Raw genomic sequence first — 134,488 nt, 5'->3', positions numbered from 1 at the left:
CAGGAAAGTTAAAAAATAACCCTCAGGTATGGTCTATAGGTGGGGCAGCTAGGTGGCAAAGAGGATAGAGTGGGCACTCTCAGCAAGATCTGAGTGAAAATCCTGCCTTGGACACTTATTAGCCGTGTGACTCTGGGCAAGTCAAAACCCTGCTTGTTTCAGTTTCCTCATCTGTTAAATGAACTTGAGAAAGAAATGGCAAACTACTCCAGTATCTCTGCCAAGAAAACCCCCAAAGAGTCACAAAGAGTTGGACATGACTGAAATGACACAACTACAATGATGTATGTAACCCAGACCAGAGAAGCTGAGACCAGGACTCATATAGCAGTTATGCTACATCTAGACATGAACCTGGTGGAACCAGTGCTATGCAGGAACTGAACTAAATTTGGGTCCACTCTCCCCAGAGACCTGAGGGGAAATTGTGTTGCCAAGGTATTGGGGGAAATGTTGCATTTTTGTTATTGTTGTATCTTTAAAGTAAATATCCCTTGTAAAGGCTAATTAGTGTTAAGTGGTTAAATGAAATTAGAAAATTACTCACCAGTACCAACAGTGGGAGAAATACAGCTACTGGAGGTTTGAGCCAATAACAGGAAAGAAGAGGCAACCCCTAAAACCCCTCACAGTACCCTAAAACCCTGAGGGGAGGGGTGATATAGATGAATCTCCTGATTCTAGGAGAGTGTATCAGAACAAACTCACTACATTTGTCTGGCGTGATTAATGCTGTCATGGGTAGAAATTTGAGAAGGAGCTTGGATTTCTGTAGAGAGATGGGAGACATGTCCTTGCTTCATTAATGCTAAAGCACAAAGGGAAGAACAGGCCCTGGCTCCATTTGGAAAGCACAACTGCAATGAAGGCACATTGAAATTGCACCCCTAAGGAAATACAAATTTCCATAAATAAAAGAGTCTATAAGCATAGAGACAATAATAACATGAGGAAAGTCTATGCTCGCCTAAGTTTTTCTTTTTTTCGGTGGGGCAATGAGAGTTAATTGACTTGCCCAGGGTCACACAGCCAGTAAGTGTCAAGTGTCTGAGGCTGGATTTGAACTCGGGTCCTCCTGAATCCAGGGCTGCTGCTTAATCCACTGCACCACCTAGCTGCCCCGCCTCTCCTAACTTTTTTATCCCAACCAGAAAGAGGTAGAGTTGAAATCGCAAAAGGCCACAACTGCTGGGCTGGTTTATAGGCTGGAATATCTCTTCTAGTCCCTTGAAGTTTCTACACACACACACACACACACACACACCCTGCAAACAGGGACAGGGGCTCACTCCCTCAATGGTAGCATGGCTTCAGTTAGCTCTTTCTTCTAGAGGAAATTGTTGTTTGTCCTTTGTTCTCAAAGAGGACCATGACAGATGTCATAATTTGCAAGAAATTGGATTTAAGTGAGGCAGGGCTGTGCAAAGTCACCAGCCTTACTCTCTCTTCCAGAGCCATCTGAGTCCACTGGCAAGATATAGATGGGGGGGGGGGGCAGCTAGGTGGCACAGTGGATAAAGCACCAGCCCTGGATTCAGGAGTACCTGAGTTCAAATCCAGCCTCAGACACTTGACACTTACTAGCTGTGTGACCCTGGGCAAGTCATTTAACCCTCATTGCCAGGCCAAAAAAAAAAAAGTATAGATTAGGACAACTGGAAATGGCCCCAGATGGTTTTTTTGGAGGGTTTTTTGAGGCCAGATTTGAATTCAGGTCCTCCTTGAATCCAGGTCCAGTGCTTTATACACTGTGCCACCCAGTTATACCCCCCCTCCGAACCCCCCCACCTGAAGTTTTACATATAGACATTTTTATTTATGCTTATTATATATCTGTTAATTGTTTATAAATCTTTGATACCAAAGTTCTATACAGTTTTATTTGGTCATTTATTATATCTGTTCTTATCCTGGGTCTATTAATTTTTTTTCTTTCAACAAACATTTATTTTATTTTCCATTTACATGTAAGGGTAGTTTTCAACATTCATTTTCATAAGATCTAGAGTTCTAAATTTTTCTCCCTCCCCCCCTCCCTTTCCTCTCCCCTCCACAAGAACACAATCACGTTATATATGTACAATCCACAAGTGTTCTTTTTATTAGTTCTTTCTATAGGGGTGCATAGTAAGCTTCCTCATTAATTCCTTGGGATTGTCTTGGATCATTGCACTGCTGAGAGTAGTTAAGTCATTCACAATTGCTCATTGAACAATACTGCTGTCACTATGCCCAGTGTCCTCTCAGCTCTGCTCACTTCACTATACATTGATGTTCATGAGTCTTTCAAGGTTTTTCAGGAATCATCCTGTTTGTCATTTCCTGTAGCACAAGTCCATTCCACTACAATCATATAACACAGCTTTTTCCATCATTCCTCAATTGATGGACATTCCCATGATTCTCAATTCTTAGCCTCCACCAAGAGTTGCTATAAATATTTTTTGTACAATTTTTCCCCCTTTTCTCTTTTTTCATGATTACTATTATTAACTGTTTCCCTTCCATCCTATTCCCTTCCCCATGATATTTATTCTATTAGCCATCTTCTTTCATCCTATCACTCTTCAAAAGGGATTTGCTTCTGTCTGTCCCCTCCCCCACTCTGCCCTTCCTTCTTTTGCCCCTCTCTCTTTATCCCTTTCCCCTCCTATTTTCCTGCAGGGTTAGAGAGATTATTCCACCCAATTGAGTGTGTACATTATTCTCTCCTTGAGCCAATTCTGATGAGATTGAGGTCTTTGAGCCAATTTTGATGAGTGTTAGGTTCATTTACTGCCCAGATTAAATAGATTACTCCACCCAGTTGGGTGTGTGTGTTAGTCCCTCCTTGAGGCAGCTCTGATGAGTTTAAGGTCTTTGAGCCTTTTCTGATGAGTGTAAAATTCATTTACTGCCCTGCTCCTCTCCCATCTCTTCCCCCACTCCATAAGCCTTTTCCTGTCACTTTCATGTAGGATTTCGCTTCTGCCCTTCCCCCTCCCCCAATGAATTCTCTTTACCCCTCAATTTAACCGTAAAGATGTTATCATCTAGCTAAGTGGCACAGTGGACAAATCATCACCCCTGGACCCAGGGGGATCCCAGCCAAAACCTGGCCTCAGACACAAGACCGTCGCCCACTGTACAACCCCAGGTATGTACCCCAGCTCCAATTTTTTTTTATGGTTCTCTAGGGTCTTGTATTTGAAAGTCAAATTTGACATTCAGTTCAGGTCTTTTCCCATTGTTTCCACTGAAAGATAATGCTGAATTTTTCTGGGTACCACCTGAAGTTTTAAGGCAATTGGTGTTAAGTCACTTGCCCAGGGTCACACAGCTAATAAGTATCTGAGGTCAGATTTGAATTCAAGTCCTCCTAACTTCAGGGCCAGTGTTCTATCCACTGCACCACCTAGACGCAATATAAGTAAGTACTAAGTTCAAGTTTGGGGGTTTTGCTTAGGAGAGTGATAGTTTAGCTTGATTATCCTATTTCCATAAGCCCCATGGAGTTTTTTTTATTCTCCCAGCATAGATAATAAAATATAAAACTTGTCAGGGTGATTCCTCCATGCATAAATAATAATATTCCTGAAAGAAAATAAACCAACATGTATTTATTAAGTACTTATTATGTGCCCTTGAGGAAGTGAGAGTACCTGGGCCTAGAGTCTGGAAGACTCATCCTCCTGAGTTGAAATCTAACCTCAGATACTAACTAGCTGTATGACCCTGAGCAAGTCAAACCTGTTTGCCTCAGTTTCCTCATCTATAAAATGAACTGGAGAAGGAAAGAGCAAAACACTTCGATATCTTTGCCACTAAAACCCCAAATGGGGTCACAAAGAGTTGGACACAACTGAAATGACTGAAAAACAACAACAACATGTGCCGAGTACTATGTTAGGCACTGGGGATATGAATTCGAAGAATGAAAAACACAGCTAGTAAGTGTTAAGTGTCTGAGGTCGGATTTGAACTCAAGTCCTCCTGATTCCAGGGCCAGTGCCCCCATTGAGCTTAAATTCTAATGGAGAAACGTAAGTACATGTAGAAAAATAAGGGGCAGTGTAAAAAAATTAATTATTAATAACTATAACCTGGAAAATTATATGTAATTGGATTTATGAAAAATTATAGGTTTTGGAAAATTATAATTGGGCCGTAAGTCCTGCCGCGGTCGCCATTCAAATGTGAAATATTTTTTGCAGGGCAATGAGGGTTAAGTGACTTGCCCAGGGTCACACAGCTAGTAAACGTCAAGTATCTGAGGCCAAATTTGAACTCAGGTCCTCCTGAATCCAGGGCCGGTGCTCTATCCACTATACCACCTAGCTGCCCCCTCTTCACTTCCTCTTACACCCTTAAGATTGACACATCTCAGACTCCAAATCCCACAAGATGTTTCCTCCCTTTTCTGGTAGAATGGTGGAAGAGGTACAGTTCCAGAGATGCCCTATTGTCATTCAAAACAGTTGCCTCCAGTGAAATCCTCAGGCCCCCAGCCTTTGCCACATCTTCGGGGCATTAGATAGAGAAACCAACAGACAGACAGACAGTCAGACCAACATAGATAGGCATAAATATGTAGAAATATATGGGCATATTATATATATTTTTATATATTTACATATATATAAAATGAACTATCTGTAGAGTATTTCACGAACCTTAAAGTGCTATAGAAAGGTTATATCGTATATATTCAAATACATGTATATATGGGAATATACATACATGCCCCTGCACTTAGTAGACATAAGCACTTCAAGTAAAATCTAACAAGGTCAGGAAAAGGAGGAATGGTCATCAGATAAACCTCCTGAAAGGAAAACATTCCTAAAATTCCTTCCAAGCCTTGCAGGTGAGAGGGGCCTTTCCTAGAGTAGGAACTCCAGTATTCAACCCAACTCCTGGCAGCCAGGGCCTTTGTCCAAATTACTAATGGGCTACCCTACCCCTTAAAGGGAAACATGCATCAATAAAGTTTACACATGTATGCAGTAGTTAATCCTTTGTTGATCTAATTACAATAAAGGGATAAGATGTAAATACCCATTACAAGTAAAATTTTTTGTCTTCAAAAGTATTTTTTTCAATTACACATAGTCTTCAACATTCATTTTATAAGATTTTGAGTTCCAAATTTTCCTCCCTCCCCTTTCCCAAGACAGCAAACAATCTGATATAGGCTATACATGTAAAATCAGGTTAAACAAATTTCATTATTTGTCATGTTGTGAAAGAAGAATCAGAACAAAAGGGAAAACCATGAGAAAGAAAAAAAAGTGAAAATAGTATACTTCAATCTGCATTCAGACTGCATAGTTCTTCTGAGTCTTTTGGAATTGTCTTGGATCATTATATTGCTGAAAAGAGATAAGTCTATTATAGATAATCATCGCACAATGTTGCTGTTATTATATACAATATTCTCCTGGTTCTGCTCATTTCAATCAGCATCAGTTCATGTAAGTCTTTCCACATTTTTTTTTAATTACCTGCTCATTGGTTTTTTTTTCTTTCTTTCTTTCTTTCTTTTTTGCAGGGCAATAAGGGTTAAGTGACTTGACCAGAGTCACACAGCTAGTGTCAAGTGTCTAAGATCAGATCTGAACTCAGATCCTCCTGAATACAGGGCCAGTGCTTTATCCACCGTGCCACCTAGCTACCCCTGCTCATTGCTTCTTATAGCAAAATAATATTCCATCATGTGCATATACCACAACTTGTTCAGCCAATTCTTTGCCAACCACAAAAAGAGCTGATATAAATATTTTTTATATGTGAGTCCATTTCCCTTTTTTATAATCTCTTTGGAATACAGACCTAGTATTGCAGTTTTATAGACCTTTGGGCATAGTTCCAAATTGTTCTCCATAATGGTTGGATCAGTTCACAACTCCACCAACAATGCATTAGTGTTCCAAAAATTTTCCCACATCTTGATCATTTATTATTTTCTTTTTCTCTCATATGATAGGTATGGCATGGTTCCTTAGAATTGTTTTGATTTGCATTTCTCTAATCAATAGTGATTTAGAGTATTTTTTCATATGACTATAGATTGCTTTAATTTCTTCATCTGAAAACTGCATGTTCGTACTCTTTGACCATTTATCTATCAATTAGGGAATGACTTGGATTCTTTTTTTTGGGGGGGGGGATTAGGCAATGAGGGTTAAGTGCCCAAGGTCACATAGCTAGTAAGTGTCAAGTGTCTAAGGTCAGATTTGAACTCAGGTCCTCCTGACTCCAGGGCCAGTGCTCTATCCATTGCACCACCTAGCTGCCCCCATGACTTGGATTCTTATAAATTTGATTCAGTTCTCCATATATTCGAAAAATGAGGCCTTTATCAGAAACACTAGCTGTAAAAATTGTTTCCCAGCTTTCTGCTTTCCTTCTTTTTTTTTCTGCTTTCCTTCTAATCTTGGTTACATTGTTTGTGCAAAAGCTGCTTAATTTAATGTAATCAAAATTAACCATGTTGCATTTCATAATATTCTTTATCTCATCTTTGGTCATAAATTCTTCCCTTCTCCACAGATCTGACAGGTAAACTATTTCTTGCTCTCCTAATTTGCTTATGGTTTCACCCTTTATGTCTAAATCATGTACCCATTTTGATCTCATCTTGGTATACAGTATGAAATATTGGTCTATGCCTAGTTTTTGCCATTACTATTCTCCAGTATTCCCAACAATTTTTGTCAAATAGTGAGTTCTTATTCCAGAAGCTGGAGTCTTTGGGTTTATCAAACAGTAGATCACTGTAGTTATTTACTATTGTGTCTCCTGTGCCTAATCTATTCCACAGATCTATTACTCTATTTCTTAGCCAGCACCAAATGGTTTTGATGATTGCTACTTTATAATATAGTTTTAGATCTGGTATGGCTAAGTCATCATCCTTTGCAGGTTTTTTTCCCATTAATTCCCTTGATATTCTTGACCTTTTGTTCTTCTAGATGAATTTTGTTATTGTTTTTTCTAGCTCTATAAGAACTTTTTTTTTTTTTTGCAGTCTGGTTCAGCACTGAATAAGTAAATTTAGGTAGAATTGTCATTTTTATTATATTACCTTGAGCTACCCATGAGCAGTTGATATTTTTAGAGTTGTTTAGATCGGTATTATTTGTGTGAAAAGTGTTTTGTTGTTCTATTCCTATAGTTCTTGGTCTTGTTTTGGTGGGTAGACTCCCAAATATTTTATATTATCTGCAGTTATTTTAAATGGAATTTATCTTTCTATCTGTTGATGCTGGGCTTTGTTGGTAATATATAGAGATGCTGATGATTTATATGGGTATATTTTATATCCTGCAATTTTGCTGAAGTTGTTAATTATTTCAAGTAGTTTTTTAGTTGATTTTCTAGTATTCTCTAAGTATATGCCATCATATCATCTGCAAAGAGTGATAGTTTTGTTTCCTCATTGCCTATTCTAATTCCTTCAATTTCTTTTTTTCCTCTTACTGTTAAAACTAACATCTCCAGTACAATAATAAATCCCTGATCTTACTGGGAAACCTTCTAGCTTATTCCCATTACATATAATGCTGATGGTTTCAGAAAGATACTACTTATCATTTTAAGTAAAATTCCATTTATTCCTATGCTCTCCAGTGTTTTTTAATAAGAATGAGTGCTGTGTTTTGTAAAAAGCTTTTTCTGTATCTATTGAGATAATCATGATTTTGTTTAGTTTTGTTATTGTTATGGTCAATTATGCTGATAGTTTTCCTAATATTGAACCAGCCCTGCATTCCTGGAATAAATCCATCCCAGTCATATTATCCTCATGATAAATTGGTATAATCTCTTTGCCAATATTTTATTTAAATTTTTTTGCATCAATATTCATTAGGAAAATCAGTCTATAATTTTCTTTCTCTCTTTTGTCTCTTCCTGGTTTAGGTATCAACACCATATTTGTGTCATAAGAGGAATTTGGTAGGATTCCTTCTTCACTTACTTTTCCAAATAGTTTATATAGTATTGGAATTAATTATTCCTTAAATGTTTAGTGGAATTCACTTGTAAATCTGTATGGCCCTGGAAATTTTTTCTTAGGGAGTTCATTGATGGCTTCTTCAATTTATTTTTTCTAAAATGGGCTTAAGTATTTTATTTCCTCTTCTATTAATATGAGTGATTTATATTTTTGTAAATATTAATCCATTTCACTTATATTGTTAGATTTATTGGCATACAGTTGAACAAAATAGCTCCTAATTATTCCTTTAATTTCCTCTTTGTGGGTGGTGAATTCACCCTTTTAATTTTTGATACTGATAATTTGGTTTTCTTTTTTAAAAAAATCAAATTAACTAAAGGTTTATCTTTTGTTTTTTCATAAAGCCAGCTCTCAGTTTTATTTATTAGTTCAATAGTTTTCTTACTTCCAATATTATTAATCTCTCCTTTGGTTTTCTGAATTTCTAATTATGTATTTAATTGGGGATTTTTCTTTTTTTCTAGCTTTTTTAGTTGTATGCCCAATTTATTTATCTTTTTTCTCTATTTTATTCATGTAAACATTTAGAGATAGAAAATTTTCCCTAAGAACTGCTTTGACTGTATCCTATAAATTTTGGTATGTTGTCTTATTGTCATTCTCTTTGATAAAATTATTGCTTGTTTTTATGATTTATTGTTTGATCCTTTTATTTTTTAGGATGAGATTATTTAGTTTCCAGTTAATTTTTAGTCTATCTTTCCATGGCCCTTTATTACACATAATTTTTATTGCATCATGTCTTTCTGCATTTGGTTGTCAGGTTTTTATGCCCTATTACATGGTCAATTTTGATGTAGGTGCCTTCTACTGTTTAGAAAAGGGTATATTCCTTTCTATGCCCCTTCAATTTTCTTCAGAAGTCTAACTTTTATCTAACTTCATCTAACTTTTAAAAAATTCCATTTACTTCCTTCACTTCTTTCTTATTTATTTGGTGGTTAAATTTATCTAGTTCTGAGAGGGGGAAGTTGAGGTCCCCCACTAGTATAGTTTCTCTATCCATTTCTTCCTGTAACTCATTTAACTTCTTTTCTCAGAATTTGGTTGCTATACCACTTGATACATTTAGTATTGATAATATTTCATTGTCTATGATATCTTTTAGCAAGATGTGGTTTCCTTCCTTATCTCTTTTAATTAGATCTGGTTTTGCTTTTGCTTTGTCTGAGATCAGGATTGCTGCCCCTGCTTTTTTTAACTTCAGCTGGAGCATAATATATTCTGCTCCAGCCTTTTACCTTTACTATGTGTGTATCTCTCTGCTTCAAATGTGTTTCTTGTAAACAACATATTCTGGTTTTTAATCCACTCTGTTTCTGTTTTATGAGAGAGTTCATCCCATTCACATTCACGGTTATCATTACTGACTGTAGATTTCCCTCCATTCTATTTTTCCCCTTGTTTATACTTTTCTCTCAATTTTTACCCTGTCCCTCCTCTTCAGTGTTTTGCTTCTGACCACCTCCTCCCTCAATCTGCTCTCCCTATCAATACCCCCTTCCTTTCTTTCCCCTCTTCCCTCCTACTTCTATACCTGAGTGTGTATGCTATTCTCTCTTTGAGCCAAATCAGATGAGATTAAGGTTCAAACAATGCTCACCCGTTCCCTTCTTTCCCTCTACTATAATAGGTCTTTTGTACCTGTTCATGTGATATAATCCATTTAGAGGCTTGATTTAACTTTGTTTCTGACGGAAATTGGGGAGGGCTCAGGCAACTTCCAGAATTCTCTTCCATCTTGGTTCTGCCCCACATCCCAAGTGAATTCTTTATGATGGGAGTGAAATCCTCCTTTGAGGGAATCAAAAAAGGAGCAACTTAATATGATAACTGATGAGCCATAGCTAAGTGTGACCTTTAAGAGTTCATTGGGGTGGCAGCTAGATGGCGTAGTGGATAGAGCACCGGCCCTGGACTCAGGAGTACCTGAGTTCAAATCCGGCCTCAGACACTTAACACTTACTAGCTGTGTGACCCTGGGCAAGTCACTTAACCCTCATTGCCCTGGGGGGGAAGGGGGGGAATAAAGAGTTCATTCAGTCTGGGAGACATAATCAAAAGGAAATCCAGCTCCTAATGGGATGAACAGAAGAAGCATGGAGCTTGAGAATGAAAAGTTATAGAAAGTCACATGAAGTTATAAAACATTTTCTCCAAAAACCTAAGGCAAACTCCCCAAAATGCATACAGAGTGGGGGTGGGGAGGGAAGGAGAGTGGATCCAAACTTCAAATACAATGGTAGTGAGATGCGTATGTAGGGAAGTTATGTGGCCAATGCAACACACAGCTCCAGAAATGCAAGGCTTTGAGGATTTTTCTCCAGAACGTCCTCATGAAAATCACTGCAGCAAAGGACATTAGTGATGAAGAAGTTGCTCCACTGCTCAGCTGGATTTTTCTGCTTATATGGGTCAATCAGGTCACTCAGTCATGAACCTGGATCACCACTAGGCTCAGCTTTTGTTGGCCTGGACCAGGTACTGCTGTTAGATTGAGTTGAGCCAGCTGTTCAGCAGCTAGGCACTTTACAAACATGGAGTTTCCACCAGTTAGGTCAACCCACTGGACTTGATTTTCAATGAGCAGCTGAAGGTTTTCTACCTTTGGACTCTTAGATGGGTATTATAGTGCTCTACAATTATAGGGCAATAACCCTTAGCCTAGGATTGTCAGAAGCCTGTTTTTTTAAACCCTTAGAGATTCAGTTTTGAGGTTTGTCACTTCTAGGCAGACAGTAGGTAACATCTAGTTAGACAGTTCTTCTTGGTTCAGATTTTCTCACTTGAGGCACTGAGAAAATAAAATTTATATTTTTTCCATTATTGTAATTGATTCTATCACTACTGACATTGTGTATACTGCCTAAATCATGTTTCCTTATCTCTGAGTTAAGTTCAGAAGTTCAGATTTCCTCTCTGAGTTAATTAAGTTGAGAAGTTCAGTTTCCCTGCTTATCACTGCTCTATTCTTATGTCAAGGAAATCTTTTATCCTTGAAGGATGCAGGTGGATGCCAGGGAGTCTGGTCTGTTATCTCTGCAACACTGACTGTCCTTCAAGAAAATCTGGTCTGTTATTGGCTGTGATACTAACTAGCCATTCAGGTGGACTCCACCAATGACCTTTCCATAGCAACCAGATGGAAAGAGGGGTTGTTGCTAGTTCCACATTCCAAACTTCCAGGCAATCATATTGTTTTCCCTATCTATGATGCTGCTTCTAGTTTTTGGATGTTCCCCCTTTCATCTGTAAAACTTATCTGTCTGCGCTTGTTCAAGGGCAATTGCTAGCTTATCAATAAATTGATTCAAATAATAAGAATTAGTATAGCACTATTATGTGTTCATTATGGTACTAAGTACTATAGGGAATGTGTTCAGTACTTGGAGTGCCTCAATTTACCTTGATTTCAATCTCAACAGTCCTCTATCCTTTATTAAGGTAATCAATCAAGTTATACTTCCCAAATTCCTGTTGGAGTCTTATTCAAATGAATCACTGGAGACAAAAGTATTGAAACTGTCTGTGTCTGGATTAAGTTCATTGTCTAGAGGGCCTCTTTCTATGTAATTGAACCATTCAAGTTTCAGACCCCTTCTAAGAGGTAAAATTCTCCCTTCATATCTGGTAGATCTTCCCCTTTACATTTCAGTATCTCTGTTTTTTCCCCTTTTGATCTTTAGTTTTGCTAAATCTCAACAAGGCACACTTTCACAAACCCAAGGCCCAGAAGTGATGCAATGATTAACATTCACAGGAAAAAAGTAAATAATTATCTATGCATGGAATCACAGACTTTGAGAGTTGGAAGAGACTTCAGAAATCATCTAGTCTCAAATATACAATACCAGAAAATTCTATGACAGCAATCTCTGCTTGAAGAACTCCAAGAAGGGAGAGTGTGCCCCCTCACAATGCTGCCCATCCCACTTTGAGATGGCTTCTCGAAAAAGTTCTTACAAATTCTGAGAAGTTTCCACAGACATCAAATCTAAATTCACATCTTTGTAACTTCTGGCCATTGTCCCTAGTTCAGACTTCTAGGATCAAATAGAACAAGTCTAATCTAATCCTATCTCCACATGCCAGCTCTTCAAAGTATTTAAAGACAGATACCACATCCTTCCTTGAGTCTTCTTTTCAGGCTAAACACTCCCAATTCCTTTAACAGATTCTCATAAAACAATAATGGGGCAGCTAGGTGGTGCAGTAGATAGGGCACCAGCCCTGGATTCAGGAGGACCTGAATTCAAATCTGACCCCAAACACTTGACACTTAGTAGCTGTGTTACCCTGGGCAAATCATTTAACCCTCATTGCCCCGCAAAACAAAACAAAAAACCAATAATGATCCTTTACCCTTCTCTGAACACTCCCCAGCTTTTCAATGTACTTCTGAAACTGATTCTCAAAACTGAACATAGTAATCTACAAGAAGTCTAACCAGGTCAGAGTACATTGGAACTATTCCCATCCTGTTCCTGAGAGATATGTCCCTCCTCTTTTTTTTTTTTTTTGAGGGTTAAGTGACTTGCCCAGGGTCACACAGCTAGTAAGTGTCAAGTGTCTAAGGCCAGATTTGAACTCAGGTCCTCTTGAATCCAGGGGCAGCTAGGTGGCATAGTGGATAGGGCACTGGCCCTGGATTCAAGAGGACCTGAGTTCAAATCTGGCCTTAGACACTTGACACTTACTAGCTGTGTGACCCTGGGCAAGTCACTTAACCCCAATTGCCTCTCGCACACACAAAAAGATTATATTAGGGGTTTTGGTTTTTTTTTGTTTTTGGATGCCACATCTTAATGGTAACTCTTATTGAGCTTGTTGTCCACTAAACTCCCAGGGTTTGTTTTTTTGTTTGTTTGTTTTTGGTTTTGATCTTAATTAGATTCAGCCCAGTACTCTAGTCTATGAAATATTTTTTTGGATTCTTATTCTTTCATTCAGTGTACTAACTATCCCTTTAAGCTTTGTGTCATCTGCAAATGTGATGAAGTTGTTATCCCCATCTTAATTTAAGTCATTGATGAAAATGTTAAATAGCACAGGACAAACACAGATCCCAGGGACATTCCACTGGAAAGATCTTTCTATGAAGACTTTGTTGAACTATGAATGAACTACTTTTTTAGTTCAATCATCCAACAAGTTCTGAATCCACCTCATTGCATTATCTTCTACTCCACAACTTTCCATCTTCTCCATAAAAAGAAAAAGAGATACTTTATCAAAAGCTTTGCTAAAATCTAGGTAAACTATATCCATAGCATTTCCCTCCTCTACTTGTTTAGCAATCCTATCAGAAAGAAAGAAGGAAAGAAAGACAGAAAGAAAGAGAAAGAACAAAACAAAGAAATTTGTTTAATCTGGCATGACCTATTCTTTAGGCAACTAAGATGGCTTTTTATAATCACCACTTTTCATGCTAGATTCTACTTTCCAAATATGCCTGAGGAATCAAAGTCAAGTTCTCTGGCCTGTAGCTTAGAACATGTTCCCTTCTGGTGGAGAACTCTAATCTCAGAGCTCCTCTTCCATTATCCCAGACCTTCCAAATATCACTGACAACAACTCAGTAATCACATATGCCAGTTCTTTCAGGACCCACAATTATAGATCATCTAGGTCAGGTGACTTAAATTCATCACAGGCAGTTAGTTGCTACCCTCTTCACTTAACTTGGATATCAACTTCCTGTCAGTGTCTTATGTTCTTATGTTTCCAGTGTAAAGATTTTTTTTTTGGCCAAAGAAAACAAACAAAATAACAATCGATCATCTTTACCTTTTCTTTATTGTTAGTTACCATTGTCCCATCTACTCCATGAAAAGACCTTATCCCTTCTCTGATACTCTTTCTCTCCTAATGTATCCATACTCCCCTTCTTTTCAAGGACACTTAGCTTCCCTAGACAGCCTTAGCTTGTTCTGAACTTTAGTATTCTTTTTTTTTTTTTTTTGGTGAGGCAACTGGGGTTAAGTGACTTGCCCAGGGTCACACAGCTTATGTAAGTGTTATGAACTTTAGTATTCTTAACATTACTTTTATAGGATTGTGCTATGCTTTTATGTTTATCCTCTGTTACCTGGTTTTGCTTCCATCCCCTGTGGATTTATTTTTTAAATATAAATTGGTTGGTGAGTTTCCTATGCATCCACATTGGCTGTTTCACAGAAATCCCATTTTCCAACCTCATTGGTATTGTTTCCTTTTGTGCCTTCATAATTTTATTCTTCCTTTTCTTTCTTTTTCTCTTTCTTTCTGTGGGGCAATGAAGTTAAGTGACTTGCCCAAGGTCACACAGCTAGTAAGTGTCGAGTGTCTGAGGTCACATTTGAACTCAGGTCCTCCTGAATCCAGGCCCAGTGCTTTATCCACTTCACCACCTAGCTGCCCCCACAATTTTATTCTTGAGTACCTCCTATCCCTCTTAGGCTAACTTCCCTTGAACCATGTTATTCTATTTGTCTTTCATCTGAACCCTCTGAAATCTACTTTCCCACAATCTAGGGAGCATGTCATACTATGCACAAATTTCCCCTCCTTTTTAAAATTATAAGCTCTAAGAGGGAATGGTCACTTCCCTCCACCCTCTACCCCCAGGATTCCCATTATTTCTGGTCCAGCAACCAATTTTTCCTTGTTAGAATCAGGACTTCCCTTTGTTGATTCCTTCATCTCTTGAAGGATTAAATTATTACTAAATTATCACTTTTCTAAGAGTAATTTTCAATGGGGAGAAGGCACTGTACACCTGAAGGGACAATGTGGGCTGAGAGCTAGTAAGTTATAGAGGAAATCACCTTGCTTTTAAAATGACATAAGGAATATCATGCAGCAAATATATTAACTGGGAAAGGAGGGAGTCTGCTTATTTAACCAGAAGGAGAGCTAAGAGAGAAGATAACCTAAGTGTTGCATTATAGCCTTAGAAGAAAATACCCACTTTGTAGATTCTCTCTAAGAGTTGCCATATTGGTAAGGTTTATTTACATAAGTATATCTTCTAGCATTTTTGTCAATTTTAATGCTGTAATGCGTTCTAGTTTGTGTTTGATGTGTTATATTAGTTTAAATCCAAGCTACAGGAAAATGAGTGCCTCTCGCTGCAGGAATATTTTTAGTTAGATTTAGAATTGGGATCTGCAATGTTCCAAAGGAGATTTCAATGACCACCTTTGTGGAGAGGAAGAAAGTCACTGTGGCTGGGCTCTCATTCCTTAACTCTCCTATTTCCAAAATGTGTATTAGGCTAGAATTATATCCATATATTTTATATCAGATTTTTGTAGTCTAGGGATATTATGCTCTTTTTTGGGGTATAGTATAAAAATCATTTTCTCTGGTCACACTGGGTGGGAAGTAGTCCTGTCCCAGATTGGGAGGGCAATAGTTAATTTACTCTTTGCTTAGTTTACTTCCACCAGGTAGGGAGCAAACACTGAAACAGAAATGGTAAAGGTATGCAGGTTAGGTTAGACAGTAGAATATATAGTAGTAAATGGGCTTTTCAACTTAGAAACAAGATAAAAAACTCAGCTCATCTGAGAGAACTGTCTCCCTGGAGAAGCCTCTTATCAGTCTCTGAGGTTGCAGGTTTTGAGAATCAAGGGGCATGGAGCACTGGCTAATAGCTATTCCGAGGACAGTCTTCTCTCTTACCTCAACTCTCTTGAACTCCACTAGAAGTCTTTCTGATAATCGAAGTCCTATATCCCTAAATATACACAGGTTCACAGGGCTGTTCTTCAGGGAATCTCCAAACCCACCTGGATTGGGGTGGGGTTACAATGTACTTTTCATGAACATTATTCTATTAAATTATTTTTATTTAATCCTTACATTGAGGCAGAGGGTTTTTACATTTGATTTAACATAAGGAATTATTTTAATTTACTAAATTGATTTAATTTATTAATTATAACTTATTAATTTGACAATATGAAATTTATTACATTTATTTTAACAGTAAAACAAATACAATTAATGTGTATCTTTCCAAACTGTCCTCCTTGTTTATTATACCTTTTGACCTTTCTTCTATTTTCTTCTGATTCTAAGGAGAAAATCTATCTTAACCCTGTCTCCCTACCTCCTTCACCAAAGGAAAACAAAACCCCTGTAAGGAAAAGTAGTTCTATATTGGCTACATACAAAAAATGTATGGAGGAGGTAGGTAGTATATTTCATCATCAGTACTCAGGAATTGGAGTTGATCAGCTTTCAATTTCTTCAAAGTTGTTTTTCTTTACAGTTGTTGCCAATAATCAGGATTCTCCTGATTTTGTTCATTTCACCCATTCAAATCTTTCCAAGTTTCTCTGAAACTAACCCTTTCACTTACATGAACTGATGCTGACTGAGAGGAGCAGAACCAGGAGAACATTGTACACAGTAACAGCAACATTGTGTGATGAACAATGGGGATAAACTTGGCTCTTCTCAGCAGTGCAATGATCCAAAACAGTTTCAAAGAACCCATGACAGAAAATGTTCTCAACATCCAGAAAAAAGAACTGTGAATTATGAATGCAGATTGAACCATACTGTTTCTACTTTTGGACTGTTTTCTTTCCTTCTTTTTTGAGGTTTTTCCCTTGTGCTCTGATTCTTCTTTCACAAGATGACTAATGTAGAAATATGTTTAATGTGATTATACATATACAACCTATATCAGACTGCTTTCCATCTTGGGGAGGAGGGAGGGTGGGAGAAAAAAATTTGGAACTAAAAATCCTGTGAAAACAAATGTTGAAAACTATCCTTATATGTAACTGGAAAATAATAAAATATTTTTAAAAACCTAATCCTTTCATCATTTCTTATAGCACAATAACATCCCATTACTACAGAAATATGCCATTTATTCAGACAATTGATAGATGTCCCCAGTACTTTCCAGCTTCTTGCTACTATAAAACTAGCTGCTAAAACTTTTTAATGTACATATGGGTCCTTTTCCTCCTTTGATTTCTTTGGGATATAGGCCTAGTTAGTAGTGGCAGTAACATCAAAAAGTATGCACAGTATATAGTGACTTTTACAAATGTTTTTTCCATTCTTACTATTAATATTTCAGGTCCTCTTCCCATTATACAATAATCCTAAACACTAAATAATCCTATTTCAGAGAATAAATGCCATTGGATTTCAGAGAAGGGAGGAGAGCCGTTTAACAACCAAACTTTTCAAGGAGCACAGCGTGTTTTAAGACAGAGGTAGTTTTATAAGTGTCTGAACTCTGTTATGGAAGGCAAGCCCCTTCAGATCTAAGAGCAGTGGGGCTGTGAGGGGCTGGTTTGGGGGCCAGTCTGTAAGAGGTGGGATTCTGCTAGATAGACTGTCTGATTTCTCACCTTCCAGTGCCCTCCCCAATTCCTGTTACGATTTGCTGGCCTCCAGCATATTACTATCCGCCTATCTGCACTAGGGCCCTGGCACTTAGCACAGCTAGCCCTCAAGGACTCTAATCCACAAACTGGGGTACTCTGAAAGGGTTAAAGGGGGTAAAGCTACCACGTGACTCCGCTCCCAGGTAACTTATGCTGACGCAACTGGAGGGGGAAAAATGTGTGAAATTCATAAAAGCCTCAAAGTTTCCCCAGGTGCTCTGCTAGCTATGCCTCCTCGAAGTGCCAGGTACCCGAGGGAGAACACTCAGAGATGATGGCCGGTGACCCTGGTCGGGGGAGGGTACCCGGGGATCGAAGGGCTTGTGGTCATACTTGGGAGAGGAATATCACCTCTTTAAGTCCCCTTGTACTTAGTCCTGGGGGGGGGGGGAGGGGTGAGAGAGAGAGAGAGAGAGAGAGAGAGAGAGAGCGCGAGAGAGAGGAAGGAGGGGCGGGGGTTGTGGGGGAAAGAAGCCGGCCACACACACCTGGCGCCTTCTGGAATGAAATCTTAATTAATTATTAAACGGGGCTCCCTGGGGAGCCGGAGCCAGAAGCCGTAGCTGGGCGGGAACGAGGGGAGGGGGGGGAAGCTGCGGGCACAGGTTAACCTCAGCTCCCAGGGGACCTGGGCAGGAAGGAAACCGGACCTCTGGTGGGCGGGGAGGGTCCGGGGAGAGGCTGGGTGGCGTGGAAGCCCGGGACTCCCGGGCCAGAGCTACGCGGAAGGAGGCGGGGGTGGGGCGGACCCCAGGACCCCTCCCCCGTACCCCCCTCCTTTCCAGGATCAGCCCGGGTCCTGATCCCGGTCCTGATCGCGGAACAGGAGCTTTTTGTGTTCCCAGGCCTGGCTGAGCGCGGAAGGCGGCGCGGGGAGGGGGCTCCCTGGGCCCCCCTCGCCCCTATCCAGCGGGCCCGCTCCGGGGGAGGGGTGCCCGGACAAAAGGAGCTGGCGCCTTTAAGGCGGGGAGCCCGGGAACCCGCGGGGAGGGGACTTCTGGATCCGGGGTAGAGGGCGGCTGCGCTGGACAGCCCGGGACGGGGCGAGGACCAGGGCCCCGCGGCCCCGCGGCCGAGGCAGCCAGGGAGGTGCCCAGCTCGGCGCCCCGCGCAGCGCCCTCCGCCCGCCCCCCGCAGCTAGCCTGCGGGGGCGGCTGGGCGGGGGCCGGGGGAGGCCCCAACCGGGACCGGCCGGGCAGGTGAGGCCAGGTGGGGAGAAACGGCGGCGGCGGGGACGCCCTGCAGGGGAAGGGCCGGGCGCCCGGGGCGGAGAGGGGAGTGAAAACTCCGAGGTCTCAGCCCCAACCCCAATCCCAATCCCCACCCCCTGCAGCAAACCCCGACCTCTACCTGCTTCCCCGGAAGGGGGGGCGGGGCGGGATAAAATTGGGGGAGGGGTGTAAAAGGAAGGGACTGCTGAGTGGGTTGGGAGTTTAGGGAAGGGTGTGTTAGGGTCAAAACAACTGGCTACCTCTGTTTGCTAGAGCTCCTGCTTCTCCCAGGCCTAACTACCCCATTCCTCTTCTCTCACCCCTCCACCTCCCCGCCCCTTACCCTCATGGCATCCCCCAAGGCCTGATCCAGAGTGGGGAGTAGGAGGAAAATCTGAGAATTATGGGGATGGGTCAGGCTTGTATGAAAGGCCAAAAGTTTAGGATCACTCCTGGTCTAATGTCCCTTTCTTAAGCCAGAGCCAATTTGAATTGGATGAAGGAAAGTAATGGGATTTGGGGGTCTGAGCCCTTGAAGAGGAAATGGGGTGGAAAGGGTGTGGAAATTCCAATCTGATAGGGATTTTCTTAGTCAATGGAAAACAGGAGAATGGCTTTTGGGAGCCCATATTCCAGGAAGAGAGGAGGCATTAAAGGAAACCCACTTGGGCAGTGTAATTTGTTGTGAACTTTTTTAAGGGGTTAAAGACCCACAGGCTTCATCTCCCTTTGGCCAAGGGAGAAGTATCAAAGGTTGGGGCAACCCCCGATCGTTTGGAGTTGGGGTGAAATATTAGTAGAGATGGAACACATCTAAGGTTAGTGTCTCCCTGGGAGCTATGAGGGGAAATCTGTTACTTTTGCCCTCTGACCACCCTTAGGAGGTGTCCTCCTTTGTAAATAGAGAAATCAAGGCCCATATAGAGCATGGAATGAAGGAGCAGGCATCAGAGAAGGGGTGAACTGGGGGTGGAGGTAACCACTGGAGGCTTGCTTGGCCTCAGTCAGCAAAGCAGATGGGAATGGGATAGGAAGTAGGTTCCAAGTTATGGGAGCTGTAACAGAGCAGGCTCTCAAGCTTGCAGTGCCTGGAGCTAGGCCCCTTGAGAGGAGGGAGGTCAGAGAGGACTCAGAGTCAGGCCATGAGGAAAGTAGGAAGGATCAAGGCTATCTGGTTCAGAGTGATGGATTGCTGGGACCTGTGCTTTGATGCACTGGTTAAGTAAACAGTCTGGTATTGGGCTTTTCCTCCCCCCCTCTCTCTCCCCTTAGGCAGCAAGGGCACCAAAAGTAGTAATGCTTACACAGCTATTCAGGTGGTCGTGGAAGAGGCAGAGGTTTGTATGGTGCCTGCCCATAGTACTCTCCTAACTAGAGGTGCCAGAATGACAGTGTGTTTTGCTGAATTTTATGTGGTGCTGAGTTTTGCACCCTTTTTTAGCTCAGTGCCCTGCGCTAGGACATGACTGAGAAGGGGCTGGGAATGGGACCCGGAACAGGTCCTTGGGGGATGGGATCTGGGGGGATTGGAAACAAAGCTGTGAGGTGGGGGGAGGGAGGGTAGTCAGGAACAGGATGTCAGGGAAGGAGAAGGGTAGAAAACGGTCCTGATCTGGGATCTGGCCCCAGGCAGCTGTGGGAACAGCCTGACTGAAGACACAGGGAGCTGGGCCAACTCGAGACATGGTACAGTTCTGCTTATGACACTTATGATCTTTCTCCATCCCTTGGAAGTTATTGGTAATTTTGGCTGGGTGCTTTTTGTTTTTGTGGGTTTGGGGATCAGATGATGTTGAAGGGGCCAGGTCTTTGGTGTTCTTTTCCAGATCTTGATGCCCCCTGCCACCCATTCACCCCAGCCAAGCACCTCAGTTTGGGCCATAGTTAAGCTTCATACTACCCTACAGGGAACCCAGCTGGAGAAATCCCAGAGTTTGGGGGGAGGGGAAGACAAAGGTTTGATTGTCTGACCACATGAGTAACTGGTAGGGCCAGTTGTCTTCAGGTGCCAGCTTGGAGTGCCACTTAACAGCTTCCCTCAGTCTTCTCCCCATTCCCCCAGCAGGAAGGATCACCTGTCACATTTTTAGTATAAGGGACCCCCCAAGTAGGCGCCCTGGAGGAGTACGGAGGGTTCAAGTTATTGCCTAACACAGTGCCCTATTCATAGAAAGTGTTCAATAAATATTTGATGGTTATAAAGGCCCATTTCAGGTCCGTTCATGACCTGAACTTTGGCTGGAGGCCAAGTCGCAGGAGAGTAAACTTGCTCCACTCTTGACTTTGTCACTAATTAGCTGTAGAAACCTGGGCAAATAATTTCGTTTTTCTGAGCCTTAATTTCCTTTTCTGTCAAATGGGGATAACATCTGTCTTTGCTAGTTGGTAAAGTATTTTCTGCAGATCAAGTGGAATGTTGTAAGAGTCTGAGGCCCTATAAAAACCCAAGGGAATATTATTATTGGCTTTTTAAAATTAGTTTATTTATTTGATGTTCATTCATTGTCCCTTTTAAGATTGTCAGAGGGGCAGCTAGGTGGCACAGTGGATGGAGCACCGGCCCTGGAGTCAGGAGGACCTGAGTTCAAATCCGGCCTCAGACACTTGACACTTCCTAGCTGTGTGACCCTGGGCAAGTCACTTAACCCCAGTTGCCTCACCCAAAAAAAAAAAAAAGACTGTTAGAGCTGGTGGTCTCTGAGATGATGATTTGGAGTAGGGTTGTTTTGTCTTCCTTTTGGAGTGGGGAGCACATCTAACTCACACCAGTCAACTATTTGGGGCATGTTCTCAATTTTGTACCTTCTTCTTTTCTCTGTGCAGCATGTCTTGGTTTAGTGGTGTCCTGGTGCCAAAGGTAGATGAGCGGAAGATGGCCTGGGGTGAACGAAATGGACAAAAGCGCCCTCACCGAAGAGCCAGGGGCAGTGGTTTTTGTGGTGCCCACTACATGAGCTGCCTCCAGGATGCTGAGCCACCAAGCCCCAGTCCTCCGGCCCCTTCACGATGTCCCTGGCAGGATGATGCCTATTCCCGAAAGGGGGGCCAAGTTGGAGGGAAGGAACTAGGGCTGAGGTCCGTTGCTCTGGGCTTTGAGGACAGTGAGGCAGCAGCACCCAGTGGGATGCCTGGGAGTACGAGTTCTTGTTGGCAGCACCTGGCAAGGGTGTTTCAGTCAAAGCAGTTTCGATCGGCCAAGCTGGAACGGCTATACCAACGCTATTTCTTCCAAATGAACCAGAGCAGCTTGACCCTGCTGATGGGGGTGCTGGTGCTATTGACCGCTGTGCTTCTGGCCTTCCATGCAGCCCCTGCTCACCCTCACCCTGCCTACGTGGCACTCCTGACTGGGGCTGCTGCTCTCTTTGTGGCACTCATGGTGGTGTGTAACCGCCCAGGCTTTCACCAGGATTCCATGTGGGTGGTGAGCTATGTGGTGCTGGCCATTCTGGCTGCTGTGCAGGTGGGCATGGCTTTAGTGGCTGCCCCTCGAAGTGCCTCAGCTGGGCTGTGGTGCCCAGTGTTCTTTGTTTACATCACCTATACCCTATTACCTGTCCGAATGAGAGCAGCCGTGTTGAGTGGCCTGGGCCTCTCCGCTCTCCACCTGCTTGTTGCCTGGCAGCTCAACAGAGGTGACACTTTCCTCTGGAAGCAGGTGGGTAGGAAGGGAGAGAGATCCTGGGCAGGATGATGGTCGGGGAAAGGGAGGCATAGGCATCTAGAATCTGGGGGGAGTGGATATCTGGTCAGGGATTTGGGGGTAAAAGGAGGAGTTTGGGGGAGGGATATGGTTGATATGATGGGAATGGTACAAAGGAAAGCTGCCCTTTGGGAGTAAGAAAAAGCATCCATATTAGGGAAGTTAGTTCTTGTTAAAGATACCTGGAGGCAAGGTGCCACTGTTTGGGGTTCCCACTGAACACTAAGAGGCTGCTGAACCATCAGCTGTAGACTGCTGTCTCCAACATACTTCACCTAATGACTTAGAAATATATCTTTGGGGGGCAGCTAGGTGGTGCAGTGGATAAAGCACTGGCCTTGGATTCAGGAGGACCTGAGTTCAAATCCAGCCTCAGACACTTGACACTTAACTAGCTGTGTGACCCTGGGCAAGTCACTTAACCCCAATTGCCCTGCAAAAAAAAAAAGAAAGAAAGAAATATATCTTTGAATCCAGTGCGGGGAAGGTCCCCTAAGGTGTTCATCTTCAGGATAAAGACGAACAAAGGTTATAATGGAAGGTTGAAGTGAACAGTGTTGGAGTATGACCATTGGCCACTGAATAGCAAACTGTTGGTACTAACGTGACTGAATAGTCTTAGAATATAGTCTTGGGTAGATCGTGAAGGGGTTGCTTATCCATAGAGGATGGGGTAAAGTTGGTCCTATCTCTTCCTCCATAGGACAGTCTCCAGCTGCCATAATCTAGTGGGTAACCTTTTTTAGAGGCAACCTTGGGCTTTTCTGGAGAAGGGAGAAGTCTCGAGAGACTGGATGTATCAATCCTAGCCTATGATCCTCACTCCAGTAGCTATAAGCCAGGGAGTAAAGCACTCAGAACAGTGCCTAACTAGTGGATAACTAGGAAATACTTGTTCCTTTCTTCTTCCTCTCCCCTCTGCCTTGATTGGGGGGAAATTGATCTCCCCATTTCCATGCTGCTTGACTCTGTGAGCTCTATGCTTTTTTAATTTTTTTTTTTGGCAGGGCAATGGGGGTTAAGTGACTTGCCCAGGGTCACACAGCTAGTAAGTGTCTGAGGCCAGATTTGAACCCAGGTACTCCTGAATCCAGAGCCGGTGCTTTATCCACTTCGCCACCTAGCTGCCCCTCCCTCTATGCTTTTTTAACAGGACTTGAGCAGAAGGTGGGCAGGTGAACAGAGAGGCAGGCAAAGGGAGAGATTAGGACCAAAGCGGGGGGGTCTCTATAGAATAGAGGCTTTTACCCTTTCAGACAGTAGCTGACAGAGAGCTGCCTGACCCTGCCTTCCCTTCCTGCATTTTCTTCCATCCCTCAGTCCTATTGGCAGAAAATGAGCTGAGGAACAGTGCCCAGGTACAAGAAGGGAAGAGAAGAGCTTTTCTTCACCAGCTCTTTCTCCAGGGTACTATTCCTACCATTCCCAGCACCTCAAGAGCTTTACCTGGGGCACTAAGGGATCTGTATCATCTCTAGTGCTTTGAGCTCTCTTGGAGAGGAGTAGTTATCTGGGGTTCTCTGGACAAGGAGCTGGGCATTTTGGCTTGCTGCCTTTGGCCTGCCCTGCTGTACCGCCCAGAACAGAATGTACCTTATTGAAGTAACTTTATCACTGGTCTGTTGTGGAACACGTGCCCTCTAGGCATACTGAGAGCTCTTAAAGGGCCAAGGACCACCAACTCCTGCCATACCCTCGATTTTCTGGTGTGAGGGATCAAGCTAGATCCTTCAGACTGCTGGCACCCTTCTGAGAAAGGGACTTGGAGAAGGTGTTTACCCTTCCCTCTCCTCCCCTATCCCCTAGTGTGGGCGTCTTCTCCCTGATGGCATGGTGCCCAGAAGCTGGCCCAGCGCCCCACTGAGGGGTACAGCTCCACAAAGGCCAAGGCTGTGCCAGGGCTGCCTGCCTCTCTTTGGGCATACTGCTACCTCGCCCAGTGGGTCTCGGGTACATTCTTGGAGTGGGTGGGGGAAGCTCCCTTTGCCCCTGCCAAACCTGTTGCCCTGAGGCTGTCCTCAGTCTTTCCTTGAGTTCAAAAGCTTCAATTGGACCCATATGGGTCCTTGGTTAAGAGAAGTACTCTGGTGTTCCCCTTCAAGGTCTAGACCTCTGAACCTCAGTTTCCTTATGTGCAAAATGAGGGCAATGAACATGCTACCTACTTTCTGGATTTATTTATGAAGACTACATCAGTGGGAGCCATTTACTGTTATTAATGACAACACCCCCTGGCATTAACAGTCTTTTCCCTGCCAGTGGAAGGAGGAGGAGGAGCAGCAATGCAAGTTGTTAGGGGAGGGGCCCTCAGCGGCAGCCCAGCCTAGTATCTCACTGACATTCGCATTGTGTACACAGTCATATAGTCATTCTTAGGCTGATACATACACACACCACACACTTGTAGTCTGACAGCTAACACAGTCTCACACTATCAGTTTTTCTCACAATCAGATATACACACAGAGTTATTTCAGTCCCCCATTACCCCCTCCCCTCACTGTGACTCACATTTTCCTCTCTGGTTCCCCGGGGCCAGGAAGGGAAGTTGCTTGGTTTGTCTCTCTTCCCCCCCTTCCCCTCTCCCCAACCATAAGTTATTCTTAGAAACCCCAAGAGAGATATTGTAACCCCCTATCCCCCAGCCTCCCATTCTCCTCCCTGTGGGAGGAAGGCCTGATCCCAGCCTTGGCATGTATGAAATAGAGAGGGGAAGGGTAGCTTAAAGAAAAGTCCTGTTAGAGTTAGAAGGATCTTGGTTTATTTAATTCAACCCCCCCTTTACATGTAAGGAAACTGAGGCCCCAAGAGCTAAGTGATTTGTCTAATGTCATATGGTATTAGTGGTAGTGCCGACACTAGAACTCCTCATTCTTGATCAGCGCTAGATTTCTTTCTCACCCTTCTAGAAAGATATGCCCTGCCTTTTGGCCCATTCTGGGGCATTGTTGAAGGTTGCAAGTTAACCCCTAAGCTCCCAACAGTACTGAGATCCACTTAGGCTGGACTTCCTTCCCGTTTCCCCAGCTAATCCTACCCAATCCTATGCTAAACATTCTAGAACAAGGAAGATCTTGACCCACGTACAATATAGATGATTGGGATTGGCCTAGTACCAGTATTCTCACCCCCACACCGACAAAGGCAGTGTTCTTCTAGTGTCTTTTTCCTCCTCTAAGTAGGAGACTGAGGGAAAGAGGTCTCGTCAGGTCAATACACTGAACTCTATTGTTCTACCCTGGAAGTAAGTCTGTCCTTGACCTTAGAGGTACTGGGCCTTGGGATAGTTGGGAATTAGAGAGGGAAACAGAGTGGGAAAAGAATTAAAGAGGATTAGTGAAGAAGGTGGTCTGGTCCTAGAACGTTTTTGTTGGCCTTAGGAGACGTCTGGTCTATGGTCACTGAAATTGGTTGGTGGCAGGTAAAGACAGAACTATTCTAGTCCCATGAGCAGAGAACAGTACAGAAAAAGAGGTGGTGGTGGGGCAGCTAGGTGGCGAAGTAGATAAAGCACCAACCCTGGATTCAGGAGGACCTGAGTTCAAATCCGGCCTCAGCCACTTGACACTTACTAGCTGTGTGACCCTGGGCAAGTCACTTAACCCCCATTGCCCTGAGCAAAAAAAAGAAAAGAAAAAAAAGAGGTGGTTAGGCATTCTGGGCATGAGATCCTGATTTTTTTCTAACATTGGTGAGAGGTAGGACTTCCTGGGGTAGATTGATTTTCTGCATCTGTGGGAGGAAGGGATCTAAGCTTCCCTGCTCCCCTCAGCTCAGTGCCAACGTGCTCCTGTTCCTTTGTACCAATATCATTGGCATATGCACCCACTACCCAGCTGAAGTGTCCCAGCGTCAGGCCTTTCAGGAGACTCGAGGCTACATCCAGGCCCGGCTACACCTTCAGCATGAGAACCGGCAACAGGTAGAGACTGGGAAGAGAGAAGAATGCTGAGGGTTGGGGGCTAGGTGATCTCCTTACCCAGGTTTTTTTCTGCCCCTCCCCCCAAGTACTTTGGGGTATGAGAAAGAACCCAGGACTATTTGGGAATGAGAAAGAAGGGTGGGACAAAGCAGGGTTTTAGAACCAAGAGAATTGAAAATTGGATTGAAGGATGGGGAAAAAAGTATGCTGGCTCAGGGAAATACATGGTGTGGGAGCTTGAGTGATTGAGGCGGGGTCTCAGATTGGTATAGAAGGGCCTGGGGAAGGAGATAAATATCAGAATGGGCAGTGTATGTTTGGAGAAGTATGATAGTTAAGGTTCCTTGGCCTAGGAGCGACTGCTGCTCTCAGTCTTGCCCCAACACGTTGCCTTGGAGATGAAGGAGGACATAAACACCAAGAAAGAGGACATGATGTTTCATAAGATCTATATCCAGAAGCATGACAATGTCAGGTGAGGTCAAAGGATGGGCAAAGGTGAGGGTCAGTGGCTGGGGCGACTTTTTAGGGGTTTGGTGCGTTCAGAGGAACAGTGGGATGAGTGGGCCATGGGAAAGATGACTCCTCATTCACCTGCTGCCACATTCCCCAGCATCCTGTTTGCTGACATCGAGGGCTTCACCAGCCTGGCCTCCCAGTGTACTGCACAGGAACTGGTCATGACCCTTAACGAGCTCTTCGCCCGATTTGATAAGCTGGCTGCGGTGAGGGTACCCTCTGGGCATGTGATGGTGTTTGGGGACCACCTGGGTATTGGGGACTGTATCTTGACCATGAGAAGATATAAGTTCACTATGGTGGGAATTACAATTCCCAAGTTTGGGTCACAGGACTAACTGATCATGGAAGGGGAACATTTAGTTTGGAGCAGACTTGGGTTATGCAGGTGGTGGTACCAACCCATCACCAACCTTTCCCCATCCCCCCCCTCAGGAAAATCACTGCCTACGGATCAAGATCTTGGGGGACTGTTACTATTGTGTCTCTGGATTACCAGAGGCCCGGGCTGACCATGCCCACTGCTGTGTGGAGATGGGTGTGGACATGATCGAGGCTATCTCGTGAGAAATTCCCCCATCCTTAGGTTCTCCCCATATCATTGGCACTCCTAAACTTTTTTCCCCCTTCCTTATCATTCCGTATTTCCTTCCCTTAAACCAGGACACTGCTGAATGTGCTATCTTAAGTACCATCTTTCATAATTCACTCCTAATTCTTCCCAAGTTTTACCCCTTGCATGCCTATAGAGATTATGATCTACTATTAGATCCTGAGCCAAGTATGGGGTACTAGTTTGGGAAGTCCCATACACATCATCTGCATGCATCAGTATAAATGCACGCTATCCTATCCTGATTTCCACTCTGCCTTGTTTAGGATTATGGTTCTGTGGGACCAGCCTGGTTCTATTGTGAAACATGCATGAAGCATGGACAGAGAACATTTTATTCAGTGTCTATGTGAGCTCCCCAAATTCCCCTGTATATGACCAAATGAAGCATTCTACCAACTATGGCTGCTTTCCTGGCCTGACCTAGCCCCTGACAAGGGCATCGGCTGGGGTGGGGGTGGAGAGGGACAATTTGGCTCTCCATCTCATTCCTTCATTCCTTCATTCTTTTTTTTTTTCAATTAAAACAAAAATTGTGGGGCAATGAGGGTTAAGTGACTTGCCCAAGGTCACACAACTAGTAAGTGTCAAGTGTCTTAGGCTGGATTTGAACTCAGGTCCTCCTGAATCCAGGGCCAGTGCTTTGTCCACTGTGCCACCTAGCTGTCCCTCTCCATCTCATTCCAATGTCAGGGGCAGGTCAAGCCTGGGGAGCTCACATGATGCTGGCCATTCCCCCAGGAAGTTAACTTGTTTCCCACCACATCTACAGGTTGGTGCGTGAGGTCACGGGTGTGAACGTGAATATGCGTGTGGGTATCCACAGTGGGCGAGTACACTGTGGTGTTCTAGGCCTTCGAAAATGGCAGTTTGATGTCTGGTCCAATGATGTTACCTTGGCCAATCACATGGAGGCTGGGGGCCGGGCAGGGTAAGTACTGACTTGGGAGAGGGACAGTGTGGACAGGTTGGCTCTGAAAGAAGGGGGAGCATTCTGGGGCCAGAGTCTCGACAGAGGGGGTGGGAATACTAGGTATAATTGAAAAGTCAGGGTTAGGCTGAAATCTCATTCTTATTTATTCTCTCTCCTTCCCCCCAAGCCGGATCCATATCACCAGGGCCACTCTGCAATATCTAAATGGCGACTACGAAGTAGAGCCTGGCAGGGGTGGTGAGCGGAATGCCTATCTCAAAGAGCAGCACATTGAGACCTTCCTGATTCTGGGGGCCAGCCAAAAACGGGTCAGGGCCTGGGTGGGCTTGGAAGAGGGGAGCAGGGATATTTGGGGGGAAAGTCAAGGGCTTAGGGAGGTGGCACTATGGAGGGGGGAAGGGACAGGACTGGAGTTGGGGGGGGAGGTGCAGGGGGTCATTTTACTCTCTCTGATTCTGTGCCTCCCTTGCCCTTGGCACAGAAGGAGGAAAAGGCCATGTTGGCCAAGCTGCAAAGGACTCGGGCCAATTCCAATGAAGGGCTAATGCCACGCTGGGTGCCAGATCGTTCTTTTTCTCGAACCAAGGACTCCAAAGCTTTCCGCCAGATGGTGAGGGATAGAGGGTCTTCAACTATCTTACCCCCTCATTCAGTATCTCACCTTCTCCCTACCCCCCACTCAGCTTCCTTCCTCAGTCTCAGGGCCCAAATGGCTGCCCAAGGGTTCTCCTATAGGATGGATGCCTGGATGGAGCTTAAGGGATGGGGGAAGTGATGATTTCATCCTTGGAGTGGGGGCTACAGGGATGAAGTCTCTCCAGAGCTAGTGGTAGGAAAGCTCACATAAAAAGGGAGGAACGGGGGAACAATAATCAAGATTAGGATAAAGCTTGAAGGGAATAAAGTTTGCCCTCTTCACTCACATTTTGCTCCCCTCTTCAGGGCATCGATGATTCAAGTAAAGACAAGTAAGTGAAGGCCAAGCCTTGGGATTGGAGGGTTTGGGTTGTGCCGCATAGAGTATATGGTAAGGGTGCTTGGCGGTTACTTCCCTTGAAATGGGTGGGGATTGAGCTTCCATTTTTTTTTTTAAGCCCCAGGTTTGTTGGGGACTTAGGCATACATTACGCTTTAGTGCTGATTCTTCTATTCCCTTGGTAACACACATTTCCTATATCTGGCAGCCGTGGTGCCCAGGAAGCCCTGAACCCTGAGGATGAAGTAGATGAATTCTTGGGTCGTGCCATTGATGCCCGAAGTATTGATCAATTGCGCAAAGACCATGTGCGTCGATTCCTTCTCACCTTCCAGACCCCAGAACTTGAAAAGAAGGTGAGGGGACTGGACACACACAGTCAGGATTTGGAATAAATAAGCTCAAAGGGGAGGGGAGAATTGTGGGTAGGCCTAGGATAAAAAGCCTAAGTCCTATGGGGCTTTCTGAAACACATCAGAATAAGCCAACTCCACTGGCCTCCACAATAAGATTCAGAAACACTACTGAAAGAAAGAAAAACAATAAAAAGAGGGACCCAGCAGCTAGACTCTTGGAACTAGGGACAGATAGTTGTGGGATCTCCTGATGCCACTTATTGCCCTGCAGATAAGGTGAAAAGGAGCAAGCTCCCCTTGTCCTCTACGGGATGGCTTCGGGATGGCTAAAGAAGAATCTGAGCTGCTGCCACAGCTTTATGTCCTATCTCCCCCAAGAGTAGAGAGCAATGATCCTGACCCACCTTCATTGCTGTGGTCACCACTACAGTCACCATGTGGATCCCCTTTTCTTATAGTTAAGGCAGAAGAGAACTAAAGCAGCCACCTCAAACACTGGGATAGAGGGTATGGTTTCCAGAGAAGTTTTCCTGTAGAAGTTTTCCTGCAATATCCTGTAGGGGCAACAGATAACTTGCTTTAAGAATCTGGCAGCGGGGGCAGCTAGATAAAACACCGGCCCTGGATTCAGGAGTACCTGAGTTCAAATCCGGCCTCAGACACTTACTAGCTGTGTGACCCTGGGCAAGTCACTTAACCCCTATTGCCCTGCAAAAATTAAAAAAAAATTTATTAAAAAAAAAAAAGAATCTGGCAGCACCTACTGAAGGTTAATTCCTTCCCCATAAGAGATGACAGGAGACTATAGCTCATTTAGTTACTCTGCTACCACCTACTCCACTGCTGGAGAGGAACTCACCTAAGTATAGAACTATTTCCTTCTCCAGATACTGTGTAAAAGGGGAGGGAGGGGAATCACAGAAATAGTAAGGGGGTGGATCATTATCTGACAGATAATGAACAAGTGAAAGGAAAACTCTGGATAATGAAATTTCACAATATTATTGTACCAAGGAACAAACTATTAGAAGCATGAAAGTTAATTCACTATAAGTGTTGGAAATAAATGCACTGGGGCAGCTAGGTGGCGGTGGATAGAGCACCGGCCCTGGATTCAGGAGGACCTGAGTTCAAATCTGGCCTCAGACCCTTGACACTTACTAGCTGTGTGACCCTGGGCAAGTCACTTAACCCCAATTGCCTCACCAAAAAAGTAAATAAATAAATAAATGCAGTAAGGTAATTAAAATTAATTTACAATTCAGCAAAAATAGCAAAGCAGAAAAAACACCTTTAAAAATGCAAGGCCAGGGGCAGCTAGGTGGTGCAGTGGATAGAGCACCGACCCTGGAGTCGGGAGTACCTGAGTTCAAATCTGGTCTCAGACACTTAACACTTACTAGCTGTGTGACCCTCGGCAAGTCACTTAACCCCAACTGCCTCACTAAAAAAAAAAAATGCAAGGCCAAATAAAATTAAAATCTTCCAAGGAACCAGCACAAAGTCAAGTCAACAAGCATTTAAGAAGTACCTACCAAGTGCCAGGCATTATGCTCAGCAAAGAAAGGCAAAAAAAAACCCCTTAGTGCCTACCTTCAAGAAGCTCATGGTCTGGGGCAGCTAGGTGGAGCACGGGCCTTGGATTTAGGAAGACCTGAGTTCAAATCCAGCCTCAGACACTTGACACTTACTAGCTGTGTGACCCTGGGCAAGTCACTTAACCCCAACTGCCCCCCCCCACACACACACACAAAGAAGCTCATGGTCTAATGGGGGATACAACATGCAAATGAATATGTGCAGATGAGATGCTGATGGGATGAATTGGAGATTCCCTCCATGAGAAAACCCTAGCTTTAAGGGGAATTGGGAAAAGGTTCTTTGGAGATTTGAGCTGGGAATTGAAGGAAGTGGGGATGAGAAGGGAGAGCACTCCAGCCAGTGGAAATGCATGGAGTGACTTGACCAGGACTGTGGTTGGGGGACCCCTATGGTTAGTGGGCATGACTGGATGAATAGTCAGCAGAGGAGCCTGGGAAAATAAACCAAGTTGAATCAAATTAGAGAATTAGGCTAAGGTGTCAGAGTTAAGAAAGACATTAACAGATATAGAAAAGAGATCAAGAAATTAAAATAGTAGATGAAATTCATCTACTTCTGAATCCAGAAACTAGAAAGATGAAAGTAGATTTCATAGTCAAAGAAAATGTAGAAAATTTCCCAAACTGTATCGTTCCACAAAGGTCAGCTAGGTGGAGTAGTGCATTGAACACTGGACCTGGAATGAGGATGGCCTGAGTTCAAAGCCAGCCTCAGCACTTACTAGCTGTCTGACCCTGGGCAAGTCCATCTGCCTCAGTTTCATTATCTGTAAAATGAGCTGGAGAAGGAAATGGCAAGCCACTCCAGTATCTTGCCAAGAAAACCCCAAATGGGGTCACAAAGAGTCAGACATAACTGAAACAATCAAATAACAACAATCATTTCACAAATGGAAAAATTACCATTTTGGGACTAGAAAGAACCTTGGATCATTGAGTTTCATCTCATTTTAGAAAAGAGAAAACTAGGGCTGAGAAAATTGGTGATTTAAGACATTTAAGAAATATAAGTATCCAAGAAGCTAATTATTCAGTGCCTAAATGATAAAGAATTATTAAAGATTTAAGAGTCTATTATAGAATTGAACCTCCTCAGGTTTTTTCAGTTATGACAATAGTTAAAATGTATAAATATTTGTGTGTGAACAGAAACATACACACATGAACACAAACCTTGAAAAGCTTAGGATTGAATCAAAAAATTGCACATGCTGTCAATTTGAACATTTTATTTGAATCAGAATGAATTGTAAGACCAATAAGACTTCAAAGAGTTTGACAAAAGTCCATAATTGAAAAGACAAGGAAGAACTTTGGATTAACTAAGCAATGTTTTCTTTTCTTTCCTTTTTTTTTTTTTGCGGGGCAGTGGGAGTTAAGTGACTTGCCCAAGGTCACACAGCTAGTTAATGTCAGGTGTCTGAGGCCAGATTTGAACTCCGGTACTCCTGAATCCAAGGTCGGTGCTTAATCCATTGCACCACCTAGCTGACCCCCTAAGCAATGTTTTCAACAAAAATAATAGGGAACATTAGGCTTGTTATGTTTAGTAGTTAATAACAAAGTAAGCTAAATATATATTTTTTAAAAATAGGAACCAATTAGGACTTTAGATAAATGTTTATCAGTTAATGAAAAAGTTATAGTAATAGATATTTACTTAGCAACATTTAATTTTTATGGCCTAAACAATATACACATGAAATTAATTTTTTAAAAGTTAAGAAATTTGACAAAAATAAATTAAAATGTAAAAATAGTAGGGAATTTCAATATTCTATCATCCAAATATGATAAACCTAGAGAAAAGGTTGACAAAGAAATTATGACATTCTTTTCATTATATTTGTTCTAGCTTATTAAATACATAATTTTAAAACTAGGGAATATACAATTTTTTCAAGCATGCATGGAACTCTTACCAAAAAAGTTTTCACATGCTTGAACATAAAATAAGCTATGAGTAAATTTTAAAAGGTGGCTTTGCTTATTAGAACACTAAAGGTTGGGGCGCTGGCATAGCTTTTGTGATTTGTCTTTTACTATTTTTACTTTTCTGCATTTGGATGAGATTTTTTTCTTTTTTTTTTTTCAGGGCAATTAGGGTTAAGTGATTTGCCCACGGTCACACAGCTAGTAAGTGTCAAGTGTGTGAGGCTGGATTTGAACTCAGGTCCTCCTGAATCCAGGGCCAGTGCTTTATCCACTGCACCACCTAGCTGCCCTCTAGCATAGCTTTTGATAACCCAAGATCCTCTGTATTGACAGTGAGGTATCAAAGTGGACTTTAGTGGAGTTGCTGAATTAATGCACAAAACAAAATACCCGACCCAAATGGTTTTGTAGGGAAACTTTTCCAGACCTACAAAGAAAAAATGATTCCTATACTAATTAGGCTGTTCCTAAACATAAGGTGAGATAGAATGCTATCCACTTCTTTTCATGAGGTAAATGTTGATAAAAGCAGCACTAGCATGGTCCAGTATCATTACTGCATATGTATTTTTTTTTTAATGAGGCAATTGGGGTTAAGTGACTTGCCCAGGGTCACACAGCTAGTAAGTGTTAACTGTCTGAGGCCGGATTTGAACTCAGGTACTCCTGACTCCAGGGCTGGTGCTCTATCTACTGCACCACCTAGCTGCCCCCGAAAGCTTATTTTTAAAGGACCCCTTTAAATAGTTTTACTGATAATTTTTTGACAGCACCTATGTGTCCATAATTACCCCTTTCTTCGCCAGAGAGCCAGTCCTTGTAACAGAATAGAAAAAGCAGTTGACAAAACTAACCAACACTTTAACCAATTTTGACAGTATATTCAAGTTCCACATTTACAGTCCCTCATTTTTGCAAAGGAAGGAGTGTGCTGCATTTTGTCTTCTTTGGGGCCAAGATCATTAAATATACAGAAGAGCCTTCTTTTTTAACCACAAAACACATTAAGTATCTTTAACTTATCTGGATTTACCTTTTTTGTTTTTTGGGGGTTTTTTGCAGAGCAGTGAGGGTTAAGTGACTTGCCCAGGGTCACACAGCTAGTAAATGTTAAGTGTCTGAGGCCAGATTTGAACTCAGGTCCTCCTGACTCCAGGGCGGGTGCTTTATCCACTGGGCCACCTAGCTGCCCCCTGGATTTACCTTTATAAAAGCAACTAAAGGGGCAGCTAGGTGGCGCAGTGGATAGAGCACCCGCCCTGGAGTCAGGAGGACCTGAGTTCAAATCTGGCCTCAGACACTTAACATTTACTAGCTGTGTGACCCTGGGCAAGTCACTTAACCCCAATTGCCTCACCCAAAAAAAAAAAAAAAGAAAAGAAAAGAAAAAGAAATGATAAAAGCAACTAAAGACTGTATTGACAGAAGCAAAGGTTTAATAACCTGGAAGAAAATCCAGTGTTTGTAGGTAGGAAAGATCAGAATCATAAGTCCCTAAATTAAGTTAAAGTCCCACAATTCCTGGCACATAGCTAAATAATAAATGCTTGTTTCCTTTCTTTAATTAAGGTAGTGTCACTGGATTTTAAAAATAGAGCTCAATAAAAGTATAACAAAACTGTATGGACAAATAGGCAAGAAAATCAGGAGTTAATTTGAGGGAAAGTGAATAAAGATAAACTTGTCTTTTCAAAGCTTAAAGTGGGTCATAAAGCAGTTATCAAAAATTCCCTGGAGATGGACAAATTGGAAACAGAGAACAAGAGCTACAAAAATAATCCTATCTTTTGAACCCAGTAATCTCATTTTGTAAAATATACCCTAAGAACCCAATCAATAATGAACATTTTTTTTTTGGCTTAACTATATACCAACATTATTTATAAACTCAAGGAACTGTAAGGAATATAAAATCTATGTTCAGTGAATGGGTGAATAGACAGGCATGCAGGTGTCATGAAACATTGTAATAGAGTCTAAAAGGACACCAAGAAATTTAGAAAGACTTCTTTGAAGTAACATGAAACAAAGAACAATGAGACAATACATGGACCAAAGGAAGAATGTGCACAAATTAAGAGGCACATTGACAAAAGGAACATAAGACACAGGGAGAAACTAAGAGTTGCCACAGACATTTTATTTAAATAGTTGTAAATGCAGATTTGATTGGGATTGGCTTTAATTCAAACAAATTAGGTAATAAATTATTTAATTTAAAAGAGTAACTGCCTGGGTCAAAGGACATGGGGTGAGAATGTGGGGAGGGGGAGAAAGGGCTATGGTGCAGGAGACAGACCTCTGCCTGGTGAGCTCCATGTTCTCCCCTGCTCAATCTCCTTAGTATTCCCGGAAGGTGGATGCCCGCTTTGGGAGTTATGTGGCCTGCACGCTGCTGGTCTTCTGCTTCGTCTGCTTCATCCAGCTTCTTGTCGTCCCACAGTAAGAAATATTCTATGCCCCAAGTCTTGTCCCTTTACCCCTTATTGGCTTCTGACTTATGTTCCCACAATCCTTTCCTTCATTTCATGACTTCCAGAAACATCCCTTCCCCTCCTAGGCCTTTTCCAGAACAGGATTATGCCTTTTGCTATTTGAGGAGGGTAAGGGGAGTAGCGATGGTCACAGGGACATTGGAAGCCCACGCGGGGACTTTAAAAAAAAAATAACATTTTATATTTTAATTAAACATTTATTATTTTCTTTCCCTCCCATCTTTCCCCCAGTGGAAAAAAAGAAAGAAACCCAAAACTCTTATAATAAATATGCATAGTCAAGTAAAACAGATTCCCATATTTGTCATATCAAATAACGTGTGCCTCATTCGCCTATGTAGTCCACCCTGTCAGGATGTGGGTAATATATGGGCAATATGTAATTGGTCCTCTGGAATCGTGGTTAGTCATTTCATTGATCATAACTTTTAGATCTTTCATTGCTCATTTCTATAATGTTGTTACGTTACATTATGCTCTGATTCTGCTCACTTTCCCTTTGTTTCCTTAGTTCAGTACTGATGCTTGGAGTCTACATCAGCATATTCCTACTGCTGACAGTCACAGTCCTAGTCTGTGCAGTCTATTCCTGTGGCACTGTGAGTTAGGGACTTTGGAATGGAGGGAGGGAAGGGTTAGACTGCGTACTGCCTGGGCTATGATGGGTAAGTAGGGCAGAAAGAAAGAAAGGCCTTACCTTAACCTAACTACATCTTTATACCTGGGACCACCTTCCTTCTTTTCTTCTAGCTATTCCCAAAGTGCCTGCAGCAACTCTCCCGTAGCATCGTCCGTTCACGGGCTCACAGCACAGCAGTTGGCATCTTTTCTGTCTTACTTGTCTTCATCGCTGCCACCGCCAACATGGTACCTTCCCGAGCAACTACGCTTTCCATCCTTCTTTCTTGTCCACACCTCCCATCCCCACCCTGACCCCTATACTACTTGCCCCAGAATGCCCACAGACTTCTACCCACACTAGATGAAGCCTGAGTCACTTTTTTTTTGCTCTCTGATTCAAGAGAGCCAGAGCACTATCCCTTCCTTATGATTCCTTCCCTTGGGGAGATGCCTGTTTCTTTTCTCGGTTTTCCTGAAATCCTCCATGATCTCAGTTTGCTAATAATCCTGTGTCCTTCCCCATTGCCCCCAGTTTACCTGTAACCATACTTCCATACGGATCTGTGCGGCTCGAATGCTGAACCTGACACCTGCAGACATCACTGCCTGTCACCTGCAGCAACTCAACTACTCCCTTGGCTCAGATGCCCCTCTCTGTGAAGGCGCTACACCCACCTGCAGCTTTCCTGAGGTGCCCAAGCATCACTCATTGTGGAATGGGAGGGTGCACATGGCTGCAGGTCCCAGGAAAGAAGGAGGAGAATTGAGGGGATGAGGAGCAGGCTTAGAAAGGATACAGTGGCTGTTTGGGCCACAGTGGGAAGGGTAACACTGCTTTTGCTTTTCCCCTCCTTCGTGTCAGTACTTCAATGGGAGCCTGCTGCTGAGTCTCCTGGCTGGTTCTGTCTTCCTGCATATAAGCAGCATTGGGAAGCTGGTATTGACACTTGTCCTGGGGCTGCTATATCTGGCGTTGCTTCTACTGGGGCCCCCAGCTGCCATCTTTGACAACTATGACCTGCTGCTTCGTGCTCATGCACTGTGAGTGTGTTCCCACCTAGGTTCCCATGAGTCCCCCATTTTGGGATCCTATGCTCTGTGACTTTTGTCTCACTCTTGCCCACCATAAACACTTGCTCTTTGGAAGGAGACCTAAGACTGAAAACTTTTTAATAATCGTCTTTGCCTTTGTGTAATGATTTGTCCTTTTAAAAAATGCTTTCACATTGATTATTTTAACTTTATAATGGAGTTAAGTGACTTCCCCGACATTGCATGGCTACTTAAGTGGAACAATTGGGAGTGGAATTCAGGACTTTTAACTCATTGTATGCATTGTATTGTATTCATCCCTATTAATGAATCTCTTCTCCTAAGAGCCTTATCCTTTGGGATGGGTTACCACCTCCATCCATATACAAAGGCCTTACCCTTGACTTTGTTCCCATCTCTCTCCACCCCACCCCACCCCCAGGTCCCATGTCAACGGAACCCTATACGAGCAAGACTGGTAAGTGAGAGCTACTGGGAAGGGGAAGAGAGGTCCATGGGTACCCAGTGCAGGCATGTGAGCCTATCACACCGTACTTGTCTCCAGCCCTGCAGGTGAGAAGGTGGCACTGAAGTATATGACACCTGTCATCCTGTTACTGTTTGCGCTCGCACTCTACTTGCATGCTCAGCAGGTGGAGTCAACTGCTCGACTGGATTTTCTGTGGAAACTGCAGGTAACAAAATGGACACTGGGTGGGCATCAACTCGGGACCTTAGGGTAAGGCCAAGCATCTCAGCTAATATGAAAACTCTTTGGGTGTTGGGCACTGTCTTTTTTTCCCAAACTACTACCACAGAACAATTGGAAATCTGTTTCCCTGGCCTACCCTTTCCCACCCCCCTCATCTCCTTTATTTACCTCACTTGTCACTTTGCTGTACCTCTAAGATAGCCCCTTTCTTGTATCTTTGTTCCCCAGACTCCTGATCCATATGCCTTCCCCTGCCTGACCTAGTTCCTTATGCCTCACACCCTGTGTCTGCTTGTAGCAATTTTACCCATCCCCTTCCTTGTGCCAGTGTCCCACAACTAGAGTAATAGGTGATGGCTATGGTGTCCACAGGCAACAGGGGAAAAAGAGGATATGGAAAAACTCCAGGCCTATAACCGACGGTTACTACACAACATCCTACCCAAAGATGTGGCAGCACACTTCCTAGCCCGGGAACGGCGCAATGATGAACTTTACTATCAATCTTGTGAGTGTGTGGCTGTCATGTTTGCCTCCATTGCAAACTTCTCCGAGTTCTATGTAGAGCTGGAAGCCAACAATGAGGGTGTTGAGTGCCTGCGCCTGCTCAATGAGATCATTGCTGACTTTGATGAGGTATTAACCAATAGGTGTGGGGTGCCTTGGGGGGATTAGGTCACTTGGAATTAAGGAACACGGGGAACTCTGGGAATGGAAACTGGGAGGATTATGAAAGGGAGGGGTTTCTGAGCAGAAAAGTGAGGACCAGGAAAGGAGAAATGCAGGGCAGAGGGAGAAATTGTCGGAGCCACAAGGAGGTACGAAGATCAGCATGGGAGAGAAACGGGCGATTATTAGACGTGTCTGAGGTATGAAGAATGGGAGTTGGGCACTAGCAGTGCAAGGAGAATATGAGTAAGGAAACCTGAGGAAGTCTTGGACATGAACGGGGATTGATGTAGGATAGAGGTTCAGTGTAATAGAGGAAGGTGAGGATCAGAGAGAAGTGAGCTTGAGGGATGGCTGTAGGGAAAGAGAGTTATTGGCAAGTGAGATGAATACAAAATGTAGTCCATGGACAGGGGGCAGGAAATGATTTAGGCAGATGACTAGGTGGAAGCTAAGACACTTAAGGCAAGACAACATTGACCCTCTATGCTGAGAATTACCACACCGTGAATGACATCCAGTCTACTTTTACAAGAATAATCCACTTTACAGTTAGCTTGGGGAGAGTATATCTCTGCTCATCCAAAGGTCCCCACACTAATCGAGTCAGAGGTTCAGTTGAAAAAAAAAGCCTACTATGTTATAAAAGTATATGGAGATGGTGCAGCTAGGTGGCACAGTGGATAAAGCACCGGCCCTGGATTCCAGCGTACCTGAGTTCAAATCCGGATTCAGACACTTGACACTTACTAGCTGTGTGACCCTAGGCAAGTCACTTAACCCCCAATGCCTTGCAAAAAAAAGAAGTCTATGGAGATGCCAAAGGACAAAGGTAAATAGAAGGATGATAGGCATCAGGGAGGCTAGAAGAAGGAGCAATGGCCAGATAGAATTTTTCACTGTCTTCAGCACTGTCCCCGTGAAGGCTGCCTTTCCAGAAGTGCTGCATTATGAGGGGCAATTAGAGTTGCAGAATGGAGAAGAGTGAGACATCAGGCTACCACTACTTTATGAGAATTGTGCTTTAAGCACTGCCCCTCACCTGGATAATTTCATGTTCACCAGGCAGCCTTCCAGTATTGAATAGTCTCACTTGTGTTCCCTGGCTAACAGACACAAAGTGTTCTGATTATTGGAAAGGTTTCCCACTGTAAATAACTAGATTCACACTCTGATCCATAAGCAGAATTTGGTTCATGTGAAATTAGTTCTCACCTTTAACTGAGCTAAAGGTAAAGTTAAAATTCTAAATCTGTAAAACAGGTCTGGACCCTGAACTGTGACAACAGCAGCAACCACCTACTATGTGTTAAGCACTGTGCTAAGTATAACAATACTAACATGAGGACTCCTTTGAGCCCAAGCCTAAAAAGCCAGCCCCCCATAATGAGCTTTACTACTGTGGAGGGAGGAGGGAGATTGGTAGGGACTGTCTTCAGAAGGATGGGAATTGAATAGGGAAGGAAGGTGAGTAAAGTCAGTGACGAGTGCTAGAGTTGAGCTGATTGTGATAAGGTTGTCCAGGGGTGTTAGCCCATTGTACCTGAGCTAAGGACTCATGGCCAGGGAAGAACTGACAGTGATGCCAACCTGTTCTTTCTAGATCATCAGTGAAGAACAGTTCAGGCAGCTGGAAAAGATTAAAACAATTGGCAGTACCTATATGGCAGCCTCAGGACTGAATGCTGCCACATATGATCGGGTGGGGCGTTCCCATATCACTGCACTTGCTGACTATGCCATGCGGCTAATGGAGCAGATGAAGCACATTAATGAACACTCCTTCAATAACTTCCAGATGAAAATTGGTAAGAAGAGCACAGGGGTGGGGGAAACAAAAATAGACAAATCAGTGAGTCATCCACAGATCTGGGAGCAATTTGGGGGCCATCAGTGATTTAGGGGGACGTTCTACCATGATGGCATTCATTTTAGGACCCAAGTTCTCAAGTCTGTAGACTAATCCATCAGGACATTTGAGAGATCCTGCCTCCCAGAGCAGTCTTGATGGATTGGGGAGCTCCCAAGTGGAATGCCAGGCCTATTACTATAGAATAACCACCACTGTAAAACACCCTTTGGGGCTAGCAAGCCCTGGGCCAGGACTGAAATACTAAACTGCCTGCCTTAGCACAGCTGTTCCTTTTAGGTCAAGGCCCCAGTCATTTTTTTTAAGCTCTTCAGCTTACTTAGGGTACATGCAGCTTTGGGAAATAGGGGCTTTCCAAGTCCCCTGGCCCTGAATTTACCCCAGACCATATTCCTGCATTCCTGCTCTCTTCCCCATCTAGGGCTCAACATCGGCCCAGTAGTGGCAGGTGTCATTGGGGCACGAAAGCCACAGTATGATATTTGGGGGAATACAGTAAACGTGTCGAGTCGTATGGACAGTACAGGGATCCCCGACCGAATCCAGGTAAGGGAGCTAAACATAGAGGCAGGGTGGGAGTAGGATAGAGGGGACTTTGGAATATCTGTGATTACAGCCAGATGAGGGAAGCTAGGAGCTGGAGTTTCAAAGAGGAGGAGGTATAAGGGGGAGGAAGACTGGGAGAGGAAGTGGGGAAGGGGATGATAGGCCAGTAGAACCAGGGAACCTAGAAATTAATCTAGGCTGAGTGGGCTTTCTTCCCCCCACCAGGTGACCACTGACCTGTACCAGGTTCTAGCTGCCAAAGGCTACCAGCTGGAGTGTCGAGGGGTGGTCAAGGTGAAGGGTAAGGGAGAGATGACCACCTACTTCCTCAATGGTGGCCCCAGCAGTTAGCAGGACCCAGCAGAGGTATCCGCTGAAAGGATGAAGCTGGGCATTATTACGTGGGCTCTGCTCTCACTGGGTGGAGCCACGGAACAGATGCCCTAGGGCTCCAGACTCACAAACCACGAAAGGGAAAAAGCCAGCATGTTGGTGCTCAGGCTGTGCCTGGATTGTGCCTGTTCCGCCCTTGAACTGGTGAATGAGGGAGCAAAAAAGAGAATTTTGCAAGTGACTTTATTTTCATATCTGTGACTAGAACTGCTTGCTCCCTTTTCCCTTCTTCTACAGCCTTGAGGGGCAGGGGGAGGAGGAGGAGAACAAGGTCACAGAAAGGAAGAGCCTTCCCCACCTCTTTAGAGTTGGGATGGCTATTAAACCATCCCTGCACCCTCCTGTCTCTCCTGGTTATAGGACTCAGAATTGGAAGGGACCTCACAGGTCATCGAATCCAATCCATGCCTAAAAAAAGATTCCCCTCTAAAAACACTGAGTCGTCGTCATTCTTCCTTTGTAGGAAGTCTTTAAGTAATGGGAAACTCACTACCTCCCAAGAACTGCCCATTCCCCTTTTGGATAGCTCAAATTGTTAGGAAGTTTTTTTCCTTAGAGCCAGAATTTGCTCCACAATTTGCTTGTTTCCAGAATTTGCTTGTAGTTCTGCCCTGTGGAGACGAGCAAGTGAAGTGGAATCCCTTTCCCCTTGACAACCTTTCAAATATTTGATGATAATTGTGTTCCTTTGAAGCCTGCTCTTTTCCATGCTAAACATCCCTAATGACTTTAAGTGAACCTCCTACGGCAAGGTTTCCTGGCCTCTCCTGGTAACCTTGCTCTGGATGTGCTTCAGTTTGTCGATGTCCTTTCTTAATTGGGCTGCCCAGAACCAAACACTGTCTTCTAGGTTTGGTCTGATCAGAGTAGAGTGCGGCCAAGTAGAACCTCCCTTGAGCTGGACCCTATTCTGGTATTATTGCAGTCTTAAGATTGAATGTTGACATGTTGACTTTGCAGTCCGTTAAAACTCTGAGACCTTTTTCACATAAGCTATTGTTTAGCCCCACCTCCCCCAGCTAGTACTTGACCTTTTTTTTAAAAACTAAGTTTAAGTCTTTACATTTATCTGTATTAAATTTCCTCCTACTATTTTCAGGACATTGTTATTTGCCCAAGCCTATTGAGATCTTTTTGGATCCTGGCTTTGTTATCCAGCAAGTTAGGTATCCCTCCAAACACTGTGTCATCTACAGCTTTGATAAATGTTCTGTCTATACTTTCACCCAAGGCTTTTGGTAAAAATGTTAAACAAGACAGGACCAAAGATAAAGACTTCCAGCTGCCAAGTTGACACTGATCTGTTAATTATCATTTTTGGGGGAGTCTTTTATCCAACTAGCTCCAAATACATCCAACTGTACTATCATCTAGCCTGCATCTCTCCATAATATCCCAATGTCACATGAGACGCCTTGCTGAATTCCAGCCATATTGAGTTTATAGCATTACTTTGACAGGGCTGGTAACCCTGTCAGAAAATGAAAAATGGTTAATCTGGCATGATTTGTTGATTAACCTCTGTTGTCTTATAGGGACTACAGCTTCCCTTCCTAAGTGCTCAAAAACCGTTGCTTTAAATAATGTGTCATGAATGGTTGGGATAATGAGCTCAGGGTTGGGCATCCTGCTCTTCTATTTTCTCCTTGTCCTGAGAGTATCTTGTTCAAAGACTAAGATAGATACAAGGAGTGTACATTCTCTGCCTGCCCTCTTCAGGCTAAATGCACGCCTATTCCCATGAGGTCCCATGCTGATTGAACCAGCTTCTCCTCTTTGGGCACTTATCAGGTGGTGGGAGGGGAAAAGAAGAGAGGAGAAAAGGGAAAGCTCTCACTGAAATCCCTGCTTTTTCCATCTTTCCGGAGAGAGTTGATTTTTCTCTCCCCTTCTAGACTGCTCCTATAAGGAGCTAAAGTGACCTCTTATTCCTACTGCCCCAATTCAGCCATATTCCCTCTCCCTCTTTGGGGGAGTGGTGGTAGGTTTGGATATGGTATGAAATGGGCCCAAGCTGGATTTTGAAGGGACAGATGACGTCACAGAGGTGAGTGACTCTGTAAGTCATCCCTAAGTGCCAAAGAGAGTGGTTCAGGGGACAGGTTTTTACCTGTGCCTTCTCTGCGCATGTAGAGCCTCAGTGGTGGGGAAAGGGGGTATCAGGGTATCTAATTCCCTCTTGCACAGTTCTTCCTAGCTGAGTACCCAAGTGGAGGCACAGAGCTTCTCCACCTCCATAAGTTTTTAGCCTAATAGGTAATAAAGATAGGGACAAATTTAAAAGGCTTAGGGTATGGCAGTGGGCATTGGCTCCTGCCCCCAACCCCGAGTGAGCACATTGCTAGGGCTAGAGAGAGTGTGTATGTGTGAGTGTGAGTGTGTGTGTATGTGTAGGGGGTTCCCTGGTCTTCAGCAGTCTACTTTAGGTTCTTTCTCCAAGTGAGTATATGGTTTTTTAGTAGCAGAGCAGTTCTCCCATCCTCGGTGTGGGGAGAAGCAGTCAGGCGGCAGCAGTGAACTCAGTCCTGGTAGAAGGGGAAAGCTGTGGGCCAGGGCCCTGTACTTTGTGCCAAATCCCTAAGTGCCATTTGTTTGGAGGCTACATGTGCCCCATCACTGTCTCCCTGCCTTGGTGAAAAGGGACTGTCTCTGTAAGTTCCTTTTCCCATTGAATCTGACTTTGGGGTATGATGGGCCATGGCTCAGGAATATTAGGGGTGCCCCTACTTTGGTCCTTGGGAACCTTATGCCTTCAAGAGTAGGGAGGAATAGAGACCCAAACACTAGTACTAGGGGCCTTGAGGGTAACCCTAAACTCTGCCTTTTCCCACCTTTTGGACTCTGGGTCCCAGGTTTGCCTGGTCCCCTCCCTTCCCTGCCACAAGGGACTAAAAGGACTGCTGGAGGAAGAGTAGATTAGAAGCCATGAATCATGTTTTTCCTCCTGCCTCCCTTCTCTTCCAATCTTTCTGCCTCTGGCCTGAGCTAGCTGATGCCTTGGTTTCTCTATCTGAACCTTCAGTCCAGATATACCAACTTGAGTTACTCTTAGAGATCACTTTGCATGGTAGCTGCAGAGTAAAGGGTGATAGGGGAGCAAGCAAATATACCTAATCTCTCCCCCAGGCTATTTTATCCTTGGGCCCATTTTAGTGCTCCTGCCTTCTCTGCTACCTACTGTGGGCAGATTCAGGTGTCTGTATCTAAGCTTGGGCACCAGGTACTCCCCCCCCCCCCCAGATGTTGCCTACTTGGCAGGCCCAAATAGGAAATAGCACCTCTCCACTGAGAAGAGAGGAAGTGCGGCATAGTAGAAAGAGGATTGGCCTATGAGTCAGGAAGGCTGGAATTCAGTTCCTATATGAACCTGGGCAGGTGACTTCACCACCTCTCAGTACTTCCAGGCAACTCTATGGTCTTAAGCTGCAGAGCAGGTGCTGACTACATTGGGAGAGGGAGTTCCCTCAGTTATCTATGAAATCATGGATGCAGTACAAAAAAAATGACAGAAAGGGGTTCCTAAAATCAGAAAACATGTAGGGCTGAGTGGGACAAGAGAGTGTGTATGGTCAGGTGCTCCCTACCTGGAAGTCTGGACAGAGTAGGCGAGCCCAGAGCACACCCAGCTGTCCCAACTTATTGCCCAGGAATTGAAGGGGCGTATTTGCTCCTTATACCCCTCGTGCCAGTGGTCCCCTTTTCCCTTCGTGCCATCTCCTCCCTGCCTTCTATTTCAAAAGGGGGTTTGAGAGGGAAGGTAGGGGACCTTGGGGTTTGGTTTGGTAATTTAACCACTGTGGGGAGCAGGGGTGGGGAGGATAATATAACATGTATTTCAATGAAATATTTAATATATTTAAATATCAATAAAATTAAACTTTGTAAAACTCCTGATTCTGTAGCTGTTCTGGGCACTGGAGTTGGAAGGGGAGCACTTGGTTGGGTAAGGGCTGGGATTAGTCTGACCCTAGAAGAAATCTGGAGAAGTTTCTCCTACTTTCTCATTGCCAAGAAGCAGTTCTAGGCACCTCGAGATGCCTCAGCACCAAGTAGGAAAGTGTATGCTCACAGATATGTTGTTATCCTTCTCTGCTCTGCCCATCATAAATACGTGTTCTTTCATGCCTTCAGCATTTGTTATTCCCTGGGTCTAGGCTCTTGATTCTTACATGTCTCATAACCACTGTCTGGAGGAGTCTTGGCCTTAGGGTTTTTCCCCCCTCTAAAACCCCAACACACACTAGCATAAATATACACTATATTCCAACATGTTTTATTTTGTGCTTTTCGAGTAATTCTCTGGGCCTCCCCACTCCCCCTTCCCCCCCAGCAATTTCTCCCCCACAAAATACCCCCCAACTATTTGCATCCCACCAGCTATCCATTCTGGAGTACCAGTCCTTGGTATATATGCCCCAGGCCTGCCTTCTGCTGCCCCAGCTCAATATAAACTGAAGAGGCGGTCATTGAGTATCAGGTGATCCACAAACCTAGAGCAGGGAAAAGTTCATTCACTTTAGCCTGGTTGAGTTGGGAGTGAGGAAAAAGGGAGGTGTGAGGGTCCCTCCCCACTGTGTTCTGCTGTGTCCCCAGAGCAGCAGTAGTGTGTGTATGACTTCCTGTCACTCAGGCCAAGCAGGAAAACAAGGGAACATGCACACACATGCTGCAGACATGCACAGACTGGACTGCAGATTCACAGATGGATTTAGATTAAGGTGTTTTGTCTTTCAGAGTGAGTCTTTTCTGATGGCTCTTGGTAACAAGTAGAGCTCCTGCATCTTCTATTCCCAACCCTTCAGCTCATTTTCTCCTCTTCCCATCCCCACTCCATCTTTTTAGGTTAGCTGGCAAAACTGATGGCTAGAGCTATTCTCTGCTGACCAAATCACCCTCCCCAGCACACACACCCCCTCTCTACTGTCCTTCCCTCCATTTCCCTCCTTCACTCCCTTGGTTGCCATACCCTACTAGGGGCTCTTAGCCAGAACTAAAACTGCTCAGTCTTATCTTTAGAACTTCAGATAGGGGCAGGGGGACTTCTACTTCCTGGTTTGTCCCTTTAGGCTAATCCCTTCCATCCAAACCTGGTTATGGGGCTTTTGATAATGCAGTGTCGGGGAGTCTTCATCCATGGAGCAATGTCTTGTGGGCGCACCCCACGTTCATGTGGCATCCAGAAACTGAAATTCTGGGCATCTGTCAGAGGTGCTTCAAAGAGCTGATTGTGGACTAGATGTGGAGGTATGGAGAAAGAAGCTAGAAGAAATATCAGGAATCATCCCAACCACCACTTCACTGTAGCCTAGGCTGACTAGGGCTTCTTCCCAGGCTTGAGAGAAAGCAGGGGTAAATGTTCCACTCTCTGATTATATTATCTGATACTTGGCAGATGAATTAAACTCATTTTTTCCTGCAGGTTAAACCTACTCTTTGGTGGACTTTGATAGAATAATATTAATAGCAAACATTTACATAGTACTTCAAAAGTTTGCAAAGTACAATAAACATTTGTGTATAGGTGTATGTACACACACACACATGGCTAGTAAGCATTTGAAGCACCATTCAAACAGGTCTTCCTGACTACAAGCCTGGAAGCCTATCCGTCACTCCACTAGTTTCTACAGACTAACTTTTTTTTCTTATTTGTGGTCCCTCTTCAAAAATCCCCACCAACCCCAACCTACTCTTTTTCTTTTGCCTTGATTTCTTCTCAGGCAAATCCCATTTACCACTAGAATACCCGATCAGTAGGACTCACATGTCTTTAATTGTACCCTCCGGATGGCTTTGTGGTACTTTTCATTGCTGTTCTGGTGCACACAGTAATTTCCGTCTGGGATGATGGGGGGCAGCTTGGTAGAAACTGACTCCTTTAGATACCTTTCCTCTGTAATGACAGCAGAAGGCTTTCTACATCGTAGAATTGCAGACTTATGAGTTATGAGACCTCATCTGCTCCAACCTCTACCTAAATTATGAATTCCATCTAAAACATACTCAACACATAATCAACCAGTCTCTTTTAGAATACTTCTAGTGAAAAAAAAAAAAAGAATTCTTCTAGTGACGAGGAACTCTACCCTCAAGGCAGACTATTCTATTTTTTTTTTTTTTAGTGAGGCAATTGGGGTTAAGTGACTTGCCCAGGGTCACACAGCTAGTAAGTGTTAAGTGTCCGAGGCCGGACTTGAACTCAGGTACTCCTGACTCCACGGCCGGTGCTCCATCCACTGCGCCACCCAGCTGCCCCATATTCTATTTTTTTTTAACAGCTCTAGTGGTTAGAAAGTTTTTATTATATTGAACTGAAATCTGCCTTCCTGAGCTAGTTCTGCTCTCTGGGGTCTAGTAGAACAACTCTTAACAGACTAGATCTGCTAAATAAATGAATGAATAAAAATAATTTTTAACGTCCCTTTTTATTTTAGTGAACGTGACCAACATGTTAACATACAAAGAAAAACAGAAAATTGACCAAGTATGAAACTGGGAATCTCCATTATGCTAATCCCTTTTCCAAAGCTCTTCAGATGTGTGAAGACATCTCCACCTTAGTTTTCTCTTTTCCTGATTAAACATTAAGTTTCTTAGCTTATACTCATGTTCATGTGTGATTTTGAGTACCCTTATTGTTCTGATGATCATTTTCTGAATGTATTCCAGACTGCCAATGTCTCTTTTTTTCCATAAAAATATTTTATTATTTTCCAGTTAAGATAGTTTGCAACATTTGTTTTTATAAGATTTCTAATTTCAAATTTTTCTTCCTCTCTCCCCTCCCTCACCCCTCCCCAAGACAGCAAGCAATCTAATATGTTATATATATACAATCACATTTAACATATTTCTGCATTAGTCATGCTGTGAAAGAAGAATCAGAGCAAAAGGGGAAAACCTCAAAAAAGAAAAACAAAAAAAGTAGAAATAGTATGGTTCAATCTACATCTAGATTTTACAATTCTTTTTTTTCTAGAATTGAAGAGCATTTCCATCATGAGTCCTTTGGAACTATCTTGGACCACGGTATTGCTGAGAAGAGTCAAGTCTATCACAGTTGATCAACACACAATGTTGTTGATGCTGTGTACAATGTTCTCCTGATTCTGCTCATCTCACTCAGCATCAGTTCATTTAAGTCCTTCCAGGTTTCTCTGAAATCTGCCTGCTCATTGTTTCTTACAGCACCATAGTATTCCATTATATTTCATATACCACAACTTGTTCAGCCATTCCCCAGTTGATGGGCATCCCCTTACAATGTCTCTTTTAAAATAATGTTTTAGATGTAGTTTGATCAGGCCAGAGATAGGAAAATTACCTTGTGTTCTGTATATTATAGTTTCTATCAATGTGTTAGTTTTTGGGGAAGCAATATCATATTACTGACTCATATTGAGGTTGTAAGTCCACTAAAAACCACTAGGTCTTCATAAGAATTCCTTTTTCTTTTTGTATTTTCTTTTTTCTCCAATTACTTGTGAAAATAATTTTTTTGCTTGTTTGTTTTTTTTGTGAGGCAATTGGGGTTAAGTGACTTGCCGAGGGCCACATAGCTAGTAAGTGTTAAGTGTCTGAGGCCGGATTTGAACTCAGGTCCTCCTGAATCCAGGGCCAGTGCTCTATCCACTGCGCCACCTAGCTGCCCCCGTGAAAATAATTTTTAACATTCTTTTAAAAAAAAATGTTGAGCTATAAATTCTCTCCCTCCCTCCCATTCCCTCTTTTTTTTTGGGTGAGGCAGTTGGGGTTAAGTGACTTGCCCAAGGTCACACAGCTAGTAAGTGTTAAGTGTCTGAAGCCGGATTTGAACTCAGGTCCTCCTGACTCCAGGGCTGGTGTTTTATCTACTGTGCCACCTAGCTGCCCCCTTCCCATTCCCTCTTATTGAGAAGGCAAGCAATTTTATATGTTATACATACTCGGTCATGCAAAACATATTTCCATATTAGTCATGTTGTAAAAGAAAACACAGACCAAAAAAACAAGCATGAAAAATAAATTAAAATTTAAAGGTATGCTTTGATTTACATTCAGACTTTATCTGTTTTTTCTGGAGATACATTGGATTTTTCATCATAAGTCCTTCAGAATTATCTTGGATCACACATGAATTGCTTTCCAGACATGTTCCACTTACCCATTAGGATCTTGAACTTGTATAGTTGAACTTTTGAACTCAACTTCAGAACTTTATGCTTAGCTCTATTACATTTTATCTCAAATGACTTCAGTCTACCATTCTGTCCATTGAACTTTTTTTTATTCTGACTCTGTCATCTAGTGTATCAGCTACATACCCCAGCCTCATGGTAAATTGGATAAGCTATGCCATCCATGCTTGAATACAGATCACTAATAAAAAGACCATTGAACAGAACAGAGCCAGGATCAGAACCCTGTGGGACTCCACTGGTGATGTTCTTCAATTTGTTCCAAACTACTTTCCTGCATTATCACATAGTCCAGGGCTTCTTAAATTTTTCTTACTCATGACCCCTTGTTGCCCAAAAATTTTTACGCAACCCTGGGCACATAAATATATAAAACAGGTATACGAATCAAACATTGTGTCCCCCACATTTAGTTAAGTGAACTTATATAGGGTTGCAACCCACAGTTTGAGAAGCTTTGACATAGTTCACATCTCCTCATCTTGTTTACAAGGACATCATGAGAGACTCTGTCAAATGACTGGCTGAAATCCAAACACTCTACCGACAGCATTCCTCCAACTCCTTGTTTAGTAGCCCTGTCAAAACCAAGATTTGGCAAAACACTTCTTAAGCTCATGCTGATTTGCAGCCATCCATTCTAGGCTATGGTCACTGACCTATAATTTTAACTATCCACTAAACCTAAAAACTCATGGACAAGGTTCATTAGTCACATCTATGTGTTCTTTTAGCATCCTGTATGTTGTTCATCCAGGCTGGGTGACTTGAATTCATTGATAGAAACAAAATATTTCTCTTGCCCTCTCTTCATTTATTTTAAGTTTCAGCCTCTATTATCTTGGAAGCTTTAGATATAGGGGCCCTGATGTTGACATCTTCCTCTGAGGGTGCACCTCGGTCTTCCTTGTTACTGAAGAAACTTTCGATGGTCCTCACCTTTCTCTGCTCATCTTGCCTTTCTTTTACTTGACTTTTACTTCCTCAAAGTGAGGCACTGTTTCCAGGCTGCAGTATCCCAAGCTTCAGAAGGTCCCAGGTGGTATGATTTAAGAAGAATCAGGTTCTTCACTCACCTGGCCTGTTCCCTGGTCCTAGATGACCCCAGACCAACTTGCTAATCAACCAGCTTTGTGTGTTGTGGTTGTTAGCTCCAACAAGCCTGCCCTCCCCGACCTGGGCCACTGCTGCTCAAGCCTGCCTCCTGGTTCCCAGCAAGGGTGAAAAACCCAAGTTCTGCCTCAGCACCAGCATAGACCCCTGAAGTCTCCCCCCTGCCCAGGGCTCAGCCCTCTCACTAGACTGTGAGCTTAGTTCCAGATGACACAGGTGCTTCAGCTGATTCAGAGGCTCTGGGGGGGGGGAGGGTCTGCTTCTCTGGTGAGGCCTTCCTGGGACTGGATCTGTGTCAGGGTGGCTGTGGGGTTGGGCCTGACTCCTGTATCAACACAGCAGCTCCCTCCTTCTGACCTTCCAAGCCGTTCCTGGTTAGAAGATGATTTCAGCACATTCTTCTGTGGGTTTTGCTGCTCCGGGCATTGTCCTATGGCGTTATGTGGATGTGTTTTGGACCGACCATGTCATGAGTTCGGGAGCTCACCGCCTTTCCCCCCCATCTTCACCAGGGGTCCATAGTTTCCATGGGAGTCAGCAGCCAGTCTCTAGTCAGCTCCGAAGCTGTGAGACTCTCTTACTTCCTGTTGGGGTCTGCTTTTCTACCTTTTCTCCTCCCCCAAAGGGGAGGTCCTTCAAGTAGTTGTGGCTGAGACTGGTTCTCTGTTGATGACACAGTCCACAGCCTCTGAGAACCTCAGCCTCTATTATCCATGTTTGTTCTTTTCAATCTGGAGATTATTTTTTGCTTAGATTAGGCTTCATGGCCCATGTGAATCCAGCTATGGGACATCTCATCCCTCATCTAGGTTCCATGAACAGAGGCTGAGCTAACAATATATTTATGTTAATGAGGGAGGGTATCCATTTTGTGGAGAGCTCCTAGCCATCAATCTGCATTTTTTCCCTACCTCACCCTCCAACTTTTTGAGTTGGATCCATCCCTGTTGCTACTGGGCTTCTGAGTCATATAGATACAATTAACTAATAAAATGCTCCACACCTACACATACTTAAACAAATAGGTGGGGCTGGCCAGTGTCCCCTTAAATACTTCTCCTTAGGTATTTTATCATTTATTTCTCCTTTCAAGGTTGCCTTTGATACTCATTTTAACCAGCTTTTGCCTATGAATATATATACACATTTACATATACACACATATATGTATGTATAAAAGTTTGCCCAAAACTCCAGAATTATCAGGTGAAGGAGGAAATATTCCAAGCAGCCAGAAAGAAACCATTTAAATATCATGGAGTCAGTCAGGATTGCACAGCACCTGGCAGCTTCAACATTAAAGGATCGCAGGGCTTGGAATATGATATTCAGGAAGGTAAAGGAGCTTGGATTACAACCCATAATCAACTACCCAGCAAAACTGAGCATTCTCTTTCAGAGGAAAAGATGGACATTCAATGTGTAACGATTGGAGTGACGCCACCTGCTGGAGAATTACTGTAGGAAAGCTCTGCCATGAGGAGACAGCATCTGAGGGCAAGCCATGTGGTCAGTTCCTTGGCATCAGGAAGTGACATTTGCTTGTGGGTACTGTCTATCAAAACTATCAGCCAATTAGCTTGGAGCTGTGGGGGGGGGGAGGGGCAAGGGGGGGAGACAGGATGTTCCTGGTTCCACAGGAGGAAGCATTGGTCCTTTTGGTTCCTGTTCTCGCCATGGCAGGTCGGATGATGGGGTCTCTTAGAAACAGTTAGATTTTTACCTTTCTCTCTGATCATTAGATCCTAATGCTCTTTAATAAATACTTAAATACTCTTGCTAAAGCTTCTAATTTATTGGCAACCACTCATTAGATATTTTAGAAAGTATAGGGGGCAGCTAGGTCGCACAGTGGATAAAGCACTGGCCTTGGATTCAGGAGGACCTGAGTTCAAATCCAGCCTCAGACATGTGACACTTAACTAGCTGTGTGACCCTGGGCAAGTCACTTAACCCTTATTGCCCTGCAAAAAAAAAAGTATAGCTAGAATTTTAGCACCTTACAAATGAAATAGGGGACTTCCAAGGCTTCCTGAGAAAAAGATCAGAACTGAACAGAAAATCTGATCTCCAAATACAAGACTCTAGAGAAATATAAAGAGGTAAACGGGTAGGGGTGGCAGTGGGGAAAGGTTGTTCAATGATGTTAAACTGCTTGCATCCCCATGAGGGAGGATAATACTGTTAACTCTTGGGATCTGTGTCTCTGCTAAGGTATTGTTATTAAATTTACTTTGATGTGATGATATAAAGAAAGTTAAGGGACAGAATAAAAGAAGACTATAGGGAAGAGAGGAAAGGGGAGGTGGAATGGGGTTAATTATATCATATGAAGAGGCACAAAAAGAACCCATTACCATAGAGGGACAGAAGGGAGTGGTGAGCATTGTTTCAACCTTACTCTCATCAGATTTGGTTCAGGGAGGGAATAAAATATACTCCCTTTGTATAAAGGAACTTATATTACTCTTTAAGAAAACAAAAGAAGAAGGGGGAAAGGGTGGTATTTGTGAGGAAATAGGTAGTTGCCTCCTCTCAATGTGGATACAACAGTCAATCATACCCCTCCTAACCTGCTAGAAGGACAAAGATCTCAGATCCCTTCCTCCTCCCCCTCAGGCTAAAGTCACATGGTTCAAAGAGCCCTGTTCTCAACAAGGTCCTCCTGAGCTGTATCCATATAAGGAAAATAAGGTCCATTCCCAAGTCATGCCTATATAAAGAAGAGGGATGGGAATACTGCATTCCGATTTGCTTGAAGGACAAAGGTCTCAGATCCCCTCCTCCTCCCCCTCAGGCTAAAGTCACATGGTTCAAAGAGCCCTGTTCTCAACAAGGTCCTCCTGAATTGTATCCATATAAGGAAAATAAGAGGGATGGGAATACTGCGTTCCGATTAGCTAGTTTTTGCATGTAGATTGTAACCCTTGAGTAATTGGACTAATGATGAAAAAGGGGAGGGCCCATTTGCGCTAGGGTCTAGGGTATAAAACAGGGCCTGCGAGCCCCTTTTCTTTGCACCCATTTAGCTGCACACGAGGGTGCCTCTTCGAGAGAAGGAAATAAAAGAGCTTTTGTCACTTCGCTGCTGAGTTCCTGAGAATTATTGAGAAGAGGATGGATTTTTCCCTCACAGTATTGATAGAAGGGAGGGCAGAAGTGGGGGGAAAAAGGGGCAAGAAAAAGAAAGGCAGCTGAAAAAACTGAGGGCAGATTGAGGGAGGCAGTGGTCAGAAGCAAAACACTGGTCAAGAGGAATAGGGTGAAAGAAGGGAAAAAGTACAAACACAGGGGAAAAGAGGATGGAGGAAAATTAACAGTTAATAATCTTAACTGTGAATGTGAATAGGATGAACTCTCCCATAAAACAGACGTGAGTTGTCATTGTATCATCCTTATTCCATACTAAATATCTACACATACTAAATATCTTATAGCAACTAAAAGACATGAAGCAAGGTCCCAAGCCCAAGTCAAACTAAATGATTTAAAGCTAAATTTGATTTAAATGTGCAAGAACTCTGCTAGTCATCCAGTCACTTATTGTGATATGTGTCTCTGAAGCAACAAATGAATTTCTCTTTATCTCACTAAAATCCTAATGCAGATTTACATAGATGTCTCACATGTTTACTGTACTAGCTTCAAAATAAATTTCTAAAAACGTGTATGATCTGAATATATGAAAGATTTATACAAGAGTGGTATTTAAAATGATTAATATATATATAATTTATACCTATTGTAAAAAAAACAGAAGCGAATAGCAGAGTGGATTAAAAATCAGAATCCTACAATATGTTGTTTACAAGAAACACATTTGAAGCAGAGAGATACACACAGAGTAAAGGTAAAAGGTTGGAGCAAAATATATTATGCTTCAGCTGACATCAAAAAAGCAGCTAGGTGGCACAGTGGATAAAGTACTGACCCTGGAATCAGGAGGACCTGAGTTCAAATCTGACCTCATACACTTGACACTAGTTTGTGACCCTTGGCAAGTCACTTAACCCTCATTGCCCTGCAAAAAAAAAAAAAGCAAAAAAGCAGGGGTAGTAATTCTTATCTCAGACAAAGCAAAAGCAAAAATAGATCTAATTAAAAGAGATAAGGAAGGAAATTACATCTTGCTAAAAGGTATGATAGATAATGAAGTAATATCAATACTAAACATGTATGCACCAAGTGGTATAGCATTCAAATTCTTAGGGGAGAAGTTAAATGAGTTACAAGAGGAAATAGACAGCAAAACTATACTCGTGGGGGATCCGAACATTCCCCTCTCAGAATTAAAAAAAATCTAACCACAAAAAAAATATGAAGTTAAAGAGTTTAATAGAATATTAGAAAAGTTAGATAAGATAGATAGCTGGAGAAAACTGAATGGAGACGGAAAGGAATTTTTCTCAGTGATACATGGCACATACTCAAAAATTGACCATGTATTAGGGCACAGAAACCTCATAGTCAAATGTAGAAAGGCAGAAATAGTAAATGCATCCTTCTCAGATCATGATGCAATAAAAATTACATGTAATAAAGAGCCATGGAAAGCTAGACCAAAAATTAATTAGATCCTAAAGAATGAGTGGGTCAAATAACATATCATAGAAACAATCAATAACTTTATCCAAGAGAATGACAATAGTGAGACAATGTACCAAAACCTATGGGATACAGTCAAAGCAGTGCTTAGGGGAAATTTTATATCTCTAAATGCTTATATGAATAAAAAAGAAAAAGAGGAGATCAATGAATTGGGCATGCAACTAAAAAAGCTAGAAAAAGAACAAATTAAAAATCCCCAACTAAGTACTAAAGTAGAAATCCTGAAAATCAAAGGAGAAATTAATAAAATTGAAAGCAAGAAAACTATAGAATTAATCAATAAAACTAAGAGCTGGTTTTACGAAAAAACCAATAAAATAGATAAGCCTTTGGTTAATTTGATAAAAAAAAAAAGAAAACCAAATTACCAGTATCAAAAATGAAACAGGTGATTTCACCACTAATGAAGTGGAAATTAAAGCAATAATTAGGAGCTATTTTGCCCAACTGTTTGCCAATAAATTTGACAATATAAATAAAATGGATGAATATTTACAAAAATACAAATTGCCCAGTTTAACTAAAGAGGAAATAAAATCCTTAAATAGGCCCATTTTAGAAAAAGAAATTGAGCAAGTCATCAATGAACTCCCTAAGAAAAAATCTCCAGGACTAGATGGCCCTGGAATTCTTTAAGTGAATTCTACCAAACATTTAAAGAACAATTAATTCCAGTGCTATACAAACTATTTGGAAAAATAGGTGAAGAAGGAATTCTACCAAATTCCTTTTATGACACAAATATGGTATTGATACCTAAACCAGGCAGAGTCAAAACAGAGAAAGAAAATTACAGACCAATTTCCCTAATGAATATCGATGCAAAAATCTTAAATAAAATATTAACAAGGAGATTACAGCAAGTGATCAACAAACAGGATAATACACTATGACCAGATGGGATTTATACCAGTAATGCAAGGCTGATTCAACATTAGAAAAACTATTAATATAATCAACCACATCAATAACAAAACTAACCAAAATCATATGATTATCTCAATAGATTCAGAGAAAGCGTTTGACAAAATACAATACTCATTCCTATCAAAAACACTAGAGAACATAGGAATAGATGGAGCTTACCTTAAAATAATAAGCAGTATCTACCTAAAACCATCAGCAAACATTATATGTAACAGGGATAAGTTAGAGAAATTCCCAATAAAATCAGGGGTGAAACAGGGATGTCCATTGTCACCTCTATTTAATATTGTACTAGAAATTTTAGCTATAGCAATAAGAAGAAAAAGGAGTTAAAGGAATTAGAATAGGCAAGGAGGAAACAAAACTTTCACTCTTTGTAGATGATATGATAGTATACTTAGAGAATCCTAAAGAATCAACTAAAAAACTGCTTGAAACAATTAATGACTTTAACAAAGTTGGAGGATATAAAATATACCCACATAACTCATCTGCATTTCTATACATGACCAACAAAGCTCCGTAGCAAGAGATAGAAAGAGAAATTCCATTTAAAGTCATGGTAGACAATACTTGGGAGTCTACTTGCAAAGACAAACCCAGGAACTCTATGAACACAATTACAAAACACTTTTCACACAAATAAAATCAGATCTATGTAACTGGAAAAATATCAATTGCTCATGGATAGGCCGAGCTAATATAATAAAAATGACAATTCTACCTAAATTAATTTACCTATTCAGTGCCATACCAATCAGACTACCTAAAAATTATTTTATAGAGTTAGAAAAATAATAACAAAATTCATCTGAAAAAAAAATCAAGAATATCAAGGGAACTAATGAAAATATGCACAGGAAGGTGGCTTAGCTGTACCAAATTTGAAGCTATACTATAAATTGGCAGTCATCAGAACTATTTGGTACTACCTAAGAAATAAGAGTGGTGGATCAATGGAATAGGTTAGGCACAGGAGACACAGTAGTAAATGATTATAATAGTAATCTACTGTTTGATAAACCCAAAGACTCCAGCTTCTGGGATAGGAACTCAGTATTTGAAAAAACTGCTGGGAAAACTGGAAGATAATATTGCATAAACTAGGCATAGACCCACATCCTACACCTTATACAAAAATAAGGTCAAAATGGGTTCAAGATTTAGACATAAAGGGTGATACCATAGATAAATTAGGAGAGGAAAGAATAGTTGACCTCTCAGAGGAGAGGAAAACAATTTATGTCCAAATAAGAGATATAGAATATTATGAAATGCAAGATGGAAGACTTTGATTATATTAAATTAAAACTTTTGTACAAACAGAAGCAATGCAGCCAAAATCAGAAAGGAGGCAGAAAACTGGGAAACAATTTTTACAGCCAGCATTAAGGGAAAAGGACCCACATATACAAAAATATTTATAGAAGCTCTCTGTGATGGCAAAGAATTGGAAATTTAGGGAATGCCCATCAATAGGGGAATTGCTAAACAAGTTGTGGTATATGAATGTTATGGAATACTATTGTGCTGTAAGAAACGATGAGCAGGAGGAGTTCAGAGAAAACTGGAAGGACTTACATGAACTGATGCTGTCTGAGAGGAGCAGAACCAGGAGAACACTGTATACAGTAATAGCAACATTGTGTAATGAACAATGGGGATAGACTTGGCTCTTCTCAGCAGTGCAATGATCCAAAACAGTTTCAAAAAAACTCATGTCCTCAACATCTAGAAAAAAGAACTGTGAATTATGAATGCAGATTGAACCATACTGTTTCTACTTTTGGACTGGTTTTTTTTCCTTCTTTTTTGAGGTTTTCCCTTTGTGCTCTGATTCTTCTTTCACAAGATGACTAATGCAGATATGTTTTTGGTGGGGTTTTTTTGTTGTTTTTTTTTTTAGTGAGACAGTTGGGGTTAAGTGACTTGCCCAGGGTCACACAGCTAGTTAAGTGTTAAGTGTCTGAGGCTGGATTTGAACTCAGGTACTCCTGACTCCAGGGCTGGTGCTTTAGCCACTGTGCCACCTAGCTGCCCCTCAGAAATGTTTTTAATGTGATTGTACATATACAAACTATATCAGACTGCTTTCCATCTTGGGGAGGAGGGAGGGAAAGTAGGGTGGGAGAAAAAAATTTGGAACTAAAAATCCTGTGAAAACAAATATTGAAAACTATCCTAGGGCAGCTAGATGGCACAGTGGATAGAGCACCGGCCCTAGAGTCAGGAGTACCTGAATTCAAATCTGGCCTCAGACACTTAACACTTACTAGCTGTGTGACCCTGGGCAAGTCACTTAACCCCAATTGCCTCACTAAAAAGAAAAGAAAGAAAACTATCCCAATATATAACTGGAAAATAATACTTAAAAAAATTTTTGGCCAGGGTAGCTGTAAATAATCTGATTATTTTTATCCTCTCAAGATTAGTAGACATTTTTCCATTCCAATCAAACTTCTTGACTTCAACTTGATTTTTGTACAACTGTGATTTAGATTGTCCAATGTTCACTTAGGTTCGGAGTGGGTATCATAGGGAAATGGGCAGAAAGGGTATTCAGAGTCCCCCAGGCCCTTAAACTTAGTAGGTCCAAACCTTTGCCCTCAAATCTGCTTCCACTTTCTGACCTCTCTTTTCTGTTAATAACTGTTCCATACTCTGTCACTCAGGTTCAAAAGTTTACTATCATCTTCGATTCCTTCATCTTTATTCTCCAATTTCAGTCAGTTGACAAGGCTGCCATTCTACATCTGAAATAGCTGTAATTTGATCCCTTCCTACCTTATCTACTGCTATTAACAACTACCTGGATTTTTGACAGTAGAATTCTAATTGGTTGCTTTCTTCCAATCTAGCCTTCATACCATAAGGATGACTACTAAAATAATATTACTTTTTTTTTTTTTGGCAGGGCAATGAGGGTTAAGTGACTTGCCCAGGGTCACACAGCTGGTAAGTGTAAAGTGTCTGAGGCCAGTTTTGAACTCAGATCCTCTTGAATCCAGGGCCAGTGCTTTATCTACTGTGCCACCTAGCTGTCCCCAAATAATATTCCTAATCCACATCTAATCACTTCACCCTACTGATGAAAGACATTCAGTGGCTCCCTGCTGAGTGACTCATTGAATATCTGACCCAGAAGAGACCTTTAAAAAGTTTAATTCTATGGTATTCCCTAATTTCATCATGTTGAGATGAGAAAACTAAGGCACAGAGAAATTACTGGACTTTCCCAAGGTTATTTGACTAATTAGTGGCAGAGCCAGGAATAGAACCTAGGTCTAAGACTTTTGATTCAATTCTGTTTTCTAAAAAGGGAAGAAAAATGACACAGACATTCCAATACCCTTCTAAGTGCATGAATCTTCTCTACATCTCCAGCAAGTGGTTACCCAGCCTTTGTTTGAATTTCCAGGATAGGGAAATTCATTAGCTCATGAGATAGCTTGCTCTATTTGGGGGCAATTTTATTGAAATCTCTCTCTCTGAAACTTCTACCCATCATCTTTGATTCCTTCATCTTTAGGACCCTTTGGTCCTCGTTCTGACCTTTGGAAATACCTAGAAAGTGTAATCTTATTCCACATAGAAGACAAATATTTTCAATCATTCTTCCTCCCCCTTTGTTTTTTTTTGGGGGGTGGGGGCAGGGCAATGAGGGTTAAGTGACTTGCCCAAAGTCACACAGCTAGTATCAAGTGTCTGAGGCCATATTTGAACTCAGGTCCTCCTGAATCCAGGGCCGGTGCTTTATCCACTGCACTACCTAGCTGCTCCTATTTTCAATCATTCTTAACCCATTTTTACCTTTACCAGGACTCAAGTTGTTTTTGGTCAAAGGTTCACTGCCAAATACAAATGTGTCCTACTGATCCTCTCAAATGGAAAAGTAAGCATCTGGTCCTTGGGGAATATATGTGGTGGTAGGTAGGGGTAAAACACCTAAAACAGAATTGCCCCTGGGGAAGCCAGGTGGCACAGTGGATAGAGCACTGGCCCTGGAGTCAGGAGGACCTGAGTTCAAATCCAGACTTAGACACTTACCACTAGTTGTGTGACCCTGGGCAAGTCACTTAACCCCAACTGCCTCACACACAAAAAAATAGAATTGTTCCTCTCTAAGAACACTGTTGAATGGGTGAATCTAAGACTCCTTTTCTAGGACTTTGGGTAGTATAAAGTAAACACATTTTAAATAGCTTGAACAAGTGTAGACTTCTACTAGCTTCATGACCCCCAATCAGCAAGGGGACAGATGGTATTTGTGTGTGTGTGTGTGTGTGTGTGTGTGTGTAGAGGGATATCATCCATTGATGTCTTTGGTCTTGTTTTAAGAATAAAGAACGAACAACGACAATGATTCTGCATAGAGTCTCTTACAAAGAGAGGACTTTCAGAGTAGGTGTTGTAAGTTAAACCTTGTTACACATATTTCTTTCTTTTTTTTTTTTTAGTGAGGCAATTGGGGTTAAGTGACTTGCCCAGGGTCACACAGCTAGTAAGTGTTAAGTGTCTGAGGCTGGAGTTGAACTCAGGTACTCTTGACTCCAGGGCCAGTGCTCTATCCAGTGCGCCACCTAGCTGCCTCCTCACACACATATTTCTTAAATCTGTCTCTCACAACAATTATCGTGGTCTAAATTTAAGCTTACTCCTCCCAGGGAAGCTGTATTTGTGAGGAGTGAACTAGGTTCTTAGGAGAACATTTTGTATTAACTATTTTTACCATGTTAACTGAGACTAGTAGTCACTGCCCTTTGGGGACCCAGCTTGACAATCAGAACAGAAGTTTGGGACTGCTGCTATTTCTCCTCTTCCCTCCTTGGCCTTCTCTTTCTCCTCCATTTTTTTTTCACGAAGCTAGGACAATTTATTTTTATTTTATTTTTTTTCTTTGCAGGGCAATGGGGGTTAAGTGACTTACCCAGGGTCACACAGCTAGTAAGTGTCAAGTGTCTGAGGTCAGATTTGAACTCAGGTACTCCTGAATCCCTGGCCGGTGCTTTATCCACTGTGCCACCTAGCTGCCCCTAGGACAATTTATTTTGTCCTGCATGGTTTTCGGTTTTGATTTCTTGAAATGTAGCTCTGAAAAGACAGGTTGTTTTTTTTTGGGGGGGGGGCAATGGGGGTTAAGTGACTTGCCCAGGGTCACACAGCTAGTAAGTGTCAAGTGTCTGAGGCCAGATTTGAACTCAGGTACTCCTGAATCCAGGGCTGGTGCTTTATCCACTGTGCCACCTAGCCACCCCCAAAGACAGGTTTTTTAAAAAATCCATTGTGCTTTTTAAAAAATTTGTCTCAGTGTCTAGTTAATTTATTCTGAGTATAACTTATCAAAGCAAAAAAATATATGTCACAGCTTCTTAAAAAGCTAGGTAATTTAAATTTCAACTGTAATAAATGTTGTGATTTTTGTTTTTAAAACATTTTTTACACATTTGGGTGATTGACTTCTTTAAGGTGATTTTCACACTGAAGAAAAACATTCTTTAGTGATTACATTGAGACCTTGATTTATTCTCCTTTTCATATATTTGCCAGAACTTTTGTTCCTTTTGCTAATTATACCAGTATGATTTCTTCTGTTTTCTTGTAGTTCAGGTGCCCTATCTCCTTAATGCTTCAATAATTTCATAATCATACTGTACTTAGGATACCTCATTCATTTTCAAAGCCAGACTGTCATGTTTTTTACAAAGGATAATTTCTGAGTCCTCTGATAAAGTCTTCATCCTGCATCATATCATCTTTGGACATTCCTCCTGGTTTTTTGTTTTTTTTTCTTGGCTTTTACTGTTCCAATTGCTCATTTTTGTTGTTCTGAGATATTTCTTTTCTTGATATCATTTGTAGTCTTCCTGTATGGTATGTCTCTTTAGTAGAGACTCCTGTTTGCTAGTTCCATTCAGGGTCTCTTGACTGGTTTTGGAAAATCTCCATTTTTTTGAAGTTCTACTTTCCACTGAATTCTTTGTTCTTGATCCCAGATATCATGCTCCTTATAGTAGTAGTAGATGAATGATACTGTTGGAAATGTCCCATTTAACATCCATCTTTCTGTGCACTCATATCCATAATGGCATTTCTGAGAGCAGTTGTAGCAGTATACTAAGGGTAGTTGTCCCAAATAGGTTTTTGGCCTCTTGGGTGGTCCGGGTTTGGTCGTTAGGTGATACTGCCGCCATATTTCTAGGCAACTAACAGCATAGTGACCTTTCATATTGCACCATTCACAATGTTTTTTCTTTCTTACTGTGACAATTGAAGTGATGCCACCTGCAGGAGAGTTACTATAGGAAAGCTCCGCCATGAGGAGAAGGAATCTGAGGGCAAGCCATGTGGCTTGGAAGGTCAGTTCCTTGGAGTCAGGAAGTGACATTTGTTCGTGGGTGCTGTCGATCAAAGCTACCAGCCAATTAGCTTGGAGGTGTGTGTGTGTGTGTGTGTGTGTGTGTGTGTGTGTGTGTGTGTGTGTGTGTGTGTGTAGGGGGGAGGGGGGTTGAGATGGGCTTCTGGGCAGAAGAAGGAAGCGTTGGGTCCTTTTTGTTCCTGACCTCACCATGGCCGGTCGGATGATGGGGTCTCTTAGAAATAGTTAGATTTCTACCTTTCTCTCTGATCATTAGATCCTAATGCTCTTTCGTCAGGACTCTCCTGGAGAGTGGAGCAAAAATGCTGGCTGCCTGAGATAGATAGATGTAGGCATTTAGGCCTCTTTCTTTCTATTCACCAAATTCTTATGCTCCTTAATAAATGCTTAAAAGTCTAAAACTCTTGCTAAAGCTTCTGATTTATTGGCAACCACTCATTAGATATTTTAGACAGTATAGCTAGATAGGAACTTTTCATTTCTTCCTTTTTTGCAGGACAATGAGGGTTAAGTGACTTGCCCAGGGTCACACAGCTAGTAAGTGTCAAGTGTCTGAGGCCAGCTTTGAACTCAGGTCCTCCTGAATCCAGGGCCAGTGCTTTATCCACTGTGCCACCTAGCTGCCCTCTCACAATGTTTTTTTCCATGAAGGTCTTTCAAGGCTTTTGTGAGAGTAATTTGCAGGCAAAGAACAATCTAAACAAAACCGGGCAGGCAATCATACTGTAGATGTCCTCTCTCAGCACACAGGAAACACACACTTATTTTTTGTGGAACAGGACAGTTTTTTGACAAATGACCACGTTTTTTACAATTTCTCCAGGTGACATTTTTGTCAGCTGAATAGTATTTGTTGGTTTGTTTACCAGATGATCTGTTATTACTTATTTGAGCCTCTAGATCTTTATCACTGATGAACCAGTTTACATCACTTTTGTCTTCACCAGTAGAGGTTTCACACTGCCTTTCCAGTACCTGGTTTCCTCTGTTCTTTCTTTTACATCTGGAGAGACTATCTTCATCAGACAACGAGGTGACCTCTGAACTATCTGATATCTGGATGCCATCAGTATCTGAAAGAACAATTAAGCTCTTCTGATTTGTCTTTTTAATATCCAATGATTCAGGATCTTCAGAGCTCTTCATTGTCTTCCTTCCTAGTGACATCATCAACATCATGTGCATAATGTACTTGGCTATAGAGTTGAAATTCCACTTCACTGTCAATACTCAATTCACTAGATGAGTAAAGGTCATCTTCATAAGCTTCTATGGTCTCATACCCACCAAACATCTTGGAAAACCTAAATGTGCTGCAGCTGCGACCTGGAAACACCAATGGGGAACCTAACCACTTAGAGGAGGGTAGGCATGCCAGTTGTGGTTTAAATGGAGCTACTTGACTCCACCTTAAAACCCAAATCACTCTGGCTTTGTTGAATGGCCAAAAATAGGCTCAGCCCAAGCTTCTCTGGCTCATTGTTTAGGTTTTGATGGTTTAGAATGACTATAAATAGCAATTGTTTTCTGTTCTGGCCAGAGACTAGTGATCCCTCAGAAACCCTCAGGTCTTTTCCTCCCAGACTGATATCTTTATTTTGGTAAATTGAGCCATCTTTTGTCTCAACTCTTATCCAGGCCTTAGTCATTGAGGGCCTGGCCTTAGACAAACAGACCTGGGAAAGACCTTAAATTTAGAGAGGTCAAGGTTGCCCACTGCATCCTGCTATCACCAGTCATCATTGATGTGGGCTGAGATTAAGTGTCAAATTAATTGTGAGTCATCCCAGAAGAATTACAAGACTCAAAGACTCAGTTTCCCAAGTTTTATTGCAATACTGTGAGTGATCACAGGGAGAGAACCAGAAAAGTGGAAAGGTATCTCTCAAATATTGAAAGAAAAGACAGTTATATTTCTAGTATGGATAAATTGATTATCAGTCTCATTATAATAATCTCCACCTTTGGGAGGTACAGGGGAGGGCTTATCCTAATTTGGAGTTCCTGGGGTCCTAAGCCAACCCCCAAGTCGGGTACCTTTTTACATGGAGGTCTGTTTTGGGGGTTTACAGGTCATAAGGTGAATCTGGGGAAAAATTTGGCCTTTTCTGCGCATGTCTCTTTCTGGTTCCCATGCTTAGTTTCAAAACATCTTCATTTATCATTTATTCCTAGTCTGGGTTTCTATAGGCTGTCAATTTATCATTGTTATATGACTTGCCCCTTTTATGTTCCTGTTATGGGCACTGATTTCTGTGGGTAAGAGAACCTAGTATCCTGACTTGTAAGTTATCCATTAACTGGGGTCTGACTCCCCCCCTTTTTTTTTTTTTTTTGCTGGGCAATGGGGGTTAAGTGCCTTGCCCAGGGTCATACAGCTAGTAAGTCAAGTGTCTGAGGTCAGATTTGAACTCAGGTACTCCTGAATCCAAGGCTGGTGCTTTATCCACTGCGACACCTAGCCGCCCCCCCCCCCTTTTTTTTTGGTGAGACAATTGGGGTTAAGTGACTTGCCCAGAGTCACACAGCTAGTAAGTATTAAGTGTCTGAGGCCAGATTTAAACTGAGGTCCTCCTGAATCCAGGGCTGGTGCTTTTTCCACTGTGCCACCTAGCTGCCCTCCTGACTCCCTTTTAGAGCTAATATCTGAATTATAGCTTGGGTCTTAGGTTTTTAGGGTTAACCCTTTTTTTACCTCCTACATCAATCATGACCTTTATCTTGCCACTGAACTTTGATGATTCTGGAGGAGAGAGTGAGGCTGATAACTTTGTGCAGTTCTGCACCACTCATATCCAATTCATGTGCAAGTCAAGACATCAACTTCCAGATGTCCTTTTTGAGAACAAAGGAGGAACAACAAGAAGATGGAGATACGCTCCTTAAACGGCTTTCTTCTATTTTCTCTCTACTCTGGGCCAACAGCAACAGGAGTCATACCTTGGTCCTAACCTGTAAATCTCACTTGCAAGTTTTGGATTGGGGCAAGAGGTTCATGGTGGAGTGGGTGAGACGGTTTGGGAAGTAACCTGAGGATCAGGCCAGCTAGAGTAATACAAATGCTGAGTACTTCTAGGGTGCAGTTAATTTAGTCCTCTCCTTTTCCTGTTTCTTTGGACATAATCCAGGGATCTGGTTGTAGTTGGATCCTCAGATCCAGCAACTTTCCAGACTAGGAGCCTCAGGGTAGCTTCAACTCTCAAATGTTATTGTCCCCTGGGAGTTAATCAAGGGATCTTATCTGCTTATCCCATTAAGAGATAGGAGTTACAAATGAGATTAATATACTATTAATAGCTCATATTTCTAAAAACTTCTATCACCACAACCCTGTGAGGTAATCAATACAAGTATATTTCCATTTTGCTGTTGAAGAAACTGAGACTCAGAAAATTCAGGGGGCAGTTATCAAGTGTTAAAATCATTACCTGAACTAGTTTTAAGACCAGTGTTTTGTCATTTTCCCACACCAGTTGCCATGTTTTTAGCTTGGTGAGGAAAGATCATATCCAAGTGATGTCAGGCATCTTCTGATATAGCTCAAATAACCTGCTGTAGGCATAAGTACTGGTAGACAATTCTTTTTCCACTGTCTAGGAAAACTATCTGGTGACCATTAGGCCTGACATTCTTTGCTGGTCCATTGGTTCCTTTTTGACCCTCCCTTGTTTCTTCCTTTCCCTGCCTGCCTTCCTCTTACCTGTCTCTTCTCCTTCCTTCACCCAGACTTTCTTTTTGCTCAGAAAGGGATCCTGATAGCCCAACAGGGTTATGCCAAAGAATGCCATCCCAACTCTTCCCTGACTAGATGTGGAATAGCAAGTTTGAAGCTCTGGGGTTCTGTTTTTGGTTACTATGGTGATAGCCTGGGTGATGACCAATCCTGACCAAGGAGGACAGGATTTGAAGGTCACTGAAGACAGAGCTTAGTAAACAGGCCTGGAGAAGAGAGGAATTAAATTTCTATACCTTTTCTCCTTCTCCTTAACTAGTTTTATTCATACTGGTGATGTAGGAGGCAAAAAAGGGGTTAACAGAAAAACCTAAGGTCCAAGCTCTAATTCAGATATGAACTCTAAGAGGGACTCAGACCCCAGTTAATGGATAACTTACAAATCAGGGTACTAAGTTCTCTTACCCACAGAAATCAGTGTCCATAATGGAACAGAGGGAGCTAGGCCGGGAAGGCCTAAGACTATAACAATAAAGGAATTGACAGACTATAGAAACTTAGACTAGAAATAAATGAAAAATGAAGGTGTTTTGAAACTAGCCATGAGAATCAGAAAGAGACATGCGGCAGAAAAGGCCAAATTTGTCCCCAGATTCACCTTATGACTTGTAAACCCACAAAACACACCTCCACAGGTTGGCTTAAGACCCCAGGAACTCCCAATTAGGATAAACCCTCCCCTGTACCTCTCCAAGGTGGAGAATATTATAATGAGAAAGATAGGCCCTCCCCTGTACCTCCCTAAGGTGGAGATTATTATAATGAGACTGATAATCAATTTATCCATACTATAAATGTAACTGTCTTTTCTTTCCTTATTTGAGAGATACCTTTCCACTATTCTGGTTCTCTTCCTGTGGTCACTCACAGTATTGCAATAAAACTTGGGAAACTGAGTCGCTAAGTCTTGTAATTCTTTTGGGACAACTCATGATCAATTTGACCCCAAATTCCATTCCGTATCATCTGGGGCTCAGAATAACAATTTGCTATTTATATCAGGGCCCTTTCCCCCTCCTTTAATTTATTAAATTAGTTCAGAGAATACAAAGAGGATATTATAGGTTAATTCAATTTACAGGTGAAAGGGAACTCAAAAGTGATCATAGAGACAAGATCTTGAAAGGTAACTTGACATGGTAATTAGTTTTAAACCTAGGGTCAGGAAAACCTGAGGTTCAGATCTTGCACCTGGTATTTACTAGCTGTGTGACCATGGACAAATCACTTAATCTCTCTAAGCCTCCATTTCCTCATTGCTAGTTTCTACTCCATAGGTTTTTTTGGAGGGAATGAATGAGTACCTTTCCACTTTTCTGGTTTCCCCTGTGGTCACTCACAGTATTGCAACAAAACTTGGGAAACTAAGTCACTGAGTCTTGTAATTCTTTTGGGAGGACTCAAAATCAATCTGGAGGGGCAGCTAGATGGCACAGTGGTTAAAACACTGGCCCTGGATTCAGGAGTACCTGAGTTCAAATCCGGCCTCAGACACTTGACACTTACTAGCTGTGTGACCCTGGGCAAGTCACCTAACCCCCATTGCCTGCAAAAAAAAAAAATCAATCTGACCCTAATTCCATCCCATATCACTTATCATACTGCTTAGCATAGTACCTAGCATAGTGCCCTAACCCGAATCTGATTGGTTTAAGGATGCTTCCTCATTAAAAAGTAAATACCCTTGGGACAGGTAGAACCATTAATATCCACTACCAATTAGCCATCATCAATGTGCACAAGTGCCACAGGAGAGTTACTGTTAAGAAGTTAGTAAAGCTATAAATTATTCACCACTAATGTGATGAGAAAAGGCATCAGGGAGGAAGTGACATTTGAGTTGAGTCTGAACTTGCGAACCATCTAGATGTGAAAGTTGACTCTGATGGAGGTAACAGAAGGTGAAACAATCTTTTTTTTGGGGGCGGGGGTGAGGCAATAGGGGTTAAGTGACTTGCCCAGGGTCACACAGCTAGTAAGTCTCAAGAGTCTGAGGCTGGATTTGAATTCAGAACAATCTTTTTTCAAACTGCTATGAAAGCAAAAGAATTCAACCTCTGTGAATTAGTTAACAGCTAATAGCAGGATTTACTAGAGGGAAAGGGATAGAATACCTGAAGGCATTAAGGAGGAGGGAAGGGTGGCTAAACAGAAGAAGCCTTTACTAGGCACTTACTAGGTGCTAAACAGAGTGCTAAGTACTAGGGATACAAATTACAGTAAGCAAGATACTCCCTTCTCTCAAGCTCAACCTTGGGTCCTTGCCACAGAGGCAGCTGATTGCATTAAAAGGCACATGTTGACTTCATACTTTTGATTCAGGAATACCCCAGCAACTGTACTTTTTTTTTTTTTACTCTTTCCTGTCCCTTTTCAAGAAAAACTTTTTTTCAAGAGGTTACCACAAATAATGCCCTAGCCTTTAGGCATTATCATCTCTCTCTTGAAGGACTAAGAGTGTATCTTTTAGAAGGACTAGACTGATTCCATCTTCAGGAATCTGATACCTTTCAATTAAGCTAATATAAGGGCAACTGCTCAGGACTTCAAGGCAGAAGACCTGAATTAGAGTCTTGGCTTTGACTCTAGCCTAGTGACTTAGGACAAGTGATCTAACAACCTCTCTGAACCTCAGTTTCCTCACCTATAAAAAGGAGTTAGTAATACTTTTACTACCTAAGAAGGTTGTTATGGGGCTTTATAAATATCAAAGGTGAGTTATAAATGTGAGTTATTTTGTTGCTTTTGGATGTGCAATGAAACCCAATTTTTGTTTATTTCTTTTTTATGCCTTTGAAGAAAAACTTAGCTCTCTTTCCAGTTAGCTAAAGTCTCCTGAATATGTCAGGACAGATGCCTTCAGTTGTATATCTGCCAGTTGATTATTTAACAGAGTTTCCCTGTGGCTCTATGGCTCCTGTTTCCAAGAAGTACCTAAATTAATAGCTGACCCCTAGCACTGGAATTCTGGGTGTGTTAACAGGAATGTCTGCTCCTAAACCATCTACAAACTGCCAAAACCTAGTGAATCATCATCATCCTCTAAAACTGACTCAAGTATGCCTTGATAAGAGAGATTAAGATATGTATGCAGCATTTCAAGACTGAAGTCGAAGTCCAAAAGGACTAGACCTTCCCTGCTAGCTTTAAGAATGTCACCTGCATTGCAAAGATGGGCAAATGTTTATGACTGGTGTATATCATGAGAAATCACTATGCTATTTATCACATCACAGCTGAGGTACAAAGTAAGAAAGTCCCTTGAAGGTACAAAAGGCATCCCCCATCTGATGACTCATGATGTCCATCCATACCACCCTATCTTCAGATTCTCACATCAAGGTGAGTGACATGATTTAATCGAACTTGCAGACTAGCAAGTTTTATCAAGTTCAATACTAAGTAACCTGTGTATGACTGTGAAACTAACTTGGATTAACTCTTGGTATGAACACCAACAGGGGGAGTCACTCTACTTCAATGTGGTTTTTTGTCAAGGATACTAATGGAAATAGCTTTGCCAGCAGGCTTTCAAACATTTTTTGTTATTGACATAACTAACAAGTCTTGGATTACTCTGTTCAGAGGAAAGGGCAATTTGTTTCAATATTGTTGAGGAAAGAGAAAAGAAGTTGCAGTCAAACAGTAGATAAATGATTACAACACTGTTTCCGTGGTCAAATAAATGCTTATAAAAAGATCCCACATTTACAGTAGCAAAAGTAAAGTTGCTATTGGTACAGTTTCAGAACTCTGATTCTTAGAATCTTTTGCCCTCTATTTTGCAATTACAATGTCATCACTGAGGAAGTCAGTCAGTAAACTTTATTAACCAGGTACTGTACTAAGCACTGGCAGTCTCTTCCTTCCAGAAATATACATTCTAATGGGAGGGTCATCATTTAAATAACTAGGTACATAGAACATGTGTATAGGTACATAGAATGAATTGAAGGTAATCTCAAAGGAAAAAGCACTAGTAGCTGGGGGGACTGGGAAAGAATTCCTAAAAAAAGGTAGGACTTAAACTGAGTCTTTTTTTTTTGTTTTAGTTTTTTCTTTTAATAGAATTTTTCCCAATTACATGTAAAGATAATTTTCAACATACATTTTAATATTTTTAAAAAACTATTTCTTTAGTTAAAAAAAATTATTCAGCTCTGTTTTCACCTGGTCAAAGTATCAAAGAGTAGCTCTTGGGGCAGCTAGATGGTGCAGTGGATAGAGCACTGGCCCTGGAGTCAGGAGTACCTGAGTTCAACTCCGGTCTCAGACACTTAACACTTACTAGCTGTGTGACCCTGGGCAAGTCACTTAACCCCAATTGCCTCACTGAAAAAAAAAGAAAGAAAGAAAAAAAAAAGAGTAGCTCTTATTACTTTAAGTGGGGATAAGGTAACTGACCAATTCACTGACCCTTCCTCCTCAACCTTTATACATTTTTTTTTTACAGGGCAATGGGGGTTAAGTGACTTGCCCAGGGTCACACAGCTAGTAAGTGTCAAGTGTCTGAGGCCGCATTTGAACTCAGGTCCTCCTGAATCCAGGGCCGGTGCCTTTTCCATTGCGCCACCTAGCTGCCCCCATTCTTTTTTTAAAATAATAAACATTTTTATTTAAAGTTTGGAGTTCCAAATTTTATCCCTCCTCTCTCTCCCCTCCTCCGGCCTGAGGGGATAAGCAATCAGATATACATTATACATGTACAATAATGTAAAACACATTTCTTTTCAACATCAGTTCATGTAAGTACTTCCAGGTTTCTCTGAATTCCTCAGGCTCATCATTTCTTACAGCACAATAGTATTCCATTACATTCATATACCACAACTTGTTTAGCCATTCCCCAATTGATGGGCATTCCCTCAATTTCCAGTTCTTTGCCACCACAAAGAGAGCTGCTATAAATATTTTTGTACATGAGGTTCCTTTTCCCTCCTCTATGATCTCTTTGGGATACAGACCTAGTAGTGGTACCACTGGGTCAAAAGGTATGAACAGTCTCATAGCTCTGTGGGCATAGTTCCAAATTGCTCTCCAGAATGGTTGGATCAGTTCACAGCTCCACCAACAATACATTAGTGTTCCAATTTTTCCACAGCTTCTCCAACATTTATTATTTTCCTTTTTTGTCATATTAGCCAATCTGATAGATGTGAAGTGGTACCTCAGAGTTGTTTTAATTTGCATCGCTCTAATCAATAGTGATTTAGAGCATTTTTTCATATGGCAGTAGATAGCTTTGATTTAGTGAAGTTAATATTTGATCCTGGAAGTAAACAGGGAACCAATGGCATTCACTGAGCAATGAGGGGGAGGGAGAGGGTTAAGTGGGAGGAGGAGGTGACATGATCAGAACAAATTAAAAATATCACCTTGGCAGCTGAATGGAGAATGGACTGGAATGGGAAGAGACTTGAGGCAGGGAGACTAAGTGGGAGGCTAGAAGGCACAGTGGATAGAGCACTGGCCCTGGAATCAGGAGGACCTGAGTTCAAATCTAGCCTCAGACACTTGACACTTACTAGCTGCGTGACCCTGGCCAAGTCACTTAACCCCAATTGCCTCACCAACAAAAAAAAAAAAAGAAAAAGAAAAGAAATAGTCTAGACAAAAGATGATGGAGGACCTGAACTGCGGTGTGGTTGTATGAATGTACAGGAAGTGTAGGGAAGTCAAAAGGACTGAGGGCCTTTTTAGTATTTTTGTATTTTTATCTGTTTCATGGGTCACTGACTGGTTAGATATGGTCTGTTGAGTGTGAAGCCTTTCCAACTTGAAAAGCATACTCTTTGAAAAATTTCCATACCACAATGTGTGGAATCACTTCTACACCACCAATGAAGCATTGTTATTAGGTGTTATTATTAGTAACAGCTTTTTATCCTTAATTCTCATCTCATTCCTTCTTAGTTTAATTTAAAATAATTTCCTCTCAAGAACTTTAGTAAATTCAGGTCTTCCTCTATAATTAGTTAAATAAGAGAAGAATCATCTGAGTATCCATTGAGTGAAGAACTTTACACTGACACTTTGAGAAAAACAGAAGCTCTATTTTCTTTTTTTTTTTTTTTGGTAAGGCAATTGGGGTTAAGTGACTTGCCCAGGGTCACATAGCCAGTAAGTGTAAAGTGTCTGAGGCTGGACTTGAACTCAGGTACTCCTGACTCCAAGGCCAACGCTTTATCCACTACACCACCTAGTTGCCCCCCCCCCCCAAGCTCTATTTTCTGTCTGCTGGGAGTGTATGATTCTAATGTGGCAAATATACATGCATAATTACAGAGCAATTATCAATTACTATGTCAGCAAGTACAGAATGACAAAAGTGGAGAATAAATGCAAGTGGAGTATAGTCAACCTAGGAAAGCTTCTTATCAAATGTTTAGAATTGGATTTTTAAAGAAAGTGGTAAAGGAGACCTGGCAGGTATTCCACAAGAGGAAGAATAGAGTAGTAATGTGCAAAGACAAAGAGGAATTAGCAAGCAAGAGATTGACTTGGCTAGGATGGAAAATAGAGAAACCCAACAGATATGTAAGGTCAGCTCTGTGCAAAGGCTTAGGGCAAAGGTTTTGTCAATATAGGCAGATCCCTATTGTGTTACTTTTGGACACTTTTACACATAAAAACTCAGAGCACCTGAAAATTCAGGTATTCTCAGCTAAGAGAATTGGACTCAATAATCATGAAGATAGTTAGACTCAATTTCCCTGAACCTCAGTTTTCATCATCAGTAAAATGGCAGTAATGATACTTTCACTATCTACCCAAACAGGCTGTGAGGAAAGTACTATGTAAGAATTATAAAAATGATAAAGAAAAAGCTACTTTTATTATTATTACTATTCAGTCCCAGAAGTTTCTCATTCAACAAACTTTTTGTAGATAAGCTATTGTATTAGCTCCTATGGGGGGATGTTCTCAACTAGTTCACAGTTTAGTTCAGGAGAGAATATGTACATACACACAATACAATAAATCAGGCCCCATTTATAGTTCTGCAGATTTCTTGAGGTTTAAATGCCCACACTGAAAATTCGACAATCATCTTTGGTTCTGGTTGGCTCCAGCACACCCCACCTGATTTTTTTCCTTCCCAATCAAATCATTTTGCTCACCTACGCCTGTGGCTAAGGCTAAAGATGATAATTAAAGTCCCTACTAGATTTTTTCTCAAACAGTTGACAGGTTGCAACAAGGCATTTGGAGACCTTGGGTCAGGCTTGTGAACTGAAACCGCCCCCCCCCCAAAAAAAAGCATAGTGACACATTGAACTTGGCAGAAAATAAATACCTCCAGGTCAGGAGAATGCATTTTCTCATTATAAATCTGCACTAATAAAAAGCAGTATTCAACACTGTTCCCTACTGCACATCTCCTTACTCACTGCTCCAGTTGCGTTAGGAAGGTCTTACCCCTAAACCCAGCATCACCCTCTCAGGATTTGTACTGTCATTACTAAAAATCACATTTTAAAACATGACCCTACTAACCCTGTCACTTTCCTCCTCTGTCATATAAATGCGTAGGCCGCGCGGGTGAAACGAGCCCAAGACCTGGAGTCCTAAACACTGGGTTCGAATTGCTCCACTTTGTGGATGACTCGAGTGACCACAGGCAGGTCACAATTCACGGAGAAGAGTTGGCCCATATGACTCCTAAAGTCCCTTTCTAGGTCTCAATCCTACAATCCAGGAAGTGATGACCTTGGGCCGTCTCAGTACTGGACCGGCTGCCCTCTTCAAACGGACGTGGCTCCAAGGTCCCTTTATGCACCTTCGTGCAAAAACACCAGGGGGGGGGGGAAGGGCGGGGCGCGCAACGTGTCATCCTCCCAAATCCGCGGTCCCACAGCCTCGAAATTAACTTGTAGTGGAAAACCACTAAAATAACTAACAATCACCAAGCCAATGATGATGCTAGCTCACTCGATCGCTCCCTCCCTCCCCACATCCCCATTCCCAGCAAGGAAAAACTCCACCCTTCTCCACGACCCTTCCCCCCTGCCGCCCCGCCCAGACAAGTCGCGAGCGCGCCACAACTGTCGCTCCTCCCCGAAACCATTCTCGCGCAGAGATCGGGACTTGGAGCGGGATCTTCTACCTCCTGACCACTAAACGCAGCACCTCCCTCGGACCTGCGCCCTAGAGCCAGCCAATCCACGTGAGGTTGCCACCCTGGTAAGAGGTCAAGGTGAGGCGCTCTGCGGAAGTACCCGCCTCTCGCTCCGCCCCTGCCTCCTTGCAGGGCTCGTCAAGCCACGGGATCGGATGTGCGTCACTGCGCGCTCCGACGTCTCGCGGCGGATGTACGTCGTTGCGCAGTTGACGCCGGGACGTGCTTGCCGCTGCTGCCGCCGCCACCGCCTGGGTGAAGCACTATGGAGGGAGCTTCGGCCAAGCGCTGGTACTTCACCCGGGAACAGCTGGAGAAGAGCCCGTCACGTCGCGCCGGCATCGACCCGGACAAAGAACTCTATTGCCGGCAGCAAGCAGCCAATCTGCTTCAGGAAATGGGGCAGCGTCTCAACGTGTATCCTTTCCGTCGCATCGCGGCCTAGGCCTCGGGATCGGTCCGCTGGGCCTCGGGTTCTGGGTTCGGTCAGGGACAGAGGAACATGGAGACTGGGAGCGGGGCCTACTGGCTCTTAATTTTCGGGGTTCAGGGACCGCTGAGTAGACTCCGGGTGCCAGCATGGGGAGGATTAGGACACTGTTTCCGTGGGGGAGGTGAAGCGGAGTCATTTCCCGCTCCATGGCCACCAGCCGTCTACTCTTTCTTAGCGCAGTGTGTGCAGTTCCCCAGACTCAGTGTCTCTTTCCGGCCCCGTCTGTTACCCTTTTCCTGACAGTTTGTGTTTTGTTTTGTTTTTAAACTTGTGCGGCCTTCCCATACTCGGCCTTGGAGAATTGGCCTGCTTCTACCTGAAGGGGGCTGGGAGAAAGGGGTTTCCAAAGCCCCTCAACTGCCTTCTATTACCTTTTGTTGAAGACATGTCGAAGGGTGAGGCAGGGAGAATCGGACACAGATGGGTTGTGAAGTAGAATTGTTAAACTGGAATTGCTTACAGTGATTGACTGGAATTTATGCCTCAAATGCTTTAGCAAAAACACTGAGATGGTGTGAATTAATCTTATCTAATTTTGTCATTGTGCCTCCTCCTTCCGCCAGTGAAAATGATCAAAACTCTTGTAAACCGAGTTGATGATTCTTATTTGAGCTCAGGCCAGTTCTAGATTTAACATTTTAGAAAATGTTTGTTGGTTTTAAATTTTTTGATTTGTTCCTTTATTAGTGTTGTAGCTTGGTTAAGTTTACAAGGACCCTGAGTGTGCATAAAAAACAATGTTACCTATGCTAAATGCTTTTAAGTCTACTAGAACATAGTCAGATTTGGACTGGATGGTCTAGGGTAGGGAATCAACCTGGGATAGATTTCTGGAGGTCTGGATGGAGGAAAAATAAATCTTAACAGAGGATAAAGAACTTGATCCTGGAGTCAACAAGACCTGATTTAAAATTCTGCCTCTGACACTAGTTAGGCAAGTCACTTAAACTCAGTTTCCTCATCTGTAAAATGAGATTAGCACCTACTTCCCAGGGCTGTTGTGCTGAAAAAATGAGATATTTATTTAATGTAAATTACTTTGCAAATCTTAAAGCACTATATGAATGATAGCTGTTTATTATTAACCGAAATTTGACATTTCTTTCAATTTTTTAAAAGCATTCTGAAGAAAGTGTCCATTGACTTTGCTAAAGGGTCCAACACAAACAGTTCAGAACATCTGGTCTAGAAATTTGGCAGTCCCAACTATTTTGATGACTGAATCTGCTAACTCTTTTGATAGAAACAAGTAGTAATGGTGTGAAATGGTATATGTAGCATTCATTCAATAAAATGGTTTTTCAATTCCCATTGAGCAGGTTAGGTATATTGCCTACGACGCATTGTGACAAATACTTCAGAAACACAGCAGGGAGACAAAGAACAAAGAGTGGCTCTCAAGGAGTTTGCCATCTAGGAGTATTTTGTGCTTCTATTATAAGGTTTAACTACATAGGGATAAGGTCTTTGTTCTACGATGTAATTTTAGTGGGAAAGATAAAATAAATGTCACTAACTTAAACCTTTTAGTATCTAGATTAACAATTGATGATCTTTGGGGGGACATTCCTTTGTTTTGAATCAAGATAACCGTTATTAGATGAAAGAAAAGGTACAGGTATAAGCTCCTAAAATTTTTACTGTTTAGGATATTAGACATTTCAGTATGAAAAATTTCTCCTAATGCAGGGTAGTATATCATAATGATCAAATGAATGGAGGACACAAAGTCTATAGAAAAGTAGAGAGGGAAAGATGTGAGTCTGGTAGTACTATATATATTAGAACATATAAAAGACTGGATTCTAAGTTGTTTAAAGCGTGGTGGTGATATATATTCATATTCAACAGCGAAGTTGCTTGTAGTAATTAGTATCTGTGTATTTGTGAGAAAATCAACAAAGTTTCAACAGTTTTCTGTATTGTACATATGAGGTTCTTGGATATTTGGCTAGAGTCTACAATTCTAGAAATATTCTGAATGTGATTCTCTCATAGACTTACAGTTGTCTGGAAGACCTGTCCTCATGTTTGCCTTTTTTGCTCAAATGCTTTGGCATCCTAGCAGTCTATAGATATTCTACACCTGAAGTTGTCCTTTTTGTTCATTCTTAGGGCAGTTTTTTTTGGTGTTGAATTCTACCACCACCACCATCATTGATGCCATTTATATATATATCACTTTAAGATTTGCAATACAAATACCTCATTTTATCATCAGCACAACCCCTGGAGATAGGTGCTCATTTTACGGAGGATGAAATGCACAGAAGTTACTTCCCTAGGGTCACAGCCTTGGTTCAGCTGCTAAGTATCTGAGTTTGGATAGGAACTCAGTGCTTCCTTAGTCCAACACTATTCACTGCCGCCTAGCTACTTCAAGGCTATGTACTTACTGTATCCCTAATCTAGGTGAGTCTTTCAAGTGCATACCTTTATTCAGAATTGAGAAAAACTTACACTGGTCACCAAATCCACACCCTGTTGATGGGTTAATTACACGTTTCACTTGAAAGTGATTCTGTTCTAAACTTTAATTCTCAGATTCTGTTCTTCTGAGGCATTTTTTCTTTGCTGCCTGACCTGACCACTTCTAGATATCTTTTTATAGCAGGGCTTAAACTTTTCCTCTTGAGACCCCTTTTTGCCTAATTTTTACATGTCCCCCGGTGTATAGGCGGTGTATAGGTATATAAGACAGGTATACATAACCTTTTCATTTCCAAATTTTTAATGACCCCACATTCAGTTACATGACCACATATGGGGTCAATACCTACAGTTTAAGAAGCTTTGTTCTAGAGAAGTACCATACTCATTGAAATGGATAATTGAATGTCTGGAAAGGTTCAGCATGTAGAAACTAGGTTGAAATTGTTGCCAGGTAGCAAAGATGGATTTAGTTCTGATGGTGTAGGAGATCTCCCCTAAGGAGTTTTTTCATATATCAGAGGTTCACAGAATTTTAATTCCATGGAACTCCTAATAAGAAATCTGTCTCTACCAATATAGATCAACAACTCTTCTGTAATTTAGAGTTATAACTTATATGTCTTAGAATTCCTGGGGGCACTGAGAGACTAAGTGGTTTACCTGTTATTATAGAATCAAGACTGACTGGGAGGCCTATTCTCTATTCACTCTGCTTGTACTATTAAAAAAAACCCCTCATAAGTATATTATATTTGAAAACCATCATAGGAGTACATTACCCAGGTATAAACCAGATTTTTGTATTACAAATATTGATGTTATAATGAGTCTTAGAAATTATCTGTTGATCACATTTTGAAAAACACTGTTCTGCTTAATTTAAGAGGGTCTTATTGGGGATGGTGTGCTATGGATAGCTCCTAGCAAATATGGTCTTTTCGAAGAATATAAAACCTTGTCTGCTACTTTACATATTTATTGAACAGATTTTTGAGTGCTGACAGACTTATGCTGGGATTTTTGAATGATAGGGAAAAATGTAAGGTCTTTATGACCTCAAGTTTGAAATGTAATATAACTACAAGTAACTAGAATGGAAAATTAAAAGAACTACTATGTTTAGTTTTCCAATAGACATAGGAAAGTCGTAGGGTCATAGTTTTACAGTTTAGAGGAACCTTAGCAACTTAGTTTAGCCCCCCATCATTTTAGAAAAGAGAGGTGACTCAAGATGGTACAAGAAGAGTCAAGAGTACTTTAATATCCCAGCATTCTGTAAATATATCATAGCATTTGATGCTATGCATTTCTTGGTCTTTGGAGCAATTTTTCTTTGTTAATCTTTCATATGTACCCAGGACCTGGGATTGGATTGATAGATTATATTTTATGAAGGAATTATTTTTATACTTTATGGTCTTTGAGAAAGGCAGAAGATTGTTGTATGTTTGTAAGAACTTTGGTCTATGCCTATCTGTGTTTTGACTTAACTTAAATCTCTTAGCTCCCAACTGACCATCAACACTGCCATTGTGTACATGCACCGATTCTACATGGTCCAGTCTTTTACACAATTCCATCGAAATGTAAGTATGGTTTTACAAAGGCTAGAGGGGTACTTTATAGATGGAACACAGAAAATAGCACAAAAAAACCCTGAAGCCTGAGATTATCCCTGACACCTTGGGACTAGAGCCTGACTCTAACCCAAAGTTAACAGCCCAGAATTATAAGCCTGTTTTTAAAAATGAGTAAGCAGGGGGAAGCTAGGTGGCACAGTGGATAGAGCACCGGCCCTGGATTCAGGATGACCTGAGTTCAAATCCGGCCTCAGACACTTAACACTTACTAGCTTAGCTGTGTGACCCTGGGCAAGTCACTTAACCCCAGTTGCCTCTCCCCCCCCCCCCCCATTAGTAAGCAAAAGAAAGAACCCAACCATAGAGAGCTACTATGGTGATGGAGAGACTCTGGATTTAAACTTAGATAGTCAAGTTAAAATGGCTCTACTTCTACTTCAAAGAAAAATATCAAATGGTCATAAGCCTGAAAAGAATTATTGGAAGAGCTTAAAGGATATTAAAATCAGAGAGGTTGAGGAAAAATTAGGGGAAAAAATATAAGTAATGCAAGGAAATCAAGAAAAGTATGAAAAGTCAGCCAATTGGAAAAAGATCCAAAAACTCAAAGGAAATAACTCCTTAAGAATTAGAATTGGGAAAGTTAATAATATTGTAAAACACTAAAATAGTAAAACAAAATCAAAAGAATGAAAAATAGAATGTGAAACATCTCATTACAAAACCAGTTGATGTGGAGGAACAGATCAAGGAGACACAATACGAGAATTGTTGGGCTACTTGAAAGCTATGATCAGAAAAAGTCTAGACCTTATATATTTCAAGAAATTAAGTAATTAAGTAAAATTGTCCTGGAGTTTTAGAATGAGAGGATAAAATAAAATTGTAAAAATCCATTGATCACCACAAGTTTTGAAGCTCTCAGGTCAAAGGAGAAAATGCTTACAAGCAAATAGGAAAAAAATTTAAATACTTTGGAGCTATAGTCAGGACAAAGCTAGATTTAGTAGACCCTTGGGGTCTTTATTCTGAAGAATAAAAGGAGCTGGGTTTGCAACCAAGAATAATTTACCCAGCAAAGCTGAGTGTAATCCTGCATGGGGGGAAAAAAATGAATATTTAATGAATTAAAGGATTTTTAGGTGTTTGTGACAGACCAGAACTGAACAAAAAATTTGACCAATAAGAATCAGGAGAAACATAAGAAGGTAAACATTAAAGACTAATTATAAAGTATTTAATAACATCAAAATGTTTACATCGTATATGGGAAAATGTTACCTGTAATTCTAATTGTTACCATTACTTGGGTAGTTTAAAAGAACATATATACATCGAAAGCTTGAGGTTGAGTTGAGTATGATGGGATGATCCTAAAAAATAAAATTGGGTAGGAAGAGGTAAAATGGAGTAATTATCTCATGCAAATAAGGCATGAATGGAAGAATTGTTAGAATGGAGGCAGGAGGGGATAGAGGGGTTGGTGGTGCCAAAACTTACTCTTCAGAACTGGCTTAAAATGAAAATAATATACATCTAGAAGGTATAAAGGTTTTCTTATAAAGAAAGCTAGGTGGAACAGTGGATAGAGCACTGGCCCTGGATTCAGGAGGAAATTGAGTTCAAATCCCACCTTAGACCCTTGACACTAATTTAGCTGTGTGACCCTGGGCAAGTCACTTAACCCCAATTGCCTCACCAAAAAAAAAAAAGAAATAGAGAAGGGAATAGAATAAGGGAGGGACTCAGAAAGGTGCAGATGAAGACAGGATAAGGGTGGGGTTCTTAGGGTGGTTCTAAGTAAATTAGATATTTGAGGAGGGGTAGGGTAAAAAAGAGGGAGACAAGGATAAACTGAGGGAAAATAAGATAATAAGAAAATAAGGGGAATACATAACTAGCAGTTATAACTTTGAATGTGAATGGGATGGATGGAGTCACCCATAAAATGGAAGTGGATAGCAAAACGAATTAAAAGCCAGAATCCAATGTTGTTTACAGGAAACGTTTAAAAATGAGATACACAAGAGTAAAAAATAAAGGACTAGAATTTCTTAGTGCTTTTAGTGTGAGAAAATAATTATTAAAATTGAGTTTCATGTGGGGGGACCCAGTTTTAGACCTTTCTCTTCTCATCCCCCTCACCCTCCCTCAGCCCAGTTTTTGAGGAACTTTAGCTGGTTTGGGACCACCCCAAGGGTACAATAGCTATGGAGATTTTTTTGTTTGTTTAGCTAAGAAGACTGATAAGATTAAACCCCACTTAAATTCCAGCCCTTTGCCAAGGGGTCCCTCCCATTAGGTCATTACATCATGATGTCATTGTGAGCTCATTTTAATTTGGACCACCCTTAAATCATGGCAACCAATGGAGTTGAATGCTGCTAGCCAATTAGCTTTAATCGATATATAATACAAAAAAAGTGGGGTAGCAATTGTGATCTCAGAATTAAAGCTAGGGTATACTTAATTAAAAGAGATGAATAGGAAGTCCAGGAGATGAATAGAAAGTTAGGGGCAGCTAGGTGGCACAGTGGATAGAGCTCTGGCCCTGGAGTCAGGAGGACCTGAGTTCAAATCTGGCCTCAGACACTTGACACTTGCTAGCTGTGTGACCCTGGGCAAGTCACTTAACCCTTATTGCCCTGCCCCCCCCCCCAAAAAGGGCATTAAAAACCTTATAAATTCAAAAAAGCAGAAAGGTTAAATGCATTCTTTTTATATCACAATGCAATAAAAATTGTTTTAAGTGACCATGGAAACATTTAAAATTAGAAATGAAACAACTTAAAGAATGAATAAATTAAAGAACAATTCATAGAAGCAATAAATAATTTTATTAAAGAAAATGACTGAGACAATATACCAAAACCTATGAAATGTAGCAAAAGCAGTAAGCAAAGGAAAATTTATAACTCACATTACCCATATCAGCAAAATAAAAATAAACGACAGACGAAAAAGATAACAAATTTTAAATCCCCAATTAGACACCAAATTGGACATCCTAAAAATTAAGTTTATTTTTTAAAAAATAAAGTAGATAAACCATTGTTTAATTTTGTTTTGTTTTGTTTGCGGGGCAGTGAGGGTTAAATGACTTGCCCAGGGTCACACAGCTAGTAAGTGTCAAGTATCTAAGGCCGGATTTGAACTCAGGTCCTCCTGAATCCAGGACTGGTGCTTTATCCACTGCACCACCTAGCTTTTCTCTCTCCCGCCCCCTCCCCCCCAATAGGGTTTTTAAAAAGAGAAACCAAATTACTAATATCAAAAATTGCCACTATTGAAGATGAAATCAAAGCAATTAAGAGGAGTTATTTTGCCTAACTATATGCCAACAAATTTAACAATTTGTGAAATGGAAGAATATTTAGAAAAATATAAACTACTTATATTTACAGAAGAAGAAATAGTGCATATATAAACCTATTTTAGAAAAAAGAAATCAAACATGCTATAAATGAGCTTCCTAAGAAAAAACGCTTTAGTACCAGATGGATTTACAAGTGAATCATACTAGACATCGAAAGATCAAAAATAAATTCTTTGAAATAATAGACAAAGAGTTCTACCAAACTCCTTTAGGAAACAGATATGGTGCTGATACTCAAACCAGGAAGAGCAAAAAAAGAAAATTGTAGACCAGTTTGATTAATGAATATGGATGCAAAAATCCTAAATAAAATACTAACTAGGAGACTACAACAATATATCACAAAGATTATCTGTGGTGACCAAGTGGGATTTATACCAGGAATTTAGGGATGGTTTAACATAAGAAACTATTAATGTAGTTGATTATTTCAATAACAAAGTAATAAAAATCATGATTATAGATTCAAAAAAAGTTTTTGACAAAATACAACACTCATTCCTATTAAAAACACTTGAAAGCATAGATACAAATGGAGTTTTCCTAAAAATGATAAGAAGCATATAACTAAATCCATTATTTATAATGGGGATAAGCTAGAAGCCATACCAATGTAAGGATTGGAATGATGCCACCTGCTGGAGACTTACTGTAGAAAAGCTCCATCATGAGGAGAAGGCTTCTGAGGGCAAGCCATGCGGTCGAGGGCGTTGGTGTCAGGACACGAAGAAGGAATTGTAAAGGTAAAAATCTAACTATTTCTAAGAGACCCCATCACCCGACCCACCATGGTCAGGAACCAAAAAAGAAAGAAGCCCTCCGCCAGCTTCCTACTTCGTGTCCTCCTCCCAGAAATGGGAGGCTCCTCAAGTTGATTGGCTGGTAGCCTTGATAGACAGTACAATACCCACGAGCAAGGTCCTGATGCCAAGGACCTTGACTGCATGGCTTGCCCTCAGAGGCCTTCTCATGGCGGAGCTTTTCTACAGTAAGTCTCCAGCAGGTGGTATCATTGCAATCATTACACCAATAAGACCAGGAGTGAAAAAAGGATACGCATCTTGAGTAATATTCAGTATTGTCTTAGAAATGCCAGCAATAGTAATAAAAGGAAAAGAAATTGAAGGAATCAGAACAAGCAATGAGGTGATAAAACTATCTCTTTATAGATAATATGATGATATACTTGGAAAATCCTAGAGATTCAACTAAAAATTAGTTGAAACAGCAAATAATTTTATCAAGGTAACAGAATAGAACACCCACCCCCGCAACATAAATCATCAGCATAACTGTAGACAGTATGAAATACCTGGGGGGTATACCTGTCAAGAGAAACCCAGGAACTACATGAAGATAATCATAAAATACTTTTTTGTGTCAGATTTAAATAATTGTAGAACTATTGTTAGTGGGTGGGCAGAACCAATATAATAAAAACAATAGTTCTACCCAGTCAGCTTATTCAATGCTATTCCAATTAAGTTATCAAAAAAATATTTTATTGAGCTAGGAAATAGAAGAAAATTCATCAAAACTCTCTGGTACTGGCTAAGAAATATAAAGGTGGGGGCAGCTAGGTGGCACAGTGGAGAGAGCACTGGCCCTGAATTCAGGAGGACCTGAGTTTAGGTCTGACCTCAGACACTTAACACTTACCAGCTGTGTGACCCTGGGCAAGTCACTTAACCCCAATTGCCTCACCAAAAAAAAATATAAAGGTGGATCTGTGGAATGGCACATTATATAATACATAGTAATAAATGATTGTAGTAACCTTGTTTTTTGACAAATGTAAAGATTTAAGCTTTGGGAATAATTCGCTTTTTGGTAAAAATTTGTTGGGAAAACTGGAAAGCAGTCTGGTAGAAACTGGGTATAGATTATTATCTTACACCAATTACCAAAATAAGGACAAAATGGATACATGAGCTAGATATAAAGGGACATGTTAGAAAATGAGAACAACATGGAACATATTAGCTATCTGACTTATGGATCGAATTTATGTATAAGAGATAGCAGTATGAGAAACAAAATAGCTAATTTTGATTATATCGTTAAAAAGGTTTTATAGAACTAAGTCCAATGGAGTCAAGCTTGAAGGAAAGCAAACAGATTTATAGACAGTTTCTTAGTCTTGTCTCAGATTGATAAATGGTCAGAGGATAGGAAACAGGCAGTTTTTCAGTGAAGAAATAAAAGCTATATATAGTCATATGAAAAAATACTCTTAATCATTGTTGATTAGAGAAATGCAAGGGATATGGAAAAGTTAGGACACTAATACACTGTTAGTAGAAATGTAAATTAATGTAAAATAACCCAACTATTTTGGAGAGTAATCTGGAATTATGCCCCAAAAGTTAAAAAAACTTGCATGGGGCAGCTAGATGGCGCAGTGGATAAAGCACCAGCCCTGGATTCAGGAGTACCAGAGTTCAAATCCGGTCTCAGACACTTAACACTTACTAGCTGCGTGACCCTGGGCAAGTCACTTAACCCTAATTGGCCCCACCAAAACAAACAAAAAAAAAACCCCAAAAAACTTGCATACACTTTTACCCACTAATACCACTATGAGTTGTTTTCCAAGATGATAAAGGAAAAGAGCCTATATGTTCTAAAATATTTGTAGAAGCTTTTTTTTGGTGGCATAGAACCAGAAATAGACAGAAATGTGGGTGTATGGTTGTGATGGAATACTATTGTGCTATAAGAAGTGAACAGGATGTTTTCAGAAAAAGATGAAAATACTTCTATGAAATGAGTGAAATGAGCAGAACCCAGAGAATGTTCTATATAGTAACAGTGATATTATTTGAAGAACTGTGAATAACTTATTTTGAGTATTATAAATATTCAAATCAACTACAAAGGACCTGTGAAAGAAGATGGTATCTGTCTCTTGAGGAAGAACTGATAAATAGAATCATGTATAGTATAGTTTTAAACGTATAAACCTATCTGTTTTATAATAAGGTCATAAACATGTCATGGTGGCCTTCTTTAGTGTAGTGTGGGGTGGGGAGGGAGGTAGAATTTTCTTATCCTTTCTAGCTTTCCCTTCTCTGTTCATCTTGTATAATATCACCTATTAGATTGAGCCTTAATTTTTCTAAAATTCTGGATCATTATAAAATTTTATCAAGTAATTTTTCTGCCCTAATGCCTCAATGGCTTCTTCCTGTTTATGTGGCAAAAGTCTAGACACAAACCTTTTTTTTCAGCTAGGTTGGTCTTTTCACTTTGCTGTGTCCCTCCCCACTCCTTTATCTCTTTTTTTGAGGCAGTGAGGGTTAAGTAACTTGCCCAGGGTCACACAGCTAGTAAGTGTCAAGTGTCTGAGGCAGGATTTGAAGTCAGGTCCTCCTGAATCCAGGGCTGGTGCTTTATCCACTGAACCACGTAGCTGCCCCTCCCCCCCATTTCTTTTCTCTATGCTTTATGTACATCTCTTGAAACAAGCTATCTTTAGCTTTCTTTTTGTTTTCTTCTTCCATTGTGCCTCCTGGAATCCTCTTTCCATCATTAACAAATTTCTTTTCATTTTAGACTGGATTATAAAAGGTTTAGGAGTGATCGACAGGAGAGGAAGTGGAATCGGTGAGTGTAGACACATTTGCAAGGAATTTGAGGAAAGAAAGAGAAATAGAGGATGATAGCTTGAGAGTTTTATAGGGTCTAGTGAAGGTTTTTTTGTTTTTATAGAGACGTCAGAATGTTTGAAGGCATTAGAAAGGGACCAATTGATTGGGAGAAGAAGAGAGTAGAATTGACTGCAATAGAAGATGGGAGGGGATAGGGTCATGTAGAGGAGTAAACTAAGGGCCACCTTTTTGTCAGAGGCTGAAGAAAGGAGTAGTGGATGATCTCAAGAGGTTTTGAGGTGAAAAGAGAGGCTCACATTAAATGGTCTACATTTCTCCCCCTCCCCTCAGTAAAGTAAAAGACAAAGTTGTCAGCTGAAGTGAGGGGAAGAGGTGGTAGTGTGGAGCACTTGGGTGGAAAGTAGGTTTGGAATAGTTTCTTACTACTTGCTCACCCTTCTCTTTCTTTGTAATCTTTTTTTTTTTTTTCAGTGAGGCAGTTGGGGTTAAGTGACTTGCCCAGGGTCACACAGCTAGTAAGCGTTGGGTGTCTGAAGCCAGATTTGAATTTAGGTATTCCTGACTCCAGGGCTGGTGCTCTATCCACTGTGCCACCTAGCTGCCCCTCTTTGTAATCTCTTAATCTGCCTTCCAACCCCACCATTTGATTGAAACTATTGTCTTTACTAGCCCCCCCAAAATCTCTTAACTGCTATCTTCTATTGGCCTTTTTTGTTGTTCTTATCCTATTTGATAGGGAAATCATCTTTTGACACTGTTAAAGTCTTCCTTGGTTTCTGTGACAGTGCTTTCTTCTGGTTCTCCCCTTGACTGCCCCATAATCTCCTTTGCTTTCATCTGAAAGTCCCATGAACAACTCATTCAACATATTCAGATGTATCTCCTTACAGGATAACTTCACTCTCCTTCACCTTCATTCACCCAGATATGCAACCATGTCATTGTTCTGCTTTTCAAAAAATCAAGTGGCTCCTTATTTGTGCCTAGGATAAAATATAAACATTTCAGTTTGGTAGGCCTTCACAATTAGTTTTTATTTTTATTTTATTTATTTATTTATTTTTTTTTGCTGGGCAATGGGGGTTAAGTGACTTGCCCAGAGTCACACAGCTAGTAAGTCAAGTGTCTGAGGCCGGATTTGAACTCAGGTACTCCTGAATCCAAGGCCGGTTCTTTATCCACTGCGCCACCTAGCCGCCCCTCACAATTAGTTTTTAATCTGACTTTCATATTGTTTCATATTACTCCCTTTTATACATCCCACCCAAACTAACCTGTTAGCTGTATCCTTGTACCACACATTCCATGTCCTGCCTCTCAAATGTCCCATGCCTGGATTTCATTTCCTCTTGGAGCTTCCTTTCCTCTCTGTCCCTCTTCAGATTGCCATTTATTTACTTAATGTGTGTTTAAATGCTCCATGAAGGATGGGACTGTTTTTGTTTTAATCTTTGTATTTGTAAGGCTTACTTAGCACAATGTCTTGGTATAATGGAATTGAACCACTGAAACAGTTTAATTGAATTTTTGCAAATGTAGGCACGAGGGAGTTTAATGAAGGAAAGTTGCCAGAAAGAAGTAGGAGTTTTTTATTTATTTAAATTCTTTTCCGCTTACATGTAAAGATATTTTTGAGTTCCAAATTTTTCTCCCACCCTCCCTTCCCTCCTCCTGAGAACAGCAAGCAATTTGATATAGGTTATACATTACAATCATATTAAACATTTCCCCATTAGTCATGTTGTAAGAGAAGAATCAGAACAAAAGGGAAAAAAGCACAAGAAAGAATAAACAAAAAAGCAACACCCAGAGTGAAGATAGTATGGTTCAATTTGCATTTAGATGTCCTAGTTATTTTTCTGAATGGAGAGTATTTTCCACCATGAGTCTTTGGCAATGTCTTGGATTATTGTATTGCTGAGAAGAATTGAGTCTTTCACAGTTGATCCTTACACAGTGTTGTTGATACTGTGTACAGTGTTCTTGGTTCTGCTCATTTCACTCATCAGTTCGTGTCTTTCCAGGTTTTTTTTAAATCCATCTACTTATCTCACAGCACAATAGTATTCCATTACATTCATATACCACAACTTGTTTAGCCAATCCCCAATTGATGGGTATCCCTTCAATTTCTAATGTTTTTTGTACATTGGGTATTTTCCCCTTTTTTTATGATCTCTTTAGGATATAGACCTAGTCTTCCTACTGCTGGGTCAGTGAATGGCTATGCCCAGTTTTATAGCCTTTTGGGCATGGTTTTGTGTTTTGAAAAAAATTCATTGCTTTTTTATATATATAGTGAGGCAGTACTCCTGACTCCAGGGCCGGTGCTCTATCCATTGCTCCACCTAGCTGTCCCCATTGCTATTATATTAATTTATCAATATTATGCCAGTAACGGATTGATCACGTCTCCTTAACTTCTCATGGTCTCAGGCCACCTGATAGAGAAAGCAGGGAGAGAACCTTAGCATGATGGTTAGCTCAAGCAGGAGAAAAGCCGCAAAAGACCCATGCTAACTCCCAGAGAGAGAGAGAGAGAGAGCATGTGGTCTCATAGAACCAAGAGAAATTCAGAAGATGCCCTAGAAGCCCCAGAAGACCTCCCATGTTGTCTTCCAAGGGCTTTTTAATTTTCTTTTGATATTTATACATTGATCAAAGTAATTGGTTAGCATCATTCAGTTCCATTGTTTGACATGATTTGAAGGTGGTCTACATTAAAATGAACTCTAGAGAATCTCCATTCCTTTTCTTTCCTTGTGTTTGTCCTTGATTAGATTTGGTGAAGTTTCTCTAGGAGAACTGGACTTTGTGGAGGTGGGGGAGAAAAGATTGAGAAAGTGATCTCTGGGTCCCCCAAGAAATGGATTATTAAATTATTCTCTCATAATACAGCTGATTCATCCCTTGCCATCTCTCAGTATGTACTAATAAATATAAGCCAAAATAAGTCATAATTAGAATTAGGTGCCCCCCAAAACCCCTCATCTCTTTACTGTGATATGTAAAATTAAATGTGTGGTCACCTTATTTCTGTCCCACCTTTAGGGAAAATTAGCTGGGGTTTCTAATACACTTGCTACTTATAAATTAGAAGCTTTAGCACCAGTTTTGGACATTAACCATTATTATAGTAAAAAGAACCCCGGGGTAAGAAATTTAAGAAAAGGCCTATCAAGCCTGGAGTTCAGACCTGTCCTCCACCATACTGCTCAAAACTAATTGGCTAGCATCCTTCAAGTCTATTGGTTTACTGGACTTGAGGGTGGTCCATGAGCAGAATGTGCCAGGTTCAGAGAACACCCCCTAAGGGCCAGGCCTTCAGATAGGTGTGGTTCCAATCAAGTTAACTCCTAGTGAGTCAATCAGCAAAGTAAATCTAATCAATCTTAATATAATCTCAAGGGGGGCCTCTGGGCCTTCCAAAACCCATTATTTTCTTACAGTACCTTGCTTTAAACAAACCTAATATGTCAAATTCCATATTTATGAAATGGATAAAGTAATGAGTGGATTTTAATTTTAAAGAAATCTTTTGAATATCTTTTAATAGTGAACTTCTTAGTAAATTTAATATTTAATTCATATGGTTTGTCCTGATCCTATTTTATCATGTAAATCAAGAGTAAAAACAATAGGTAGCTTTATATAGGAGCATGTGGTAAAGTCATATGTAATCAGTATGTAGTTTTAATTTTAGTTCAATGATATTTTTATTAGCATGGATGATAGAAAATTGATGGTAAAGGACTGTTCATTTATGCAGTGTGAGTCATAAATGTTTTTGTTTTTTAAAGGGCTTCCCCCCATTTTTTTTCATCAGCTCAAGGTCTTCATGCTGCTCATGTTTGGGATGACATTAATCCAACAGGCAAAGCCACATATATTTGGGGTTGAACAAGGAGAATGTTAGTGGCACAAACCAAAAACTTTTAAGATTGCTGCTTGTTTCAATTAAGCTAGGCCACATGTGATTTTTCAGCCTGTTAGAAGTATATAAAAGTATGCTTTAAAAGACAAACTACTAAAGTAATTGCCAACTTCTAAAAATGGAAATAAGAGCGCTGTCACCAGTGGCTGTACAATTTTCTCATGCAGTGCTATAGAATCAATAAAAATCCAGAAGAATTACAAATACACAAATATAAACCCCGACTATTGGTATTGATTATTCATATGGGTAAAATTACTCTTCAGGTGAAAAAAGCATCCTTTTTATATTTAAAGGTCTAATTTATTTTTCATGTTTCCACATATATGGAAAAGCGCTCTCTATGTATGTATACATATACAGAGAAAACCTTAGACAACATTGTCTTTAATAAATAGTTTAATTGGCGGTGTTACTTTGGCCTCAACCTTCCTTGGCGTGGATTTTCATGGGCTGTTCATAGGCTTTTGTTTTATTTTGTTTTGTTTTCTGTTTTACCTGGGCATTTTGTATTTGGCCTTGAGTTTTAAGTTAATGACTGGTCAATAGTGAGTAGGCTACTTTGGTTAGGATTTGAAAACTTTAAGAGGACAGCTTTAACAGAAAATACTAAAGTTCTTCTCTAAAGGTTATTACCCTTAAGTACTTAACTAAAAGCTTCTCATGTGGTCAGTAGGAACAGTTTTAAAAGAGACAGGAAATTAAAGCACAAAACATCTGGGGTTTTTTTTGTGTGTGTAGACTTAGTCTTAGAAATAAATAACAAATCTCTTCCTTTTTCCCCCTCTTTAAGAGTGTTGCTCCAGCAGCCCTTTTTCTGGCAGCTAAAGTAGAGGAACAACCACGAAAACTAGAACATGTAATCAAGGTAGTGCATGCTTGCCTCCACCCTCTGGATGCACTTCCTGACACTAGAAGTGAGGTAAGGGATTGTTTTTGAGTTGTGACTTGCTTTATGTTTCTAACAGTTTATGTATAAATTGAGTTATCTCAAGGGTACAGTGGGCACTGACTATTAAAGGAATGGCTGAATCTTTAAACATTTAGAATTTCTTGAAATGGGTTTCCTCAAGCAGAGCACATCTGTACTGGCTTTAGTGGTCAGGGTGGCAGGTGTGGGGTAAAGATACTAACATAGGTTCTGAAATGAGGGTTTTCTTCTTTACCATGTGGAGAAAGGTAGGTTTTTGCTTCATCTCCCGAAAGTGTATTTTTTTTTTCAAGTCAAAAGTGTATTTTTTTTTCGAGTCATGGACTGTCTTGTCTTCCTTAGCCCTCTCCCTTTAAAATTCTACATGAGAATAGTTATAGTTAGAAGTCATGAGTATGCTATATTCTTCTAAGACTTCTGGATTACCATTTGCCCAGTAAGCAAGCAGGAGAAAAACCCTTTTTCCCCCAAAATATTTTCATATCTCATCTTATTTGAATCTCACAAAGGGAAGGGGGGAAAAGGGCAATTTTTTTTATTGAAAGGGAAAATGGTATAGAAAAAAATTTGCCCAAGATTATATAATCAGTTGCAAAATTGAGTCTATAATCCAGCTCTTTTGGCTCTCAAATCTGGTGTGCTTTCTCCTAGACCACACCATTTGCCATCCAGGCGGTCTTCTGAGGAGGATTAAATAACATATTACTCATTCCTCACAACACTTTTCCTTACCCTCTCTAAAAGGGAAAACTTTATCTAACAGCAAAGTATTTGAGGCAAATTTATTCACTTTTGGTAACATCTTATAAGCCAAAATAATATTACACTCCACCCTGGGAAATGAATTGAATCCATGAGGCTTTTGTACTAAGTCATCTTTTAACAAAATACTTTTTTTTTTTAGCATTCGGCCCTTTCATTTTTTAGGGGAATCTTTGATAATTCCCTCTAGTGTTATGTATGGGATAAGATTCTACTTCCTGTTTTTCCTGGTCATCCCAAGAGAGATTGTTATAATTCTTCAGGCTTTATAGAGTGCCTCCTCGTGAGTAACCTGCCTGTCCTCTCAACCCCAGGCTTACCTGCAACAAGTCCAAGACCTGGTCATTCTAGAGAGCATAATACTGCAGACCCTGGGTAAGTTTTAAAAGCGGACGGGCTGCCACCTGTGGGCTTCACCCAGACTGTGAAGAGTTTGCAGAGCTGAGGGCCTAAGCTAACCTATGTCCTGCTCCACAGATGAAGGATAATATACACCTGGCCCCTGAAAAAGCAAGACCTCAAACAACGGATTCCTTACAGGCTTTGTGGTTCATATTTACATTTAATGTGATTTTCAGGTTTAATATGCATTTTTAGTTTTTTGATAAATGGCAGCATAAAAACGAATCCAGGTCTACAAAACCTGTCTGCTTTTTCCCCATAGGTTTTGTGTTCTGTTTGGCCATTGGGCTCTGGATATTGATGTTCGTCTTTAAATTGTAACAAACCCTTCTACTGGGTCTTCTGACCAGCCTGGACAGCAGAATGGGAGGCAAAGGGACTCCCCTATAGGTGTTGCATTTGGAATAGCACTAAGATCTCTTAACACGCTACCATCTTTAAAAGATAATTTAACATTTCACTAGGCCTTTGAACCTGAAATTTTCCTTCTTTCTTTTTTTTTTTTTAAATAACCAAGATTTCTTTCTGGTCCTGTCTCAGGAGGCAAATTTACTATGTGGTATACCTTACCATGTGAAGATGTGTTGTTGAAAAGTTGGTCGTGGAGTTGTTTTTCTATGAATCTAATACTTTTTTCAGTCATTGCTGTTATAAAATGGGAGTTGTATTAAAGTTTTACCTTAAAATAATTAAAATTATATTTAAAGAGATTATATTTCTAATAAAATAATGTTACAAGGCATATTGAATTGAAATTTAAAAGTATCTTAATCAGAAATTGTTCCCACAGGACTAGATCGGGGGTTCTTAACCTTTGCTTCATGATCCCCTTTGGCAGTCTGCTGAAAACCTATCCACCCCTTCTCAGAATGTTTTAAAATGCATAAAATAAAATACAGGGGATATCAAAGGAAAACATTTTTTATTGAAATAGTGTGGTTTTTTCATTGTTTGAGTAGTTAGCTCTGTCAAAGGTAAATAATGAGCCAAGTGGCACAGTGGCTGGAGTTCTGGGCTAGGAATTAGGAATACTTAAGTACAAATCCTATCTCAGGTACTTAATAGCTTTTCATGACTGTACAAGTCAGAACCTTTTAGCAGCCTCAGTTTCCTCATCTGTAAAATAAGAGGGTTGGACTCTTGGGCCTTTTAAGGTTCAATCTAGTTTTAAATCTAAATACTCCCTTTTAAGAGTGAGATTTTAGCTGATACAAAGCTATTTATTTTGTATGTGTAACATTGATGTAAAGACCAACATATAACCAATAGTTCTATTATCTGTGCCCATGGTCTTATTTTACAAAGAAGAGCTTCCATGATGTAACTTTTTCCTTATTGGGGATGCACCTGAATCAAGGAAATATGCATTCCAAAACTTGCAAATTATGTTTAAAAAACAATTTTAAAACACTGTTTTTCCACTAAATTCTGTATTGAGTGTATGATACCATTTATAGTAAATGAAAGAAGGATAAAATAATACAGAAAAACAATAATTCTTTGGATTAAAGTTTAACTTCAGAAGATAGTTATGCCTTATTTTAAATTTTGAATGGAGAAATGAAAGGGGAATATCTTTGATGTTATTTATTTCCCTGAGAAAGAATGTACCAGGGATTTGCCCCTTCCCCCCCCCTCCCATCTGCTGCCCAGGCCTTTACACTAGGTTCTTATGTTTGTGACTAAAAATTATTTTGTTTTCAGTGGTGTTTCAACAGTGAAGAAGTTCTTAATTACTTGGAGAACTAGAGATAGCAATGGCCTTTCAATTTTATAACTAGAGATTAAATCAACCCTGGAGATAATTCAACATAGAGAATTTGTCTTATCTGCGGACCTCTTGTTCCCCATACCAATTATTTTGGGGAGGGGAAGGAGGCATTTTACTTGCTCAGATGCAAGGGGTGCAAAATATATTGAGTATCTAGCTTGTTAACCAATCTTATTTCTGCATTTTTTTTTCAGGCTTTGAAATAACAATTGACCACCCACACACCCATGTGGTAAAGTGCACACAACTTGTTCGAGGTAAGAAATCCAAGACTGAGGAATCTAACTTGATTCATGTTGCAGTAAAGCATAGTACTTCTGCATGGCATTTGTACACACATTACAAAAGCATTCATTTGTCAGGAATTAAAATAGAAGTCCTGGCTTAACTTTCCTTTTAATGTAATTGTTTTAATAGTCATAATAGTGGGGGCAGCTAGGTGGTACAGTCGATAAAGCACTGGCCCTGGATTCAAGAGGACCTGAGTTCAAATCCGACCTCAGACACTTAACACTTACTAGCTGTGTGACCCTGGGCAAGTCACTTAACCCCCATTGCCCTGCAAAAAAAAAAAAACAAAAACAAAAAGTCATAATACTGGAAGCAGTCTTATTCTGTCATTAGTGAGGCCATACTCAGTCATTCCTAGATAGATGAGAAAACTATTTTTAAAAAGTTCTTCCTAAACCCCACCCTCCTTTTTAAAAAGTGGGGCAGTGAGGGTTAAGTGACTTGCCCAGGGTCACATAGCTAGTGTCAAATGTCTGAGGCTGGATTTGAACTCAGGTCCTCCTGAATCCAGGGCTGGTGTTTTATCCACAGTGCCACCTAGCTGCCCCTTCCCCACCAACTTTTTAAAAATTGAAATGATGCCTTTTTTATACTAATCTTTTACCTCTAAGTACCTTCCCACTCTCATCCCCAAAATGAATCTTCTCTTATAACAGGGAAAACCTGACTAACAAAGCAACCAAAACATAGGCACCATTCCTTATCTGTCAGCAAGCTTTGAGGCATTACTATATGCCAGGCACTATAAAGATTTATAGTCTACTACCTTTCTGCCAATAGGAAAAATTCATTTTCTCTAGAATCAAGATTATCCATTGCAATAATATATTTTAAGTACTGTAGTCATTTTGTATAATCTTTTGATTCTACTTTCCTCATTCTGTATCAATTCATATGTCTTCCCATCTTTCCCTAAATTGTTTGTGTGTTCTTTATTACTGTAATTCCATTCGTTACATTCATATGCCACCATATTTTCTTATATTTCTCCAGTTTTGATAGGCAACTTTTTTCAGTGCTGTATGAAAATGTTGGTTCTTTCAGTAACCTCTGTGAACCTTAATGAGATCAACTTATTTGAAATTGCTTTCCAAAACAGTTGGACCAATTCAGAGCTCTATCAACAATACATTCATTTATCTCCCTCCTAGCATTGACTTTTCTGTCTTTTGTTAATCTTTACCAACTTGATGGTTGTGAGGTGTGAAACCTCATAGTTGTTTTAGTTTAATTTTTCTTTAGTTATTTGGAGCATTTTTCTCATGGTTCTTATTTTCATTTCTTTTGAAAACTGGCCTCTTATCTGTTGGAAACCTTCCCAGCTTTTTGCGTATTTATGATGTCCAACAACCCTTTGTACCTAGAAAATTTCTTTCATTATACCCTATTCTATCCTGGTTAAGCTTATTTGTTCTCTGCTTAATCTTTCTGGTCACTACCATCCTCCATATGAGAACACAATAGTCTGGTAGATAATTTCTAAATATTCTTTCTTTTTCTTCCAGGATTAATTTAGTTTAATTGCAGATCACTAGTGGTCTTTGAAGTTTGCAATGTTACTCTTTAATTGTATTTTTAAGAAAAAAAAATTAATTAAATTTTAGTGTTATTAAATGTTACTATTGTTGAAAAAGCCAAATTACTAGGAATCATCCAACATAAGTTTTTTCCTTTAGGAAGAATTGAGGTTTTTAGTTGGTGAAATTACAGATAAATTGTAGGGTTTTTATTTTAAATGTCTGTTAATGTGATTGCATATTTTAGGGATTGGTTTCTCTCATAGAGCCATCGATTTTTCTGAATCATCACCCTCCCCTCTCAAACAGTTGCCGTATCTGCCTTTTGTAAAAGTTTTGTAGGACATCTCAGTGCCCTTTTTCATATTTCTTTTTGGTTTTAATTTTTTCCACATCATTAATAATGTTTCCTCTGTGTTTTAAAAAGCCCACATTTCTATATGGTTATGATCTCTTTCATGAAGAATATATAAAATGGGCTAATAGTGAAAATTTGTTAGTGACTCTCCTCCTATAAGTTGTTCTCAGGAGAACCTAAATAGGATCACATTTTCAACTAACATGCTCTTTTACCAATTTCTTTCTTTTTTTTTTTTTCCAGCAAGCAAGGACTTGGCACAAACTTCTTACTTCATGGCAACTAACAGGTTTTTATTTTCATTTGTTTGCCTATGTTGTGGGATGGGGTTTTTTGAGCTGGAGATAGCAGCATTCTAGGGACAGAAATGGATCAAAAGTTCAGTTTCTGAGGCTTGGGAAGCCTGGATCCAAGAATGTTTATCTTAGCATAGAAATAACTTGTCAAAAAATGTATGATATGCTTACTAATTTGTATTTTCTGACCCCTTTCCCATGGAGTGCCATGCATTTCCCTGGTGATTTATACTTTACAAAACAATACTACTGTGTAGCCTACTCAGCTGCCCTACCTCTTTGATAAAGGCTTTAAAAAAACCAGTAGCAGTTCTTTGTGAATTCTAGATTCACTGAGAACCATTTCTCTAAACAGCTTGCATTCCTGTTTGTACAGAGTTATCAGGACTTTCATAGATTATGTCACTTATCTGCTTTTTCCTCTAATCCATTGGCTGACAAAGGCAAAAAGACCGCCTCCCATTTACCATTCACATGCCCTGGCATGGAAGGTTTCATAATTTTGAAATAGGCCACAGAACATGAGAATTTAAGGACACTGTGTTAATTTAAGCAGAGTGAATTATTACATTTTTATTGGTTCCCTGTGATAATTTGCTGACAAATGTTTTCCTCACTGCTTTATTTGATTATTTTATTATATACAGGGCAAGCTCAGGTCAGCCAAAAGGAGTGTCTTATTTACTTTCCCAAAGGTCTAAACTTGTTTTCAGCTTAAGTAAAGCTCATTTTGACAACTGGATGCTTCCAAGGAATCCAGCCAAATGCTCTTTACTAGATTATAGTTTAGGCTTGCTCTAAAACAATAGAAAGGGATTATTTTATTCATGTTAGCATTGTCAATCAGTAGACACATTCTCAGAAAGACAGACTTGAAGTGGTTTAAGCAAAAAAGGGGGAATCTTCAAATCTTGCATGTAGGTGAATTGGTGGCAAGACCATTATGATTATTGAATCTGAGCATTTTTACCTGTTTTTCTTTCCCAATGTTTATTTAGCAGAAAATTTTGGGTTCAGGCTTGAGAGCTCATGGCTTTCTGTTTCTCTCCCTCCGATTGGTATCAGCCTGCACTTGACCACATTTAGCCTGCAGTATACACCTCCTGTGGTGGCTTGTGTCTGCATTCACCTGGCCTGTAAGTGGTCCAACTGGGAGATCCCAGTCTCCAGTGATGGGAAACACTGGTGGGAGTATGTGGATGTCACAGTAACCCTGGAGCTTCTTGATGGTGAGTTTTAGAGAAGGACCCCTAAAAATAATTTTCACTTGATTCTGTTACTGAGACTCATCCAAAAAATTGCTTTTACCTGTGGTTTCCTATACTGTAGTGTTTCTAGTCCTTATCAACATTTGAGGCTCAGTGGCCACAAATTTTACTCTAGGTTCCTTTCTTCTTGCTGTTGATGGTAATGATGATGTTAATGAAGTTGGTTGTAGCTGACATTTACATTTATAGTGACCTTTTATGGCTTATATAAATTTTTATTTGATCATTTCAAAAGTCCTATAATATAAATAGAAATGGGTGTTTTACAAAGCCTATGGTACACAGTGGATGGGTTTTTTTATGATACACAGTGGATAGGGTTCTTGCTTTGAGGACAGGGAGACTGACACAAACCATCTAGGTGACCTTGGCCAAATTCCTTAGCTGCTTAGTGTTTTAGGCAACTTTCTAGACTCTTAAGTTGCATTTGAATTGATTTTCTCCCATTGATGGAGTTTTTGTCCCAGATGAAATTACAAATCTGAGCTGTGGCCCTTTCTGTCCTCCAACCTTCTCCACCCCCCACCCACCCACCCCACCGCTTCCCCAACCCTTCTAATACATACATATATAAATTAGGAAACTAAGGCTAGGAGAAGTTGGTTACCTTTCACAAGGTCGTAGTGGTAGACCTAAGATTCTAACACAGATCTTAGCACAAATTTATTGTTCTTTTACACTTAACCATTACTTGTACACAGAGGAAGCTAGCCAAAAAATTGAAATCATTTTGCTTCAGTTATCTTCTTTATGAGTTTTTCAAGTGTTCTCTTTTGAATTTGCAGAACTGACTCATGAATTCCTACAGATCCTTGAGAAAACCCCTAACAGGCTCAAGCGCATTAGGAATTGGAGGGTAAGTGTTATTATGAGCCCGATGGACCAAAGCCATTTATTTTTTCTTGACTGGATTAGGTCACAGAAATTGAATGGGATACTAAGCTTGGAATTTCCCTTTTTATAGTTATGCAATTAGTTGTGCCTTGGCTCAGAAACCAGGGACAGTGGGCAGTGATAGGAGTTCTTAGGGATTGTGTAACTGAACTATTATGGGACAGTCATTCAGTAAACATTGATTTGAATGTTCATTCCGTGCAGAGTCCTGTATTAGGTGCCATGATGAAAAGAAACTGCTATCAGTCACTGAAGATTATTTTACTGAAGATTATTTTCTGTTAGAAACACTTTTGAAAATGGATGTTACCAAGGTTCAGTTTGTAGATTCCAATTTAACTTTGATTGTGTGTAAAAGGAAGAATTTTATTATTCGAGCAGAAAGTTTGACTTCATATTTCCTTATTTCTCACAAACTTGACATGTGAGTTCATTATTTTTGAAATCAGCTTGCCTTTCAGAGGTCTATATTTAGAAGTCACCTCATTGATTCCTCTGTCTTAAACAGTTTCATAGCCAGGTCAACCCAAAAATTTGAGGGAGGAAGTGTATCAGGCATAATAGGACAACTATTTACTTACTAGGCTTTATCTATTGTCTACACTTATTAAATCTCCCCCCTCCTACCTATTCAGACCTCACAGGTGCCCTTTCTACAGACAGCTGTTTATATTCAATTGAGTTGAATTTGTTGATGTTTTTTGATTTTCATTGAAATTTAAGTTAATATTTTTTATGTTATTACAAAGATTCCATTTCCCAGTATATTTTCATCTCCCTCTCTCTCATGGAGTCATTCCTTTTGACAGAATTAAAAAAGAAAGAAAAACCTGATTTTGTATCATCCAAGTTGACATTATATGCAAAATTCTTCCCATCATCCACACACCACAAATGGTAGTGCATTCTCCTATGTCCTCTTTGAGGTGGACTTGGTCGTTACAATGTCCCTGTTGTTCACTTTCATTTGTTTTTGTTTGACCCACTCGTTCAATTTTTATTGCATAGTGATCTGAGAAGGATGCATTTACTATTTCTGCCTTTCTACATTTGATTCTGAGGTTGTTGCACCTTAATACATGGTCAATTTTTGTGTATTTTCCATGTACAACTGAGAAAAAGGTATATTTCTTTCTACCCCCATTCAGTTTTCTCCAGATGTCTATCATATCTAACTTTTCTTATTTATTTTGTGGTTAGATATATCTAGTTCTGAAAGGTATGGTTAAGATCCCCCACTATTACAGTTTTGCTATATATTTCCTTTTGTAACTCATTTAACTTCACTAAGAATTTGGATGCTATACCACTCAGTGCATATGTTTAGTATTGATATTACTTCATTTTCTTTTAGCAAGGTGTAGTTTCCTTCCTTATCTCTTTTAATTAGATCTATTTTTGCTTTTTCTTTGTCTGAGCTAAGGATTGCTACCCCTGCTTTTTTTACTTCAACTGAAGCATAATATATTCTGCTCCAACCTTTTGCCTTTACTCTGTGATCTCTCTGCTTCAGATGTGTTTCTTGTAAACAACATATTGAAGGATTCTGATTTTTGATCCACTCTGCTATTTGCTTCCATTTTATGAGAGTTCATCCCATTCACATTCAGTTATTATTACCATTTCCCTCCATCCTATTTCCCTTTTTTTCCTATTTTCACCCTATTCTCACCAGCATTTTGCTTCTGACCCCTGCCTCCCCCAATCAGCCCTTCTCCCTTTTTCTCCCCTTCTTCTGCCCTCCTTTCTATCAGTGCCACCCCTTTTTCCCCTTTCCCTTAAAGTATAAGTTAAATTTCTTTATCCAAATGAGCATATATGTTATTCCCTCTTTGAACCAAATCTGATGAGAGTAAGGTTGAAACAATGCTTACCCTCTCCCTTCTTTCCCTCTATTGTAATAGGTTTTTTGTACCTCTTCATATGATGTGTCATTAACCCCATTCCACCTCCCCTTTCCTCTTCTCCCCATACACTATCTTTTTTCACCCCTTAATTTTCTTTATTATTATTATTTTGGGGGGGGGGTGAGTCAGCTGGGGTTAAGTGACTTGCCCAGAGTCACACAGCTAGTAAGTGTTAAGTGTTTGAGGCCGGATTTGAACTCAGGTCCTCCTGAATCCAGGGCCGGTGCTCTATGCACTGTGCTACCTAGCTGCCCCTTAATTTTCTTTATATCATCACATCAAAGACAATTTATATTTATACCTGTATGTATACTCCTCCTGTCTGCCCAAATAGAGATACAGTTCTCAAGAGTTATAAGTATTATCTCGTGTAGGGATGTAAACAGTTTAACCTTATTGAATAACTTTTTCCCTGTTTACCTTTTTATAGCAGAGTGGACTAAAAATCAGAATCCTTCATCTTGTATGTTAAAATCAAATTTTCTATTCAGTTCTGGTCTTTTCATCAGGAAACCTTGAAAGTCCCTGTTTCATTGAATGTCCATCTTTTCCCCTGAAAGAGAATATTCAGTTTTGCTGGGTGGTTGATTCTTGGTTGCAATCCAAGCTCCTTTGCCTTCCTGAATATCATATTCCAAGCCCTGCAGTCGTTTAATGTTGAAGCTGCCAGGTCCTGTGCAATCCTGACTGTGGCTCCATGATATTTAAATGGTTTCCTTTCTTGCTGCTTGCAGTATTTTCTTCGCCTGATAATTCTGGAATTTGGCTACAATAATTCCTTGGAGTTTTCCTTTTGGGGTCTCTTTCAGAAGGTGATCAGTGGATTCTTTAAATGATGATTTTATACTCTGATTGATTCTACAATATCAGGGCAGATCTTCTTGATAAATTTCTGGAATATGATGTCTAGTGTCTTTTTCTAATCGTGGCTTTCAGGTAGTCCAATAATTCTCAAATTCTCTCCTGGATCTATTTTCCAGATCAGTTGTCTTTCCAATGAGGTATTTTACATTTTTTTCATTCTGTTTGATTCCTGGTACATCATGGAGTTATTAACTTCCATCTGTCCCAATTGAATTTTTTAAGGCATTGTTTTCTTCAGTCAGTCTTTGTTTCCTTTTTCAAGCTGTTGATTTGTTGTGCTTCCTTTTCTAAGCTGTTGATTTTTTTTTTTCATAATTTTCTTGTGTTGCTTTCATTTCTCTCCCCATTTTTTCTTCTACCTCTTTCAGTTGATTTTTAAAATCTTTTTTGAGCTCTTCCAAAAAGGCTTTTTGGTTTTGAAACCAATTCATCTTCCTTCTTGAAGCATGTAGGCAATTTGAAAGTATTGTCCTCATCTGAGTTTGTTTTGCTCTTCCTTGTCGATACAGAAGCTCTTGATGGTAAGAGCCCTTTTCTGTTTCTTACTCATATTGTGACTATTTTTAAGTTGAGGTCTACTCCTGGGGCACAAGGGCCACTGTTTCAAGCTTCTTGTGCTGGGGGATAGGGGCCGGGTCACTGGCTTTCTACTCTGAGGCCTCTGTGGCTTGTGGATTCCTCCCTGCTTGCTCTCTGCACTTGCTCCCAGCGCTGGGATGGCCTGGTCCCGTTGTGCCTGTCCCATAGGTGGCCCTCCAGCTGGCAGCCTGCCCTCTCATCTGGTGCTGGCAGATCTCACAACTGGCCTGCTGCAGCCACCAGCTTGCTGAACCTGGCTCAAGGGGCTTCGGTTGCTCTGCTGTGGCCAAGAGCCTTCTGGTGACTTGCCCAGACCCCCTCTGTGCTACATTGTCCTGCACTGAGCTACATTGGGCTCCCCTTTTGCCCAAGTGAAACTGACCTTTCCTGAAGTCTTCTCAATTATATCAAGTTGGAAGATTGTCTCTCACTGTCTTTTTGTAGGTTCTGTAGTTTCAGAATCTGTTTAGAAACTTGATTTAATGTTTTTTGTTTTTTGGGGTTTTTTTTAAGTGAGGCAATTGGAGTGACTTGCCCAGGGTCACACAGCTAGTAAATGTCAAGTGTCTGAGGCCACATTTGAACTCAGGTACTTCTGACTCCAGGGCTGGTACTCTGTCCACTGTGCCACCTAGCTGCCCTGATTTAATGTTTTTTGAGGGAAATGAGGGAGAGCTCAGGCAACTTCCTGGCTTCTCTCCACCATCTGTTAGTTTTGTTGTTTTTGTTCTTTATGTTGAAATCACCGTGTATATTATTTTTCCTCATGATACTTATATAATTTTAATCAATTGATAAGCCTTCCCATACTTCTGTAGCAATTGGGGGGGGCGGGGCAATGAGGGTTAAGTGACTTGCCCAGGGTCACACAGCTAGTAAGTGTTATGTGTCTGAGGCTGGATTGGAACTCAGGTCCTCCTGAATTCAGGGCTGGTGCTCTATCCACTGCGCCACCTAGCTGTCCCATCCATTACTCTTTCCAATAGCTGAGCATCTACTTTTCCAATTCTTTGCTGCTACAAAAGTTGCTCTCTATAGATAGTTTGGTGTGTATTAAGCCCTTTTTATTATTGATCTTCTTGTTTGTGGATTCCAACTTTAGTAGAAAGGTTTTTCAGAACCTTATATTTGAATAGAAAGATGTTTACTTGTTTAATTCCTTGTCAAGTAGAAAATTTGACTTCAGATTTTAGTTTCTTTTATCATTGATTCCTAGAAGGTGGGATCTCTGGGTTAGAGGGTATGCATATTTTAGTCATTTTGTCAGTTCAATTCCAAATTTCCCAGGATGGCTGGACAAATTCATATCTTCAACAGTGTGTTAGTGTGCCTATTTTGTCACCTTTTGTCATCCTACCAGTTTGCTGTGAGGTGAATTCAGAGTTGTTTTGCTTTGCATTTCTCTTATTACAACATTTTGGGGAGCAGTCTTTCATTTGAGTGCTTTTTGTTTAGGCAAAAGTAAATTCATTTCTTGGTTGCCTTGATCACTGGCAAGTTTATGTGGTTTGACTTCTGACTTTAAAACCTTAATTTTGTTATTCAACAAGTATTTATTGAGCTGCTTTGTACAAATCACTCTAAGTGCTGAAATCTTAAAGTCACCTAGTATTGTATTGTTTTCAAAAGTACTTTCACAAATTACATTTGATCAGGAGGTAGGTAGCATAAATATCATTCCCATTTTCCAATGAGAAAACAGGCTTAGGTTAAGTGACTTATGTAGAGACACAGGCATTTAGAATTCAAATCCCTGGTTTCTCTTCTAGTGCTTTTTCTTTTCTTTTTTTAATCCCCTATTAGTGATAATAGCATAGGGAGTGGATTTACTCATTGGAGTCCTTTGTATACTTCCTTGTTACATCTTCCAAGTATGCAGCAGAGTCCTTAGATCTCCGACACTAAGGACACTAAGTCCATCAGACATCAGATTTCTTCAATGGGGAGGAAGCTCCTAGTGAGAAATTCCCTCTACCAATGCAGATTTGTCAGCTTTGAGACATGCCTTTGATGTGCCAGGAACTGTCCTGCCTGCTAAAGATACAAACTTAGAAAATGAAACAATCCTTTTACACCCAGGGGGCTTGCATTGTACTGAGGAAGTTAACATACATGGGTAAGTACATACAAAACAAATACAAAGTAGTTAAAAATGGAAGGGCTCTAGCAATTTCATCTTTAAAAATTAGTCTTTTCTAAGATCTAGGAATCAAGTGCCTTTGCCTAGGGTCATACAACCTGTGTCAGACTTGGAACCAAGGACTTAAATCCAAATCACATAATTGCCTTATTCTTATATGATGGACTTGTTTGGAATGAATATTTAACTGTTATCTGCTTAATTTCAGGCTTGCCAGGCTGCCAGGAAATCGAAATCAGGTGAACCAGGAGAAGATGACTCCCTTTCAGAGCAGGCAATCCTCAGCATGATCTCCAGGAGCTCTTCAGATATGAATATTGCAGGCTTAATGAGCATGTCAACTTCGAACACAACAAGCACCGTGCCTTCTCTCCCAGCCAAGGAGAAGTCCCCCAGTGATTTAAGCAGCATGGAGATGTTACAGGCTGACCACTGGCTGCCTTCACAGCACTCCCTCAAGCTGGAATCTACTCAGGGTCATCGGAATAATGAACATCTGGCACTTATGGGAGCTGACCATTCTTTGCAACAGGACCCAGCCACATTTGTTTCTCAGAAGCAGAGTAGCAAAAGTGCACCGGCCGCAAAGGTGTCTCTGAAGGAATACCGAGCTAAGCATGCTGAGGAATTGGCTGCTCAGAAGCGACAGCTAGAGAACATGGAGGCCAATGTGAAGTCACAGTATGCATATGCTGCCCAGAATCTCTTGGCTCAGCAAGAGAGCCACTCCTCCTCTGGCATTCTGAAAATTCCTATGGAAAGTTCTGAAAACCCAGACCGCCTTAGTCTGGAAAAGGCAGACAAAGCAGCCCTCAAAATGAGAATCCCCATGGTAGGGGGAGGAGATAAAACCCTTTCTGCAAAATCAGAGGAGATAAAAATGCGTATTAAAGTTCACACAGCAGCTGATAAACACAGCTCTGTGGATGAGTTTGGGGCAAAGGCCCGGGAACACAAGGAGAAGCACAAGGTCCACACAGCTAATCACCACCACCACCACCACAATCACCACTCACACAAACACTCCCACTCCCAGCTTCCAGTTGGTGCTGGGAACAAGCGACTGGGTGACTCAAAACATAGCAGCCAGTCAAGCATGCTGGCCCACAAAGCCTACAACTTGTCTGGCTCCTCTTCCTCCTCTAGTTCAGCCCGTAAAAGGCCCCTTCCTGAGGAGTCTGCAGGAATGTATGAGCACCCTGCCAAAATTGGCAAGACCTCTAAATCATCCTCTATGACTTTCTCCTTCCCCTCTCTCCCTGCAATGACACAGTTGCCTGGGCATAGCTCAGACACAAGCAGCCTCCCCTTCTCCCGAGCCCCTCATGTGAAATCGGACAAAGGCTCCACTGGAGCAAATGGACACAATGCAACCCAGACAATAGACTATCAGGACACTGTTAACATGCTCCACTCGCTGCTTAGTGCCCAGGGCATGCAGCCTACGCAGCCCTCTGCATATGAATTTGTTCACTCTTATGGCGAATACCTGAATCCAAGACCTAGTGGGGTCCCTTCCAGAGCAAGCAATTTAGACAAACCCCGACCACCTCCTTTACCATCAGAACCTCCTCCACCACTCCCACCCCTTCCTAAGTAAAGAAGAAAAGAGAAGCCCTTTTTTTTTTACTACTGAGTCTGGACTAAGAAAATTACTTTCCATATATGAAATTTTTGTCACCCTCCTTGGGCCAGGGAAGGGAGGGTGTAGAAGGTAGGATGTTGTTATATCCACTGCCTCAGAAATAACTATTTTATTATAGTTTTTACTGGTATTAGAGAAGTGAGAATTCCTTAAAGCTGTGAAGGATTGAAAACACTTCCTCTGTTTTTTGCTCCTGTGTCTCCTAGCTGGGTGGTTGGTGTTGGTGGTTATTTTCCCCTACCCAGCCCCCATATTTTCCTGTCAGGACTAAAACGTAACTTCTTTCAAACAAAAAGCAAAACTTGTGGAAATATTGGGTTTTTAATATATCAAAAAAGAGGAAGTATTTAAACGTCATAAAATCTTTTAAAAAGTAATTTAAAAATAAGTTATGTTAAGTTTTTTATATATACATATATATAATTGGGGAAGGGTTGTGAGTCTTGCTGGATTGATTTAAAACAGCATTGACTTGAGGGAGAGAAGTTGGGGGGTGGGGGAGCAGGGAGAAGGCTATTGGCCTAGGCCTGGAGGCCATGGACAGTTTGAAGTGTTGAGACCTTTTGGTTTTTGTGTGTGTATGTGTTCATTTTTTTCTTTTATTTGTATATTTTTTAAAATCATGTTTCACCTCACCTTAGCCTTCCTTTTTCTCATGCAGTTTTTACTATAGGGAGTATAGCGTGTCTCAGCTTTTTAACAGGAAGGAAAGAGACTGTATGTGGGTTTTGTTGAGTATTTTCCCCTTTGTATATGATGTAATTGGTGGTGGAATGTAAACTGTTAGATGTGGCAGCAGCTCTCTAAATTCCAGTCAAAGCCTTCTCAGCAGTTCTTTCATTGTCCTAACTTGCCCGGTTCTATTTAAAAACTTATTTTTATTTCCCCCCACCCCAATTTTAAGTCCTTGTGAAATAAAGAATAAAAGTTGCGTGGGGAGGGGGGGGATGGATGGAACAAGCTGGTCTTTTGTGCAGAAAAGCTCCCATATATGAACATTTTTATAGTTTCCTGTGGGAGCTGGAATATATCAGTACCATGTTCTGTGTAGCAAAATCCAGTACATATATATTGATCTGGGTACTGTCAGAGAAAACACTGGAGGATATTTTAAAAAATGGAATTGTGATTTGGAATTTAGAAAATTTATATTTTAAATTGTATTATGAATGTGAGATTGTTGAAAGGAAACAGTTTCTTCCCAGAATGTATGTTGAATGCCATTTGGGTGTGGTTACTTGGTTAAACCAGTATGTGCCATGGACATAGTCATACTTAGCCTATCCATCGATATGGGTCTTGCTCAGGGTCTCTGGTTCCAGGAACTTTGGTGGGAACTTGTCAGGAGAGTTAAAAAAAATTAAAAGGTGGTTAAAAAAAACATTTCCTACTGACCCTTAAATTCTATGCTTCAAAAGTGAACATATTTGGTGAAGAGGAAAATCTTACCATTTACAAGTAGCTGTTAACCTAAAGCCAATTCTGGCAAGTATCTTTCTAACCTCAAAATTTTTGCAGTGCTTAGTCACATAAAATTTTCATGCCTTGCTGGAGAGCTGGCTGACTAAAGGTGCAATGTAGATTTTCATTGTATCTTGAGAAATAGTCTTGGATTTTTAAATGTAGCATCCTTTCCACCAATATTCTTAAGGAAGAAGTGATTTTTTGTTTGTTTTAATTGAAGCAGGCAAGGGAGATTGGAATTACATGTATAACCCTACTGGAGAGGCTTACAGATCAAAGGAGTCCTGTTGGAAATCATTTGCATGGTCCAAATTTGGAGTCATTTGTGAAAGCTTGATGTGATAATGATTAAAAAATATGGAGGGAGAAATGTTGACCCAGTAGGTGAAATTTCCTAACTGAAAGAATTAGACTGAAGAAATTTATATGCAATTCGGATTTCTTGGGCTGTTTCTTTACTAAATTTTGCTTGCTCTGTGTTGTGTAAAATAAGGAACTCTGAGGACCGTAACTGGTAATGCTTCTCAACTTGAATGGCACTTGGTGGCTTTTTGATTTTGTTGTGTTTTCTGTGTGGTGCTAAGCTGTTGGTAAACCAACAATTCAATGATTACATACAGATACACAACTGTACACCATCTCTGGGAATTCGGATTGTGTTGTTTATGAGGGATTTTGCCCATTATTTGTTTAAAGTTTATTTGAGATTTGTTTTTGAGGGTTTGGGGAGGGTGTAGGAACTTGGAGAGAATGCTCTCCTTCTTAACCTTCCCAAAAGTATTTTATGCCCATCTAGTCAGCATCTGCAGCTTTGGTAAGTGGTGTTGATCACTGAATTAATTTTGCAAGTCAGTGTTTGTGCTAGGTCCTTTTCTTGTTTTTCACCAGACTTCCATGCTCAATGCCACATTAGAGGTACCTATTCACACCAGCCTGGTAGCACTACACCATGGTAATAGTATTGTGACTTCTTTGATAAGGACTAAACTGGGACAGCATCTAGGTAAGGCCGTAGACATATCCTTCTTTCTGCCTTAAATTGTATTATCTTGGCTGTGTACTAATTAGCTCACTGCTCATACAGGCCAATCTAGAGCTGTCTCTGGTTTTATAAGTATTAGTGCCTGCTGGATCCTGACTTCAGTGAGAGCTGCCTACAGCACTTGATTTGCAAATCTATGCAATAGTCCAAGTTCATCTCATGTGAACCACACCACATCCCCTGCATTCGTTGCCTTAACTCCTCCTCTGTCTCTTAACCCACAGAGTATGGACCAAGGCATTGTTGTTAGATCCAAAATTACTGGGATGTTTGACATTTTATTTACCCAAGCTTTTTAAAGATTATAAGTGAGTGAGATTTGAAGCATGGGTACACTAAATCTTCTGACTCTCAAAGTGATTCAATTTACTCCGTCTTGACAGAAGAAATTCTCCCACCAGATCTCAGTACTGCTATAATAGCAGCTACAAGGAAATACTCAGCTTAAAGCTACTTTGTGAACTAACATCCCAGGGGAAAGCTTTTTATGGTCTTTGGGTATAGAAGACACTTTGGAGATTTATTTTACTCTTCCCACTTAGGCATATCCATATGTTTTCTTTTGAGAACTCCTGCCAATGTCAATTACATAAAACTGTTTTTCTGTCAGGTGAGCTGGCATTGTTTTTATGGCTTCTGAATTTTAGTTTACATCTTTTTGATTTCGTATTCCTGGTTATCCAGTGCTGAAATCTGATCAGTAATGAAAAGGGCAGAAGCTTAATAATTAGTCTTCTATTGAAGACTGTAGATTAAGATAAAAATCATGGTAACATCTCTTATGGTGTCTAAGCTTTTTAACTAGCTTAGATTACAAATTCTTGACCCCTTTAACAACCCTTACTTCAGGACATGGAATTGGGGGAGGGGGCGTCCTTATCACCGTATAGTTAGATTTAAATGAAACAATGTTTTATCTCTCAGAAACTGATTCATCTTTATTTTTGCTGGCACTTTTAATATTTATGGTAGGAAAGGGAGACTCTTAGGGTGGGACACATGTTCTTCAGGGCATGGGGGAAATTTATGGTCTATGCAATCCATCAGTGGTGAGAAAGACACCCGCAATGGTTCCACTGGGCTGTCAGTGACTTTGATACCTCTTGAAATCTCATGCAATTGCTTTTAACACCAAGTTTTCAAATGTTTCGTCCTGATGTTAAGAAAATATGTTGCACCACACCATTGATTTTTATTTTGTCCTTGTGCCCCTCTATGGATCTGAATTTCAAACAAGCTTTGTACTGTAATTCTCCATAATGTATAGAGAGGCTTGGGGTGAGAGTTGGGGTAGTTTTTAAGTGAAAGAGTGAGTCCCTCCATTTTAATGTTTCTTAACTATTTAATATAAACTTGGAATTGGGGAGGGTAGGGAAAAGAGGGAAGGAATAAGAGAATAATGTTTACTAAAAAAACACCCAGTGTCCATTTCCTTTCCCTATGTGAGTGAGTTAACCATAGTTGACTGAAATGTCAGAAAAGACTGACTCAGGTTTTATATTGCCATGTTGAGCATGGAGAGGGATGCTTGACAGCATGTGAAAGCTATAAGGATTAATTGATGCCAGAGCAAATGCGTGCTTCTTGAGATATTTGGGTACTTTTTGGTGGAAAACTACAGAACTGACTGGTTAGTGATTGGAGTGTAATGGAATTGTTGGGGGAGAAGTGATAGTTTGTTTCATGTTCCAGACTAAAGACATCAACAGCCTAACACTAAGTTTCTGGATTTGAAACTTCCTTCCCAGATTCGTCCTGACTAAATACCCCCATATCAGACCAAAGAACACCAAAAAACAAAAATAGTACCCTCCACCCCACTCCCCCAACACTTTACTGAACTTTATCACTCAGGTACTACTTTGTGGTAAGATTTTTAATGTGTTTTCTTTATATAGTTCCCAAGAGCCCTTTCTGCATCATATGCATACTCTACTGCATCTGCCTATCAAGAGGTACATCACTTGGGATGTTATCCCTTGTATCTCTTCTGCTGGTATATGACAAGAATGACCATTACAGTAAGGGCTCTTTGTACAAAAAAAAATTTTTTTTAATTGTATGCATTTTATAGTCTGGCTATCAGTTGTTTGATAACTTGCTGTCAAGTATGTTTCTCTATTTGTATTTTACCCACCACATCAATAAATGCTAAAGGTAAAGGAATAATCGGATTGTGCTGTTTATGTGTGTGTCTAATTATTGATAAATATCACAATCTTTTTTGGGGGGAGGACGGGGCAATGAGGGTTAAATGACTGGCCCAGGGTCACACAGCTAGTGTCAAGTGTCTGAGGCTGGATTTGAACTCGGGTCCTCCTGAATCCAAGGCCGGTGCTTTATCCACTGTGCCACCTAGCTGCCCCAGTAAATAATCACAATCTTGACATGACTTCCCCTTTTTTTTCAGTTTCTGTATTTTTATATTCTTGTTCAGTTGTGTTCAACACTTACTGAGTTCTTTGGAGTGTCATTAACTTCTTTAGTTCATTTTACAGCTGAGGAAACTGAGGCAGACAGGGTTAAGTGACTTGCCCAGGGTCACACATCTACTAAGTATCTGAGACCATATTTGAACTAAGGAAGATGTGTCTTCTTGACTTTAGCCAGCCCCAGCACTCTATCCACTGCGCCACCTAACTTTACAGTATTTTTATATGCTGTCTATTATTGTGTAACATTCTCCAGTAAATCCTACTCTTATACTTTATCATGGTGTGATATGACTTTGGATTCTTGAAGACTGCCAAGGGAGTACAAAGCTGTTAGGTCTTCCCAACCAAAGTGGAATGGCTTAGAGTACAGACGGGGCAAAGTAAGTTTATAAGAAAGTTGGTCATTAGGTTATTAATTTTTTTGTCCATGACAATTAGTGAAGTCAGATGCTAAGAGGTGGGTGAAGGCATATACACACTGATGAAGTGATATAGATCCTTGAAGTATGTAATATCCTACAGGAATGTGCATTACAGAGCATACCTGGGATTTTGTAGCTAGTACTGATGATCTGTATAAACTTACACTGCATTGCCATTTATCTTTGAATGGTGTGAGAAACAGACTGAGTATTTGGGTAAATTCCTTTTGAAAATCCAAAGCATTAAATATCCAAATTCCATTGCAACAGATTTATTTATAGGCTCTATGGGTTATAACAGATAAAAGAAATGGTAAGCCCTTCAAGGAGGTTATAATCTATTATCATTAATCAAGGAGAATTTAAACTTCTATACTGGATAATCTATAAGAGTAGAAAGGTCAGGAGTCCTTGGCCCTGATGGATCAGTGGTAACCTGTGAAGGGGGAAGGGTGAGTAGAAAAATTTGCCATTGTGAATTGTTGCTGTAGTGGGAAGTAATGTCTTTTTTTTTTTTTGCAGGGCAATGAGGGTTAAGTGACTTGCCCAGGGTCATGCAGCTAGTAAGTGTCAAGTGTCTGGGGCCGAATTTGAACTCAGGTCCTCCTGAATCCAAGGCCAGTCAGTGCTCTATCCTTCTCTGCAATCTTAAAAGAGTTGACTGAAACATTAAGTGACTTAACCCATGGTCACCTTGAACTGGTCAGGGATAGGACTTAAATCCAGGTCTTCCTGGTTCAGAAGGGTGCTCCTAATTCACAACCTAACTTAAATTGTGACTTAATACATTTAGGAGTAGCTAGGGGGCACAGTGGATAATCAGCCCTAGAATTCAAATGTGACCTCAGACACTAGCTGTGTAACCCTGATTGCCTTCAAAAAAAACAAAACAAAAATTAAAAATAGATTTAAAGAAAACATTCCTGATAATATGCCAGATAAATTTGAAAGCATAAAAATAACGATGTCCTCTTTTGTATATCTGGCATCAAAGCAGTGAACTATAATTTGACTTTTCAAACTTCTAGTATTCTACTATACTCTAATCCCTTGCTCCTTTATTGTATTGTAATTCATGCCATACTAAACCGAAAACCTCTCATATTGATGAATGAAACTAAAGAAAGATGTTAGGCCAAACTGTCTCAAATTTGTTACCTCAACATGGCCCTCCTTATAAGCAAGAAAATAATTTTACTCCTCCCTAATAGATTCACTCCCCACAGTGGTGGTTCCCATGCCTCTTGGCAAAATTCCTACATCATCCGCCCTTCAAACCACACAGCTGAGAACCATATCTTACACTTAAAGAAAACAGTTATTGTTAATCATGAAATCCTTCTTTGCTTCCCTGTATCTCAAAATCCCTTGACATAATCTCCCATTCTCCTTTATTCCAGTCTCTGATGATCCGGCCCTTTTCACCAAGGTCAGCCCTTATTACACGTGTCCTTTATCCCATCTTCAATCTCCAGTAAATTACCCTTTCATATATTCCATTCATTCTTCAATCTTTCCTTTTCTACTGATGCTGGCTTCTCTGCTGCCTACAAACAAGCTCATCTCCAATCCTTTTTTTAAGAAAATAATAATAAGCCTCCCTATTCCCTTAATCTATCCTTTCTCTCTCCTCCCTTTCTCAGCCACACAAACACCTAGAAAAAGTTATTTGCAATGGTTGTTTCCATTTCTCTGGCTCACTCTTCAATCCTTTCCAATCTGGTTTTGGACCTGATCACCTAATATTACTCACTCTAAAGGTACTAATGATTTTTTAAATTGCTGAATCAGCCTTTTCTCAATCCTTCTCATTCCTGATTCTCTTCGGTATTTGATACTATTAACCACATTCTCCTGAGTTTTGGCAGCTGCTTTCTCTTGTTCTTTTACTTATCTGACCACTCTTCAGATACTTCTGCCAGTTCATCATATTCCTTCTACAATGGGTGTCCCACAAGATTCTTTCCTGGGGCCTTTACTCTCTTGGTAATCTCATTGGCTCCTGTGGGTTTAATTATCCTCCATACTGATGATTCCCATATCTATATATTAAGGATTAGTCTCTCCTGAGGTTCAGTTTCCCATCACCAGTTGCCTATTGGATATTTAAAACTAGGTAACTCATAGGCATCTCAAATTCAGCATATCCAAAAACAACTTTTTCCCCAAACCCATTCCTGTTCTAAACTTCCCTTATTCTTTTTGAGGGTGCCACCATCTTTCCAGTTTTATAACTTCTGTCCTCCTTGAATCCTCTTTCTCCCTCACACCCCACATATCCAAGCAGTCGCTAAATCCCCTTCATTTCTACCTCCACAGCATCTAACACAACTGTCTCCTCCAGTAACCACAACCCTAGTTCAGGCCTTTGTTACCTCCTTGTCTTGCAATAGTATCCATCCTCCACCCAGCCATCAAAGTGATTTTCTTTAAAGTGAAGTGCTGACCCACTCAACCAGTGGCTTCTTGTTACCTCTAGAATCAAATATTAACTGATGTTTAACATTTTTCATAGCTTAGCCCTAACCAACATATCCAGCCCTATTCCAAGTTATTTCTCTTCATGCATGCTATGACCCAGCCAAACTGGCCTTACTACTTCTCACCCAATACTCTTATCTCCCATCTCCATATGTTTGCATTGGCTGTGCCCTATTCCTGGAATGCACTCACTCCTTCCTTACCTCTGCTTCTTAGAATCCCTAGTTTCCTTCAAGGCTTAGCTGAAACACCACCTTCTACATGATTGCCTCTGTTAGGCCTTCCCCTCCGAATCTATATTTCTGCATATATTGTGTCTATAATGTGCCTACATATATATGTCCATATCTCTTCTGATTGTATTGTTTGCTTCTTAAGGGCAAAATTTGCTTCATTTTTGTCTCTCCCTGGAACCAAATAGAGTGACTGGCACATAATAAGCATTCAATGAATGTCAGTTAAGCATTTAAGTCCCTACTATGTGCTAGACTATATTAAACACGGGGGATATAAAGGCAAAAGACAGTCCCTGTTCTTAAGGAGCTCACAAAAGACAACTTGCAAACAACTGTGTACAAATAAGCTATATAAAAGATAAATAGGAAATCAACCGAGGGAAGGAACTAAAATTAAGAAGAACTGAAAAATCAGTGCTGAAGAAGGTATGATTTTAACTGGAACTTGAAAAAAGTCAGGGAAGCCAGGACGTCCAGATAAGGCAGGCGATCATTCCAAGCATGGGGGACAGCCAGGGGAAATGCTCAGACTGAGAGGTGTAGTGCTTTGCCTGAGGAATAGCAAGGAGACCAATGTACATTGCTCCATTGGTTGGTGTAAGGTATAAGAAGACTGGAAGGGGGGAGGGGGGGTAGGCTATGAAGGAACTTTCAACACCAATTAGGATTTTATATTTGAATCTTGGAAGTGATAGAGAGCTTATTGAATGGGGATGGGAGGTGACATGGTCTGACCTGTGCTTTAAGAAAATCACTTTGAGGGGCAGCTAGATGGTGCAGTGGATAGAGCACGGGCCCCGGAGTCAGAAGTACCTGAGTTCAAATGTGACCCTGGGCAAGTCACTTAACCCCAATTGCCTCACTAGAAAATAAAACAAAAAGAAAATCACTTTGGTGACTGGGTGGAATATAGACTAGAACAAGGAGAGATTTGTGGCAGACAAACCGGCCAGCAGCCTATTATGATAGTCCAGGTGAGAGGAGGTAGGGCTTCAGTGGTGACAGTATCAGAGAAAAGAAGTAAATGTATAAAAAAAGTGAATGTATTCAAGAGATTGCAAAGGTAAAATTGATAGGCCTTAGCAATAGATTGGATCTAGGTGGTGAGAGGTGATTTGAGATGGAGGTCAGAGAATTTGAAACATGTAGATTTGAGAATCATCAGCATAGAGATAGTAATTAAATCTATGGGAGCAGATGAGATTGCCAAGTGAGGCAGAATAGAGGAAGAAGAAGACTAGGATAGAACCACATAGGACACCTATGGTTAGAGCATTAGATATGGATGGGGGTCTAGGAAAGGAAAAGGAGCAGTTAGGCAGGAAGACAACCAGGAGACAAGTGTCCCAATATCCAAGAGAAAAGAGTATCAAAGAAGAATAGAATCAAAGGCTTCAGAGAAGTCAAGAAGGATGAGGATTGAGTAAAGGCCATTGGATTTGGCAATTAAGAAATCTTTGGTAACTTTGAAAAGAGCAGTTTTTGTTGAAAGTTGAGGTTGGAAGTCAGACTGTAAAGTGTTGAGAGTGAGAGGAAGGGAAGTGGAGGTACCTATTATAAACAACCTTCTCAAAGTTCATTGATAAAGGTAGCAAGACTTTTTGGTTACTCAGACCCTTGCTTTCAGGAATAAGTTGATAATAAGAGTTACAAATAATAATGGATTTAACTCCTCTCCCTTTAGTTCACACTTCAGAATCACTGACTCGTGTATTTGGGAGGGATCCAAAAGGTTCTTAACCATTTTGGTGTCATGGACCCCTTTGGCAGTCTGGAGAAGCCTCTGGACTTCTTTTCCGAATGATGTTTTTCAATATATAAAATAAAATACATAATTATAAAGGAAGGCAATTTTATTGAAATAGTTATCAAAATATTAAAAGAGCAAGTTCATAGACCTCAGATTAAGAACCCTTGATGTAGTCCAAACTAGATAACCAAGGAGAAATTTATTCTACAAGGTCACTCACAGAACTTCCTTTGAAGACCTGAGGTCATAGGGGACTATTTCCTCAATCAGGCTGTTCCACTTTTAGAGAGGTCTAATAGATAGGAAGTACTTCTTTACCTTGAGTTGCCTCTACAACTTTCACTCACTTGGTTCTAGTTCTGCTCTCTAGAAACAAACAACAAAAAAAATCCTTACAGATGTTCTTCCTTTGACATTATTTTGAGTTGTCTTCATTATCCTGATGTCCTGACCATTCTTCTTCCATAGCATTCTAGCTTGCTAACACCTCCCTAAACAGAAAAAACGTATGCCATTCAAAGCAAAATAACTTATAGTCTTTGAGTTACCTAGAGGGCTGAGAGGGGAAAGTAACTTGTTAAGGACCACGTAGCTGTTTTGTGTCAAAGGCAAGACTTAACTCCTATGTCTTCTAACTTTAAGGCTACCTCTTATTAAATGGGGTCTGAAATGGATTCAGGTAAATTCATGAATAAGAATCATACAGAATTATGATGGGGGGGCAGCTAGGTGGCTCAGTGGATAGAGCACCGGCCCTGGATTCAGGAGGACCTGAGTTCAAATTTGACCTCAGACACTTGACACGTACTAGCTGTGTGACCCTGGTCAAGTCACTTAACCCTAATTGCCTCACCAAAAAAAAGAATTATAGAGGGGCAGCTAGGTGGCACAGTGGATAAAGCACTGGCCCTGGATTCAGGAGGACCTGAGTTCAAATTTGGCTTCAGACACTTGACACTGACTAGCTGTGTGACCCTGGACAAGTCACTTAACCCTCATTGCCCCACCAAAAAAAAAAAAAAATTATGGAAAACTAAGGTGTTCAGCATATTAAGGTTAACATGCACAGGGATACAACTGGTTGCTCATAATGAGCCTGCTAGAGGATAGAGTAGAGTTCAAAGTGCCCCTCAAATATCTAGGGAACTAATGAAAAAAAAAATGCATAGGAAGGTGGGCTAGCTGTACCAAATCTGAAGCTTTACTATAAAGCAGCAGTCATCAAAATAATTTGGTACTGGCTAAGAAAGAGTGGAGGATCAATGGAATAGGTTAGGCACAGGAGACACAGTAGTAAATGATTATATAGTAATCTACTGTTTGATAAACCCAAAGACTCCAGCTTCTGGGATAGGAACTCAGTATTTGACAAAAACTGCTGGGAAAACTGGAAGATAGTATGGCAGAAACTAGGCATAGACCAACATCCTACACCTTATACTAAAATAAGGTCAAAATGGGTACATGATTTAGACATAAGAGGTGATACCATAGGTGTTAAGGGTTAAAATTCTAGCTAGTCTGTCTAAAATATCTAATGAGTGGTCGCCAATAAATTATAAGCTTTAGCAAGAGTTAGACTTTTAAGCATTTATTAAGGAAAAGAAGAATTTGGTAAAGAGAGAGAGAAAGGCCTAGATTCCTATCTATTAAAGGGAGAGCACATTTCTAGCTCCGCTCTCCACCAGAGTCCAAAGGAAAGAGAGCCAGACCGAGCGCCAGTCTCTTCCTTCCTCTTCCCACTAGTCTGCGTCACTTCCTCCCCGCCAAAGAAAAGACTCCTGGTCTTGCCCTCAAAGACCTTCGCTTCATGGGCAGAACTCTGCTACAGTAAGTATCCAGCAGGTGGCGTCATTCCAATCGTTACAGTCCCCCCTGTTGTTCCTCAAGAAACAAATTGTTTCCTTGACGGAACATAGGTAAATTAGGAGAAGGAGGAAGGAAGAATAGTTTACCATTCAGATCTTTGGAAAGGAGAACAGTTTATGACTAAACAAGAGATAGAGAATATTGTGAAATGCAAAATGGATGATTTTGATTAAATTAAAAAGGTTTTGTACAAACAGAAGCAATACATCCAAAATTAGAAGGTAGACAGAAAGCTGGAAAACAATTTTTATAGCCAGTACTTCTGATAAAGGCCTCATTTCTAAAATATATCAGGAAGTAAATCAAATTTATAAGAATCCAAGTCATTCCCCAATTGAGAAATGATCAAAGGATATGAGCAGGCAGTTTTCTGATGAAGAAATCAAAGCTATCTATTGCCATATGAAAAAATGCTCTAAATCACTATTGGTTAGAGAAATGCAAATTAAAACAACTCTGAGGTACTACCTGACACCTCATTGGCTAATTTGACTAAAACAACATGACAATATTGGCTAATATGACAAAAACAGAAAATAATAAATCTTGGAGAAGTTGTGGAAAAATTGGAACACTATTGTATTGTTGGTGGAGCTGTGAACTTATCCAACCATTCTGGAGAGCAGTATGCAACTATGCCCAAAGGGTTATAAAGCTGTGCATACCCTTCAACTCAGCAATACCACTATTAGGTCTTTTTCCCAAATAGATAATAAAAAAGGGAAAAGGGCCCACATGTCCAAAAATATTTATAGCTGCTCTTTTGTGGTGGCAAGGAATTGGAAATTGAGAGGTTGCTTATTAATTGGGGAATGGCTGAACAAGTTGTGGTAAATGAATGTAATGGAATACTATTGTGCTGTAAGAAATGATGAGCAGGGGCAGCTAGGTGGCGCAGTAGATAGAGCACTGGCCCTGGAGTCAGGAGGATCTGAGTTCAAATCCTACCTCAGACACTTGACACTTACTAGCTGTGTGACCCTGGGCAAGTCTCTTAACCCCAATTGCCTCACCCAAAAAACAAAACAAAGCAAAACAAAAAACCTTAAAACATCATAAAAGAGGGGCAGCTAGGTGGCGCAGTGGATAGAGCACTGGCCCTGGAGTCAGGAGTACCTGAGTTCAGATCCGGCCTTAGACACTTAACACATACTAGCTGTGTGACCCTGGGCAAGTCACTTAACCCCAACTGCCTCACTTAAAAAAAAAAAAAACATCATAAAAGAGAAATGATGTAGAGGGCAGCTAGGTGGTGCAGTGGATAAAGTACTGGCCTTGGATTCAGGAGGACCTGAGTTCAAATCTAACCTCAGACACTTGACAACTTACTAGCTGTGTGACCCTGGGCAAGTCACTTAACCCCAAATGCCTCACAAAAAATAAAAATAAATATATGTCTCTTCCTTTACACCAAAACACCTTTTTCTTACCCTTTTGATCAACTCTTGTATATGAAAAATGACTTCAAGTGATTATTAGGGGTGAAAGTAAGGAGAGAATGTGTTCTAGGTGTAGGGAACTTGTTGCCTGTGCAAAGGTGTAGAAAGAGGCGATGGAAAAGGAATAACATGTAATAATTCCAGAGGGGTGGGCTGGAATTAGGTTATAAAAGCTTTAAATACCAAACAATAGTTTGTATTTGATTCTAGAACAGGGATGTGACATTGTCAGATCTGTGCTTTAAGAATATCATAAAAAGGGGCAGCTAGATGGCATAGTGGATAAAGCACTGGCCTTGGATTCAGGAGGACCTGAGTTCAAATCCAGCCTCAGACACTTGACACTTAACTAGCTGTGTGACCCTGGGCAAGTCACTTAACCCTCATTGCCCTGCAAAAATTAAACAAACAAACAAACAAACAAAACGAAATGATGAGCAGGTGGATTTCAGAAAAACTTGGAAGGACTTGCATGAACTGACGATCAGTGAGATGAGCAGAACAGGAGAACATTGTAAACAGTATCAACATTCATGTTTCTCAACTGTGATAGAATTGATTCTTCTGAGCGATACAAAGTCCAAGATAGTTCCAAAGGACTCATGATGGAAAATGCTCTCCAAATCCAGAAAAGAAAAGAAAAAGAACTGTGGAATCTAGATGCAGATCAAACCATACTATTTCTATTGCTTTTTGTTGTTTTCTTTTTTGAGGTTTTCCCTTTTTTGCTCTGATTCTTTTCTCATAACATGACTAATGTATAAATATGTTGAATGTGATTGTACATATATAACCTATATCAGATTACTTGCTGTCTTGGGGAGAGGGGAGGGAGGGAGAAAAAATTGAAACTAGAAATCTTATAAAAACAAATGTTGAAAATCAATCTGACTCTTCTGATACTAGCCTCCTAAATGAAAAGGTCGTTGGAACAGGCCCTGTCTTCAAGATGAATTCAGGTCCTACTTCATCAACCGACTATGAATAAAAAAAAATTAAAACAACAACAAATTGTTGAAAAACAAAACAAAGCAAACAAAAAAACCCCAAAGTGCCCTTAAGATACTTAATAGTTCTGTGACCCTGGGCAAATCACTTAACCTCTTTCCAACTAACTCCAACTCAGTTAAATGGAGATGGGTTCTTGTAAATGAGATTTTATATATCTATCTATATCTGATACTTTTGCAAACCTATAGCATTTTAGGTTTTAAAGAACTATGTAAGTGTTAGCTGTCGTTTTCAGCCTTGTCAGACTCTTTGTGACGCCATTTGGAGTTTTCTTGGCAAAGTTACTGGAGTGATTTGTCATTTCCTTCTTCTGCTCATTTAACAGTTAATGAAACTGAGGCAGACAGGGTTAAGTGACTTGCTCAGGGTTACACAGCTAGTAGGTGTCTGAGGCCAGATTTGAATTCAGGAAGTTGAGTCTTCTTGACTCCAGACCCAGTACTCTAGTCACTGTGCCACCTAGCTGCCCATTTTAGCTGTTTATGTCTCTCAGTGCCACACCATCAGAGAACAATGCCAGTTTATATCAAAGCAAGTACCCAAAGCCAGGTTTTTCTGGCTCTAAGGAGCCCTCTACTATACCATAGCTGTCCCCTAGAAAGGATTTTAATGATACAGGGAAGGGGAAGTGTATAAATATTTATATAGTGTCAAACACTGTGCTAAACACTTTTATAAATATTATCTCATTTAATCCTCCCAATAAGCTAGGTATTATTGTTATCCCCATTTTGCAGTTGGAGGAAACTGAGTTTGAGTGATATGCCCAGAGTCATACAGCTAATAAGTGTCTGAGCCCAGATTTGAACTCAGGTGTTCCTTACTTGGTGGCACAGAGTATAGAATGGTGGGCCTGAAGTCAGGAAGATTCATCTTCCTGAGTTCAAATCTGGTCTCAGATATTTACTTGCTTTGTGACTTTGGGCAAGTCACCCAACTCTGTTTGCCTTGGTTTTCTCATTTGTAAAATGACCTGGAGAAGGAAATGGCAAACCACTCCAGTATCTTTGCCAAGAAAATCCCAAATAGGATCATTAAGTGTTGGACATCACTGAAAATGACTCAAAAAGAAGTTACTGACTACAGGCCCTAGTACTTTATCCACTATACCACCTAACTTCTCCTGTGGTAGTGGTGGTGGTGGTGGTGGGAACTGACCATGTTTGTGAGCAGTTGGGAATGAGGCAGAAGATAAGAAATTATTAAGGAGAGGGAAAAGGAGCAAGTTCCCAGAGATAAGAGGTGATGATATATTAAGGATATAAATAGAAGGGTTAACCTTGATAAGAAGGAGTATAAAGTCTTCTGATAATTAAAGCAAAAGAGAAGGTGCAAAGAAAGGGAAGTTTTGAGATTTGGAAAAAACAAAATGAAAGAGCCCATGATGGTTTAAATCTTTGTAGTGCAACCTGGGCTTCTCTAGGCATGCCCAGTGTTAATGTGGGAACAATCCTGAAAGGAGCTTTTTGAGCATGCTCAGTTAGCCTGATGTAGAACCCACTGCATCCTACCATGTGGGTAAGGGTGGTCTCCTTTGACTGACTGCCTGAATCTTTAAAAGTAAAGACGCTCTGGGGCAGTGGATAAAGCACTGGCCCTGGATTCAGGAGGCCCTGAGTTCAAATCCAGCTTCAGAACTGTGTGACACTGGGCAAGTCACTTAACCCTTATTGCCCTGCCCCCCCCCCCAATTTTTAAAAATAACACTATCAATAAAAATACAACTTAACTATAAGCAGTACTGTATAAGTAAAATGATGAACAGATATGGCTTGACCCCTTTGTGGATGGAGCTGGTCTTATCCAACCTTTGTTCCAGTCACCTGCCTCAGCTTGGGGATGAGGTGGTGTGGAGTGGTCAGGCAAAGAGCTAGAAGGAATTTTTCTGAGCCTGCTGTGTGAATGGAATAATAATTGGAAAAGAAAGTTACCCAAGTCTACTTCCTCAGAGGATCTTTGGATGAAAATTTATCTGTACAAGCTTTTTCCTTCCTAATACTACTAACTTATTTGTGCCCAGAGGAATCTATGACAAACTAGATGCATATGGCTTTATTTTTTCCCTGCTTTGGAAGTTAAAATAATATTTATCAATTAAGTCTCTTTGGTTCATCTAGAGCCCCAGCAGGGTACTCCCAAGTAATTTGGAAAGAGAATTTTCTTCTTTCTCTTTATATAACCAAACATATCCCTCCTCCTAACTGCTCTTTAGCCAATGAAATCCATACCAATCAATAATGTACTGGGCTAACTGCAATTCTATCTTTTCAAAAAATTGTATTTATTTTAACATTCAGTTTTAAAAATTTTGAGTTTAAATTCTATCTCTCCAACCCCTCCCCTACCTAACAAGAAAGCAAACAATATGATATCAAATTGTGTGGTTTAAAATCTAAATGTGTGGGGGCAGCTAGGTGGCACAGTGGATAGACTAACACTTACTAGCTATGTGACCCTGGGCAAGTCATTTAACCCCAATTGCCTCACTAAAAAAAAAAAAAAGAAAAAGAAAAGAAAAGAAAAATCTAAATGTGTGGTAGCCTTAAATTAGAAGCTTTAGCACCAGTCTTTGGGCATTAAGCATTTATTAAAGCATACCAGGTAATAGAAAAAAAAAAAAGAACATGTGGAGTTAAGAAAAGGGCTATCTAGCCTAGAGTTCCAACCTAGTCTGGTTCTTCCTCAAGTCCTCAGCCACAAGCCTGCTTCAATCATGATCTCTCTCAAACTGAGTGTGGAAGCTTTTGATAGGTCTGGAGCAGAGGGGGTCCTTACACACTGTTTCAAGCTGATTGGTAGGCGTCATCCAAATCCATTGGTTCACTGGACTTGAAGGTGGTCTTGAGTTAAGTTCAAAGTCCTTAGCTTCGGGGGCAGCTAGATGGCGAAGTGGATAGAGCACTGGCCTTGGAGTCAGGAGTACCTGAGTTCAAATCCGGCCTCAGACACTTAACACTTACTTAGCTGTGTGACCCTGGGCAAGTCACTTAACCCCCATTGCCTCACTAAAAAAACAAACAAACAAACAAACAAAGTCCTCAGCTTCTGAGAACAATACCTTCTTTTTTTTTTTTTGGTTTGGTTTTGTTTTTGGTGAGGCAATTGGGGTTAAGTGACTTGCCCAGGGTCACACAGCTAGTAAGTGTCAAGTGTCTGAGGCCACATTTAAACTCAGGTCCTCCTGAATTCAGGGCCAGTGCTCTGGCCAGTGCTCTATCCACTGCGCTACCTAGCTGCCCCAAGAACAATACCTTCTTTTTTTTTTTTGTAGACAAAAATAATAGCATTTATTTTTTAAAAATCTGAATAGAATTTTATTTTCCAAAATATACATAAAAACAAAATTTTAACATCAATTTTTTAAAAACTTTGTGTTCCGACTTCTCTTCCCCCCTCCATTTCCATCCCCTACCCACAAGAACTCAATCAATTCAAAATAAGTTATACATGAGTAGTCATGGAAACATTCCCATATTAGCTAGTTGTGAGAGAAAACAGTCAAAAAACCCAGAACTTCAGATTAAGGAATTGTCAAAGAGGAAATGAAAAAAAAAATGTTAACATGTGTTTCCATAGAACAATACCTTCTTAAGGGCTAGCTAGCCAGGTGTGCTTACAATCTAGTTAATTTGAAGTAGGCTAATCAGCAGTCAATCACGCTCACTTAATTCAATCAGTTTAGATTAATCTCCAGGTGGGCCTTTTAGTATCTGCTAAATCCCATTATTTTAGCACATTCTCCCACCCCGCTCCCCACTTTGTTTCCTCAAGAAACACAGTGTGAAGTCATGGAAAACATGTTTTCATATTAGCCATGTTGCAAAAAAGAAAAGCAAGAAAAATAGAGATAGTGAAAAAAGCATGCTTCAGTCTGCACTGAGTTTACCAGTTCTCCCTGTGGAGGTAGATAGCATTTTTCATCATGAGTTCTTTGGAATTGTCTTGGATCATTATATTGATTAAAGTAGCTAAGTCTTTCATAATATTGCTCTTACTATGTACAATGTTCTTCTGGTTTTGCTCATTTCACTCTGTATCAGTTCATATAAGTCTTCCCAGGCTTTTCTGAACCCATCCTCCTAGTCATTTCTTATAGCCCAGTAGTATTCCATCATAATCACATACTACAACTTGCTTAGCCATTTCCCACTTGATGAGCATCCCCTCAATTTCTAATTCTTGGCCACCACAAAAAGAGCTGATATAAATATTTTTGTACAAATAGGTCCTTTTCCTTTGTCTTTGATCTCTTTGGGATACAGACCTAGTAGCAGTACTTCTGGGTCAAAGAGTTGGACCAGTTCATAACTCCACCAAAAGTGCATTAGTGTCCCAATTTTTCGATATCTCCTTCAGCATTTGTCATTTTCCCTTTCTGTCATGTTAGTAAATCTGATGTGAGGTTAGTCAATAGGTGTGAGGCGGTACCTCAGAGTTTTAATTTTAATTTCTCTAATCAATAGTGATTTAGAACATTTAAAAATATGACTATTAATGGCTTTGATTTCTTCTACTTTGACCATTTATCAAGTGGATAATGGTTTTTATTTTTATAAATTTGGCTCAGTTCCCTATATCTTTGAGAAATGATGCCTTTATCAGAAAAACTTGCTGTCAAATTTTACCCCCAGTTTCCTACTTTCTTTCTAATTTTGGCTGCATGACTTTGCAAATTTTTTTCTTTAAAAAAAATTGTTTTTCCAATTACATATAAAGATTTTTTTTTGAGTTCCAAATTTTTCTCCCACCCTTCCTTCCCTTTCCCCTCCCCAAAACAGCAAGTAATCTGATATAGGTTATACATTACAATCATGTTAAACATATTTCCACCTTAATCATGTTGTAAAAGAAGAATCAGAAAAAAGGGGAAAAACACAAGAAAGAATAAACAACAATAACAAAAAAAGCAACAACAAAAGTGAAAATAGCATGCTTCAATCTGCATTCAGGTTCCATAGTTCTTTTTCTGAATGTGGAGAGTATTTTCCACCATGAGTCTTGGGCACTGTCTTGGATTATTGTGTTGCTGTTAAGAGTTAAGTCTATCACACTTGATCATCACACAATGTTGTTGATACTGTGTACAATGTTCTCTTGGTTCTGCTTATTTCACTCAGCATCAGTTCATGTCAAGTCTGAAATCCATCTGCTTATCAATTTTTGGGGGGGGGGGTGTGGGGCAATGAGGGTTAAGTGACTTGCCCAGGGTCACACAGCTAGTGAGTGTCGTGTCTGAGGTCACATTTAAACTCAGTCCTCCTGAATCCAGGGCTGGTGCTTTATCTACTGTGCCACCCAGCATCCCCACTTATCATTTCTTACAGCACAATAGTATTCCATTACATTCACATGATACAACTTGTTTAGCCATTCCCCAGTTGAGAGGTATCCCCTCAATTTCTAATTCATTGCAACCACAAAAAGAGCAGCTATAAATATTTTTGAACATGTGGGTCCTTTTCCCTTTTTTATGATCTTTTTGGGATATAGACCTAAGTCAATATTGCCAGTCAGTGAATGGGTATACAGTTTTATAGCCTTTTGGACATGGTTCCAAATAAGGCAAAACCTTTTGAATTTAACATAATGAAATCTGTATATAATATATATAACATAATTTGTGTATAGCCTTTATGTATGTATGTGTATATATATATATATATATATATATATATAAAATCAAAATTATTCCTTTTACTTCTCATGATCCTGTCTCTTGTTTACTCATAAACTCTTATCCATAGATCTGACAGGTAAATTTTTTCATACTTCCCTAATTTGCTTATATCACCCTTTATGTCTAAATCATTTTCCTATTTTGACTGTATCTTGGTATACAGTGTGGCGTGTTGGTCTATGCCTAGTTTGTGAAACTGCTTTCCAGTTTTCCTAGCAGTTTTTGTTAAATAGTGAGTTTTTTCCCCAAAATTTGGATCTTTGGGTTTATCATACACCAGATTACTATGGTCATTTACTACTATATATTGTGTATCTAACTTATTTCTCTGAACTACCACTCTATTTTTTAGCCATACTAGATTGTTTTGATGATTACCATTTTGTAATATAATTTGAAATACTGTATAGTTATAAATACTGCTAGGCCACCTTTGATGTGGGATGGAGATAAGGTGATCAGATTGATCGTGAATCATCCCTAAAGAATTACAGGACTCAGTTTCCCAAGTTTTATTGAAAGACTGTTGACCACAGGGAGAGCACCCAAAGGAGGTGTCTCAAATAGGGAAAGAGAAGACAGTTATATTTATGGCATGGATAAATTGATTATCAGTTTCATTATAATAATCTCCACTTTAGGGAGGTGTATGGGGGTTCATATCCTAATTTGGACTTCCTGGGGTCGTAAGCCAACCCCCGAGGTGGGTACTTTTCTCTGTGGAGGTGTGTTTTGGGGGTTTACATATCATAAAGTGAATCTGGGAACAAATTTGGCCTTTTCTGCACATGTTCATAAAAACATACCTCAACTTGCCTAGGTCAGAGTGTCTTTGTGTTTTTGATCTTTCTTTTTTAGGCCTCATTTCTGGGTATTAACATTTATCAGTTAGGGTCGCTGTGTCCTGTCTCTTTATGTTTTTATTGTGGGTAGTGATTAATGGGGGTAATTAATAGGAGCCCTCAGACCTACAGGTAACAATTAATAAGAACCTAGGATTGATGACGGTCCAAGTCTTAAGTTATCCATTAATCCCTTTCAGAACTGGGTCTGTAAGTTATAGCTCTTCTTGGAGCTCAGATCTAAATTAGAGCTCTGGTCTTAGGTTTGTCTGTTAACCCTTTCTTTACCTCCTCCATCACCTTCTTTCACAGTTTTTTCATTTATTTCCTTGATATCCTTGACTTTTTGTTTTTCCAGGTGAATTTTGTTTTTATTTTTTTTGGCTCTATAAATAATTTCCTGACTCTATAAAATAATTCAGTTTGATTGGTATGACACTGAATAAGTTAATTTAGGTAGAAATGTCATTCTTATTATATTAGCTGGGCCTTCAATTTTATCTTTTTTTTTTTTTTAGTGAGGCAATTGGAGCTAAGTGACTTGCCCAGGGTCACACAGCTAGTTAAGTGTTAAGTGTCTGAGGCCGGATTTGAACTCAGGTCCTCCTGACTCCAGGGCCGGTGCTCCATCCACTGCGCCATCTAGCTGCCCCCCTTCAATTTTATCTTAATATCAGCTACTAGAGTAACAACAGTAAATATAAACTTTTAAAAAACAGAGAAAAACTTTGGAATGGATACACAGAGAAGGGAGAAAAAAGTTTCAACATTTGAAGTTCCAGGCAGATGAAGACAATTAAAGCTTTTTCTATGGTAGTTCCAGGTGATGTCCTATCTCAACCCTGGTTGTGGTAATGGCAGCAGCAGCAATAATAATAACAAAGCTGTTTCCATATCTTTCTAGGTCCCAATTCAGAGAAGTTGATGACCACTTAGTCTTGGGTTGCTCCCATAATTAATCAGTCCTAGTTACTGAACCAAGTGCTCTAGCACTAGCACCACAGCTATACTATACTAAGCATTGGAGATAACGAGAAAGGCAAAAACAAATCTTACCTTCAAGAGGTTTGCATCCTAACCACAGAGACAACATGTAAATAACTAGGTATATACAAGATATATACAGAGTGGATAGAAGATAATCTGAGAGGTAAAGGCATTGGTAGTATGGGAAAATAATGATTAATAATTTATTTCTTGGGGGACCCAGGGATCAGTCCTTTCTTTCCCCCCACCCCCCAAGTTCTCCTTGAAACTTCATCAAATCTCATCTGGGGGGCAGCTAGATGGCGAAGTGGATGGAGCACCGGCGCTGGAGTCAGGAGGACCTGAGTTCAAATCCGGCCTCAGACACTTAACACTTACTAGCTGTGTGACCCTGGGCAAGTCATTTAACCCCAATTGCCTCACTAAAAAAAAAAGAAAAAGAAAAAGAAAAAGAAATCTCATCTGGGACAAACCCAAGGGAACAAAAGGAATGGAGACAGATTCTTTTGTCTAGATTACAGGATTGATGGGTTTAAACCACACCTAGATAATGGACTTTGCCCTGAACAATTTGAGTGGGTTGTTTTTTTTTTTTGCATCTTTCTCTGATGTCATCTCTAGAGTTGATTATAATATAGACAGACCACCTTTAAGTGTGTCAACCAATAGATTTGAATAATGCTAACTAATTAGATTTGTTTGCTGTATAATGACCTAATTAGCTTTGATCAATGTATAATGACTTGCCTCTATCAAAAGAGGAAGATGCCACAGGGGGGCATCTTGGATCTCTTCGACCACATGGTCTCTGTCTTTCATTCTTTCTCTGGTCTCTTTGAGAACACATACTAGTTCTGGGAGACCACATGGATTTTGTGAGGCTTTTCTCCTACTAGAGTTAACTGGCATGCTGAAGCTCTCCCTGTCTTTTCTATCACATGGCCTGGGACCATGATAAATTATGGAGATACAGGGTCAATCCTTCACAGGTTTACTATTGATAAATTAATATATGCTTACCCCAAACTAGTGTCTATAGTAATTATTATGAATGCAACAGTAGATGGAGGGGACACTAAAAGACTCAGGAAGAAGGAAGGCTTCCAGCTGAGTCTTGAAGGATGCTAGGGAAACTAAATGTCAGAGGCATTTGTGGGGGGAGTGGGGGGGGGGGGAAGGATTCCAGGCAAAGGCACATAGATGGGAGATGGAGTGTTCTGTAGAGCAGTGTTGCTAGATTTAGAATACATGGAAAGGAGTAAAGTATAAAAAAAATTAAAAAAGTAGGAAGGGGTCAGATTATGAAAAGATTCAGATACTAAGCCTCTTGAGACACATTAAATAGTGGTAGTGCTGTTGGTGGGGAGGGGGGGGTGGCAGCTGCTGGACTGTCATACAATATTCTACTAAATAATTTCTAAATAATAAATAATAATAATTTCTAAATAATAATTCTTCTAAATAATTTCTTTACCTTGTGGCAGTAGAATTTGTTTTCAGGACTGTGATTACCCCCTTAGCATCCATAAAACACTTCTTGTCTTTCAAGAGATTTCAGCTCCCCCACCTTTCATCTTCCCCCAGCCACTCTAATATGGAAGAATAAAAAAGATGGAGAGAGTGGCCCTTTTAGAAGACTTACAATCCACCGGTTTTTGTGATAGTGATCCCTAAGGCCCAATTAGATTCCTCCCTAGGGTCAAATTTTTTAGTCCCTTACAAAATCACCTATAGTATACTTGACATCTGGAATTATGCATCACAGCAGCAAAATGCATAGAATTATACATTTAGAGATCAAAAAAATAGAAATTATCAAGTGTAATTCCCTCATTTTACAGGTAAAGAAACTGAGGTGTAGAGAGGTTGAGTCACGCAAGATTTCAAAACTATTAAGTGTCTAAGGTGGGATTAGAAGCCTGACCTTAGGTCCAGGGCCCTATCTACCATATTGATGTAGGAGGTGAAAAAAGAGTTAACAGAAAAACCTAAGACCCAAGCTTTAACTCAGATATTAGCTCTAAAAGGGAGTCAGACCCCAGTTAATAGATAACTTAAGGGGCAGCTAGATGGCGCAGTGGTTAAAGCACCGGCCCTGAATTCAGGAGTACCTGAGTTCAAATCCGGCCTCAGACACTTGACACTTACTAGCTGTGTGACCCTGGGCAAGTCACTTAACTCCCATTGCCAACAAAAACAAAAACAAACAAACAACAAAAAAATAGATAACTTATAAGTCAGGATGCTGGGTTTTTGTACCCACATAAATCAGTACCCATAACGGGAACAGAGGGAGCTAGGCCAAGGAGACCTGACTACAACTATAAAGGAATTGAGAGCCTATAGAAATCCAGACCAGAAATAAAAGGAAAATGATTATGTTTTGAAACTAGCCATGGGAACCAAAAAGAGACATGCGCAGAAAAGGTCAAATTTGTCCCCAGATTTACCTTATGACTTGTAAACCCCCAAAACACACCTCCACTGAAAAAGGTACCCACCTGGGGGTTGGCTTAGGACCCTAGGAACTCCAAATTAGGATAAGCCCTCCCCTGTAACACCCCAAGGTAGAGAATATTATAATGAGTAAGACAGGCCTTCCCTTGTACCTCCCCAAGGTGGAGATTATTATAATGAGACCGATAAATCAATTAATCTATACTATAAATATAACTGTCTTTTCTTTCACTATTTGAGAGATACCTTTCCACTTTTCTGGTTCTCTCCCTGTGATCACTCACAGCATTGCAATAAAACTTGGTAAACTGAGTTACTGAGTCTTATAATTCTTTTGAGACAACTCACAATCAATTTGACCCCAAATTTCTGCCCACATCAATATCACACTGAATCTCTTCTTTTGGACATCTCAAATTAATATCTTATGGGCATGTCAAGCTGAACGTGTCTAAAACAGAGCTCATTGTTTCCCCAAGAAACTTCTCTTCTTCCAAACTTTTCTATTGTTGCATGAACCATAATCTTCCTAAAGACCCAAGCCCAAACCCTCAGTATCATCCGTGACTCCTCACACTCATGCTATATATTTAATTTGTTGTCAAATCTTGTCATTTCTACTTTCACAATGTCTCTTGCATATGTTGCCTTCTCTTCACTAATACAATTACTACCCTGGCTAGTACAGGTTATCATTACCTCTCACATGGACTAACAGTCTTCTAATTGGTCTCCCCACCCAAAGTCTTTACCTACTCCATTCCATCCTCTACTTAGTTGCTGAAGGTATTTTTCAAAAGCTTAGGTATGATTTCTTTCTTTCTTTCTTTTTGCAGGGCAATGGGAGTTAAATGACTTGCCCTGGGTCACACAGCTAGTTAAGTGTCAAGTGTCTGAGGCTGGATTTGAACTCAGGTCCTCCTGAATCTAGGGCCCGTGCTTTATCCACTGTGCTACCTAGCTGCCCCCATTAGGTATGCTTTCTACCAATAAATGGCTCCCTATTACTGCCACTATTAAATATGGTAGTTAAAGCTCTTCATAACCTGGTCCCATCCTACCTTTTTATTCTTTCTTTTTTTCTTGTGACTCATCATCTCCTTTATTTGTACAAAATAGAGAATGATATCTCCCTAGCTAAGAAAAACTATTGTTTGTTTTTTTTAATTAATAAAGTATTTTATTTTTTTTCCGTTACATGTAAAGATAGTTCTCAACTTGTTTATACAAGTTTTACAATTTCAGATTTTTCTCCCTCCCTCCCTCCCCTCCCTCCCCCCTCCCCTAGACAGCAGGTAATCTGATGTAGGTTATATATATATATACACACACACATAATAACATTAAACATATTTCTGCATTAAAACTATTGTTTAATGTTTAAACGAGTCCTTTTTTATAGTGAGGCAATTGGGGTTAAGTGACTTGTCCAGGGTCAAACAGCTAGTGTCAAGTGTTTAAGGCTGGATTTGAACTCAGGTACTCCTGACTCCAGGGCCAGTGCTCTACCCACTGCGTCACCTAGCTGCTCCGAGTCCTTCTATCTTAAAACATCTATTTTAAAGGTTTGGGACTAGCAGTAAGGGCCTTTGCACTGAAGCTTTACATTTGGATTCTTTAGGACTGGTAGAGCTGGCAAATTTGAGGTCTTTGAGTTTGGCAGGTTTGGGGTCAGAGAGCCCAGAAGCCCTTGGTGACTTTTGCTTTTGATCTGAGTGTCATTCACACAAATGGACATAAATAACACAAGCAATAGACATAATATGGTGCAAAGCATCCCTTGAATGGCTACTTCTGTGACTATGCACCTAAATTAGCTGTAGAATATATTACATTCATATGTCATAGCAGTACATGTATATCCAAAGAACACAAATATGCAAAACAGCAGAGCAAAAGTAAAGAAACAATATCAGTAGGCCTACAGAATAACAAATGACAATGCATATACAAAAAAATAAAACTATGCCTAGTTGACAGACTAATGCAGCTACAAAACTAAGAGAGAGCAAATCAATATATCCTCATCCATCTGTTCCTGACAGCAGTCATTAATAGACTGCTGAGGTAGAGGCCCCCCGGTGTTACATATAGACTTCATTCCTTCTTTAGGTCACCAATAGCTTTAGTGCTATTGCGGTCTTCAGGACAGGGATCTATAGCCATTAGTCTTCCCTGGCTGGTAAAAGGTGGCTCTGGTAAGCAGCATCTAGTTTGGCATCGGTTAGCATATGTTAGTGGAATGTTTTCAGTCCACATTTGCGACTTTCCTCTATACACCTTGTCTTCAAACTTCTCAGTGACAGTTTATTTCCAATCAAGCTTATGTATGAGATAACAAGATGTGTTGACAAGTGTCCCTGGTTTCTGGTGACTGGATCAGTCTATCGGTACAGGACTTCTTCCAAGCTGTCCACGCACAGGACAAAAGGTTTGTCTGGAACCACATAACTTATCTAGCACTTTCATCAGTCTCTCCTCAAGTACTTCTATGGTCTTCTCAAAGAAGGTCATCAGGCTGATTGGGGATTAAAAGAAATTATATAGGGTTAAAAGCAGCACACTTCACATGTGATACTCATATTTTTAAAATATTGCTCTATGGTGACGATATTTGACAATATGAAATTGAACTGGCCATACCTTCTTCTAACTATGCTGAGGTCTTCTACCTCAAGTGATACTACAAAGCAGTGCTCTGTGGAATTCTTAGGAGCATAGATTTATAGCTGAAAGAGACCCTGAAAACCATCTAGTCCAGCTCACTCATTTTATAGATGAGGCTCTTAAGGTAAGTGCCTGTGCTCATACTGCTAGTAAATGTCTGAGGCGGCATCAACAAGCTATCTACTATACCATGTTGCATCTCAATTGAGATGTAGCAAATAACAAAAGAACAAATACGAAAATTCATAGGAATGACATTAATAGTGTTCCACTTGCAAATTGACATGCAACTACATAATAACACTAAATGTTGCAGTTAGGGCCATTAAAAAGACGATTTACATTGTATATACAACATATAGAAAAATAGCAGAAAGGATACAAAGAGAATAAAAAACTAAAAATGTAGTGGGATGTGAGACCCTAAGAAACCCAAAGACCCTAACCCCTAAGGAATCCTTAGACTTTAGACACTGAAACCAAAGATTCCAGAAATGAAAAACAATCCCTGTTACCCATCTCAGGAATGTGATGTTGCCAGGACACAGACCAGTAGTCATGCAGACCCTGGGATATTTAGAGTTCTATCTATGATGTAAACACCGATAAGCATATCAAGGTCTGCAAAGACAATATGTGAATTCCATGTCATTGATATGGATTCCTTTTATGGATGTGTGACTGATAGCTCATCACTTGACCCCTGAATGCCCCTTCCTAAAGCCCTCTCCTTGGTAGTTTTTGCAGTCCCATTACTCTTGGAATGTAGCCTTCTTTGTCTGAAACTGTATAAAAGCTGAACTCATCTATTCAGTGAGAGAGCGTCCACCATGACTATCTCCTGGCCATGTATTCCTCTCTCCTAATAAACCTCTTTATTTTACAAGATTTGCTGTGAGCCTGCCAATTCTTTGGGTGACTTGGCCCCTTCCCCTCAAGCTCCAGCCACAACAACACAATGGTGCTGAAGCCAGGGAGAAGACGTCTGACAGGTAAAGGTAGGCTGCTCATTTGGCTCTTGGATTCCCAAGATGGGATATGCACTGTGCTTTCTCCTCTGTCAGGAACCTCAGTCTGGTCAGGTAGAACCCTATAGTCTGAGGTCGAATTAGCCAGGCTATGATCGGATTTTCATTTCTCCAAGGTCAGAGACACTATGACTTGAGAAACACTTTTTGGGTTTTTGTCTGCACCCACTTGGACACCGGTGTGGTTGTCTCAATCAAACTAAAAACTTCATCAAGACAGAAAATAAAATATCACAATAAATAACAGAATTGCTTGTCACAACTTTCCCCAATAACAGCCAAAACAGTGAGCTAAATTCAACTCTATTTCTTTTTTTTTTCATAAAAGTATATTATTATTTTCCAGTTACATGTAGATATAGTTTGCAACATTTGTTTTTATAAGATTTCTAATTTCAAATTTTTCTCCCTCCCTCCCCTCCATTTTCCCCTTCCCAAGACAGGAAGCAATCTGATATTAGTTATATATGTATAATCACATTAAACATATTTCTGCATTAGTCATGCTGTGAAAGAAGAATCAGAGCAAATAGGAAAAACCTCAAAACAACAACAACAACAATAAAAACAATAGAAATAGTATGGTTCAATCTACATCTAGATTCCATATTTTTTTGTTTTTGTTTTTTTCTGGATTTGGAGAGCATTTTCCATCATGAGTCCTTTGGAACTATCTTGGACCATTGTATTGCTGAGAAGAGTCAAGTCTATCACAGTTGATCAACACACAATGTTGTTGATACTGTGTACAATGTTCTCCTGATTCTGCTCATCTCACTCAGCATCAGTTCATTTAAGTCCTTCCAGGTTTCTCTGCTCATTGTTTCTTACAGCACAATAGTATTCTATTACATTCATATACCACAACTTGTTCAGCCATTCCCCAATTGATGGGCATCCCCTCAATTTCCAATTCCTTGCCACCACAAAAAGAGCAGCTATAAATATTTTTGTACATGAATTCAACTCTATTTCAAAGCATCAAAAAAAAAAGAAATGAGCATGAAAATGAACAATAAAAATTATCAAAAATAAAATCTTCATAGTACAGGTTATTTTCAATGTGTCTAT

At 40.6% G+C, this 134,488-nt stretch overlaps 4 protein-coding genes and 1 non-coding gene across 7 annotated transcripts; 3 read left to right on the top strand and 2 right to left on the bottom strand.

Annotated features, from left to right (window-relative positions):
* The first annotated feature begins 18,104 nt into the window (after window positions 1-18,104).
* Window positions 18,105-42,874, top strand: ADCY6 (adenylate cyclase 6). The gene is made up of 22 exons (XM_043965696.1): window positions 18,105-18,596; window positions 21,432-22,266; window positions 26,084-26,233; window positions 26,587-26,708; window positions 26,847-26,958; window positions 27,188-27,315; window positions 28,138-28,296; window positions 28,466-28,607; window positions 28,781-28,909; window positions 29,242-29,267; window positions 29,484-29,631; window positions 35,512-35,609; window positions 36,174-36,261; window positions 36,413-36,529; window positions 36,816-36,974; window positions 37,146-37,324; window positions 37,758-37,793; window positions 37,881-38,010; window positions 38,400-38,663; window positions 40,300-40,504; window positions 40,988-41,112; window positions 41,338-42,874. Exons 2-22 carry the CDS (start codon window positions 21,433-21,435, stop codon window positions 41,461-41,463), a joined length of 3,477 nt encoding a protein of 1,158 aa, XP_043821631.1. The 5' UTR covers window positions 18,105-18,596; window position 21,432; the 3' UTR covers window positions 41,464-42,874.
* A 3,016-nt stretch (window positions 42,875-45,890) lies between these two features.
* TEX49 (testis expressed 49) lies at window positions 45,891-49,819 on the bottom strand. The gene is made up of 4 exons (XM_043967640.1): window positions 49,809-49,819; window positions 47,270-47,421; window positions 46,593-46,737; window positions 45,891-45,995 (listed from the first exon to the last, which is right to left on the bottom strand). Exons 1-4 carry the CDS (start codon window positions 49,817-49,819, stop codon window positions 45,947-45,949), a joined length of 357 nt encoding a protein of 118 aa, XP_043823575.1. The 3' UTR covers window positions 45,891-45,946.
* Window positions 49,820-62,241: 12,422 nt separating this feature from the next.
* LOC122728939 (zinc finger CCHC domain-containing protein 7-like) lies at window positions 62,242-66,494 on the bottom strand. Its single transcript, XM_043967639.1, is given in 5 exon segments — window positions 62,242-62,584; window positions 63,339-63,420; window positions 63,423-63,762; window positions 63,899-64,032; window positions 66,407-66,494. Coding segments are annotated over 5 exon segments (987 nt in total).
* Window positions 66,495-74,779: 8,285 nt separating this feature from the next.
* Window positions 74,780-110,275, top strand: CCNT1 (cyclin T1). Of its 3 annotated transcripts, XM_043966302.1 has the most exons (9): window positions 74,780-74,975; window positions 78,989-79,070; window positions 90,779-90,907; window positions 91,993-92,053; window positions 94,046-94,108; window positions 96,261-96,306; window positions 97,379-97,542; window positions 98,367-98,437; window positions 104,174-110,275. In XM_043966302.1, exons 1-9 carry the CDS (start codon window positions 74,824-74,826, stop codon window positions 105,563-105,565), a joined length of 2,160 nt encoding a protein of 719 aa, XP_043822237.1. In that variant the 5' UTR covers window positions 74,780-74,823; the 3' UTR covers window positions 105,566-110,275. The 3 variants fall into 3 exon arrangements, with proteins under 3 accessions (XP_043822237.1, XP_043822239.1, XP_043822238.1); XM_043966304.1 differs by lacking the exons at window positions 98,367-98,437; window positions 104,174-110,275 and having other exon boundaries at window positions 97,315-97,472; XM_043966303.1 differs by lacking the exons at window positions 98,367-98,437; window positions 104,174-110,275 and having other exon boundaries at window positions 97,312-97,472.
* A 9,325-nt stretch (window positions 110,276-119,600) lies between these two features.
* Window positions 119,601-119,731, top strand: LOC122730260. Its single transcript, XR_006353451.1, has one exon.
* The last annotated feature ends 14,757 nt before the right edge of the window (window positions 119,732-134,488 follow it).

Source organism: Dromiciops gliroides, chromosome 5 (assembly GCF_019393635.1).
Source record: "Dromiciops gliroides isolate mDroGli1 chromosome 5, mDroGli1.pri, whole genome shotgun sequence".
Lineage (NCBI taxonomy): Eukaryota > Metazoa > Chordata > Mammalia > Microbiotheria > Microbiotheriidae > Dromiciops > Dromiciops gliroides.
This window is presented reverse-complemented; position numbering and strand designations above follow the sequence as displayed.

Excerpts from the sequence above, each read along its gene's own strand:
- CCNT1 (XM_043966302.1), top strand. The coding sequence starts at position 74,824 with ATGGAGGGAGCTTCGGCCAAGCGCTGGTACTTCACCCGGGAACAGCTG. Across the intron at positions 90,908-91,992 it reads TTCCTGACACTAGAAGTGAG|GCTTACCTGCAACAAGTCCA; the intron begins GTAAGGGATTGT and ends TCTCAACCCCAG. Across the intron at positions 94,109-96,260 it reads GTGCACACAACTTGTTCGAG|CAAGCAAGGACTTGGCACAA; the intron begins GTAAGAAATCCA and ends TTTTTTTTCCAG.
- TEX49 (XM_043967640.1), bottom strand. Across the intron at positions 46,738-47,269 it reads GAGGGTACAATTAAAGACAT|TCCACAATCAGCTCTTTGAA; the intron begins GTGAGTCCTACT and ends CTCCACATCTAG. Across the intron at positions 45,996-46,592 it reads ATCAAAAGCCCCATAACCAG|GTTTGTGGATCACCTGATAC; the intron begins GTTTGGATGGAA and ends TCCCTGCTCTAG.
- ADCY6 (XM_043965696.1), top strand. The coding sequence starts at position 21,433 with ATGTCTTGGTTTAGTGGTGTCCTGGTGCCAAAGGTAGATGAGCGGAAG. Across the intron at positions 29,632-35,511 it reads CCCCAGAACTTGAAAAGAAG|TATTCCCGGAAGGTGGATGC; the intron begins GTGAGGGGACTG and ends CAATCTCCTTAG. Across the intron at positions 41,113-41,337 it reads GGATCCCCGACCGAATCCAG|GTGACCACTGACCTGTACCA; the intron begins GTAAGGGAGCTA and ends TCCCCCCACCAG.